The sequence below is a fragment of the Phocoena sinus genome, chromosome X (assembly GCF_008692025.1).
Source record: "Phocoena sinus isolate mPhoSin1 chromosome X, mPhoSin1.pri, whole genome shotgun sequence".
Classification (NCBI taxonomy): Eukaryota; Metazoa; Chordata; class Mammalia; order Artiodactyla; family Phocoenidae; genus Phocoena; species Phocoena sinus.
In genome coordinates, this window is record NC_045784.1 from 69082221 (window position 1) to 69226399 (window position 144179).

Below are 144179 nucleotides of genomic sequence, written 5' to 3' on the forward strand. Positions count from 1 at the left end.
ACAATCACCCTGATACCAAAACAAGACAAACATGTTACAAAGAAAAAAAACTACAGGCTAATATCACTTATAAACATAGATGGAAAAATACTCAACAAAATACTAGCAAACAGAATCCAACAGCACATTAAAAGGATCATACACCATGATCACGCGGGGTTTATCCCAGGAATGCAAAGGTTCTTCAATATATGCAAATCAATCAACGTGATACACCATATTAAAAAATTGAAGGAGAAAAACCATATGATCATCTCAATAAATGCAGAAAAAGCTTTTGACAAAATTCAAAACCCATTTATGATGCAAACCCTCCAGAAAGTAGGCATAGAGAGAACTTACCTCAACATAACAAAGGTCATATATGACAAACCCACAGCCAACATCGTTTGCAATGGTTAAAAATTGAAACCATTGCCGTGAAGATCAGGAACAAGAAAATGTTATCCACTCTCACCACTACTATTCAACATAGTTTTGGAAGTTTTAGCCATAGCAATCAGAAAAGAAAAAGAAATAAAAATTGGACAAGAAGAAATAAAGCTGTCACTGTTTGCAGATAACACGATACTATACATAGAGAATCTTAAAGATGCTACCAGAAATCTACTACAGCTAATCAATGAATGTGGTAAAGTAGCAGGACAGAAAATTAATGCACAGAAGTCTCTTGCATTCCTATACACTAATGATGAAAAATCTGAAAGAGAAATTAAGGAAACTCTCCCATGTACCACTGCAACAAAAGGAATAAAATACCTAGGAACAAGCTTACCTACGGAGAAAAAGACCTGTATTCAGAAAACTATAAGACATTGATGAAAGAAATTAAAGATGATAGAAATACATGGGGAGATATACCATGTTCTTGGGTTGGAAGAATCAACATTGTGAAAATGTCTATACTACCCAAAGCTATCTACAACTTCAGTGCAATCCCTATCAAACTACCACTGACATTTTTCACAGAACTAGAACAAAAACTTTCACAATTGGTATGGAAACACAAAAGACCCTGAATAGCCAAAGCAATCTTGAGAAAGAAAAACAGAAGTGGAGGAATCAGGGTCCCTGACTTCAGACTATACTACAAAGTTACAGTAATCAAAGCAGTATGTTACTGGCACAAAAACAGAAATATAGATCAATGGAACAGGATAGAAAGCCCAGAGATAAACCCATACACCTATGGTTACCTTATCTTTGATAAAGGAGGCAAGAATATACAATGGAGAAAGGACAGCCTCTTCAATAAGTAGTGCTGTAAGAACTCGGCAGTTACGTGTAAAAGAATGAAGTTAGAACACTCCCAAACACCATACACAAAAATAAACAGGAAATGGATTAAGGACCTAAATGTAAGGCTAGACACTCTAAAACTCTTAGAAGAAAACATAGGTAGAACACTCTATGACATAAATCACAGCAAGATCCTTTTTGACCCACCTCCTAGAGAATTGGAAATAAAAACAAAAATAAACAAATGCGACCTAATAAAACTCAAATGCTTTTGCACAGCAAAAGAAACCATAAACAAGATGAGAAGACAACCCTCAGAATGGGAGAAAATATTTGCAAATGAAGCAACTGACAAAGGATTAATCTCCAAAATTTATAAGCGGCTCATGCAGCTTAATATCAAAGAAACAAACAACCCAATCCAAAAATTGGCAGAAGACCTAAATAGACTTTTCTCCAAAGAAGATATACAAATTATCAACAAACCCATGAAAGGATGCTCATCATCACTAATCATTAGAGAAATGCAAATCAAGACTACAATGGGGTATCACCTCACACCAGGCAGAATGACCATCATCAAAAAATCTACAAACAGTAAATGCTGGAGAGGGTGTAGAGAAAAGGGAACCCTCTTGCACTGTTGGTGAGAATGTAAATTGTTACAGCCACTATGGAGAACAGTATGGAGGTTCCTTAAAAAACTAAAAATAGAACTACTCTATGACACAGCAATCCCATTACTGGGCATGTACCCTTAGAGAACCATAATTCAAATAGAGTCATGTATCATCACAATGTTCATTGCAGCTCTATTTACAATAGCCAGGACATGGAAGCAACCTAAGTGTCCATCGACAGATGAATGGATAAAGAAGATGTGGCACATATATACAATGGAATATTACTCAGCCATAAAAGGAAATGAAATTGAGTTATTTGTAATGAGGTAGATAGACCTAGATTCTGTCATACAGAGTGAAGTAAGTCAGAAAGAGAAAATTAAATACTGTATGCTAACACATATATATGGAATCTAAAACAATAAAAGATTCTGAAGAACCTAGGGTCAGGACAGGAATAAAGACAAAGACGTAGAGAATGGACTTTAGGACACTGGGAGTGGGAAGGGTAAGTTGGGACGACGTGAGAGAGTGGCATGGTCATATATACACTACCAAATGTAAAATAGTGAGAAGCAGCTGCATAGCTCAGGGAGATCAGCTCAGTGCTTTGTGACTACTTAGACTTGTGGGATAGGGAGTGTGGGAGGGAGGCTCAAGGTGGAGGGGATATGGGGATATATGTATACATATAGCTGATTCACTTTATTATAAAGCAGAAAGTAACACACCATTGAAAAGCAATTATACTCCAATAAAGATGTTAAAATAATATATAAAAGAGGCACACTCATTTTGGAGACACTACTCCACAGTGTATTAAAATATAAAAATTAAAATGTACCTACATTCTTACCTAGATATAAATATTTTAAAAACTATTATTAAGATTTTATAGTTTGTTTTAAATTTAAAATCATTCAGCACCATGCAATTGATTAAATTATGCTTGACAGTTATTTCTCTGCAGCTATTGTATATACTTGGGAATTCTGCTGATGTAGAAAAAAATCTAAACTCCAAATTATTTTCAACTGAAATGAAATTTTTATGAATACCAAATTTAATATTTAAAGAAGTTGACATGGTAATATTTTGTAGATATTTCATTAAATATTCCCAAATTGTGGTTTTATAGTCTTCATTCTGTGTTATAGGGTAAATAATATATTAACTTTCTCACAGTTTAAAAGTAGGGGAAATTTCTGCTCTAGCAATGGTGGAGTTGGTAATCTGAACAACCCTCTTACAAAAGGCACTTTAGAATTTTAGAACGCACTTAACAAAATCTTAAAAACTTCAAAGACCTTGACAAGAAAGAGAGGAATTACCAGTGTAAGAAAAGGGGATGAGAGAAAAGGGAGTCAGGAAGATGGCAGAAGAGTAAGATGTGGAGATTTCCTTCCTCCCCACAGATATACCAGAAATACATCTACACGTGGAACAACTCCTACAGAATACCTACTGAATGCTGGCAGAAGACCTCAGACCTCCCAAAAGTCAAGAAACTCCCCACATACATGGGTAGGGCAAAAGAAAAAAAAGAATAAACAGAGACAAAAGAATAAGGATGGGACCTGCACAAGTGGGAGGGAGCTGTGAAGGAGGAAAGGTTTCCATACACTAGAAGGCCCTACACAGGAGGAAACTGCAGGTGGCAGGGGGGGAAGCTTTGGAGCCATGGAAGAGAGCACAGAAACAGGGTTGCAGAGGGCAAAGTGGAGAGATTCCCGCACAGAGGATCGGTGCCAACTGGCACTCACCAGCCCGAAAGGCTTGTCTGCTCACCCACCAGGGCAGGAGGGGCTGGGATCTGAGGCCCGGGCTTCAGTCGGAGCTCAGGGAGAAGACTGGTGTTGGCAGCATGAACACAGCCTGCAGGGGGTTCATGCACCACGGCTAGCCGGGAGGTAGTCCAGGGAAAAGTCTGGACCTGTTGAAGAGGCAAGAGACTTTTTCTTCCCTCTTTGATTCCTGGTGCACGAGGAGAGTGGATTAAGAATGCTGCTTAAAGGAGGTCCAGAGATGGGCGTGAGCCGCGGCTAACAGCGTGGACCACAGAGACGGGCATGAGACGCTAAGTCTGCTGCTGCCGCCACCAAGAAGCCTGTGTGCGAGCACAGGTCACTATCACCACCTCCCTTCCGGAGAGCTTATGCAGCCAACCACTGCCAGGGTCCCGGGATTCAGGGACAATTTCCCTGGGAGAACGCACAGCGCACCTCAGGCTGGTGCAACATCACGCCGGCCTCTGCCTCTGCAGGCTCGCCCTGCATCTGCACCCCTCCCTCCCCACGGCCTGAGTGATCCAGAGCCCCCGAAGCAGCTGTTCCTTTAACCCTGTCCTGTCTGAGCAAAGAACAGATGCCCTTCGGTGACCTACACACAGAGTCAGGGCCAAATCTAAAGCTGAGTCCCTGGGAGCTGTGCAAACAAAGAAGAGAAAGGGAAATCCCTCCCAGCAGACGGAGAAGCAGCAGATTAAAGCTCCACAATCAAGTTGATGTACCCTGCATCTGTGGAATACATGAATAGACAACAAATCATCCCAAATTGAGGAGGTGGACTTTGAGAGCAAGGTTTTTTATTTTTTCCCATTTCCTCTTTTTGTGAGTGTGTATGTGTATGCTTGTGTGTGAGATTTTGTCTGTATAGCTTTGCTTTCACCATGTGTCCTAGTGTTCTATCCGTCCATCACTTTTTTTTCTTTAAAATTGTTTTTTCTTAATAATTATTCTTTATTTTGATTATTTTATTTTATTTTATCTTACTTTGTTTTATTTTATTTTATCTCCTTCCTTCCATCCTTCCTTCCTTTCTTTCTCTCTTTTTCTCTCCTCTCTTTCTTCCTTTCTTTCTTTTATTCTTTCTATCTTTCTTTCTTTCTTTTTTCTTTCTTTCTTTCTTTCTATCTTTCTTTCTTCCTTCCTTCCTTCCTTTCTTCCTTCCTTCCTTCCTTCCTTTCTTTCTTTCTTCCTTTCTTTCTTCCTTTCTTTCTTTCTTTCTTTCTTTCTTTCTTTCTTTCTTTCTTTCTTTCTTTCTAATTATTCTCCCTTTTATTCTGAGCTGTGTGGATGAAAGTTCTTGGTACTGCAGCCAGGAGTCAGCGCTCTGCCTCTGAGGTGGGAGAGCCAACTTCAGGACACTGGTCCACAAGAGACCTCCCAGCTCCACATAATATCAAATGGCGAAAATCTCCCTGAGATCTCCATCTCAACACCATCACCCAGCTTCACTCAACAACCAGCAAGCTACAGTGCTGGACACCCTATGCCAAACAACCAGGAAGATAGGAACACAACCCCACCCATTAGCAGAGAGGCTGCCTAAATTCATAATAAACCCACAGACACCCCAAAACAAACCACCAGTACGTGGACCTGCCCACCTGAAAGACAAGATTCAGCCTCATCCACCAGAACACAGGCACTAGTCCCCTCCACCAGGAAGACTACACAACCCATTGAACCAACTTTAGCCACTGGGGACAGACAACAAAAAAAAATGGGAACAATGAACCAGCAGCCTGCAAAAAGCAGACCCCAAACACAGTAAGATAAGCAAAATGAGAAGACAGAAAAACACACATCAGATGAAGGAGCAAGATAAAAACCCACCAGACCTAACAAATGAAGAGGAACTAGGCACTCTACCTGAAAAAGAATTCAGAATAATGATAGTAAAGATTATCCAAAATCTTGGAAATAGAATAGAGAAAATGCAATAAACGTTTAACAAGGACCTAGAAGAAGTAAAGATGAAACAAGCAACGATGCACAATACAGTAAATGAAATTGAAAATACTCTAGATGGGATCAATAGCAGAATAACTGAGGCAGAAGAACGGATAAGTGACCTGGAAGATAAAATAGTGGAAATAACTACTGCAGAGCAGAATAAAGAAAAAAGAATGAAAAGAACTGAAAACCATCTCAGAGACCTCTGAGACATCATTGAAAACTTCCCTAATATGGGAAAGGAAATAGTTAATCAAGTCCAGGAAACACAGAGAGTCCCATATAGGATAAATCCAAGGAGAAATACACCAAGACAAGTATTAATCAAACTGTCAAAAATAAAATACAAAAATAAACATATTAAAAGAAGCAAGGGAAAAACATCAAATAATGCACAAGGGAATCTCCGTAAGGGTAACAGCTGATCTTTCAGCAGAAACTCTGCAGACCAGAAGGGACTGGCAGGACATATTTAAAGTGATGAAGGAGAAAAACCTACAACCAAGATTAGTCTACACAGCAAGGATCTCATTCAGATTTGATGGAGAAATTAAAACCTTTACAGACAAGCAAAAGCTGAGAGAGTTCAGCACCACCAAACCAGCTTTACAACAAATGCTAAAGGAACTTCTCTAGACATGAAACACAAGAGAAGGAAATGACCTATAGTAGCGAACCCAAAACAATATATAAAATGGAAATAGGAACATACATATCAATAATTACCTTAAATGTAAATGGACTAAATGCTCCCACCAAAAGACACAGATTGGCTGAATGGATACAAAAACAAGACCCTTATATATGCTGTCTACAAGAGACCCACTTCAGACCTAGAGACACATACAGACTGAAAGTAAGGAGATGGAAAAAGATATTCCATGCAAATGGAAACCAAAAGAAAGCTGGAGTAGCAATTCTCATATCAGACAAAATAGACTTTAAAATAAGGACTATTAAAAGGGACAAAGAAGGACACTACATAATGATCAAGGGATCGATCCAAGAAGAAGATATAACAATTGTAAATATTTATGCACCCAACATAGGAGCACCTCAATACATAAGGCAAATACTAACAACCATAAAAGGGGAGATCAACAGTAACACATTCATAGTAGGGGACTTTAACACCCCACTTTCACCCATGGACAGATCATCCAAAATGAAAATAAATAAGGAAACACAAGCTTTAAATGATACATTAAACAAGATGGGCTTAATTGATATTTATAGGACACTCCATCCAAAAACAACAGAATACACATTTTTCTCAAGTGCTCATGGAACATTCTCCAGGATAGATCGTATCTTGGGTCACAAATCAAGCCTTGGTAAATTTAAGAAAACTGAAATTGTATCAAGTATCTTTTCCGACCACAACGCCATGAGACTAGATATCAATTACAGGAAAAGATCTTTAAAAAATACAAACACATGGAGGCTAAACAATACACTACTTAATAATGAAGTGATCACTGAAGAAATCAAAGAGGAAATAAAAAAATACCTAGAAACAAATGACAATGGAGACACAACGACCCAAAACCTATGGGATGCAGCAAAAGCAGTTCTAAGGGGGAAGTTTATAGCAATACAAGCCCACCTTAAGAAGCAGGAAACATCTCGAATAAACAACCTAACCTTGCACCTCAAGCAATTAGAGAAAGAAGAACAAAAAAACCCCAAAGCTAGCAGAAGGAAAGAAATCATAAAAATCAGATCAGAAATAAATGAAAAAGAAATGAAGGAAACAATAGCAAAGATCAATAAAACTAAAAGCTGGTTCTTTGAGAAGATAAACAAAATAGATAAACCACTAGCCAGACTCATCAAGAAAAAAAGGGAGAAGACTCAAATCAATAGAATTAGAAATGAAAAAGGAGAAGTAACAACTGACACTGCAGAAATAAAAAAAATCATGAGAGATTACTACAAGCAACTCTATGCCAATAAAATGGACAATCTGGAAGAAATGGACAAATTCTTAGAAATGCACAACCTGCCAAGACTGAATCAGGAAGAAATAGAAAATATGAACAGACCAATCACAAGCACTGAAATTGAAACTGTGATTAAAAACCTTCCAACAAACAAAAGCCCAGGACCAGATGGCTTCACAGGTGAATTCTATCAAACGTTTAGAGAAGAGCTAACACCTATCCTTCTCAAACTCTTCCAAAATATAGCAGAGGGAGGAACACTCCCAAATTCCTTCTACGAAGCCACCATCACCTTGATACCAAAACCAGACAAGGATGTCACAAAGAAAGAAAACTACAGGCCAATATCACTGATGAACATAGATGCAAAAATCCTCAACAAAATACTAGCAAACAGAATCCAACAGCACATTAAAAGGATCATACACCATGATCAAGTGGGGTTTATTCCAGGAATGCAAGGATTCTTCAATATACGCAAATCTATCAATGTGATAAACCATATTAACAAATTGAAGGAGAAAAACCATATGATCATCTCAATAGATGCAGAGAAAGCTTTCGACAAAATTCAACACCCATTTATGATAAAAACCCTCCAGAAAGTAGGCATAGAGGGAACTTTCCTAAACATAATAAAAGCCATATATGACAAGCCCACAGCAAACATCATCCTCAATGGTGAAAAACTGAAAGCATTTCCACTAAGATCAGGAACAAGACAAGGTTGCCCACTCTCACCACTCTTATTCAACATAGTTTTGGAAGTTTTAGCCACAGCAATCAGAGAAGAAAAGGAAATAAAAGGAATCCAAATCGGAAAAGAAGAAGTAAAGCTGTCACTGTTTGCAGATGACATGATACTATACATAGAGAATCCTAAAGATGCTACCAGAAAACTACTAGAGCTAATCAATGAATTTGGTAAAGTAGCAGGATACAAAATTAATGCACAGAAATCTCTGGCATTCCTATATACTAATGATGAAAAATCTGAAAGTGAAATCAAGAAAACACTCCCATTTACCATTGCAACAAAAAGAATAAAATATCTAGGAATAAACCTACCTAAGGATACGAAAGACCTGTATGCAGAAAATTATAAGACACTGATGAAAGAAATTAAAGATGATACAAATAGATGGAGAGATATACCCTGTTCTTGGATGGGAAGAATCAACATTGTGAAAATGACTCTACTACCCAAAGCAATCTACAGATTCAATGCAATCCCTATCAAACTACCACTGGCATTTTTCACAGAACTAGAACAAAAAATTTCGCAATTTGTATGGAAACACAAAAGACCCCGAATAGCCAAAGCAATCTTGAGAACGAAAAAAGGAGCTGGAGGAATAAGGCTCCCTGACTTCAGACTATATTACAAAGCAACAGTAATCAAGACAGTATGGTACTGGCACAAAAACAGAAAGATAGATCAGTGGAACAGGATAGAAAGCCCAGAGATAAACCCACGCACATATGGACACCTTATCTTTGATAAAGGAGGCAGGAATGTACAGTGGAGAAAGGACAGCCTCTTCAATAAATGGTGCTGGGAAAACTGGACAGGTACATGTAAAAGTATGAGATTAGATCACTCCCTAACACCATACACAAAAATAAGCTCAAAATGGATTAAAGACCTAAATGTAAGGCCAGAAACTATCAAACTCTTAGAAGAAAACATAGGAAGAACACTCTATGACATAAATCACAGCAAGATCCTTTCTGACCCACCTCCTAGAGTAATGGAAATAAAAACAAAAATAAACAAATGGGACCTAATGAAACTTCAAAGCTTTTGCACAGCAAAGGAAACCATAACCAAGACCAAAAGACAACCCTCAGAATGGGAGAAAACATTTGCAAATGAAGCAACTGACAAAGGATTAATCTCCAAAATTTACAAGCAGCTCATGCAGCTCAATAACAAAAAAACAAACAACCCCATCCAAAAATGGGCAGAAGACCTAAATAGACATTTCTCCAAAGAAGATATACAGAATGCCAACAAACACATGAAAGAATGCTCAACATCATTAATCATTAGAGAAATGCAAATCAAAACTACAATGAGATATCATCTCACACCAGTCAGAATGGCCATCATCAAAAAATCAAGAAACAATAAATGCTGGAGAGGGTGTGGAGAAAAGGGGACACTCTTGCACTGCTGGTGGGAATGTGAATTGGTTCAGCCACTGTGGAGAACAGTATGGAGGTTCCTTAAAAAACTACAAATAGAATTACCATATGACCCAGCAATCCCACTACTTGGCATATACCCTGAGAAAACCAAAATTCAAAAAGAGTCATGTACCAAAATGTTCATTGCAGCTCTATTTACAATAGCCAGGACATGGAAACAACCTAAGCGCCCATCATCGGATGAATGGATAAAGAAGATGTGGCACATATACACAATGGAATATTACTCAGCCTTAAAAAGAAATGAAATTGAGCTATTTGTAATGAGATGGATAGACCTAGAGTCTGTCATACAGAGTGAAGTAAGTCAGAAAGAAAAAGACAAATACCGTATGCTAACACATATATATGGAATTTAAGGGAAAAAAATGTCATGAAGAACCTAGGGGTAAGATAGGAATAAAGACGCAGACCTACTGGAGAACGGACTTGAGGGTATGGGGAGGGGGAGGGGTGAGTTTTGACAGGGCGAGAGAGAGTCATGGACATATACACACTAACAAACGTAGTAAGGTAGATAGCTGGGGGGAAGCAGCCGCAAGGCACAGGGATATTAGCTCGGTGCTTTGTGACAGCCTGGAAGGGTGGGATGGGGAGAGTGGGAGGGAGGGAGACGCAAGAGGGAAGACATATGGGAACATATGTATATGTATAGCTGATTCACTTTGTTATAAAGCAGAAACTAACACACCATTGTAAAGCAATTATACCCCAATAAAGATGTTTAAAAAAAAAAAAAAAAGAAAGAAGATCAATGAAGAAATCAATATGACTGAAAAAGAAGATAGAAGATCAGTGAAATCCAAATCTGTTTCCCTGAGAAGACCAACAAACTCAATAATCTTCTAGCCAAACAGATCAGAAAAAAAAAATAAAGACGCAAATTTCTAATGTCAGAAATGAGAGAGGCAATACCACTAAAAGTTCTACACATATTAAAAGGAGAATAAGACAATATTATGAACAACTTTATGCCAATAAATTCACAACTTAGGTGAATTTGAAAAAAAAAAAGAAAAGAAAAGGGGATGGATTTTAACTTCAAAGAGCTCAGTGATGAGTTAGCGCTGCTTTTGCCCAGAGTGGGCATTTGCTGAGCAAGATAATGAAGCTTCTAGGCAGACCTTCTCTTTCAGCATGCGGAATGAAAATAACCCACCTGGAGACAGCTAACCCTGAGAGGGGTGTGAGAGCATAAGCAGTCTCCACTTGCAAAAGGTAAAAGCTGTCCTGATGAATTAAGTATCAGTTAAGGCAAGGAGATAGAAGGAAAATTCAGAGAAATGTTGATGTGGGAGAGTCTTCTCATCATAAAACAGAACCTCTAGTGAATACAGCAAAAATGCTTCAGAGGAGTGAAGCATGGAGATTGAAACCTGAGGTAGAATTTCTGGATGTGAGACGTCTTCTAGTTTACATCCTATGTCATATGCACGACCCATATCTACCAGAATTTATTAGACACCTGTGTGAAACCATTCCATATGACAGATATCCTCAATTCTGTAACCTTCATATTCTATCTGTTCACCTGTGCCCATGCCATTCACCCCAATTCTACCACTGTATGTACATCTCACTGAAACTGTCCTATGCCCTCCAGCTCAGCAGGTGGCCCAAAAATTCAGCACAGAGAACCAAAATGTATGTTTCTGTGTAGTGCTGTACTCATTCTAATGCCATTACTAGTATGAGTGCCTGGTGCATCTAAAGAGGTATGGGGCAGGGAAGTATATGTAGGAACTTACCTGCCACCTCAGCAAAGTTCCAAACGTTAGGGACTTATATCAGGAAAATCAGTGAGGGAGAAGAGGAGAGTAAAACCTGCCAAGAACTGTCCTTAGATTCCATTCTCTACAACCATGGCCATAAAGCCTCTACTCAAACCTCCCCAACCGAATTCTTGTGATTGGGAAAACATCAGCTAGTTTTTCAATGAAATCAACATTCTTTTCCTCTCAGATCAGGGCAATACTGGGTCCAAATTATAACATTATAACAATAGGCTGGAGTAACTCTCCAGTTTGCCAGCAATTGCACATCTAAGAATTTACTTTGAAAAAACTTTTAGAGATGTGGGCAAAGATTTATTGATAAATGTATACTGCAGTCCTAACTACATAGAATAATTAAAAACAAGCAATATGTTCAACAATACAGAAATGTTTAAATACATTTTGGTACATCTGTAAAATGGAATCATGTAAAGCCATTAAAATCATGTAGGATAATATTTTCTGTCCTGTGCTAAGTTTTAAAATATATTTTCTAAGTGACAAAGAGCGATTTAAAAAATAGTATGTATCTTGTAATAAATTTGAAAAACACATTCTCTCTCTCTCTTCCTCTTTACCACTTCTCTCAACCCCTCAACCCACCCTCATCTATCTATCTCTGACTAGGTTGGAAAGGCTTATGCCATCATATTAAAAGTAGTTACCTCCAGATACTACTTTTAATATAGTAGTATTACTATATTAAATAGTAATGTGGGTGATTTTTTTCTTGTCAACGTTTGTTAAGTTTTCTGCACACAGTATAAAATCATTTTATAATTTATGAAAAATATTATTTCATTAAAAAATGAATAGATTTCCTGTGGCAATTGGTCACAAATACTGTTTGAAAACCCTTGATCCATCTTCTTTAATCAGACCTTAACCTTTCCAGTTGAATTATATGAACAGATGGTTTTGGAGACTGCTCTATGAACTATTAAAATGAAGCAAAAATGACCATTCTAAAATGTACATTCCAGAGATGGTTAACTATAGTAAGGAACAAGTATAATATAACCTACAATGTTATTTTCTAGGATAAAATCATTGGTAAAGCCCCCCTGCCCCTTGTATCCCAAGTATTGTTAATAAGGACCAATAGATTTTGCTTATATATGAATTTATGGGGAAATTTTTCACTTAGGTTAATACATCTGTATTTAAAAGAAATGAAACACCAGGAATTGTCTTCCCATTTCTCAAAGTTCCTGATAAGATCCACTGGACTCATTGCTAATCCTGTCTGCCACTCAGTTTTCTGGAGATATTAATTTTGTCATATGCGTATGTAGAATACATAGAAGAGTTTTCCTTTCTTTCTCTTTATGTTTTTCATCAATTCAAAATAAACTATAGGTCCAAATAGAATATATATTGACCACTGAGAGGTGGTAGGTTAGATTATGTTATTATATGGCAAATTATGCCCATTATGCCAAATCACAACCTGAAGGAAGATTTTCCTGTTCTGTGGTCTAAGAAGCACAATAACAGTCACCCTGATGTTGACCATGATGAGGGTGGCTAGGTCACCCTGACTTACTTCAGCCTGATCATTTGTATAAAGATTTTTATTTGCATCTAATAAAGGTAAGAGTTGGACAGATGGAGAAGGCAGAAAAGTATGACGATGTGGGGAAAAGGCAAAGAAAGGAACAGGAAGAGCCAAGGCATGGAAATGGTAATAAGTATGGTTATTGCAGTGGAGAGCCACCAATGATTATTCAAGGAAGTTAGTTTGGGGGAGCAATGGGTAAGACTGTATGGATAGTGTAGGGCCAGATTATGGTGGGAGCACTTTAGAAACATAATCTAGCAATGGAAACCTATTTTTTTTTTCTGTGTGTGGGCCTCTCATTGTTGTGGCCTCTCCCGTGGTGGAGCACAGGCTCCGGATGCGCAGGCTCAGCGGCCATGGCTCACGGGCCCAGCCGCTCCACGGCATGTGGGATCTTCCCAGACTGGGACACGAACCCATGTTCCCTGCATCGGCAGGTGGACTCTCAACAACTGCGCCACCAGGGAAGCCCTGGAAACCTATCTTAAGTATTTCAGCCTACATTGTCTTTAGTGACACATGAAACTGATATTTTAGGAAGAAAAATAGCTAACAATTATTGAGTACTTTCCCTGTTACAGGCAGTGTATTAAAATGATATTTAAGAGGGTGGCCTTTGGAGTTGGTTGGACTTGAAGACCAATCTTAACTCTGGAATTTACTAGCTAAATAATTTTAGGAAAATTATTTTCCTGGGTTTGTTTCTTCATCTGAAAAATTGATGTGATAATATCCACCTCTTGAGGTTGTTGTATGGATCACAGAGTTTGGAGAAGGGAGAATCTGTGAACAGGGAACAGTTAGGAAGCTGTTACAATTACTGAACCTAGACAAAGATGATAAATCACTAGAATGGAGAGGGATGACAAACTTCAAAGTAAAAGTAAAGAAGTAGGGCAGGCAACTGACACCCTTTCTCCACTCTCATTCATCTTGCAAGTTCCTTATTTCTGTTCATTTGACATAATTTGGGAAGGTGAAATTACACTTTTGAAGTATATGGTCCCTCTCTGGGCATTACCAATTGTTTGCTCATTTCCCTAGAGCTACAAATAACCATTTGCTCTCTCTGTTCACCATTTCCACGTCTCCTGCAACATATGATACAAACTCCCTTTCCACAGTCAGTTAGAAAGCAAACAAAACGTAACAGAAATCTTTCACGTTCTTACACTGTATTTTCCTTTTTTTTTTTTTTTTTTTGATTTGCAGTTTCTTCCTCCATTCTTGAGTTTGCCAGTCAATCAGGTTTCCTGCAAATTCTCACGGAAACAGGATTCCGTAATTTAACACAAAGCAAAACTCAAAAAGAAAACCAATCCTGCTGTTTCTGGGCTTTGGGAAACTTGATACTTTTCCTAAACCTTCCAAGGCAGCACTCAGTGCTTCAAGGTCCAATTCCTGCCACCAGCTAACATCAGAACAATCACTACGTAATAGGAGTCTTAAAATGCACGAGGCTTTGAGAACTTGGTCTTTATCACTAGTGTCTGGATTCAACGCAGAACTTCCTCTTTTAAAGAAGACATCTTATTTGCATACACTTCTGAGCAGGAAGTTACACGCAGAACTTTGAGTCTACATGGGAAAAGATCCTTCATCGCAATCTAATTTAATTCAACGCTCTCTCTTTCTTTTTCTTTCTCCTTTCCCTCTTCTCAGAGAGGGAATGGTCAAAAATAAATGTTTCAACAGATCTCGCGGTGCTATTCGAGATTCCCAATTAAAAAAAAAAATTTAGAAATGATGTAAACGAGCCTGTGCCTTCCGGGGTTTGGGGCTGGGACTGCCGCCCTCTGAGCCCAGTGAAAGCAGCCAAGAGAGGAGGCGGGGCTCTGGCGAGTTCCCCTTCCACCTTCCCCCACCCTTCTTTCCCAACCTCTGTAAGGCCCCTAGCTTGATTCCAGCCTTTGCTGCAGCTGCTCTCCAGGCGTTTGCAGGACTCAAGCAACTACAGCCGCTGTTCCCAACCAAGATGGTGATCCGTGTGTATATTGCATCTTCCTCTGGCTCCACGGCGGTAAGGAGGGTGGGAAGCCCACCTTTGTTGTTTTTCTACACATCAGTCTCCTGCTGCCCCAGAACCGTTAAATTGCAGAAGTTAGTCTGGCAGTTTCTCCTTCGTTAGACACCCGCATTTCCCACCCCACCCCCTTCTTCCCTTTCTTCTCTTTGTTGCATCGATTTCATTTTTCCATGGAGTTTAGCTTTGTTTGCCTAGTGATGTTAGTCCCACATTTCTTCTCTGAAGAAAAAAGAAAGCTACCGAGTTTTGGTAAATGGGAGATGGTGGTATAGGGTCTTTGGGGTTAGGTGAAGAAGTCAAGAAAGTCTCACACTGGTAAGTTTCAAGAGTGGGACATTTCACATATTTGCTGTAGGTACTGAGGCAGGGGCAGGAGTGCACATCTGTAAAGGATGTAAAACATGCTGTTAATGATGATGACTGAGTGGATGCCTACTGAGGCACTGTGATTATATTTCACAGAGTGAGACCCTTGTAATCAAATAGTTATATTTTGCCACTGTGTAGGAGGGGGTATTTAACTTCAGCCTAAAGAGTCTGTTATAACTAGACAGAATGGGAGCAGAAGTTGGGAACAATGATATAAAGTTGTGGGTTTTCTTTTTAAACAATGTAACAAGGGACCTGTTTTTCCCTTCCATATTGTCCCTTATTTTGACCTTTTCTTTTCTTTCAAAAGATGCTACTTCAAACAGTTTCTAACTGCTTCAAATACATTGAGAACTGGAAGGGAACTAACAAGTGCCTTCTTGTGTATTTGCGGATTCCAATGGTGGCTTCTTCAAATGATAGGGAAACCCTCTCTCATCCCCCATGCTCTTAATTTAGAATAACAATTTTCACCAGTTGTGGGGAGAAATAGGCTAAGCTGGGGTGAAAGCAGAGTGTATATTCATGGTAAATGAAAGTGTCTCTGTGTTTCACAGCTCAGGAGAAAAGCCAACAGTGGCAAGAGCAGATGTGTGGGATCAGAATGTAGAATGTATGAACCCCCTCCCTCTTCTAAGCTTCAGAGCAGCAGCTATCCCATGTTTTCTGTTGTTGTGTTTTTGTTTTTGTTTCGTTTACCCCCTAAGAGGGTTTGGAATAGAACTGAAAGTTGCGTGAAATCACAAGGAGCTTGAACCTTCAACTTGTCTTCTCTGGCTACCACTTGTGGGTGTGTTTAGACAGTTTTGAAATAGAATACTTAAAGTTACACTTTTGGAGCAAGTTTAGGTTGGAAAAAATAAAACTTTTTATATTGTCTTTGAACTTCACTTTATGAGCCTCTTGCCTTATTATTTTCCATATATATTATGATATTTAAAATAATGTTAAAGCTGCCCAGGGTCTCAATTCCAATAAAATAATTGTAAAATTTAAAACATCAGCTTATTACCTTTAGTTAAATCCCTAATTAGGTTGGGCAGATCAGCAAGCTAGTTTTGGTGATTTCACTTTGGGTGACATGCAGTTTCAGTACTGCTATTTATTCTTTGCTTTCTTGCTCTTCTACCCCTCCCTGAAAAGCAGATTCAAGATGAAACACCTTTCAGAATTTCTATTCAAATAAGAACAACTATACCTCTCTCTTTGTTAAGACTTAAGTTTCTTAGGGCCTTAAAAATGACTACTGTCTCCTACTATGTACATTATTAGATTCCATTGTTGAAGACTATGCAAATAAGAAATATTTATGCTTTTTTTGTTTTGTTTCAATTGTTTTTCTTATGGGTAATTATAAATTTGTTTGTTGTTGCAGTAATTATAGTTCCTATGAACCTGATATCAAAATTCTACTGCATATTGCCAAAATAAATTCTTATTGTATTATAATCTTATAGTACTTTTAAATAATATTAAAACAGGATAAAATGAGTATACTTCAGAAGAGCTCCTTTGTAACATAAATGGGGACTCTTCAGCTTGGAATACTAAGGTTTTTTTTCCTTTAAGAAAGCTGTCATGTTGTTTTTAACATACGGTTTAGAAATTTTGGGTCAAACATCCTAACACGAATCCAGCAATTGTACAATGTGAGATGCTTCTATAAGTGACTAAGCGTAGTTTTCTGAAGAGCATTTAAAAGAAAGCTTTTGGTTTTGGATTGTGAATCTTTGACTATTTTCTTACTCCTGCTAGTGATTTTCATAAAAATAACCAATACTAGATGTTGTATCAGGCAAGGGAGGATCTATGATGATTGTAACTTAGTGTGACCTTAAGACTCCCTTTCCTTCATAGACCAATTAAAAAAAAAACAAAACTTTTCAAACTTGTACTCAACTCTGCCCTAATACAGAGGTATAGCACTTGCTTCTCAAAAGTTTATAAATGAGGGCTTCCCTGGTGGCGCAGTGGTTGAGAGTCCGCCTGCTGATGCAGGGGACACGGGTTCGTGCCCCGGTCTGGGAAGATCCCACATGCCGCGGAGCGGCTGGGCCCGTGAGCCATGGCCGCTGAGCCTGCGCCTCCGGAGCCTGTGCTCCGCAACGGGAGAGGCCACAGCAGTGAGAGGCCCACGGACTGCAAAAAAAAAAAAAAAGTTTAGAGATGAAAGCAGGTATATTGGGTTTTTTTGTTTTTTTGTTTTTTTTTTTCTGCCTCTCCCGTTGCGGAAGACAGGCTCTGGATGCGCAGGCTCAGCGGCCATGGCTCACGGGCCCAGCCGCTCCCGGGGCATGTGGGATCTTCCCAGACCGGGGCACAAACCCGTGTCCCCTGCATCGGCAGGCGGACTCTCAACTATTGCGCCACCAGGGAAGCCCAAGGTACATTAGTTTTTGCAATGGATTTCTTGATAGTAGCCATAATAGTGTTAGTAAGTAGGAACACTTAAGTGTGTCGGGTAGAATCTCAGTTTTTCTTGGCAATTTCTAGTCCTATGAGTTAGATACTATGATTATCTCTATTTTCAGGATAAGGAAATACAGGTTTAGAGAGGTTAAACAACTTTCTCAAGGTCACACAAATAGTAAGCCACAGAGCTTGAATTCAACACAAGCTGTTTGAATCCAAATGACATATGTTTAAAGAAATACATCGTCCCAGTGATGCATGACAGCTAGGAGGCATGCAGAGATAAATGTGAACATGAGATGAGAGGTACAGAAGGGAGTAAGTCCTGTAAGTGGAATTGCTTGGGCATATACATACAGGAGAATAGAAAAATGAGGAGCTAGTGTAGAGGAGGGATAGCATGTCTAAAGGTGAATGTCAGTAAGTAGGCTTAATTCACTGAAGGCCAGGAAGATAGAGAAGATGCAGATTTGGAACTGGTCTAGTATAGGTCAAGGTGAAAATTCAGGTCTTAATACTTTTTTTTTTATGAAAACCATTTAGCAAGAATGCACCTCCCAAGTTTGTCAGTAGGAAGTGATTTCTGCCTGTTCAAAACTGTTTGTGCATGTTTTGACCTATTGTAACAAAATAATATATGCCATATTTTTTCCTCAATATTGTAATGTCCTGTAAGTTTGCATTTAATGGAAAAAGACTAGTAAGCACAGAACCTATAATAAACTTAATAAATTTCAATAACTTTTAACAAAAATCAACATTGGCCTTTGATCAGGATTGCTAGAGAGATGATAGCTTGGAGAATTATAACTGGTTTGGAGTTTTCTTCCCATACTTCTTTTCCTCAGATCCATAATAATCTGCATTTCACAGTCTCTATGCATTTTAGATGTGCTTGGTGTAGAAATTTTAAGATTGTGGTAGATAGATAGATTGTAGATTTCTGAGGGTATTGTTTATGGTCTAACTTTTGTAAAATGATCTCTTTTATGACTGCTAAAACATAAACTAGTTGTAGCTTGGATTGTCCATATAGTAAATGAAATATATGTGATTTCCCTCTGTGGTGTTATTCTGTGCACGAGTTATAGAAACAAGCAAATAAAATGAACACTTGCGATTGCCAAATCATTAGTCACTAGGCAGTATTTTCTTCACTGGGATAATATGGATGTAGAACAACAAGCCACAGTTCTTCATCTATATGATCCAAAAGTAATTGCATTTAGGTGAAGAGTATTTTGCTCCTCTGTCTCTTTTTTTTTTCATGGGAAGGCATTTTATTTTAAATATGACAGTGTGTATATGTCAATCCCAAACTCCCAATCTATTCCCCCCCCCACATCCCCCCTGGTAACCATAGTTTATTCTCTAAGTCTGTGAGTCTGTTTCTGTTTTGTAAATAAGCTCATTTGTATCATTTTTTTTGATTCTGCATATAAACAATATCATATGCTATTTGTATTTCTCTGTCTGACTTACTTCACTTAGTATGATAATCTCCAGGTGCATCCATGTTGCTGCAAATGGCATTATTTCATTCTTTTTAATGGCTGGGTATTATTCCATTATATATATATATATATATACCACATCTTATTTATCCATTAATCTGTCGATGGACATTTAGGTTGCTTCCCTGTCTTGGCTATTGTAACAGTGCTGCAGTGAACATTGGGGTGCATGTATCCTTTCCAACCATGTTTTTCTCTGGATATATGCCCAGGAGTGTGATTGCTGAATCATATGGTAGCTCTATTTTTAGTTTTTTAATGAAACGCCATACTGTTCTCCATGCTCGCTGTACTAATTTACATTCCCACCAACAGTGCAGATTTCCCTTTTCTCTACACCCTCTCCAGCATTTATCGTTTGCAGACTTTTTGATGATGGCCATTCTAACTGGTGTGATGTGATATCTCAATGCAGTTTCGATTTGCATTTCTCTAATAATTAGCAATGTTGAGTGTCTTTACATGTGCCTCTTGGCCATCTGTGTGTCTTCTTTGTAGAAATGTCTCTTTAGGTCTTCTGCATATTTTTGATTGGGTTATTTGTTTTATTTTTGATATTGAGCTTCATGAGCTGTTTGTAAATTTTGGAGATTAATCCCTTGTCAGTTGCTTTGTTTTCAAATATTTTCTCCCATTCTGTGGGTTGTCTTTTCATTTTGTTTATGGTTTCCTTTGCTGTGCAAAAGCTTTGGGGTTTATTTAGGTCCCATTTGTTTATTTTTGTTTTCATTTCCATTACTCTGGGAGATAGATCAAAAAAGAGCTTGCTGTGATTTATATCAAAGAGTGTACTGCCTATGTTTTCCTCTAAGAGTTTTATAGTGTCTGGTCTTACATTTAGGTCTTTAATCCATTTTGAGGTTTTTTTTGTGTGTCTGGTGTTAAAGAATATTCTAATTTCATTTTTTTATATGTAGCTGTTCAGTTTTCCCAGCACCATTTACTGAAGAAACTGTCTTTCTTCCATTTTATAGTCTTGTCTCCTTTGTCATAGATTAATTGCCATAGTTATGTGGGTTTATTTCTGGGTTGTCTATCTTGTTCCATTGAGCTATAATTCTGTTTTTGTGCCAGTACCATACTGCTCTGATGACTGTAGCTTTATAGTATAGTCTGAAGTCATGGAGCCTGATTCCTCCAGCTCTGTTTTTCTTTCTCAAGATTGCTTTGGGGCTTCCCTGGTGGTGCAGTTGTTGGGAGTCCACCTGCCGATGCAGGGGACATGGGTTCACGCCCTGGTCCAGGAAGATCCCACATGCCGCAGAGCGGCTGGGCCCATGAGCCATGACCACTGAGCCTGCGTGTCCAGAGCCTGTGCTCCACAATGGGAGAGGCCACAACAGTGAGAGGCCCACATACTGCAAAAAAAAAAAAAACACAAAAAACAAAAAAGATTGCTTTGGTTACTTGGGGTCGTTCGTGTCTCCATACAAATTTTAAGATTTTTTTGTTCTAGTTCTATGAAGAATGCCATTGGTAATTTGATAGAGATTGCACTGAATCTGTAGATTGCCTTGTGTAGTATAGTCATTTTGACAATACTGATTCTTACAATCCAAGGACATGGTATATATTTCCATCTGTCTGTGTTGTCTTTGATTTCTTTCATCAGCATCTTATAGTTTTCGGAGTACAGGTCTTTTGTCTCCTTAGGTAGGTATATTCCTAAGTTTGTTATTTTTTTTTGATGTGATGGTAAATGGTATTGTTTCTTTAATTTCTCTCTCTGATCTTTCATTGTTAGTGTATATAAATGCAACAGATGTCTGTATTAATTTTGTATCCTGCAACTTTACTGAATTCATTGATGAGCTCTAGGAATTTTCTGGTAGCATCTTTAGGATTTTCTGTGTACAGTATCATGTTGTCTGCAAACAACGACAGTTTTTCTTCTTTTCCAACTTGAATTCCTTTTATTTCTTTTTCTTCTGTGATTGCCATAGCTAGGACTTCCAAAACTATGTTGAAAAAAGTGGCTAGAGTGGACATCCTTGTCTTGTTCCTGATCTTAGAGGAAATGCTTTCAGCTTTTCACCATTGAGTATGATGTTAGCTGTAGGTTTGTCACATATGGTAGCTTCTCTGTCTCTGTATTTATAAATTGAACATCAATTTGATGTATGCTATGGTCTTTTTCGTAGCTGCCAAGGTTTGTTTGAATGCTGTGTAAAGGTATTCATAAACTAAGAGAAAAATTAGAAACTCTTCATGAGATGACTGTTTGGATATGCTTTTCGGATGCCCTGAACAATGGAAAATGGGAGCTCTCCGTGGCAAATGCGGGAACTCAAGATCATTGCCTTCAGATTGGTGCCCTATATTTGGTGACTGATTTCCTTAAACACACAGCAACAATGGCAAAGCCTTTGGAATACTTTGGTCCAATTTAAAGAGGCTTGGGAAACAGTTATCAATGATGGTGATTATATGGTACTTGAAAGTAGAATGGTTATAAGAAAGAATATATTGCAGAAGGGTAGTAAAAGTTTCCTAATCTGGTAGGATAAAGGGATAAAATAGGTTCATTTTCGCTCAAAGACTAGTTACTCTATTGAGGAAAGGGTTTTGATCAATAAACCATAAGGTCAACCCTCCCCCTAGGTTGAGCTGGAAAAAAAAGATTGAAGCCCCAGACACAATCAGTTAGAATGTTCTAATTCTCTGTAGTTAATCTCTAAATTCTTTTCTAAAATATATATTGTGCCATAAAACATATATCTTTTACAGGAATATTTTCTGCTTTAATTGAATTTTCAAGGGTGAATGTTGTGTTTCATTTCTTACCGATAAAATTAAACAGGTTGACAATTTGTTGATGACTGTCTGACGATATGTTTGCTTTCAGCTCTAATTTTCAACCCACCAGAAAACCTTTTAAACCCAGTACTTAATTACTTCCTCTGATGCAGACCAAAATTAAACAAACATATGTTTAGAGAGAAGGGGCAGCTCATTTATGATGACTATTTTTATTAATATGAGAGCAAAGCTGACTTTTCACACTTGGTCAATAGAGAAGAATTCTAAGCAAGGGGATTATTTTCTAGCTCAGTCCCTCACATTCTGGCTTTATTAGTTTGTTTGAACTGTTTTAGGTTGCCAGAACATCAGGCAAAAGTTAAATATAAACTGTAAAATATCACGACCAATTAAAAAATTATATATTTAATAGTATTCAGTGTTAGTGATGCTAGATTTTTGTTTCATTACTTTTCATTAATGTGACTAATCAAGATTTGACTTTAGTAATAGTAAAGCCTAACATTTATTTATGCATTGTGTATGTCGGGCACTGTACCCAGTGCTTTACATACTTTATTTCAATTAGTTTAATACTTGTGATAACATTTTGAGGTAAGTACTAGTAATAGATCCATTTCATGTAAGTGGAAGGGATATCTCTAAGACCCAGAAACTAGGTACATTGCTCAAGATAAAACAGTTACAAATGGCAGAACTGGGATTAGAACCCAGGTTGTTCTGACTCCAGAACTGGCTCCTAAACACTGTGCTATTTACACTCCCTTTTAGAGTAGAGATATTGGACAGAAATTGTGTCAATAATACATTAAAATCTTATCATGTGATTGGGAATCTATAACTGCCATTTAATAACTGGATGATGCCTGAAAAGAAAGAGAAAGACTGGATGATGCCTAACTAGGCAAATGTGTCTTCATCCGTAATCTGCATGTGAGAGTTAGGTGAAAGTGAGGGAGATAGGTTAGTAGCAACATTTTCATATACAATTTAGTTCTTTTTAAAATAAAATTGCCTAACCAAGGGCACATTTTTAAATAGCATTTGTGACACATATTGAACTTTTATGACTTTGGTTCTCTTCCCTGAAAACTATCTTTGTGTGGTTATAGACCAGCATAATTAAAATGTGGCTTTTTATGATTCTATAAATCTGAATTGATCAAGAAAGCAGTACATCTATGGCTTGTAAACTCTGGTTCTGGACTCTAGTCTTTGAGTTCTGTTCTTTCTGCTTAGTCCTTTCTGGAAATAAGACCCTATCATAGAGTTAGAGCGGAGCCAGTTTTGCTGAGGGGATTTCCAGCAGTGAGTCAAGACAAAAAGAACTTCACCTTTTAGACACCGGAGAAAGTTCATCCCAGTTAAGAGTTACAACATGGGAAAATTTTGTCTGTTTGTTTCGCCACTACTCAGCCAATTGTTTTACCATTAGTGCAGCATATTTCTCAACACTGAAATTAAAACAGTAAATATATATTTAATAATGGCTGTATTTTATGAGAAACCATTCTATCCAGTGTGATTTGGAAGCAAGATGAGTGTAGACAAGTACTTAATATGTTAAAAATATGATAAAACATTGCACTTTAATTTCTCATGCAAATAATTTGTCAGCTTTAGTTGATAATAATAACAGCTATCATTCTTTGAGCTCTTAAAATGTGCCAGGCATAGTGGTAAGAACTTTAGGTGTGTTATTTAATTCTTGTGACAACCCAATTAAGACAGTATTCCTATTATGTCCATTATTTTCTTCCTTTTTTTCATTCTTTTTTATTGTGATATAGTTGGTTTACAATATTATATGTTTCAGGTGTACAACTAGTGATTCACAGTTTTTAAAGGTTGTGCTCCATTTATAGTTAATATAAAATATTGGCTATATTCCGTGTGCTGTACAATATATCCTTGTAGCTTATACATTTTACACATAGTAGTTTGCACCTCTTAATCGCCTGTTATTTTGCCTATTTTTAGGAAGAGGAAACAGGCTCAGAGAGCTAGCAATGTCAGAGAGCTAGCAAAGCACCCCTCGTGTCTGTCTGATTCCAGAGCCCATAATCTTAACCTTTATGCAGTTCTGCCTACTGAGTGTTATTTATTCATTACCCAGCATGAATGTAGCTATGAAACTACTTTAAAAGTCATTGTAAAATTGCTTTTCTTCTGAACTTGGAAAATCATGAAAAGTACTTCTTAATTGGTCTATAGCAGTACCAAGAATAATTCTAGTGGCCTGTTACATCATGTAAAAAACTTAAAATTCTTTAGAGCAGACAATTAAAGTCATAATAGCTTAGTGTATATGATTAGTTAGATTGCAGAACATGTACTTTTATCCCAATATAAGAAAATTACCTTGTGTAAGGCAGTCTAACTAAAAGTAGATAAGACACATTGGTTGGGGAAGGGAATTTAAGTTTTTAACTAGAGCATGTAGATTTAGGGTGAGGTATGCGTTACGTCCTGTTGTCCGTGTGATTTGAGTACATCACTAAACCTTTCTTTGTTTCTCATTACCCTAACAAGTGAAATATAAATGACATAAAATTAAGAGTATTATGGAAGAAAACTTCTGCAAGTATCGTCATTGGAAATCTATTACTGAAAATTGTAGAACCTGATCTCATACTTTCAGAAATTTAAACATAATTAATTGGTCTTGCACATCAACTAAATATTTTGAACTCAAAAAATGGAAGTGGTTGGGGTGAAGATTTTTCAATGAGTTTCTACTTAAAAAATTTAGAAATAAATGTCTTAACTTAAATCTTCAGAGCAATATTGAGAGGGCACTCAGGCGTGGTGGTGGTGATATAGAGACTGGGCCAGGCAATAAGACAAACACCTGGTGAGTTTTTTAACATCTTAATTGGAGTATAATTGCTTTACAATAGTGTGTTAGATTCCGCTGTATAACAAAGTGAATCAGCTATATATATACATACAACCCCATATCTCCTCCATCATGCATCTCCCTCCCACACTCCCTATCCCACGCCTCTAGGTGGACAAAAAGCACCAAGCTGATCTCCCTGTGCTATGCGGTTGCTTCCCACTAGCTATCTATTTTACATTTGATAGTGTATATATGTCCATGCCACCCCCTCACTTTGTCCCAGCTTACACATCCCCCTCCCCGTGTCCTCAAGTCCATTCTCTATGTCTGCGTATTTATTCCTGTCCTGCCCATAGGCTCTTCAGAACCATTTTTTTTTTTAGATTCCATATATATGTGTTAGCATATGGTATTTGTTTTTCTCTTCCGGACTTACTTCACTCTGTATGACAGACTCTAGGTCCATCCACCTCACTACAAATAACTCAATTTTGTTTCTTTTAATGGCTGAGTAATATTCCATTGTATATATGTGCCACATCTTCTTTATCCATTCATCTGTTGACGAACTCTTAGGTTACTTCCATGTCCTGGCTATTGTAAATAGAGCTGCAATTAACATTGTGGTACATGACTCTTCTTTGTTGTTTAATTAATTAATATATTTTTGGCTGTGTTGGGTCTTTGTTTCTGTGTGAGGGCTTTCTCTAGTTGTGGCAAGCAGGGGCCACTCTTCATCACATTGTGCAGGTCTCTCACTGTCGCGGCCTCTCTTGTTGTGGAGCACAGGCTCCAGATGTGTAGGCTCAGTAGTTGTGGCTCACGGGCCCAGTTGCTCTGCAGCATGTGGGATCTTCCCGGACCAGGGCTCGAACCTGTGTCCCCTGCATTGGCAGGCAGATTCTCAAGCACTGCACTACCAGGGAAGCCCTACATGACTCTTTTTGAATTATGGTTTTCTCAGGGTATGTGCCCAGAAGTGGGATTCCTGGGTCGTATGGTAGTTCTATTTTTAGTTTTCTGAGGAACCTCCATACTGTTCTCCATAGTGGCTTTATCAATTTATATTCCCACTAAAAGTGCAAGAGGGTTCCCTTTTCTCCATACACTCTCCAGCATTTATTCTTTGTAGATTTTTTGATGATGCCCATTCTTACTGGTGTGAGGTGATACCACATAGAGGTTTGATTTGCATTTCTATAATGATTAGTGATGATGAGCATCCTTTCATGGGTTTGCTGATAATCTGTATATCTTCTTTGGATAAATGTCTATTTAGGTCCTCTGCCCACTTTTGGATTGGGTTGTTTGTTTTTTAGATATTGAGCTGCATGAGCTGCTTATAAATTTTGGAGATTATTCCTTTGTCAGTTGCTTCATTTGCAAATATTTTCTCCCATTCTGAGGGTTGTCTTTTTGTCTTGTTTATGGTTTCCTTTGCTATGCAAAAATTTTTAAGTTTGATTAGGTCCCATTTGTTTATTTTTGTTTTTATTTCCATTTCTTTCAGAGGTGGGTCAAAAAGGATCTTGCTGTGATATGTCATGGAATGTTCTGCCTATGTTTTCTTCTAAGTGTTTTATAGTGTCTGGCCTTACATTTAGGGCTTTAACCCATTTGAATTTATTTTTGTGTATGGTATTAGGGAGTGTTCTAATTTCATTCCTTTACATGTAGCTATCCAGTTTTCCAAGCACCACTTATTGAAGAGGCTGTCTTTTCTCCATTGTATATTCTTGCCTCCTTTATCAAAGATAAGGTGACCATTGGTTCGTGGGTTTATCTCTGGGCTTTCTATCCTGTTCCATTGATCTATCTTTCTGTTTTATTGCCAGTACCATACTGTCTGGATTACTGTAACTTTGTAGTATATTCTTAAATCGGGAAGCCTGATTCCTCCAATTCCGTTTCTCTTTCTCAAGATTGCTTTGGCTATTAGGGGTCTTTTGTGTTTCCATACAAATTGTGAAATATTTTGTTCTGGTTCTGTGAAAAATTCCATTGGTGATAGGGATTGCATTGAATCTGTAGACTGCTTTGGGTAGTAGAGTCATTTTCACAATGTTGATTCTTCCAATCCAAGAACATGGTATATCTCCCCATCTGTTTGTATCATCTTTAATTTCTTTCATCCGTGTCTTATAGTTTTCTGCATACAGGTCATTTGTCTCCTTAGGTAAGTTTATTTCTAGGTATTATATTCTTTTTGTTGCAGTGGTACATGGGAGTGTTTCCTTAATTTCTTTTTCGGATTTTTCATCATTAGTGTGTAGAGATGCAAGAGCTTTCTGTGCATTAATTTTGTATCCTGCTACTTTACCCAATTCATTGATTAGCCCTAGTAGTTTTCCGGTAGCATCTTTAGGATTCTCTATATATAGTATCATGTCATCTGCAAACAGTGACAGCTTTACTTCTTCTTTTCCAGTTTGGATTTCTTTATTTCTTTTTCTTCTCTGATTGCTGTGGCTAAAACTTCCAAAACTATGTTGACTAACAGTAGTGAGAGTGGACAACATTTTCTTGCTCCTGATCTTAGAGGAAATGGTTTCAGTTTTTCACCATTGAGGATGATGTTGGCTGCGGGTTTGTCATATTTGCCCTTTATTATGTTGAGGTAAGTTCCCTCTATGCCTACTTTCTGGAGGGTTTTTATCATAAATGGTGTTGAATTTTGTCAAAAGCTTTTTCTGCATCTATTGAGATGATCATATGGTTTTTCTCCTTCAATTTTTAATATGGCTTATCACATTGATTTATTTGCATATACTGAAGAATCCTTGCGTTCCTGGGGTAAACCCCACTTGATCTTGGTGTATGATCCTTTCAATGTGCTGTTGGTTTCTGTTTGCTGGTATTTAGTGGAGGATTTTTGCATCCATGTTCTTTATTGATATGGGCCTGTAATTTTCTTGTTTTGTGGCATCTGTCTGGTTTTGGTGTCAGGGTGATAGTGGCCTCATAGAATGTGTTTGGGAGTGTTCCTCCCTCTGCTATATTTTGGAAGAGTTTGAGAAGGATAGGGGTTAGTTGTTCTCTAAATGTTGATAGAATTCACCTGTGAAGCCATCTTGTCCTCGGCTTTTTTTGTTGGAAGATTTTAAATCACTGTTTCAATTTCAGTGCTTGTGATTGGTCTGTTTATATTTTCTATTATTTCTTCCTTGTTCAGTCTGAGAAGGTTGTGCTTGTCTAAGATTTTTTCCATTTCTTCCAGGTTGTCCATTTTATTGGCATATAGTTGCTTGTAGTAATTTCTCATGATCCTTTGTATTTCTGCAGTGTCAGTTGTTACTTCTCCTTTTCATTTCTAATTCTATTGATTTGAATCTCCTCCCTTTTTTAATCAATGAGTCTGGCTAATGGTTTATCAATTTTGTTTATCTTCTCAAAGAACCAGCATTTAGTTTTATTGATTTTTGCTATTGTTTCCTTCATTTCTTTTTCATTTATTTCTGATCTGATCTTTATGATTTCTTTCCTTCTGCTAACTTTGGGGTTTTTTGTTCTTTTTTCTCTTATTGCTTTACGTGTAAAGTTAGGTGGTTTATTTGAGATGTTTCTTTTTTCTTGAGGTAGGATTGTACTGCTATAAACATCCCTTTTAGAACTACTTTTGCTGCATCCCTTAAGTTTTGGTTCATAACGTCTTCATTGTCATATGTTTCTTGGAATTTTTTGATTTCCTCTTTGAGTTCTTCAGTGATCTCTTGGTTATTTAGTAGTGTAATGTTTAGCCTCCTTGTGTTTGTATTTTTACACACTTTTCCCTCTAATTGATACATAGTCTCAGAGCATTGTGGTTGAAAAAGATACTTGATACAGTTTCAATGTTCTTACATTTACCAAGGGTTGATTTGTGACCCAAGGTATGATCTGTCCTGGAAAATGTTCCATGAGCACTTGAGAAGAAAGTGTAATCTGCTGTTTCTGGTTGAAATGTCATATAAATATCAATTAAGTTCATCTTGTTCAATGTATCATTTAAAGCTTGTGTTTCCTTACTTAATTTCATTTTGGATGATCTGTCCATTGGTGAAAATGGGGTGTTAAAGTCCCCTACTATGATTGTGTTCCTGTTGATTTCCCCTTTTATGGCTGTTAGCATTTGCCTTATATATTGATGTGCTCCCATGTTGGGTGTGTAATATTTAAAATTATTATATCTTCTTCTTGTATTGATCCCTTGACCATTATGTAGTGTCCTATTTTGTCTCTTGTAATAGTCTTTATTTTAAAGTCTATTTTGTCTGATATGTGAACTGCTACGCTATCTTTCTTTTGATTTCCATTTGCATGGAATATCTTTTTTCCATCCCCTCACTTTCAATCTGTATGTGTCCCTAGGTCTGAAGTGTGTTTCTTGTTTTTGTATCCATTCATCCAGTCTATGTCTTTTGTTGGGAGCATTTAATCCACTTACATTTAAGGTTATTATCAATATGTATGTTTCTATTACTATTTTCTTAATTGTTTTGTATTTGTTATTTTAGATATTTTCCTTCTCTTTTGTTTTCTGCCTAGAGAAGTTCCCTTAGCATTTGTTGTAAAGCTTGTTTGGTGGTGCTGAATTCTTTTAGCTTTTGCTTGTCTGTAAAGTTTTTAATTTCTCTGTCAAATCTGAATGAGATCCTTCCAGGGTAGAGTAGTTTTGGTTGTAGATTTTTCCCTTTCATCACTTTAAATATGTCCTGCCACTCCCACTCACTTCTGGCTGGCAGAGTTTCTGCTGAAGAATCAGCTGTTAACCTTATGGGGATTCCCTTGTATGTTATTTGTTGCTTTTCCCTTGCTGCTTTTAATATTTATGCTTTGTATTTAATTTTTGATACTTTGAATAATATGCGTCTTGGTGTGTTTCTCCTTGGATTTATCCTGTATGGCACTCTCTGTGCTTCCTGGACTTGAATGACCATTTCCTTTCCCATATAGTTTCCTATTTTCAACTATAATATCTTCAAATATTTTTTCAGTCCCTTTATTTTTCTCTTCTTCTTCTGGAACCCCTATAATTCGCATGTTGGTGTGTTTAATATTGTCCTAGAGGTCTTTGAGATTGTCCTTAATTCTTTTCATTCTTTTTTCTTTTTTCTGCTCTGCAGTAGTTATTTCCATTATTTTATCCTTCAGGTCACTTATCCATTCTTCTGTCTCAGTTATTCAGCTATTGATTCCTTCTAGATAATTTTTAATTTCATTTAGTATGTTGTTCATCATTGTTTGTTTACTCTTTAGTTATTTTAGGTCCTTGTTAAATGTTTCTTGTATTTTCTCCATTCTATTTTGGATCATCTTTACTATCATTACTCTGAATTCTTTTTCAAGTAGACTACCTAGTTCTTTTACATTTGGTTGGTCTGGTGAGTTTTTACCTTGCTCCTTCATCTGCTATGTATTTTTCTGTCTTCTCAGTTTGCTTAAGTTACTGTTCTTGGGTTCTCCGTGTCGCAGGCTGCAGGTTCTTAGTTCCCGTTGTTTTTTGTGTGTGCTCCCAGTGGGTAAGGTTGGTTCCGTGGGTTCCATAGGCTTTCTGGTGGAGGGGACTGGTGCCTGTATTCTGGTGGATGAGGCTGGATCTTGTCTTTCTCGTGGGCAGGACCACGTCCAGTGGTTTGTTTTGGGGTGTCTATGACCCTATTATGATTTTAGGCAGCCTCTCTGCTAATGGTTGGGGTTGTGTTCCTGTCTTGTGAGTTGTTTGGCATAGGGTGTCCAGCACTTTAGCTTGCTGGTCATTGAGTGGAACTGGGTCTTAGTGTTGAGGTGGAAATTTCTGGGAAAGCATTTGCCCTTTGATATTACATGAGACCAGGAGGTCTCTGGTGGACCAATGTTCTGAACTCGGCTCTCCCACCTCAGAGGGTCAGACCTGACACCTGGCCAGAACACCAAGACTGTTTCAGCCACATGGCTCAGAAGTAAAGTGAGAAAAAGAAAGAAGAAAGAAAGAAAGAAAAGAAAGAAAGAAAGGAAGGAAGGAAGGAAGGAAGGAAGGAAGAGAAAGAAAGAAAGAAAGAGATAAATTAATAAAATAAAATAATATTATTAAAATAAAAAATATTTAAAATTAAAAATGAAAAAAACTAATAAAAAAAGAGAGAAAGAAAAAAGAAAGCAACCAAAGCAAAAAACAAATTCACCAGTGATAACAAGTGCTAAAAAACATACTACAAAAAAACAAAATGAACAAAAAAAAAGGACAGTCAGAACCCTAGGACAAATGGCAAAAGCAAAGCTATACAGACAAAATCACACAAAGAAACATACACATACACACTCACAAAAAGAGAAAAAAGGGAAAAATAGATAGATATATAGATAGATAAAAAAGAAAGAGATCAACCATATCTATTAAAGAAATCTACCAATGATAATAAGCTCTATATGCTAAACTAAGATAAACATAAAACCAGAAACAAATTAGAAGCAGAATGCTAACCCCAAATCTACAGTTGCTCCCAGAGTCCACCACTTCAACTTTGGGATGATTCGTTGTCTATTCAGGTATTCCACAGATGCAGGGTACATCAAGTTAATTGTGGAGATTTAATCTGCTGCTCCTGAGGCTGCTGCGAGAAATTTCCCTTTCTCTTCTTTGTTCACATTGCTCCTGGGTTTCAGCTTTGGGTTTGGCCCCCCTCTGCATGTAGGTCGCCTGAGGGCATCTTTTGGGAAGTTTGAGGTCTTCTGCCAGAATTCAGTTGGTGTTCTGTAGGAATTGTTCCACATGTAGATGTAGTTTTGATGTATTTGTGGGGAGGAAGGTGATCTCCATCACTTACTCCTCCACTGTCTTGAAGGTGCCCCCACACCTGGTGAGTTTTAAAGGGTATAAGTAGGAAGTGTGACAAGATCCAGAATAAGGCCAATTCTATACCAGACTTGGAGTTTATGTGATTTTTTAAAAAAGAAGTTGTTGAAAGGCAAATATAAAAATATTGTAGGATAATGTGACTAAACATTTACTTTTGTCCAGTTGCATTAGGACTTATCATTATACTTTGAAGTTCAAATTGAAGAATGATTTTTGTTTGGTATGTATTTGTATCCCTTTTATTGTATGGTTGTGATCAGGGTCTGCATGGGGGCTTAAGAGAGGTGTATGCATATATCTGTCTTGGCATTTAGTCTGACTCTACCAAAAAGTTGACCTTGAACTAAAGCTACACATCCCAGTGGATCCTTACACTGCCCAAATGTCAGGGACTGTGTGGGGGAGGTCCCACCAACCACAGAGCATGTATGTTCTTTCAGAAATTTGGTGACTCTAGATTTCATGAAAAGTGATGTACCATGTGATGTTTTGAAACACAAAGCATCTAACACAATATTATCTAAATAATTCATGTCTGGTTACCTAAGTAGATTTACTATAAATCAATATCTAATTACTTTTTGAAAATCATTCATTTACAGAGATGGATTTTAGTTTTTCACTGCATAACGTGGTTGAATAGAGAAGTATTAGAACTGTACTTTCAGGTTAATGTATAAAACTAGGGTCACAGTGCGTAAACGTCTTATTGCTTGGAATATATAGAGAACATCTAAAAGGGGGCTATCATTATAATAATTAAATTCCATATTGTGCAACAGCTTATGTTAAGAGATTCTGTGGGAAGAAAATTGCATAACCTGAACTTTTGGGTTGTCAAAACATGTATCTCTCCAGTAAGCAATTAAAAGGAAAGGGAGTTAGACAATTTCCTAATGAGTGAGATAATTATGACATAATTCTATACCCATGTTTGCAAAAGGACCACCATTTGATGTCCTTATAAGGCTTCGTGAAAATATTTGAAGTTGCAATGGTGGACATTAATTTATGTGTCTATTTTGTTTTAATAAAAATGTATAGCAATTTTCATTTCATATGATTAGTTGTAAACCTTTATTATATGTAAAAGAATATGATAAAGAAAGACAGATGCATGTTGTTGTATATAATAGCATTAATTTTTTTTCTAAATATTTTCTCAAGCTATAGAGATTGTTTCTACTATAGTAATTGTTTTCAAGTTACGTAACGCAGGTTTCTGTACATAAAAGAACAGATATTAAAGCCAAGTCAAAACATTGAACAAACTTAATAGTATATGTATACATACATACCATATAAACACTTGGCGGAGATGCTCAAGTGCAGAGCCTTACATAGGGTAGACAGTTTGAATAAATTATATGGCAGGTCCTGCTAATGCTGGACCTATAGGCTGTGTTGGGAATTTTCTTCCTTTCACCCCCAAATTTATTAAGTCATTGAGAAAACATTTATTGCCATCCACTGGGCTAGACTCTGGACCCAGGTCCTCAAGGGAAAAAAGCCAGGAATAAAGATTCCTCAGCCTCTTCCCTGAGCCAGAGGACGTGAGGTAGTATGGAGATATCAATTTTAGGGACTATGTTATACAGTCTACAAATAAGGAGTTGTATGTGAGGGACTCAAAGGCAGAAGTACCTCAGGAACTACTTGCCTGAAAGTTGGTATGCTGTCTCACAGGAATCAATATTCTACCTCCCAACGAATGTCTCAAAGTACTTTGTCTACCCCTTCTAGTCACCCTGATGATGATCTCCTCCTTGAATAACTATTCTGAAAACAACAATAGTTTATTAGTTCAATTCAAGTTTTACTTAGTTTTCCTGCCATTTGACTAGAGAAGGGTGTGGGAAGTAGATCCTAGGCACAATTTGTACTTTCTTCTTATATGTGAACATTTTTCACAGGCATGATTATTATACAGTTACGATTAAAGCCAAATGTAGCAGTGATGACAAATTAAAGATTTGTGGTATCATTGCCTAACTATTTCTATCAGTTACCTTGGGATTCTGGAACAAAGCATGCTATGCCCCTTTTTCATTATCTGAAAAATGCCTTTTAGATTTCTCTATAATCCCTTCACTTTGGGACCACCCTGACCTTGAGCTTTTGTGTAAACAATTATGCCCTACAAAAATCTGAGATGTATTCATTAACTCTTTTATTTATAACACCCCAACCATTTTATGTTCGTTCTCCCTTCCTGTTTTCCTTGGCTGTTTCTTTTTTTTCCCCAAGAATTATAAGATTAAACCAACAGTATGGTTTAATGTTTGGTTCAGGGTTCTACATATCAATGCCTTTTATTTACTTTGGGTTTAACTCATGCCACTGCTATGCTAAATTTGATAAGGATCATCTCTTAAGCCAGACTTTCTAGTGTGGAAGCTATTCAGTGTTTGCCTTTGGTCAAGCATATAGCAAAGAGGCTAAGTGCTGAAATAATCAATATTTCTCCTTACGTTTCCACCAAATCATTAGATAAATAAAGAAAATTTTAGCTCCTCCTTCCCCCCCCCAACATATTTCTAACTCTCCCCACCACAAGCATTTGAACCTGATCAAAAATGGTCCATCCATTACCAAGATTAATAGCATCGAAATCCAGTTGGGCCTTATTTTTCTTGTGGATAAATTTTCTCCTAGTACCAGACTGTTCTTAAAATAGCATTATGGGGAATTCCCTGGCGGTCCTGTGGTTAGGACTCCACTCTTTCACTGCAGGGGACACGGATTCTGTCCCTCATTAGAAAACTAGTATCCCGCAGGCTGCGTGTGGTGGCCAAAAAAAATAGCATTATGGCTTTCAAATGTTTATAACAGTGCTTTAGTGGGCTAAAGCAACTATATCTAGATAGAAAGGGCATGGTAAAAATTAATCTATTTTTTGATTAATGTCACTTGTTATTAAGAAACCTAGAGTATAACACTGGAAGTCCCTTCTTCATTGTGAAAACAAAAATGGCTTTCACTCTTTTCCATTTTTCTCAGCATCAAACATGCTAAAAATAAAATATTAAAAGCATCTGGGTAGAAGGAATCATAGGAGGTCATCCAGTCTATACACATAATGACTGTCTGTGAACTGTCCCAGAAAGATCGTAATCAATTTTCTCTTAGAAAACTCTCCAAAGAAGGAAATATACAACCTCCCTTGATAATATGCTACAGTACTACTTTCTATTCCTTGTTGTTCTAGACTCTGGGACTAAGATTGTGGAAATCTGGGTGACCAGTGAAGGTTATTTTTTACCTCTTTTTGTATAGTGAAGAGAAAGATTAGATTCTTGAAGCCGTGGAAGCAAAGGAAGTAAAGCACTGTACAGTACATAGAGATCCACCAGTAATCAATTCAACACATATTTCCTGAATACCTGCTGATAAAAATATTCAGCTCTGTGGGGGACAAGGTATTCATCCTGAAAGAGTTTACAACCTACCTTGTTTTGGAAAGCTTAAAATAGGTCTGATTTTTTTTTTTCCTCTTCTCTTCTGCCCCTCTCTTTTTAAGGAAGCATTCTGGGCCTTGTTCATGCCTGTAGATTAGTACACTCTAAGATCATGCCATAAGAGAATATTCCCATATATTGGTTATTTTGTGAGATGTGATTTATTGAATTTATACTAATCTCAAAATCAGCATCAGAGTAAAAAAAAATCATGAAAAAACATTTTAAAATCAATAATCCCCTAAGTCCAAGTATTGGGCATTGTTCATTCATAATAGTTGAATGTGTTATTAATGAAAAAAATCATATGGCATGGCTAATGTAAGACCTAATGTGATGCCTTTAAAAGGTTCAATTTTGAGAAAAATATTTTGTTATAAAATTATGGATTATACTACTTACTGTTGTAGAGAAAACACAGCTGTTTTAGAACTCTGAACTGAAGGCTGTGACTTTTTAATGTTGTTTAATAGTAATTTGTTTGGAATCCTTCTGATCATTAGTGTACTAATCAACAAGGGAGCCTTGGATCAGGGAGTAAAGGCGTTAGGATAATGATTAATCTCTATGCTTTTTTTCCCCATGTAAAATAGAAGAAATGACCTTATCTCCACTTCCCACGAATGTTAGATTTTTAAAAATGTGATGAATAGCAAGTACTTTGAATTTCTTTGAAAGGAAATAATTTTTATTTAGCAGCCTGAAACATTTTGGTAAAACTCTTAAGGCAGAATGGTCTTTTCTATTTTTCTTTTATAAGTTGGCATTTTGCATTTTGTTTTTAGTAGTCCAAGATTAGGCTTCAAGAGAACCTCAACTCCTTGTTTTCTTTTGAAATCCTAATATTGCACATGAGAGAGTTTTACCTATCATTCTTTTCCATTGAAAATTAACTAACCTGTCTCTCGCTTTGTCACAAGCAAGAGAGAGGCATGGATATATATACACTACCAAACATAAGGTAGATAGCTAGTGGGAAGCAGCCGCATAGCACAGGGAGATCAGCTCAGTGCTTTGTGACCGCCTGGAGGAGTGGGATAGGGAGGGTGGGAGGGAGGGAGACGCAAGAGGGAAGAGATATGGGAACATGTATATATATAACTGATTCATTTTGTTGTAAAGCAGAAACTAACACACCATTGTAAAGCAATTATACTCCAATAAAGATGTTAAAAAAAAAAGAAAATTAACTAAACTGTTAAGGAGAAATACTATAGACTTTTATGTTGTCTCTCTCCTTCTCTCTCTCTCTCTTTTCTTTCCTCTACTTCCTCCCTTCCTCTCTCCCTCTCTCTCTGATTCTTTTCTATGCTCTTGTAAGAATTCACAGTGATATGCAGTTAGTTGAATGTGACGTTTAATAACAAAGTTGAGACCTGAAGAAGTTATATTTTAAGCTAGGAAAAGGGTACTAAGAAAAGATTATACAGGACCTTCAACTCAACTCTAGAAAATAGGCTAATAATGCTGTTTGTGAGATTCACATTTCCGAATTGGAGTTGACACATATAAAAACTTATAAATGTATAATATTATTGTGTTCTAGAAAAAGAATTTTATGCTATTGAAAATGATCACATTCTTTTCATTGATAATCACTCTTTTCGGATGATTTCCTCCTTACCCTTCATTTCTTCTGAATCTATGTCAGTAGCTCTTATGCTTATTTGTAAAATATTAAAAATCTACTCTCTTTGGGTATTTTTCAGCTATTTCAGGCAAATTTACAATAGGTTCCGGTCTCGAGACCTTACTAAAATTTAAACAAATTTTGTGAAACCGTATTATATATACCCCAAATATGGCTTCTTTAAAGTAAAATTTATGAACCAGGAAGACAAGCTGCAGCACAGGTTATGTGCTTAACCCCAAACTACATAGTTCGAAGCAAAACTGTGAGTGAATCAAGAATAGACACTAAAAGGCCTTTTCTGGGGGTCACAATCTGTGAGATTAAGATGGTTTGTATATACTAACTTAATTTTATACAAAAGCTTATTTTGAGTCTCCTTTATGATTCCACTGCATTTGTCTTAAACTCCATTTTTTGACATAGTATAATAAAAGGACCACTAATCATCCTTTGTTCAGCCTTTTTTTTTTTTTTTTTTTTTTTGTCAACAGTCTTTTTCCCCAACTCTGGGACTGGGAACACAGTTTTGTTTTGCTTTTTGTGTTTTTTGAAATTTTTTTTGGCTGTACCTCATGGCATGTGGGATCTTAGTTTCCTGACCAGGGATCGAACCTTTACCCCCTGCATTGGAAGCATGGATTCTTAACCACTGGACTGCCAGGGAAGTCCCCAGTTTTGTTTTTTTTTAAACAAAGTCATTACAGAAACCATGAGGGGGTGGTGGTGTTAGTTTCTTCTTGGAGATTGCTGCTTAAAGCTGACTCAATTTCTGTCTTTTCTAAAGAAGATAATAGATCAGATAATGACCTGATGAGTGAAATGTAGAGCTAAGTAAACCTGGCATCCTCCTAAAGGCCCTGCACAAATGGAGACTATATTTCTCTCAACACCAATACCTTTCTTCAAGGCTTTCAAGCCTGAAGAAAGTTCTGCCACCCCTAATACCAGTTCTATTAATTTTATATAATTAAGAGTAAGGAAACATAATGATCCTAGTTGGACTGTTAATCAAAATTTGGGCCACTACCAATTATATTGTAAATAAAGTCAAGGCCTCAGAAAGAAGATTGCTGTACCTTAACCTAAGTATGGGCAGTAATTTAATTTTTCTTTGGAAAAAAAATGAAGTTTCTTTTTAAAATTAGGCCTTTGTCACATTTTTAGGCATCTGCATTGAGCCCAATGTTCTTTTGAATATTCTTTGGTGAAACCTATGTATTTATAAATATTAGCTGACCTTTTGCTCCTATAAAGTTTTTTTTCCCCATAATGAGTGAGGTTATGTTGATAATATTATCTTGAGAAATAGGAGGACATAAATTAGGAATCTTAGCATCCATTTGATAATGTATATATTTCTGAGAACTACAGGGTAAAATGCCAGCTGACTTAAATTGATACTTTATCTTTTATTGGGAGAAAAATCGTTCTCTCAATTGTCTCTCCCTCTGCAATCCATTCCACACAGGATCCTCATATTAACCTTCCTAAATATACTTTAATCTTTTCCAGAAGACACCCTCAACTTAGGTTATGTGTCTTTTTATAATCTAGTAGCACCTTGTGCATATTTTTATATCATAGCATATTGGATTGGCCAAAAAGTTCGTTCGGGTTTTCATATGAAAACCCGAACGAACTTTTCAGCCAACCCAGTATTATAATTTTCTGTTTATATCTGTCTTTCCCACTAGACTGTGAACTCCTTGGGCTCAGGGTCTTTGTTTTGTGCACCTCTGTTGTATTCTCAGTCTGTAGCACAGTGCCCAGTCCCCAGAACTATGTAATCAATACATGGTTATGGACTTAGTGGGTGTATAAATGAAGGCATGTGTGAATAAAGCACTTGATTTATCCCAAACAATGATTTCAGTAAAATCATGGATTTAATGTGCTAATTACCTATTTTTTCTATTACACATTAGCATAAACACATACAATTAAAGAAACATCTTTAATCAGGTACTAAAAATCACCTTGTATGCCATCAATGGAAAGCGCTGCACTAGAGGCACTGTTTGGTCCAGACATCTGAGTTTACTACTTCCTGCATGTGTCAGGTATATCATCACCTCTGTGCCTTTGCTTCCAGTGTTTCCTCCACCTGAGTTATCATTCTTTTCCCATTCCACAGGCCTTGGTCTTACCCATCTTTACCACTCCTCCCTAATGAAGTCTTTTCTGGCTACTTAAAGTAAGGCAGTTCTCTCTACCTCTAAACTCCTTTAGCACTCATTTTCTATGTTTCATAAGGGGTACTCATCACACTGTTAGCTATGTTCTGATTACTCCATTAAAGTCTCTGAGGATGGAGACTATATCATATATGTCTTCAGTCCCTAGCCCAGAGAGACGTTCAGTAAATGCTTGTTGCTCAATTACTTTTCTCAGTGATGTTATTGCCTTAATAAAATAAGCAACATTAGTGTAAGATTTTATGTGGAAGGAATTGTATCTATCAGTGAAGTCTAATTCAAGACCCATATAATTTTTTAGGTGAACTGGACCTATAGCCCAATCTGTCTAACATTTTACCCAATGCAAACATGTTTTTTAACAGCCTTTTAAATATTGACCTTCTCCATGGATACTTCTAGTAATTCTTCAAATAGATTGCTCCATTGTCAGAAAACTCTGGTTAATGTATACTAATAACTACTACTATTAACTCCTAAGTTAGTAAATAGAACTTCTAGAAGATATCCAAGTCCTAATTTCTGGAACCTGTGAAGATTACCTTAAAAAGGGTAAACTTCACAGGTTCCAGAAAAAGGGACTTTGCTGCTATGGTTCAGTTAAGGATCTTGAGATGGGGAGATTATTCTGGATTATCTAGGTGGGCACTAAATGTAATTATAAGGGTCCTTATAAGAGGGTAGCAGAGGAAGATTTGATGACAGAAGGGAAAATAGGAGATATGATGATGGAAATAGGTTGAGAGTGATGCAAGGAAGGGGTCATAAGCCAAGAAATGCAGGTGGCCTCTAGAAACTAAAAGAGGCAAGGAAAACAGAATCCCTCCTAGAGCCCTCAGAAGGAACCAGCGCTGCCACCATCTTGATTTTAGTTCCATGAAACTAATTTCAAACTCTGACCTCTAGAACTGTAAGTGAATAAATCTGCATTGTTTTAACCTACTAAACTGATGGTAATTTCTTTTTGTGACCATAAGGAACTAATAGAACTCCCAGCTCTGCCATTGATAAGTCATATATTCTTGGCCAAGTCACTTAACTCTGTCAATGTTTTTGTTTCTCTTAGGTAAAGAGAATGGATTTAACATTGCCTATATTACAGATCATTCAAGCCTGTTGTGAGGAAATTCGTAAAGTTGTACCTGAAATAAATGCTTTGGGCTTTTACAACAGAGATATCATCATGAAAAATGGAGGGCCAAAGACCAAATGAGAAATTGGTTGTTAGACCCCCAACACCAGTTAAAAACGTGGTGCAAATTTTTAGATACTTCATGGATTTTAGACTGCCACATTTTATTTTGATCTGAAGGAAATTCCAGAGCTATTACTAAGGCAATCAGTTAGTCTCTCATTTAAGAGTTCTATTTTATTTTTCTGTTTAAAAGCAACCAAAATGTTCTCTTCTGTACATTTCCCACCACCATATGCCCTTACTCTGCTGATCTATTTCAGAACAGAAATAGATCATTGCTTACAAAACCCTTGTCTCATTGCTTACAAAACCCTTGGGGCTCGAATCTATGTGGAGAATGCACAATAATTCCTGAACAAACTATCAGATGGGACTGTTGACAGCTTCCTAGTTTGAAGGAAACCAGTTGTCTTATGTTTTCACTTTTGCTTTAGAAATGAGTTATTTTTTACTTGCTGTCTTGATAAGTCTCTAAAAGGCACAAGGATTTCATTTGCTTTTTAAGCTTTTAGTAATAATAATATTTTACTTGCAAATATTCTTTAAATCATAGGATTTTTGAAAATCAGTTGTTGTTTTTTAGTTATTGTAAGCTGGATGTGCTATTAAATTGCCTAAGCCAAGAGTGGGTTGAGTACAATGAATGGTGAAATAATGCTTGGAGTATTAACCCACATGATAACATATTTCACTCATTTCATGGATTTGCACTCTCTTGTAATTCACAGAAGTTATTACAAAATAAACTGTGACCATGTTCACATGTTCATGTTCTCTCATATATTTCACTAAGCAGGCAATTTTAGATACTAGGGCTCTAGGAAATACGATTACAGTGATTGCACATAAATATGTATAGACCTTTCTTTGTGATAGTTAATGTGTTTACAAGAACAGTCCATTTTAACAGTCCAGAGTATATAGCTAATCCACTTTGTTTATATGTTTTGTGTATATAACTCTAAATTCTTTTTTTCAACAAAATGACATGAAGTGTGACACATGACGTATAGCTTGTGAGTTACATCTAGAACTTAGAGGTTTTAAGGTTAGCCCCACTGAAGTTTGGGAATCCTGAGTGGCCTGGATGGAATGGTGGTCCTCTTTTGAAAAGAACATAGATAATTGATTAACTCTTTTTTAGGGAAGTCTGTGATGCATATTCATCTCGGCTGCCTAGAATTCATTTTCTAGGAGGCTACGGAGGAGGTATCAATGATTAAATTACATGGGGTTACTAGTAATTAGAGAGTTTCCGGCCATGTGGTATAGTGGAAAATATACTGGATTTGGAGTAGAAAGTTCAGAGGTTGAGTTTTAGTTCCACCATTCATAGCTATCTTATAGTTTCCCTAGTTTCTGTGAACCTCGGTGACCTCAACTAAAAAATGAGTATACTAATACTTGTTCTACCTATTCCATTAGGTTATCGTAATGAATGAGTGAATATATATTAATTTATCAAGTATATTTTGAACATCTTCTATGTGCTTGGTTCTGTATTAGGCCCCAGGGATTCTGCAGTGAACACGATTGACAATAACTCCTACTTTCATTAATCTTACATTCTGATGGAAAAATTAGTAAACACATAAATAAATATGTAATTACAACTTGTGATAAGTGCCATGAAGGAAGAAGACAGGGTTTAGCATGAGAGAGTAACAAGAGACTTACTTTAGGTAGTGTGGTCAGGGAAGGTCCCACTGTGAAGGTGATAATTAAGCTTAGTTCTGAAGGAAAAAAGGAAGAACCTGGTAGATGACATGCAAGAAAAAGAACATTTCAGGCAGAGGAATAGCAACTGCAAAGACCGAGAGGAGGAAATGAGCTTGGCATACTTGAGGAATACAGACAATCCCTGGTATAGCTGGAACAAATTGAAAAATTTGAAATAAAAATGGAGTAGAAGTCAGAAGATAGAACAAATAGAGCCTTGATAGTACAATGGCAAACTTTATGAACTCTAAAATCTTCTGTAAGTTTAAAGTGGTGATAGCATTGGTGGCACCACTATTATCAACATAATATCCCTAAGTTCTTTCATCCCTTTAATATGTGGTCTTAAGTGACTCGACATGTGAAGATAAGCCTGTGGATTCCTGTATTTGTACTTAGAGCTAAATGGGATGAAAACCAGATTTCTCTCACTTGCCTTAAGATCAAAAGTATGCTAGGTGTCTTCCATGATTACTTTCCCCCAAATGAGATTATTGGTTCCTTGGAGTTCCTAATTAGTTCATACTAGGTTGAAGAGTTTTAGCTGTTTGTAACATCAACAGTTTCATTCATGTAAAATGAGTAGAGAATTCTTCTATCGAGAGTGGCCACTAGAAGGTATACGTCTTTACATAACACTTTTCAGGTAAAACAAGGGCTTACTTTTCCAACTAGTTTCTGGAGGAGATAGAGATTCAGGGAGAACTGCACATCCCTTACCCTACCTGGATTATCTGGTTGTTAAAATGGAAGACTTCTTGGGACAACAACATAGCAGAGTAGGAAGTGTCCTTAGAAATTAGCTATTTCATATTCCTTGTTATATATATAAAGAACTGTAGCTCAGGGACTAGACTCCAGGTCACTTGACTCCCAGGTCAGTGCTTTTTAGAACAATGTGTTCATATGTTGAAGTAAGGCAAATATGTTCACTAGTTGGTGGTCTGTGGCTCTTCAGGGAGAGAAGCCAGAAAAAGCATGTTGAATTGCCCTTGGAAAATTTTCAAGTAGAAATGGGTTTAAATATTGTTTTAGTAGAAGCCTGTGAACACAAGCATTGTTCACTCTTAATCTTTTATGAAAATAGTTTTCTGCCAACAAGAATAATACATTTCACCAGACATATCTAAAAAGATGGACTTGCAGATGAAGTTTTATTTGTAAATTTGGAGTCAAGCAAATACTTATCACTCCTAACTCCTTTTGTCATTTAAAACAGCTGTGAAGAACAGTGTCTTTTTTTTTAAGTGAGGAGGGTTGAATTTCATTTTGTGTATATTATTAGCCTTTGAAGGTATCAGTATCTATCGTTTGTCATTTTTAGAACAGAAAAATTAGGTTATATTTTTGGACACTTCCTTTTAATAATCTTTTCTATCTGAACCTAAGGATCTAAACAAAGTAGTAAACTGTATTATGGGATTTTTCCTCTGTTAGAAAGCAGTCAACTTGTTGCTATAGCTGATTAGAAGGGGGATTCCTAACTCTTAACAACTGCTAGTAGTTATCAATTTAACCGAATTGCTATCTGTTAAATGATGATTGTGTTGTCAATTTTTGTGAAGAACTAGTCAAATTTTTGCTGAAAAGTTTAGTTAAGTTCAAAAGAGATTATCCAATATGTGTAAGATTAAGGTGTGCTAGCAGTTTTCAAAATGACTCATAATTTAAGTATTTGAATAACATTGTGATATTATATATATATATATATATATGTATATATATATTTTGTCTGTCTCTGGTTCCTGGCACAGAACTCCTAAAACCTTTGGAGTATCCTTAGAGATAGGAGTGCCTTTTGTTATTCATAATGGCACCTTTCAACCACACCTGAGTTTATGCTAATGAGGTGGCTCTTGTCAGAGTGGGGCCTCTAGATAGCTTCCAGGATTGGGGGACTGGTCTCCAGAGACACCAACCAATAGATTAGAGGGTTAGAACATTTACCCCCCACAACCCCGGGGAGGGGAGAAGGTCTGGAGATTGAATTCAGTCACCAATGGTCAATGATTTAATCAATCATGCCTACATGAAACCTCCATTTAAAACTCCTAAATGACAGGGTCTGGGGAGCTTCCAAGTTTGTGAATACTATATTCACATTCCAGGGGGTGGTTCACCTTGACTCCACAGGGACAGAGGCTCCTGTGCTTGGGGCCCTTCCAACCCTCACCCTATTTACCTATTCAACTGGTTGCTTATTTGTATCCTTTATAATAAACTATAATAGGAAGTAGAGCACATTCCTGAGTTCTATGGGTTGTTCTAGTGAATTATCGATGCTGAAGGGGGCTTGTGGGAGCTTGAATTTGTAGTTGGCCAGGCAGAAGTGTGAGTCACCTGGGAACTCTACTTGTGGTTGGCATATGAATTGAGGGCAGTCTTGTGAGACTGAGCCCTCTAATTTGTGGGATCTCATCTAACTACAGGTAGTGTCAGAACTGTATTGATGGATACCCAGTTGGTGTTGGAGAATTGGTTGTTGGTATAGAAAAATGACATGTAGTTGTCAGAAAAACCACACAGTCATGTTGGTCAGTTTGTTTTGAGATTAGAATGTGAATATTTGCCATTTAAATTCCAAGAGTCTTTTTTGATTCTGGTTTCATAACCTTATTAGCTTCTGTAGGTTACAGCAGTAATATCTCTATGAGAACATTTTGAAGCCTTATACTATATGGAACTCAGTCAGATAAAGACTAATGCCAAGTTGATAGAAGGACTCCAGTTGTAAAAATGGCTGCTTTGGGTACAAGACTGCAGTAGCAATATTCTCTGGGCATGAGCAAATGAAATTAAATGAGACAATGTATGTGGTACTTAGCATAATAATCTGCCACAAAGTAGATGCTAAATATATTACATATATGTTCATATATATGTGTATATATATATGTATCTATCTATCTATCTATCTATATATATGGTTAAAAATGATTAGATAAAACAATTTAGGAGATACAAACTTTAACGCTTCATGAAGCAGGCCGTCTCTATTCAGAGAATTGCAAAATGGGACAGAGGGCAGGAAACTTTTATAAGATGAAGAATAATGAACAAGGAAGAGAAAAATAGAAAATACTTAATTGGTTGGGGTAAGAAGGGGTAACAAAAAACTTTGTTTGGGGTAAGAAGGCCCAGGGTTGGCTTGGCGTTTGGGGATTGGCTGACTGGATATACTGCATTTCGGTCAAATGGAATATTTACAGGGACATGAAAATGGTCTATGTTTGGGTTTGCTGACACAGCACCCTAGGCAGGAGCAGCTCCATCTTGTGTCTAGAAATTTATTTCAACTATACAGTTGACCCTTGAACAGCAAGTTTTGGAACTGCACAGACCCATTTATAGGTGGATTTTTTCAATAAATATAGTATCTGTTTTTTTTCATTTTACAGATCTTTAAGTTAACTAAGTTTGGGAAAAGTTAGTGTTTAATTAGAGATCACAATATGTGGAATCACAAGAACTAGGGTTTGAATCCTGATTCTATCCAAACTGTTTCAGCTTCCTGCCGGTGGGTGAGTCATTTATCAATCAATTTTTTTTGAGGCAATTTTTTTTGAGATTTCCCCTGCTGTATGGGGATTTTTGACTGTGTCGGGGGGCAACACCCCTAACTCCCACCTTCTGCAAGGGTCAACTGTGTGTGTGTGTGCACACGTGCACACACACACACACACACAGACACACAGAGAGTAAAAACAGTGATAGTTAAACCTAACTTCCTTGGCTGCTATAAAGTTTAAGTGAGATAAAATGTTTAGCACAGTGCTTAAAACAGTAACTGTTCAGTGTTATTTGATATTATTGGTTTTATTATTTTTAAATTATTATTATTATTTTACTAGTTATTATTTATTTTTATTATTGTTATTATTATTGTTATTATTTTAGGTATACCTGGATATATTCATATTGTCCCTAAACTTCTTTACTAGGTTCAACACTGTATACAAGTCATTTAATTCCTTCTGAAACCCAGTTAATAAAATGGGGGTAATAGTACATGTACATCACAGAATCATTGTGATGACTAAACAGGATGAAGCTCTTAATGTAGTGTTTTACATACCGTTAAGTATTCATCAAATAGTAGTGATGATGATGATGATGATAAAGAAGATGATGTCTCCTGCCCTCTGGAAAATAAGTGTAGGCTAGCTGTCGCCTTTCCAAACAGTAAGACTTTTACTGCTTCACTGATACCTTCCCAGAACTCTTTTTCCTATTACTAAATTAAGACTTTCAACATGCATACCCATCTCTCTCTCTGTTCTCATGCCTTCCCCAGAGCTCTCATATTTGCAGTGTTTTTTGTGTGCCAACGACAACTTTTTATTTGTGAAAGCACTCTCGGCATGGATTAGCTTACTCTTTTGGAGATCCAGCTAAAAACTGTAATGAACACTGCATATTGTAAAATAATGGCCCAGTATTTGATTCTTCTTTAGACATTCAGGGTCAAATCCTCAAAATGCCTATGAACCAGAATCTGACCCTGCACTTGTCTGACTCATCTCATTTACCTCCCCACAATCCTGGCCCTGTCAGATCATGTCTTATTTAAAATTTTGATATTTTGTTCATTATCTATACTTGCATTAATTTTTAATTAAAAATTTCTTTAACATGTTATCTATCTTGATTACTGAGCTTTTCTGTGACTCTCAAATTTTCAGTTGAAGTGAGTACCTCACTTCCTTCACCCTAGTCCAGGCTTGCTCGAAACAACTGGAGAATGTCATACAACAATAGAAACACGTGATAGTGGGAGTCAGCTTTTTCAGAGTATAAACATGGAACTCTACCATAATATTAGTTAAATTTTTACTATCCTTTGGCTAAGAAAATAAATAATAACAAAAACTACTATACCACTTTCTATGGGGATATATGTATAGCTGATTCACTTTGTTATAAAGCAGAAACTAACACACCATTGTAAAGCAATTATACTCCGATAAAGATGTTAAGATTTCAAAAAAAAAAAAACTACCATAAATTTGCTAACACTTTGAAATGAATTTGTATTTTAATTTACACAACAGTATCTATACATATTAGAAAAGAGTTGTATGTTTTAGTGCAAAACTTATTCTTTTAGTCTCTAGAAAATGCTTTGTGTACTTAGAGATTTGTCGGCTTTTTGCAATAACTGTTCTTCCCTCTCCCTCCCCCTCCCCACAGTGATCTCTGGACCACAGATCAAAAACTACTGCTATAAGGATTCAGATCTAAGAAAAATCAGTGCGCCTAAAATATATTCTAGGGAAGATAAGGCTTGAGTTTGAAGAATGAGTAGGACAAAAGGAGGAGATGGGTGTGGAAAGACTTTCTATTTATTGAGTGCCTTTGGGGATCCAGGCTCAAAGCCAGGCACTTTATATTCCTCTTCTCATTTAGCCCTTACATCTCTAGGATGTAGGTGTATTATGCCCATTTTACATATAGGAAAACTGAGTCTCAAAGTGCTTGAATAACTTAGCCTAGGACTTACAGCCAGTAAATTTGCAGAGCCAGTATCCATACCCAGCATTTTACATTATCATTAATCTAATAAGAAGGGCAGAAGTCAGCTACTGTTAATGCTGGTAAAGAAAGTGTGAATTTGAACTGGTAAGCCTGGAGGCCATAGAAATTATAGCAGTTGTACTTTCTCACTTGGCAGACCCACCTTAATTACCTCAATGTTTTTGAATATCCTGTTGAGAAAACTTATGTTGTTTCTAGACTATCATTCAACAGATTATTTCATCTTTGACTTTACTATTAATGTTTAACTCTACTGCCTGGACTCATTCTGTGGTCCAGAATAATCTATTTTCAACAGGCCATCTGAAGCAGGGCATAAAAACATCAGTGGTCCTGTGATTGACTCTCTAAATTCCTCAAATTGCACATGAAGAAGTAGCTTCCCATTACAAATAGGTTGCACCAAAGTAGAAATACCTTAACTTGCTCACTTGCTGAAAATAATAAAGCAAGAAGTATAAAATCAATTATGCATTATTCATAAGGAAATGGTTTTCCTTACTTTCTCTTTAGTTGTCTTTGATTAATTTTGCAAAGTGCATTTGTGAATAGTTCACTGAAACTTTTATTTTTAAGATTTCAATGATTCTTTTCTTCCAATGTTGTTCTGATTATTTTACATCCAAAGATAGCCAGTAGATGTGATTGTTGATTACATTATTTTAAGATTTCTGTTACAGCAAAGTGTTCTTCATTGAGTTTTTTTCCCGTATAACATGGAAGAACTTTCTTCTATTGTCAGAGGATTCAGGACATTTAACATAGTAATAGACTTTATGAAAATTTCAAAATTTTTAGATGAGATGTAATTGGAATTACTCATCATTTTATCTCCCCCATCCTGTCTCCCTCTAAAATTATTAAACCTTTCTGGATCTTGAGGCACACAAATACTTGATCATGATTGTAAAACTTGGTGGTAGAGGTTTACCAGGTATGTTTTAATATCATGAAGGATTTTAATTCTGGGCTTTAGACTGTGTCCTTTTTCCCTACCTTTAAAATTTGTGCATCAGTGTCTTTGCCTCATGCCAGTAGTTACTGAAGGTATTTATGAGCTGGCAAGTAGTCATGAAACACCTGTGTTTCCACAGGCTGCATAAGTTCAAATCCCATGTAGTAGTTTAAACCACCATTTACTGGCAGTTGTCTTGAGTAGGTTACTCAACTTTTCCCGCTCAGAGACTCTGTTCCTTTATCTGTCAAATAAATATAATAATATCAACCTTACAGATTTCTTTTGAAGATTAAGAGAAAATGTGATATGCTTCACACTGTGCCTAGTGCATAGTGGATACGATAAAATGTAAGGGATGATGATGATGCTTAACTTTAGCAAAGTAAACGTGTTTATGAGCTTAAGGATTTGGGATCTAGTATGCCTGTCAGAGACCACCTACCAAGCTGTCTCAGAAACGTAGCTGTCCTTATCCTTTGGGAAGTTTAAAGGAGTTTCTTCCCATTTAGGTCAACACAGAGCATTGAGTAGAGTTCCCTGTGCTGTACAGTCAGCTCTCACTAGTTATATATTTTATTCATGGTATCAATAGTGTATATATGTCAATCCCAATCTCCCAATCCATTCCAACCCCCTCCTTCCCCCCTTGGTATCCATACATCTGTTCTTTACGTCTGTGTCTCTATTTCTGCAAAGAAAGAGGAGTTTCTAATTTAAAAAACCCAGATCTTGGAAGAATGGGGCAAAGAGGACAGAGGGGAAGAGGTCAGAAAATTTATCTTTTTAATGCTTGGGGTTCCTAGGTAGTTGGGTATCTCTGAAAGGCTGAAGTGGAAATAGGGAGAAGGAGAGAAATAGTGCCTCAAGCAAACTGAGAAGCAGTAGTTCAGTTTCTTATACATGATTTACACACTGCTCACTTGCACCTAGAGGGGTGTTTTTTAATGCAGATCCCTGGGCCATGTCTAGAACTCCTGAATTATATTCCAAGTCACATTAAGGTTTGAAAATCCATTAGTACAGAGAAATCAGATTGATCTGGGTTCAGATCTCTATTTTGCCACTTATTAACTATACTCATGGCTTCCATCCTTCTCAAGTGTCCCTGCCATCTCTGCTCTTAGCTCCCTCTTTCCCTTCTTTTCCTCTTGTTATTTTATAACCTAAACCAACCACACAAACTCACTTAGGCAGTTGTGCACTAGCCATCCTTTTCCCTGAGACCATTGAGATGTTATCACTTGACTAATCCTTACTGAACTTGTACAATTTTCTAGCTGACAACTATTTTTATTTGTTTATTTCTCATTCTCAATCGTTGGTCCTGACATGGCTGACAGCCCTCCTTTCTAGTTTCTATGTGGTTTGAGTTACTACCCTGACCAATCAGATGCTGAGTATTTTTTACTTTTCTATTAGTCTACCCAATTTACAGGCTTTATAGCAAACTTAACTCAAGGGCACAGACTCAGATGTAAAACTTCAGCTTATAAAAGCTAAAGACCCTATCATCACTTCCTTGTACCCCAGTGCTGATAATGTCCCATAGCTTGTTCAATAGAAAAGAGCACATCTGCTGGGTATGGGGGAAATGGACCAGGAGGCTGCATTTGAGCTGGATCTCAAAAACTAAGCAATATTTTCATTATTAGAGAAAGGGAAAGATCATTCCTGAGAGAGGCAACAGTCAGAGCAAAGATATGACTAGGGGACTCAATGTTAGGTGTTCAATAAACATTTCATTGTTTCTCACAGTGTATATGGGGATCACCTGCTTCAGAAATCTCACAGGATGCTTGTTCAAAATTTCATTCATGGATGCTGTAAACCTATTGAATTAGAATCTATGGGAATATGACTCAAGAAGCTGCATTTTGAGCAACAGGGACAGCGTCAAAAAGCAACAAGTAGCTATGTATAACTAAGACTATGGAGCTGAGGACCTGGGAAGACAAAGCCAGGTGTTTTTTAAAGGGCTAAAAACTACATAATTTGGAGACTGAATACTGACTTTCTGAAAGAAGTGGCAGTGTTTGAAATTAGTCTCAGTCCATGGAACCAACCGAGATATAATACATAGGATTTTAGGAGAAAAGGAAGGAAACTGATCTGAAGTCCAGTAAGTTTTGTGATTGTATGTGTGTATGTGTGTGTGTGTGTGTGTGTGTGTGTGAGAGAGAGAGAGAGAGAGAGAGACAGAGAGAGAGAGAGAGAGAGAGAGAGAATAGGATAACAGTGCAAAGAATTACTGATATGGCTTTGAAGTACCAGGGAACCTATAGTAAGAAAGCAGACACAGCCTGGAGACTTTGAGACCATGGGGATTAGATAGACTTAAGTGAGGAGTATGATAGTGAAAGAAAAGTTGGATGATTATATTGAATTACATATTTATTTGATTATATTTTCAAAGTTCTTTCACATACATTTGCAGTAATACTCACAATAACTTATAAGTGTAAGCACCCATGTTACTCTATTGGACATTAGGAAGCAGAGGCCCAGAAATTTAAGTGACTTGCTTATGATTACATATCTAGTAGGTAGAATAGACAAATTTTTAAACAAGCTTTCTGACTCAAAGTCCAGTATTATTGCCAATACACCAATACTGCCTCTCTCACCTCTGGATATAATAATAACTTCAGTAATAACAACAACTTAACATTAATTGAATCATATGTGTCAGACATTGTTTAAAGCACTTTATATATATTAATTCATTTTGATCCTCTTTCTTATTGAGTGATTTTTGTCTGTCAAAGATTGGTTTCCCATCCTGACTTCTAAAATCTTTATATTTAATATATGTGCCTTTCCTATATAGACCCGCATAACTCTATGAAACAGACCAAAAGAAAAAAAAAAGTGTGAGAAAAGCCAAGAAAAAGGAGTGGTGGAAGGGCACATAAATTACAGAACTGGACAGGTCATGTTTACTTGAGCTATGTTCATGAAGCCATCTCTGCCAATCAGTTGTGATACCGTAGATAAGTAGTAAGGCACCACCTAATTTTAAAGTGTTGATCAACATGAAAATTTTAACTGAGCCTCATCTTTTATGAACCTTGAGGAATTATGACTATATGCAGCACATAATTTCATGCCTGTAGCTCAAAGGTATATTTTTCATCTTTGAATTGTTTCCCTTCTCAAAATAGACAGGCAGAGAGCAAAAAACAGTTGTGTATATATAGTAATCTTTGAACTTTAACCAATTCTAGATAGCTCTTCTAGTGGCTCATACATCAAGTATTTGGTTAACAGCTTTAAGAAAGAGTCTTTACTGTCCACAAACAGAGGACATTTTAGGAGTTGGGGAGAGGAAAATAAAATTCTAGGAGTAGTCAGAGATGTTAGCAAAGCATTTTTACTTACTTCACTCCTTTGCCTGACTCTTTTCTGGCTTAGTTCTTGGGCCTGAAAGTTCGTATATTCAGCTTTTTCTGAGTTCCTTTACTTCTTATTTAGAATTAGACCAAAACAGGCTTTGATTAAAAAATGAAAATACTGCTTACAGTGGTAACAGTGCCAATAGAATAAATCCAGTTAGTATTCTCAGGACGGGAGAACCATCAAAGTGATGCATTATGTTTTAAATAAGATCTTGAAGGGGTCTTTACTTAAAAGTATTTATTGAGTACTAGCAATGTATAAGGCATTCTGTTTGGTATTCTGAGGGACACAAACATAAATTAGGTATGTAACCTGCCCTTGAGGAGATTGTAATCTAGTAAGGATAACAAGACTTATATGTTAATATGTGTATATATTTTTTTCAGAATTTTTTTTCCACACAAGGACTAGTAGGATGAGCAAGTGTGCTTTTTCTCAACAGTTAACTGTGAGAGTAGAAAGCAAAAGAGAAGCAGAATGAATTGATTTACCAATTCTTCATTCTCTACTGTGAATAGCCATTATATGTTTATAATAAACTGAAACCTCTTCACTTGTAAAGATAGCATTTACTGAATATATCATCTTGTTTTGCTGTACCAAGGTAGTTTTTAAAAAATTCTGATAGTACATTTGTTATCATACTCATGGGTTATTTCCTCCTGAAAATAGAAGTCTTCTAGCTCGATTTATTTAAAACTTAACTCATCGTCTTTACTCTCTGCCATTCCCCTCACCATTCTTCCCTTCTTAGATATACTGCCCCCCAACATATACAATACACATACATATCGAAGGTCTGCCTTCACAATGTCCTGTGTTTGCCAATGGTTCCATGTTATTGTAAGTATCATCTTTTAATTAAATGAGATAATTTGTCTTAAAAAGCCTAGTCCATTAATTAGTACATATTTAGTTCCCTTGCACTTGTCCCTTTGTATCCTGGAAGTCATCTTTCATACTGATACTTTGATAACTTATGGAATTTATCAGTTAATCACTGTCTGAAATTATTTTGTCTATTAATTTGTTTTCCTATTATTAGATTATAAACTGTTTCCTCTCATTAGATTATAAACTCTGTGGGGGCAGAAACCTTCCTTGTCTGTCTTGTTTATTGCTCTTTCTCTGATGCCTAGAACCAGTGCCAGGAACCTAATAGACTCGGCTCAATAAATACATGTTAAATGAGTGATTGATTAAATAACTCTTATTCCTTAAACTTTCCCAACGTATCCATCAGTGAAGCCTATCAATTTTTCTTTTAATAATGTCTCTTAGATTCTCCTCTGCACTTTTACAGCTCACACCTTCCAATTGACCCTGTACCCTTTAAACCTAAACAATAACTTCTTACCCATAGTCTGTTTTCAACTCATCCATATCAACTCATCCATCCTGCATACTACTGCTATTCTAATTTTCCTCAAACACTGTTTCCCTCATCTCATTTCATGGCTTAAGAACCTTCTCCAAATGCTTCTTGGTTCAAATGAAAGTAATGGGTGTAAAAGCTTAAAGTGCTATGTGAAGGTTGTCTTTCTGTTGCTTACTGGATTGTAAGATTTACCAGCAATCATTTCCATCCTGCCTCTTCCGTTGTTATTTCCTTTCTAAAACACCTATGGATCTTTCACTGTAGTCACCCTGATAACCTGATGGAAGCTCTGGAGCTTCCTCCCAAAGACATACACATATACATTTTAGGGGAGTCACAGACCCTAAGTTCTAAGTTAAGAATCCCTTTCATAATCTCACAACTAAGCATTCCATCAAATAACGTCTTGTACTGCTGTAAAGTTTCACATGCCTATGAGCTCCCTTCTTATGTAGTATTTTTATCTTCTCTTGTGGTCCCCAGAGAATGTAGTGCAATGCTGGGCCCAGAACAAACGTTTCATAAATACTTGGTGACCTGACATACAGACACTTATCCATTTGTTTCTGTGAAAAAGCTAATAATAAGAATTCAGCAAAAGGGTTGAGAGAAACCGAGAAACCAGTAAGTAACTAGTAGTTAAGAAGAATATCTGTGAACTGAAATGACTAATGCTGCAAGGGGGTAGCACAAGGGAATTTGGGGGGGGAGTCAGAGAATTTTCTGATTGTGGTGGTGGTTACATGATTCTATGCATTTGTGAAAATCCATAGAAATGCATACCAAGTGAGTGAATTTCACAGTGTATAAGTAAAAATAAATTTAAAATATTTTTAATATAGTAGAGGTTTTTGTTTTTTTGCCATACCACGTAGCTTGTGGGATCTTAGTTCCCCAACCAGGGATTGAACCTGGGCCCTCAGCAGTGAGAGCATGGAGTCCTAACCACTGGACCACCAGGGAATTCCCTATAGTAGAGGTTTTAACTTTTAAAATTCAGTCTACTAAGCAGCATTCTGGTCTCCATGTTTTAGAATTATGGACTTGTGATTATTCTAATCTAAGTCATAATACTTTCTATAATGCAAATTTGGTGTTGTACTTCCTCTTCCTCGTCTCTTTTTTCCTCCTCCTCCCTTAAAATTAATTTTTTGGTATGGTTGGTGAAAGTTTGCATTCATTGGTATACAGTAGCCTAATTTATATAAAGTTTACAAACTTCAGCTAAATTTTTTTCCTTTAAAGAACAAATTTTCAGGGCCAAATTGTGGTTCTTCATAAGGGGAGCCATATGTACATTAAAAATACAGAATTTAGACCTTAATTTAAGCTTTTTTTCCCCTCACTAAATGGTGTTCACAAACAAGCATGTCTTTTTTTCAATTGTACTAGATTTATTAGAATCATGTATTGAATGTATGCAAATGTGTTCCTTCCCTCTGCTGGATGGAAGAGCTAGAGACCTTCATTCTGTGTCCTGCTGCCCCACTGAATAAACAGAAATTATGGGTATCTCCTTTCTAGACCAGGCCATGCCATATAAATCAGTTCTCTTGCCGTGAGGGAGGGTTTGGTGAGGGCCCTACTCTGTGCTAGGCTAGAGGGAAAATTACTCCGATATACCAGATCTTGATAGAAAAGGGTGAAATAATTGCAGCTGTCCTTTCAATGGAAAATTTTAACATTGCAAATAAATTCCATCTGTGTCTGCACATGTAGTAGTTACAAAAAAATATGCCACCCTTAACTTTTGGTCAAACGACTTCACGGTGGTTCGATAAGAAAGACCAGAATTTCCAGACCTTCACTAAACACACCTTCATCTAGATGAATGCCACAGATCATACTGATCAGAAGTTGTAATGAGAATTGTTCTCCGAACTTGTCAGCAGCTGTGTTGATTTAGAAATGAATGTATTCAGTACAGCCTCAAGGGAAATATATTCGATAATATACCATCTGGTGGAGAGTAGAAACGAAATACAGTTTTAACTTATACCATAGATCTTACTCTAAATTTCTGATATTTCAAAAAAAAAAAGCCTGCTGGTTTTAAATGAATACTACATAATTAAAGAAATTTCCCAGGACTTTCCCAAAGCAGGGAACACCTAGCTCTCTCCTTTTTACCAGAAACTAAGTTGGGCAATCTAATAAATTGTATGGTTATTGCTTGCTTTTTATACATTTTAAATCCGTTTTTAATTTTAGTTCTAGTTTTGAAAAGAAAGTAATGCTGGGAAAATGTATTAGACAAAAATATGTACTAAAATGGATAAAACTGCTTAAAGTATGTTTCTGTAAGTCTTAAAAGAAAGTAATTTTATATTTTAATCTTATACTTTTCTAAAGCCATTGGTTTTTTTCATTGACTACTGGTTACCTTACTCCTTTTCAATCCTTAGAATGAAAACTTCCCTAATTATTTAAAATATACTAGCATTATTTTCTTATTTATACCTCAATTACTTAACTTCCATTTGTATAATGTGGTGGATTCAAGCAGCTGGAGTCAAGCTGCTTACTTTGAATCTCCATTCCACCATTATCTCACTGTGTCTTCTTGGGAAAGGTTAACTGCTCTAAGAGCTGTATTCTCATCTATTAAAATGAGATAATGCATGTAAAGTGCTTAGTGTAATATTTAGCACATGACATAAATATTTTAAAATATTTACCTATCAAAAATATTTTACTGAAGTGTAGCAAATTGAATTTAGTGTCCTACTAAATTTTAAACTTTTCTAAAACAGGAATGGTGTTTTCTCCTTTTATGTTCCCTGAAGAGCTAGGCTGTGGAACAAGAACTTATCTACAAGATTTCGGGGTGGGCGGGGGGAGATTTCATGGACTGAAGAAAATAGAAAAAATATTTAAAATTATTTTTAAATTAAGTACAGTATAGCAGCAAATCTCTTTAAACTATGTTCAACACTCTTACTTGTTTTTACACTAAGAAAAGTAGATTTAGTGATTTTTCCCTGTTACCCTACAGGACTAGTCACCGAAGTGTTTATGTGTCTAAAACCTAATGTTAAAAATTTGCAGGATACTATGATGAAGAATCATTAATAAATACTTCTCATGTAGATCTTTTAAAAGTTCCATTAATGCTTAAGGAAACTGCATATCTGCCAATCAACAAACAGGTATTATGAGATTTTATTGCTTTGGTAGATTGCACAGAGTTAATAAGTAACATTCAAATTTTAGAAAGGCCATGATAGGCATGGATTCAATACTTGTTTTCTGTTAATTATACCTGTGATTCTTTTCTATAGAATGAGTGAGTCAGATGCTTAGGGAAATTAGATATATGTCAGTAAATTATCTACTATCAGATCATGAGGTGATTCCTTGGAATAATTCATTCCCCTGTGCATATAAATTTTAATGAAGAGAATATATCTTATTGGCTTCCCATGGAAAATGTCCTATAATCTGTTGTAAGCAGTGAAACACTTTAAAAATCATAAGGTAAAATGAGTATTTTAATTTCAGCAATTTATATTCCTTACAATTTATGCTTCCTTTTAATATTGATTAAAATCAAAACAGAACAAAATAGAAAGCAATTATCCTACATAGCATTTTAGTAGTAACACCAGACATTAAAATCCTTCTTTCATATACTTTACTTTCAATAAGAATTCTGTAAATATAACTGCCGGTTTTTTTTCTTTTTTAAACTTGACTAGTATTAGATTTATTTCAACAAATCTTTTCCTGAATCAGGAACAAAATCCTTAGGGTAAAAGCATATTTACAGAGAGAATAAATGCTTTGCAGCTTGTCTAGACTTTAAAATGAGATCATGATTTAGTTTCTGTCTTTTGGCACACATATGGATATTTGGGTTTAGAGTGAGAGAAGTTAAAGATGTAACATTGGTCACAAGAATTGATTTTACAAATAAACAACCCATATTATGAGGGACTGCTGAATGAATGTGTTATCCCTGGATGTAGAAGAGTTCAGTCTTATAGAATCCATGATTTCTATTTTTAATTGAATTGCTATACAACTTCACTCCTACAATTTTCTATTCAGCCAGGTGGTGAAATTATAGGATTTCATCACCCAAAACTGCATTTGATGTTGATATTAGCTTCACCTTCAGAAATGTATAGGACAAGAGCTGAGAACTCTATAATAGCCAAATAGGTTGTACATGGTAGATGCTGGCAGACAGTTTTCCATTCATCTCTTGTATTTGTGTACATCTTGTAAGCAGAGGCAGTGACTTTTTGTTCTTTATTATCTTTTCAAGGATGCAAACAGCCTTAAAAAATGAGATAGTGTCTGTCTCTGAAGCAAAGGGAAGATTTGCTTACTGCTCATTATGAAAGATCCAGGTTCCCTAACTTGGCACCCTGTGTCACCCTATAAGAATTGAGGATCAGGGAATAGGTACAAGAAAATGCTAATACTCTGGCTACTGCTGTTGCTATGACCCAGAAATCTCATGTTTTCTGCCACCATCCTTAAAACTGTGGCAGGTTTACTTATTAGTTTGCAAGTGGAGTAAAAATAGCAGACATTTCACCATCCTCGACAGCAGTTCCTATTGCTGGACATGCTGTTGTTCTCGATGGTCATAGTCCAAATAACAATGGTAGCAATTAAATTGCACCAAAAAGTCACTGATGAGCCCACAGAACTACCTGACTTAGGCCTCTTTTGTTTTAGCAGGCTTAGCTTGCTAGTTGGTTAATTTCTTGGACCATTTGATCCTAGTCTTATTTAACTAATTAGGTAATACATGGCAATTGTTCTCAGCTGGACAGTTTGGAATATGCTTTATGGCTTGAGTATGGGAGTATATTCATATTGTTCTCTGGAATGTTCATGTGGGGCACACTCTTCAGGCTTCAGACTAATTTTTTCTCCTATGGCAAATGCATTTGTTTGGGCAAGGATACAGAATGCTCTGAGTTACCATGCTCCCTTGAAAGGAAAGTGTTTAATTTCCTTTGTTATGAAATATTAATCACCTCACCAATTATAGAAGAAAAAAATCAGTACTACAGCGAAGTTAGTGTGAAATGGTAGTATTTGTTTTTTTTGTTTGTTTGTTTATGTGTTTTCTGAAATCACAGGCAGCCCTTTAGGTGTAAGGATTATGCTATGGACCCACCATTAGCTGGATGTGGTTAGCAGTTATTTTCCCAGAAGGGTCTAGAGAGAGTGACCAGGGACATGCAGTTTTTTGTGTATGTGAAGGTAACCAGACCAAGAATTATCTACCAACTGAGCCTACAACCCTGAAGAAACATTCATATAAAAAAACTTTTAGATTGTTAAACATTTAGTAATATACATTTCTTTGTGGATATTCTCACAAATTCCATAAAAAAAGCAAAAAACATGTAATCATCATATGTTTGTGTAAGGCTGCTTAAAGTCCTTTACCTTAAATAGACTGTAACTGAGGGTTAGCTTTAAATTGGGTGGCTATATTTGTTTTCAGTATGAAAAAAAGTGAACTCATGCCTATTTGTCTCACTATATGACAGTAATAAAGCATGCTATTTAGTTAGATAAGGTTTTAATTATTTGGAAAGCTGACCCTGTGATCTAAAATCTGACAATTATTTGTGAAAATTGCCCCATTAGATAACGTATACAAAGATTCACTATCTCCTGTTATTACAGATTTGATAAAATAGTAATTTTAAGGGTAAATAAATTGAATTTAAGAAAGATGAACTGGAGCATTTTGTGCCATTTCCATGAATTTGATCAATGTGAAAAGATTATGGTTCTTTTCTGCATTTGATGCTTTGCTTCACGGTGGGTGTTAGACTGAGATTCTCTGCCTACTTTGAGTGATGCCATTAGCAATAGGTCAGACCTCCCTGAAACATTCTTTATGTTTTGTTCCCCTTCTGTCTATTGCTACAATAATATGACTCTTGAATTTGAAAAAGTAATTGCCTTAAAATATTTTTATTGTACTGAGGGAGAATTTGGTCATAGCAAAGAGATGTCTTTGGGTTGAAAATTCAGTAAGTCATATGTAAATACAGCTTCCTTTCCCTCTGATAAAGTAAAAGGAAGTGGAGAAATCATTTTCTTTCAACCTAGAGTGATTAGAAATTGCATTTCTGAGAATGTGCATGTGTCTTTGTCTGTGTGAGTATTATTGTTTTTCTTCACAAAATGATTTGGGGGACTTTCAGAGATTGAGTCAATGACTTCCTTACTCATTGTTCACCAATATTTTTGGTCTTCCCTTTTTCACAGAAACAAATATTGGTGGATTTTTACAGTGAACACTAGCTGAGTGTTGTGAGTATGTTTTGTGATTCAAGTTGACTTAACTTTGGAATTTTTTCTACTGCTTCAGATTTATTTATCAATTGGGAGCCTTTTAATAGATGCCAGGAAAAGAAGCCAATCTATGAAAAAGAACAATTTTACAATATGGCAGGATGTTTTTAATGGAAATTGACTAGGTCTCAAGGAATGTATTGCTAGACAATATTTAACTGCCAGTCAATTTTCTATTAGATTCTCTTATATTAGAAGTACTTTTTAATGGATTGTTACTAGAGTAATTTTTTTTACTTTGGTAGACACTTTTTCTGAGCACAATGCTGGGATTTTGATGTAATGCAATAAATAGTTGCATCTTTCTGAGGTTTCTCATGGAGAATTTTACAGTCTTTGAGTGGTCCCTCAAACATTTCCTGGATTTGCTAAATAGCCCACCTTACTTCTCAAGAGCCCCATGAAGTGACTGAGGAAAGTCATTAGACTTTACAAATGTTCAGGCATCAGTCCAGCATTTTACAAACCACTCATCATGACTATCTAGTGACTACACTGCTTGATTTAAATACCTCTTTTATCATCTTCATATAAGTATATTTTCTATTGATATTGATAGCAGTTTATCAAAAGATTACATTGAATTGTGCAGATACAATTTTCTCATATTTGATTCCAGAGTCTGGCTCCTTATCTGCATATCCTCACTATCATACTGCTCCAGAAAGGCTGTCCTATATTGTGATTGATGCACTATGGGGTAATTCATTGTTTTTAATACCTTGAAGGCAGGGGTTCTCTTTCAATTATGTATAACTACAGTTCCTTATGTATATTTAAAGTAGCTACATTTCCTTGAGAGCTTATCTCATTTATTTATTCATTCGGTGCATATTTATAGAACACCTGCTATGGGTCAGATATGATTATAGACACTGTATAGAATGATAAGCAAGATAGATGAGGTTTCAGCCTTCAGAGACCTTATAATTTACAATCTAGCATATTTTGTGGCAGTCAGTGTTAAAGGCACATTGCTTCTGTTGTCTGTAATTTTCTGTACAACAGTTCTGGGAGGCGAGTATTATTACTCTCGATTAATAAATGAGGAATTTGAGAGTCAGAGAGGTTAATCAACTTGCTCTGTCACACAGATAATAAGTGAAGGATCTGAGATTCAAACCCAAGTCATTTGGGTTCTGTATTAGTTTTCTATGCTGTTTAACAAATTACTATAAATTTAGTGGCTTAAAATAATACACATCTATTATATCACAGTGCCTGTAGGTCAGGAGTCCTGGTATAGCTTAGCTGGGTCCTACAATGCTGTAATCAAGGTGTCAACCAGGACAGGTTTCTCATCTGGAGACTCTACTATAAAAGAATCCATCTCAAACTCATGTGGTCATTGGCAGAATTCATTTCCTTGAAGCTGTTATATTCTTGGCAGTTGCTTCTTTGTATCCAACAAAGGAGAGAGAGACTCTAGTGTGAGTCAGCTAGAAAGATAAAGCCTTGTGTAATAACATCATCACTAGAGTGACATCCCAACACTTTTGCCATATTCTACTGATTGGAAGCAAGTAACAGCTCCTGCCCACACTCCAGGGGAAGGGATTCTATAAAGAAGTAAATGCCAGGAGGTGAGGATCATGGGGGCCATAGTCAGTGGTCTTTCCATTATATTGTATTGCCTCTACTATGAGTTCAATATACATGAATTGATTTTTTGAAATATTTTTTAAAAATTATGTAAAGCTATATAAAACCACTGGAAAAGTTTGGCAGGGGGAATTCCCATAATCTCATAATCCCAGCACAGCTTAATTAGTCATCTGAGCAAGGTGCTAAGCCCTCACTCCTGTTCTAAGAGGTTGTAATAATTGTGTTTGAATTCCTGTCTAATCTTTTAAAAACATACATAGTTCTCCTTTTCACAGTTGGAATCACAGCTAAAACATGATTCTGGAGACTTCTTTTTTCACTCTTTATATCATAACTATTTTTCCTTGTTGCTACATAATTGTACAGTGGTCAGTTTTAATGTGTTCATAGCAATCTTTTGAATGATCACATCACTGTTTATTTAACAAAGTACAAATGGTTGGACATGCAGGCAACTTTCAATTCTCCACCACTAAAAAACAAACAAATTAATGAAAACAAGAAAAACACACCAAAACATTGCATAACCTCTTCAGGCACACAATTTCTACCCTCTTTTGGATTATTTACTTAGACTAGGAATCTAGAAGTGAAATTACTGGATCAAGGAACATGAAGGTTTCCATGGCTCTTGATGTACCCTCTCAGAATGCTTTTGGTTTTATTTGACTTTGACTGAATTAGCAGCTTTCAAAATTACCAAGGCATATTGATAATGCTAATTAGAATTCTATGATCATTGGAAAAAAGGACAGTATCTTACCTGCTGTTAATCATGGGGTTTTGGTAGTGAGAAGTAGGGGAAATTATCTTTTCTTTATGTTGTTCTATTCTTGAGTTTAAATGAGGACAAGGATCCCTGCAGGCCTTATCTTTAGTATCAAATGATGTCACTTATATGGATATTTTTCTTAGTCATAGTGTAGGACAGTGCCTTCCTTACAATGGGGCAGACACTATTCTCATGGAGCTCTTGGGAAATCTGTATTTCTTTCTGTAGGCAGATTGGACTAGTTTATTTAGATGTAATACCCTGTTGCCCACTTCGGCTGCACATTTCACAGTAGCCTTTCCTGCCGCAGAAAAGGAAAGGATGAAAAAGGCAAAGCTGGTGTAATATATGGTAGACTGGATCATATTTGTCATCCAGTCAGCACTAATAAAAATAGATTAATCGCTTATTACTTTTCTTGTGATTCAAGAACTTGGAGTTCATGGTTGCAGGTTTTTTTTTTTTTTTTAAGTATCTGTTGTGAGCTGGAGAATTTAACTACCATATTTGGTTCTCATGTGCCTGCCCTGTGACCTTACAGCAGCCTGTGGGAGGATTTGTGTGTTTTTGCTTACCCTTATATGGCTGCCTGGCGAATCTGTCTGACTGGAATTTGAAGCCCTGTAGCATTTGCAGGAAGTGTGGCTTTAGGAGAAAGCTGTGGTTTTAGTAATTAGGTTTCCTCACTGCCAGAATTTGTTTCATAGAGAGGTGGTGAGTTGGAGAACATCTTTGCTGACTATAAAATCACCAGCGTTTTATACCTCTTCATTTTATATCTCTTCATATACCAAATTCCCTTCCTTCTATTATGACAAAATTCTCCTAAAGAGGAATGAAATCTGTATAGTAACTCACTGTACTGAGTTGATAATGATAGTGATTAAGGCAGGGAGGTGGAAGCTGAAATGAATTGGTCCGTTTATTTTTAAATTCTTAGTGCAAGCAATCTGAAATTTTATGGAACATAAAATCCACCTATGTTAGACTAGTAATTGTCACAAATATTTAGCTTTGATGTTTGATTGTATTGTAACAGTGTGATTTGTTTCAAGGAAGGCTTTTGCTTTAAGGACACTCCAAAAGCTGCCAGAACAGCCTCAAGCACCTGTTACCCTATTTCCCCCTCAGCACTCATTTCCCATAGGCACCTTTGGTCACAAGTCACTGATACTTTCGTGGAAACACTTTGGACTATCCTCAACTTCATATTTTATTTGTCCAAACAATTGGACTGTTCTCAACTTCATATTTGTTCAAACATATGACAGTTTTAAATGAAGATAACTTTTTCTTCTTTTGGTATAAGCAATGGAATTAATATGAATCATTGATTCTTCATGGTAACTTCTTCTTACCAAGTATTAAAGTTCCAGGAGGCTTTTATTGCTTTTGGCATGTTTCTTTGTTTCATTATCACAGTACTTCAGAGTGGGAAATGACTGAAGGGGTCATCTAGGAAAATCTATCCTGTGTATTAAACTTTTAAAAAAATCAACAGGTTTTCTTGCCCTTACTTTAGACCAAGCTTTGGAATTAAGAAGGATACAAAAGAATTATGAGCCATTTCTGCACTCATGGAGATGTCATTAAGTTGACAGACAGTCTAATTAGCATGAGATAACAAGTATGGTAATATTTTGTTATTCATTATGCTTAGTGTTTAAGTGGTGCCTTTTACTTTGACAGATCTTGGGCAAGTGTGTGCTTAGGAGAAAGTTTCTAATCCATTTGAATATTAGTTTTTCATCTGTGAATCTGGAATGAAAATAATAGCAGCTCATAAGATTTTTGTGATAATTAAATAATGTAAGCAAGTATAGTGCCTGGCCCATAAAAAACACTTAGTCAATAATATTATACTATAATTTAGAGTAAGAGTAAATTTGGTGCAAAGCAGAGAGGGACATGCTACATATAAAATTCTGCGGTCCATTGTTAGCACACCCTAAATCGGGGTCTGTGTCCCTTTGTTTCCCTTTATCAGCCCATTCCTAATCCACACATTTCCCTTCAGCAGAAAGAGACCAGTCTTTGATTAAGGGATGGCTATATTCAATTGCTTAAATCACCTGCTAGTATGGAATTTATAATCTTATAGTTTATAAATTCCTTGAACCCATAAATAACATCTCTATCTTATTTTATTTTTACTGATATTAAGGTAAGAACAATGGCCTTCAGGCCCAGTGTGTACTTAGGAACTTCATTCTTTCTTTTACTCTTTTTTCACAGAAAGATGCAACTTTATTTTTTATCCAGTATTACTGAGATATAATTGACATACAACACTGTATAAGTTTAAGGTGTACAACATAATGTTTGATTTACATAATCATGAAATTATTACTACAATAAATGTAGTGAATATCCATCAAGCCATACGGATACAAAATTAATTAAATAGGAAAAAAACATTTTCCTTGTGAAGAGAACTCTTGGGATTCACTGCCTTTTTTAATATATATCTTTATTGGAGTATAATTGCTTTACAATGGTGTGTTAGTTTCTGCTTTATAACAAAGTGAATCAGTTATACATATACATATGTTTCCATATCCCACCCCTCCAGGTGGTCACAAAGCACCAAGCTGATCTCCCTGTGCTATGCAGCTGCTTCCCACTAGCTATATATTTTACCTTTGGTAGTGTATATATGTCCATGCCACTGTCTCTCTTTGTCACAGCTCACGCTTCCCCCTCCCCATATCCTCAAGTCCATTCTCTAGTAGGTCTGTGTCTTTATTCCTGTCTTACCCCTAGGTTCTTCATGACATTTTTTAATCTTCAATTCCATATATATGTGTTAGCATACGGTATTTGTCTTTCTCTTCCTGACTTACTTCACTCTGTATGACAGAATCTAGGTCCATCCACCTCATTACAAATAGCTCAATTTAGTTTCTTTTTATGGCTAAGTAATATTCCATTGTATATATGTGCCACATCTTCTTTATCCATTCATCTGATGATGGACACTTAGGTTGTTTCCATCTCTGGGCTATTGTAAATAGAGCTGCAATGAACATTTTGGTAATTGACTCTTTTTGAATTATGGTTTTCTCAGGGTATATGCCCAGTAGTGGGATTGCTGGGTCATATGGTAGTTCTATCTGTAGTTTTTTAAGGAACCTCCATACTGTTCTCCATAGTGGCTGTACCAATTCACATTCCCACCAGCAGTGCAAGAGTGTCCCATTTTCTCCACACCCTCTTCAGTATTTATTGTTCCTAGATTTTTTTATGATGACCATTCTGACTGGTGAGAAATGATATCTCATTGTAGTTTTGATTTGCATTTCTCTAATGATTAATGATATTGAGCATGCTTTCATGTGTTTGTTGGCAGTCTGTATATCTTCTTTGGAGAAATGTCTATTTAGGTCTTCTGCCCATTTTTGGATTCAGTTGTTTGTTTATTTGTTATTGAGCTGCATGAGCTGCTTGTAAATTTTGGAGATTAATCCTTTGTCAGTTGCTTCACTTGCAAATATTTTCTCCCATTCTGAGGGTTGTCTTTTGTTCTTCTTTATGGTTCCCTTTGCTGTGAAAAAGCTTTGAAGTTTCATTAGGTCCCATTTGTTTATTTTTATTTTTGTTTCCATTTCTCTAGGAGGTGGGTCAAAAAGGATCTTGCTGTGATTTATGTCATAGAGTGTTTTGCCTATGTTTTCCTCTAAGAGTTTGATAGTTTCTGGCCTTACATTTAGGTCTTTAATCCATTTTGAGCTTATTTTTGTGTATGGTGTTAGGGAGTGATCTAATCTCATATTTTTACATGTAGCTGTCCAGTTTTCCCAGAACAACTTTTTGAAGAGGCTGTCCTTCCTCCACTGTACATTCCTACCTCCTTTATCAAAGATAAGTTGACCATATGTGTGTGGGTTTATCTCTGGGCTTTCTATCCTGTTCCCTTTATCTATCTTTCTGTTTTTGTAGAAGTGTCATACTGTCTTGATTACTGTAGCTTTGTAGTATAGTCTGAAGTCAGGGAACCTGATTCCTCCAGCTCCGTTTTCTTTCTCAAGATTGCTTCGGCTATTCAGGGTCTATTGTGTTCCCATAAAAATTGTGAAATTTTTTGTTCTAGTTCGGTGAAAAATGTCAGTGGTAGTTTGATAGGGATTGCATTGAATCTGTAGATTGCTTTGGGTAGTAGAGTCATTTTCACAATGTTGATTCTTCCAACCCAAGAACATGGTATATATTTCCATCTATTTGTATCATCATTAATTTATTTTATCAGTTTCTTATAATTTTCTGCATACAGGTCTTTTGTCTCCTTAGGTAGGTTTATTCCTAGATTTTTTATTCTTTTTGTTGCAATGGTAAATGGGAGTGTTTTCTTGATTTCATTTTCAGATTTTTCATCATTAGTGTATAGGAATGCCAGAGATTTCTGTGCATTAATTTTGTATCCTGCTACTTTACCAAATTCATTGATTAGCCCTAGTAGTTTTCTGGTAGCATCTTTAGGATTCTCTACGTATAGTATCATGTCATCTGCAAACAGTAACAGCTTTACTTCTTCTTTTCCGATTTGGATTCCTTTTATTTCCTTTTCTTCTCTGATTGCTGTGGCTAAAAATTCTGAAACTATGTTGAATAAGAGTGGTGAGAGTGGGCAACCTTGTGTTGATCCTGATCTTAGTGAAAATGCTTTTAGTTTTTCACCATTGAGGATGAAGTTGGCTGTGGGCTTGTCATATATGGCCTTTATTATGTTGAGGAAAGTTCCCTCTATGCCTACTTTCTGCAGGGTTTTTATCATAAATGGGTGTTGAATTTTGTCAAAAGCTTTCTCTGCATCTACTGAGATGATCATATGGTTTTTATCCTTCAATTTGTTAATATGGTTTATCACGTTGATTGATTTGCATATATTGAAGAATCCTTGCATTCCTGGAATAAACCCCACGTGATCATGGTGTATGATCCTTTTAATGTGCTGTTGGATTTGGTTTGCTAGTATTTTATTGAGGATATTTGCATCTATGTTCATCAGTGATATTGCCCTGTAGTTTTGTTTCCTGGTGACATCCTTGTCTGGTTTTGGTATCAAGGTGATTGTGGCCTCCTAGAATGACTTTGCAGTGTTCTTCCCTCTGCTATATATTTTTAAGAGTTTGAGAAGGGGGGGGACCTTGAAGATGGCGGAAGAGTAAGACGCGGAGATCGCCTTCCTCCCCACGGATACACCAGAAATACATCCACACGTGGAACAACTCCTACAGAACTCCTACTGAAGGCTGGCAGAAGACCTCAGACCTCCCAAAAGGCAAGAAACTCCCCACGTAACTGGGTAGGGCAAAAGAAAAAACAGAGACAAAAGAATAAGGACGGCACCTGCACCAGTGGGAGGGAGCTGTGAAGGAGGAAAAGTTTCCACACACTAGGAAGCCCCTCCGCGGGCGGAGACTGCGGGAGGCAGAGGGGGGAGTTTCGGGACCGCGGAGTAGTGCACAGCGACGGGTGCGGAGGGCAAAGCGGGGAGATTCCTGCACAGACGATCGGTGCCGACCGGCACTCACCAACCCGAGAGGCTTGCTGCTCACCCACCGGGGCGGGCGGGGCTGCGAGCTGAGGCTCGGGTTTTGGTTTTGGATGGAGCTCAGGGAGAGGACTGGGGTTGGCGGCTTGAACATAGCCTGAAGGGGTTAGTGCACCACAACTAGCCGGGAGGGAGTTCGGGGAAAAGCCTGCACCGGCCGAAGAGGCAAGAGACTTTTTCTTCCCTCTTTGTCTCCTGGTGCGCGAGGAGAGGGGTTTAAGAGCGCTGCTTAAAGGAACTCCAGAGACGGGCGCGAGCCGCGGCTAAAAGCGCGAACCCCAGAGACGGGCGCGAGCCGCGGCTGAGGGCGCGAGCCCCCGAGACGGGCACGAGCCGCGGCTGAAAGCGCAAACCCCAGAGACGGGCGCGAGCCGCGGCTAAAACCACGGACCCCAGAGACGGGCGGGAGACGCTAAGGCTGCTGCTGCCGCCACCAAGGGGCCTGTGTGCGAGCACAGGTCACTCTCCACACCCCTCTTCCGCGGAGCCTGTGCAGCCCGCCACTGCCAGGTTCCCGGGATCCAGGGACAACTTCCCCGGGACAGCGCACGGCGGGCCTCAGGCTGGTGCAACGTCACGCTGCCTCTGCCGCCGCAGGCCGGCCCCGCACGCAGTGCCCCTCCTTCCCCCATCCCCCAACCCCCGGCCTGAGTGAGCCGGAGGCCCCGAATCAGCGGCTCCTTTAACCCCGTCCTGTCTGAGCGAAAAAACAGACGCCCTCCAGCGACCTACACACAGAGGCAGGGCCAAATCCAAAGCTGAGCTCCTGTGAGCTGTGAAAACAAAGAAGAGAAAGGGAAATCTCTCCCAGCAGCCACAGAAGCAGCGGATTAAAGCTCCACAATCAACTTGATATACCCTGCATCTGTGGAATACCTGAATAGACAAGGAATGATCCCAAATTGAAGAGGTGGAATTTAGGAGCGAAATCTATGATTTTTTCCCCTTTTCCTCTTTTTGTGAAGGTGTACGTGTATGCTCCTGTGTGACATCTAGTCTGTATACTCTAGCTTCCACCATTTGTCCTAGGGCTCTATCCGTCCATGACTTTTTTTTAAAAAATTCTTTTTCTTAATAATTAAGTTTAATTGTAATAACTTTATTATACTTTACCTTCGTTCTTTCTTTCTTTCCTTCCTTCCCTCCCTCCTTTAGACAACGAATCACCCCAAATTGAGGAGGTGGTCTCAGGGAGCAGGATTTATGATTTTTCCCCCTTTACCTCTTTTTGTGAAGGTGTATGTGTATGCTTCTGTGTAAGATTTTCTCTGTATAGCTTTGCTTCCAACATTTGTCCTAAGGTTCTATCCGTCCCTTTTTTTTCTTTCTAAATATTTTTTTTAATTCAATAACTATATTATACTTTATTTTATTTTTACTGTATCATCTTTCTTTCTGTCTTTTTTTCCTTCTTTCCCTCCTTCCTTCCTTCCTCCCTCCCTCCCTCCCTCCTTTCTTTCCTTCTTTGCTTCTTTCTTCCTTCCTTCCTTTCCTCCTTTCCTTCTTTCTTTCCTCAAACTTCTACTAATTCTCTCTACTTTTTCTCCCTTTTATTCTGAGCCGTGTGGATGAAAGGCTCTTGGTGCTCCAGCCAGGAGTCAGGGCTCTGCCTCTGAGGTAGGAGAGCCAACTTCAGGTCACTGGTCAACAAGAGACCTCCCAGCTCCACATAATATTAAACAGCGGAAATCTCCCAGAGACCTCCATCTTAACACCAGCACCCAGCTTCACTCAACGGCCAGCAAGCCACAGTGCTGGACAACCTATGCCAAACAACTAGCAAAACAGGAACACAACCCCACCCATTAGCAGAGAGGCTGCCTAAAATCAGAATAAGGCCACAGACACCCCAAAACACACCACCAGACGTGAACCTGCCCACTAGAGAGACAAGATCCCGCCTCATCCACCACAACACAGGCACTAGTCCCCTCCACCAGGAAGCCTACACAACCCACTGAAACAACCTTAGCCACTGGAGACAGACATCAAAAACAACGGGAACTACGAAAGTGCAGCCTGCAAAAAGGAGACCCCAAACACAGTAAGATAAGCAAAATGAGAAGACAGAAAAACACACAGCAGATGAAGGAGCAAGATAAAAACCCACCAGACCTAACAAATGAAGAGGAAATAGGCAATCTACCTGAAAAAGAATTCAGAATAATGATAGTAAGGATGATCCGAAATCTTGGAAGTAGAATGGACAAAATGCAAGAAACAGTTAACAAGGACCTACAAGAACTAAAGATGAAACAAGCAACGATGAACAATGCAATAAATGAAATTAAAACCACTCTAGATAGGATCAATAGCAGAATAACTGAGGCAGAAGAACGGATAAGTGACCTGGAAGATAAAGTAGTGGAAATAACTACTGCAGAGCAGAATAAAGAAAAAAGAATGAAAAGAACTGAGGACAGTCTCAGAGACCTCTGGGACAACATGAAACGCACCAACATTCGAATTATAGGGGTTCCAGAAGAAGAAGAAAGAAAGAAAGGGACTGAGAAAATATTTGAAGAGATTATAGTTGAAAACTTCCCTAATATGGGAAAGGAAATAGTTAATCAAGTCCAGGAAGCACAGAGGGTCCCATACAGGATAAATACAAGGAGAAACACGCCAAGACACATATTAATCAAACTGTCAAAAATTAAATACAAAGAAAGCATATTAAAAGCAGCAAGGGAAAAACAACAAATAACACACAAGGGAATCCCCATAAGGTTAACAGCTGATCTCTCAGCAGAAACCCTACAAGCCAGAAGGGAGTGGCAGGACATACTGAAAGTGATGAAGGAGAATAGCCTGAAACCAAGACTACTCTACCCAGCAAGGATCTCATTCACATTTGATGGAGAAATTAAAACCTTTACAGACAAGCAAAAGCTGAGAGAGTTCAGCACCACCAAACCAGCTTTACAACAAATGCTAAAGGAACTTCTCTAGACATGAAACACAAGAGAAGGAAATGACCTATAGTAGCGAACCCAAAACAATATATAAAATGGAAATAGGAACATACATATCAATAATTACCTTAAATGTAAATGGACTAAATGCTCTCACCAAAAGACACAGATTGGCTGAATGGATACAAAAACAAGACCCTTATATATGCTGTCTACAAGAGACCCACTTCAGAACTAGAGACACATACAGACTGAAAGTAAGGGGATGGAAAAAGATATTCCATGCAAATGGAAACCAAAAGAAAGCTGGAGTAGCAATTCTCATATCAGGCAAAATAGACTTTAAAATAAGGACTATTAAAAGGGACAAAGAAGGACACTACATAATGATCAAGGGATCGATCCAAGAAGAAGATATAACAATTGTAAATATTTATGCACCCAACATAGGAGCACCTCAATACATAAGGCAAATACTAACAACCATAAAAGGGGAGATCAACAGTAACACATTCATAGTAGGGGACTTTAACACCCCACTTTCACCCATGGACAGATCATCCAAAATGAAAATAAATAAGGAAACACAAGCTTTAAATGATACATTAAACAAGATGGACTTAATTGATATTTATAGGACACTCCATCCAAAAACAACAGAATACACATTTTTCTCAAGTGCTCATGGAACATTCTCCAGGATAGATCATATCTTGGGTCACAAATCAAGCCTTGGTAAATTTAAGAAAACTGAAATTGTATCAAGTATCTTTTCCGACCACAACGCCATGAGACTAGATATCAATTACAGGAAAAGATCTTTAAAAAATACAAACACATGGAGGCTAAACAATACACTACTTAATAATGAAGTGATCACTGAAGAAATCAAAGAGGAAATAAAAAGATACCTAGAAACAAATGACAATGGAGACACAACGACCCAAAACCTATGGGATGCAGCAAAAGCAGTTCTAAGGGGGAAGTTTATAGCAATACAAGCCCACCTTAAGAAGCAGGAAACATCTCGAATAAACAACCTAACCTTGCACCTCAAGCAATTAGAGAAAGAAGAACAAAAAAACCCCAAAGCTAGCAGAAGGAAAGAAATCATAAAAATCAGATCAGAAATAAATGAAAAAGAAATGAAGGAAACAATAGCAAAGATCAATAAAACTAAAAGCTGGTTCTTTGAGAAGATAAACAAAATAGATAAACCACTAGCCAGACTCATCAAGAAAAAAAGGGAGAAGACTCAAATCAATAGAATTAGAAATGAAAAAGGAGAAGTAACAACTGACACTGCAGAAATAAAAAAAATCATGAGAGATTACTACAAGCAACTCTATGCCAATAAAATGGACAATCTGGAAGAAATGGACAAATTCTTAGAAATGCACAACCTGCCAAGACTGAATCAGGAAGAAATAGAAAATATGAACAGACCAATCACAAGCACTGAAATTGAAACTGTGATTAAAAACCTTCCAACAAACAAAAGCCCAGGACCAGATGGCTTCACAGGTGAATTCTATCAAACGTTTAGAGAAGAGCTAACACCTATCCTTCTCAAACTCTTCCAAAATATAGCAGAGGGAGGAACACTCCCAAATTCCTTCTACGAAGCCACCATCACCTTGATACCAAAACCAGACAAGGATGTCACAAAGAAAGAAAACTACAGGCCAATATCACTGATGAACATAGATGCAAAAATCCTCAACAAAATACTAGCAAACAGAATCCAACAGCACATTAAAAGGATCATACACCATGATCAAGTGGGGTTTATTCCAGGAATGCAAGGATTCTTCAATATACGCAAATCTATCAATGTGATAAACTATATTAACAAATTGAAGGAGAAAAACCATATGATCATCTCAATAGATGCAGAGAAAGCTTTCGACAAAATTCAACACCCATTTATGATAAAAACCCTCCAGAAAGTAGGCATAGAGGGAACTTTCCTAAACATAATAAAAGCCATATATGACAAGCCCACAGCAAACATCATCCTCAATGGTGAAAAACTGAAAGCATTTCCACTAAGATCAGGAACAAGACAAGGTTGCCCACTCTCACCACTCTTATTCAACATAGTTTTGGAAGTTTTAGCCACAGCAATCAGAGAAGAAAAGGAAATAAAAGGAATCCAAATCGGAAAAGAAGTAAAGCTGTCACTGTTTGCAGATGACATGATACTATACATAGAGAATCCTAAAGATGCTACCAGAAAACTACTAGAGCTAATCAATGAATTTGGTAAAGTAGCAGGATACAAAATTAATGCACAGAAATCTCTGGCATTCCTATATACTAATGATGAAAAATCTGAAAGTGAAATCAAGAAAACACTCCCATTTACCATTGCAACAAAAGGAATAAAATATCTAGGAATAAACCTACCTAAGGATACGAAAGACCTGTATGCAGAAAATTATAAGACACTGATGAAAGAAATTAAAGATGATACAAATAGATGGAGAGATATACCATGTTCTTGGATGGGAAGAATCAACATTGTGAAAATGACTCTACTACCCAAAGCAATCTACAGATTCAATGCAATCCCTATCAAACTACCACTGGCATTTTTCACAGAACTAGAACAAAAAATTTCGCAATTTGTATGGAAACACAAAAGACCCCGAATAGCCAAAGCAATCTTGAGAACGAAAAAAGGAGCTGGAGGAATAAGGCTCCCTGACTTCAGACTATATTACAAAGCAACAGTAATCAAGACAGTATGGTACTGGCACAAAAACAGAAAGATAGATCAGTGGAACAGGATAGAAAGCCCAGAGATAAACCCACGCACATATGGACACCTTATCTTTGATAAAGGAGGCAGGAATGTACAGTGGAGAAAGGACAGCCTCTTCAATAAATGGTGCTGGGAAAACTGGACAGGTACATGTAAAAGTATGAGATTAGATCACTCCCTAACACCATACACAAAAATAAGCTCAAAATGGATTAAAGACCTAAATGTAAGGCCAGAAACTATCAAACTCTTAGAAGACAACATAGGAAGAACACTCTATGACATAAATCACAGCAAGATCCTTTCTGACCCACCTCCTAGAGTAATGGAAATAAAAACAAAAATAAACAAATGGGACCTAATGAAACTTCAAAGCTTTTGCACAGCAAAGGAAACCATAACCAAGACCAAAAGACAACCCTCAGAATGGGAGAAAACATTTGCAAATGAAGCAACTGACAAAGGATTAATCTCCAAAATTTACAAGCAGCTCATGCAGCTCAATAACAAAAAAACAAACAACCCCATCCAAAAATGGGCAGAAGACCTAAATAGACATTTCTCCAAAGAAGATATACAGAATGCCAACAAACACATGAAAGAATGCTCAACATCATTAATCATTAGAGAAATGCAAATCAAAACTACAATGAGATATCATCTCACACCAGTCAGAATGGCCATCATCAAAAAATCAAGAAACAATAAATGCTGGAGAGGGTGTGGAGAAAAGGGGACACTCTTGCACTGCTGGAGGGAATGTGAATTGGTTCAGCCACTGTGGAGAACAGTATGGAGGTTCCTTAAAAAACTACAAATAGAATTACCATATGACCCAGCAATCCCACTACTTGGCATATACCCTGAGAAAACCAAAATTCAAAGAGAGTCATGTACCAAAATGTTCATTGCAGCTCTATTTACAATAGCCAGGACATGGAAACAACCTAAGCGCCCATCATCGGATGAATGGATAAAGAAGATGTGGCACATATACACAATGGAATATTACTCAGCCTTAAAAAGAAATGAAATTGAGCTATTTGTAATGAGATGGATAGACCTAGAATCTGTCATACAGAGTGAAGTAAGTCAGAAAGAAAAAGACAAATGCCGTATGCTAACACATATATATGGAATTTAAGGGAAAAAAATGTCATGAAGAACCTAGGGGTAAGATAGGAATAAAGACGCAGACCTACTGGAGAACGGACTTAAGGATATGGGGAGGGGGAAGGGTGTGTTTTGACAGGGCGAGAGAGAGTCATGGACATATACACACTAACAAACGTAGTAAGGTAGATAGCTGGGGGGAAGCAGCCGCAAGGCACAGAGATATAAGCTCGGGGCTTTGGGACAGCCTGGAGGGGTGGGATGGGGAGAGTGGGAGGGAGGGAGACGCAAGAGGGAAGACATATGGGAACATATGTATATGTATAGCTGATTCACTTTGTTGTAAATCAGAAACTAACACACCATTGTAAAGCAATTATACCCCAATAAAGATGTTTAAAAAAAAAAAAAAAAAAAAAAAAGAGTTTGAGAAGGGTAGGTGTTAGCTCTTCTCTAAATATTTGATAGAATTCGCCTGTGAAGCCATCTGGTCCTGGGCTTTTGTTTGTTGGAAGATTTTTAATCACAGTTTCAATTTAAGTGCTTGTGATTGGTCTGTTCATATTTTCTATTTCTTCCTGGTTCAGTCTTGGCAGATTGTCATTTCTAAGAATTTGTCCATTTCTTCCAATTTGTCCATTTTCTTGGCACAGAGTTTCGGGTAGTAATCTCTCATGATCTTTTGTATTTCTGCAGTGACAGTTGTTACTTCCCCTTTATCATTTCTAATTCTATTGATTTGATTCTTCTCCCTTTTTTTCTTGATCAGTCTGGCTAATGATTTATCAATTTTTTTTATCTTCTCAAAGAACCAGCTTTTAGTTTTATTGGTCTTTGCTGTCATTTCCTTCATTTCTTTTTCATTACTTCCTGATCTGATTTTTATGATTTCTTTCCTTCTGCTAACTTTGGGGTTGTTTTGTTCTTCTGTCTCTAATTGCTTTAGGTGCAAGGTTAGGTTGTTTATTCGAGATGTTTCCTGCTTCTTAAGTACGATTTTATTGCTATAAACTTACCTCTTAGAACTGCTTTTGCTACATTCCATAGGTTTTGGGTCATCGTGTCTCCATTGTCATTTGTTTCTAGGGACTTTTAGATTTCCTCTTTGATTTCTTCAGTGAAAACTTTGTTATTAAGTGGTGTATTGTTTAGCCTCCATGTGTTTGAATTTTTTACGTATCTTTTCCTGTGATTGATACCTAGTCTCATAGTGTTGTGGTCGGAAAAGATACTTGACACAATTTCAATTTTCTTAAATTTACCAAGGCTTGATTTGTGACCCAAGATATGATCTATCCTGGAGAATGTTCCATGAGCACTTGAGAAGAAAGTATGTTCTGTTGCTTTTGGATGGAATGTCCTATAAATATCAATTAAGTCCATCTTGTTTAACGTACCATTTAAAGCTTGTGTTTCCTTATTTATTTTCATTTTGGATGATCAGTCCATTGGTGAAATTGGGGTGATAAAGTCCTCTACTATGAATGTGTTACTGTTGATTTCTCCTTTTATGGCTGTTTGTATTTGCCTTATGTATTGAGGGGCTCCTATATTGGGTGCATAAAAATTTACAATTGTTATATCTTCTTCTTGGATCCATCTCTTTATCATATATAGTGTCTTTCTTTGTCTCTTCTAATAGTATTTATTTTAAAGTCTATTTTGTCTGATATGAGAATTGCTACTCCAGCTTTCCTTTGGTTTCCATTTGCATGGAATAACTTTTTCCATCCCCTTACTTTCAGTCTGTATGTTACTCTAGGTCTGAAGTGGGTCTCTTGTAGAAAGCATATATGTGGGTCTTGTTTCTGTATTGATTCAGCCAATCTGTGTCTTTTGGTGGGAGCATTTAGTCCATTTACATTTAAGGTAATTATCAAAATGTTTGTTCCTATTCCCATTTTCTTAATTGTTTTGCATTCGTTATTGTAGGTGTTTTCCTTCTCTTGTGTTTTTTGCCTAGAGAAGTTCCTTTAGCATTTGTTGTAAAGCTGGTTTGGTGGTGCTGAACTCTCTCAGCTTTTGCTTGTCTGTAACAGTTTTAATTTCGACATCAAGTCTGAATGAGATCCTTGCTGGGTAGAGTAATCTTGGTTGCAGGCTTTTCTCCTTCATCACTTTAAATATGTCCTGCCACTCCCTTCTGGCTTGCAGAGTTTCTGCTGAAAGATCAGCTGTTAACCCTATGGGGATTCCCTTGTTTGTTATTTGTTGTTTTTCCCTTGCTGCTTTTAATGTGTTTTATTTGTATTTAATTTTTGGCAGTTTGATTAATAGGTGTCGTGGCATATTTCTCCTTGAATTTATCATGTATGGGACTCTGTTCTTCCTGGACTTGATTAATTATTTCCTTTCCCATCTTAGGGAAGTTTTCAACTATAATCTCTTCAAATATTTTCTCAGTCCCTTTCTTCTTCTCTTCTTCTCTGGGACCCCTAAACATTGAATGTTGGTGCGTTTAATGTTGTCCCAGAGTCTCTGAGACTGTTCTCAGTTCTTTTAATTCTTTTTTCTTTATTCTGCTCTGCAGTAGTTATTTCCACTATTTTATCTTCCAGGTTACTTATCCATTCTTCTGCCTCAGTTATTCTACTATTGATCCCATCTAGAGTATTTTTAATTTCAGTTGTTTGGCTGTTCATCGTTGCTTGTTTCATCTTTATTTCTTCTAGGTCCTTATTAAATGTTTCTTGCATTTTGTCTATTCTATTTCCAAGATTTTGGATCAGCTTTACTATCATTATTCTGAATTCTTTTTCAGGTAGACTGCCAATTTCCTCTTCATTTTCTAGGTCTCGTGGGTTTTTTTCTTGCTCCCTCATCTGCTGTGTGCTTTTCTGTCTTCTCATTTTGCTTATATTACTGTGTTTGGGGTCTCCTTTTTTCCGGCTGCAGGTTCGTAGTTCCTGTTGTTCTTGGTGTCTGTTCCCAGTGGCTATAGTTGGTTCAGTGGGTTGTGTAGGCTTCCTGGTGGAGGGGACTAGTGCCTGTGTTCTGGTTCATGAGGCTGGATCTTGTCTCTCTGCCGGGCAGGCCCATGTCTGGTGGTGTGTTTTGGGGTGTCTGTGGACTTATTATGCTTTTAGGCAGCCTCTCTGCCAATGGGTGGGGTTGTGTTCCTGTTTTGCTAGTTGCTTGGCATAGGTTGCCCAGCACTGTAGCTTGCTCGTCATTGAGTGAAACTGGGTGCTTTTGTTGAGATGGAGATCTCTGGGATATTTTCGCCATTTGATATTATGTGGAGCTGGGAGGTCACTTGTGGACCAGTGTCCTGAAGTTGGCTCTCCCACCTCAGAGGCACAGCACAGACTCCTGGCTGCAACACCAAGAGCCTTTCATCCACACAGCTCAGAATAAAAGGGAGAAAAAGTAGAAAGAAAGAAAGGGAGGGAGGGAGGAAGGAAGGAGGGAAGGAAGGAAAGAAAGAAATAAAGAAGATAAAATAAAGTAAGATAAAATAAAATAAAGTTATTAAAATAAAAAATAATTATTAAGAAAAAAAATTTTTTAAAGAAGAGAAAAAAACAGGATGGATAAAACCCTTGGACAAATGGTGGAAGCAAAGCTATACAGATAAAATTTCACACAGAAGCATACACGTACACACTCCCAATAAGAGGAAAAGGGGAAAAAATAATAAATCTTGCTCTCAAAGTCCACCTCCTCAATTTGGGATGATTCGTTGTCTATTCATGTATTCCACAGATACAGGGTACATCAAGTTGATTGTGGAACTTTCATCTGCTGTTTCTGAGGCTGCTGGGAGGGATTTCCCTTTCTCTTCTTTGTTCTCAAAGCTCCCAGGGCTCAGCTTTGGATTTGGCCCCGCCTCTGCGTGTAGGTCACTGGAGGGCGTCTGTTCTTCGCTCAGGACGGGGTTAAAGGAGCAGCTGCTTCGGGGACTCTGGCTCACTCAGGCCTGGGAGAGGGAAGGGTACGGAGTGCAGGGAGAACTTGCGGCGGCAGAGGCTGGCGTGACGTTGCACCAGCCTGAGGCGTGCCGTGCGTTCTCCCAGGCAAGTTGTCCCTGGACCCCAGCACCCTGGCAGTGGCAGGCTGCACAGGCTCTCATGAATGGGGGTGTGGATAGTGACCTGTGCTTGCACACAGGCTTCTTGGTGGCGGCAGCAACACACTTAACATCTCATGCCTGTCTCTGGGGTCTGCACTTTTAGCCGCAGCTCATGCCCATCTCTGGATCTCCCTTAAGCAGCGCTCTTAATCCCCTCTCCTCGCGCACCAGGAAACAAAGAGGGAAGAAAATGTCTCTTGCCTCTTTGGCAGGTCCAGACTTTTCCCTGGACTCCCTCCCGGCTAGCCGTGGTGCACTAACCCCCTTCAGGCTGTGTTCACGCCGCCAACCCCAGTCCTCTCCCTGCGCTCCCACCGAAGCCCAAGCCTCAGATTCCAGCCCCACCCACCCCGGCGGGTGAGCAGACAAGCCTCTCGGGCTGTTGAATGCAGGTCAGCAGGGATCCTCTGTGTGGGAATCTCTCCTCTTTGCCCTCCGCACCCCTGTTGCTGTGCTCTCCTCCTTGGCTCCAAAACTTTCCCCCTCCGCCACTCGCAGTCTCCGCCCATGAAGGGGCTTCCTAGTATGTGGAAACCTTTCCTCCTTCACAGTTCCCTCCCACTGGTGCAGGTCTCGTCCCTATCCTTTTGTCTCTGTTTATTCTTTTTTCTTTTGCCCTACCCAGGTACGTGGGGAGTTTCTTGCGTTTTTGGAGGTGTGAGGTCTTTTGCCAGCATTCAGTAGGTGTTCTGTAGGAGTTGTTCCACGTGTAGATGTATTTCTGGTGTATCTAAATTAGTAAGCAGGAATCCGGATTTCAGGACTCTCAGTTCGAGTCCCGTTTCCACCATTCCAATTCAGGCTGATGATGTTTCTTCCCAAACATGGTGAGGAAAAACAAAACAAAACAAAATCAAACAAAACATCGCTTTTTGTTGGTTTCTTGGAGCCAAGGAGCCTATTTATGGTCTCTTTGAACAACAATCCAGCCAAAGTGGGATGCTGGGCCCTGCAGTGTTGTGAGGTGCGGGCAGGATGGAACCAACAGCCTCTGGGCCGCGCAGCGGAGTTACTGTCTTTAACAACTTTCATATATAGTATATAGCTGTTTTAATTATATTTCTTAGCTGTACATTACATCCCTAGCACTCATTTATCTTTTTTTTTTTTTTACTCATTTATCTTATAACTGGAAATTTGTACTTTTTGACTACCTTCATCGAATTTCCCCTCCCTCCAACCTGTGCCTCTGGTAACCACAAATGTAATCTCTTTTTCTATGAGTTTGTTTTACTGTTTAGTTTTGAAGTATAATTGACCTATGACACTATGTTAGTTCCTAGTACACAGCACAGTAATTCAATATTGCTATACGTTTCAATATGATCACCATAATAAGTCTAGATACCCTCTGTCACCTTGCAAAGATATTACATAATAATTGTCTATATTCCCCACACTGTACATTTTATACCCTTAACTCATTCATTTTGTAACTGGAACTTTCTGCCTCTTAATCTCCCTCACCTATGTCTCTCCTCCCCAGCTTTCCCTTCCCTCTGCCAACTACCTGTTTGTTCTCCTTATCTATGACTCTATTTCTCTTTTGTTATGATTGTTCATTTGTTTTGTTTTTAGATTTGACATATAAGTGATATCATATAGTATTTGACTTTTTCTGTCTGACTTATTTCATTTGTATAACACCCTCTAGGGCCATCCATGTTGTCACATGTGGCAAGATTTCATTCTTTTTAATGGCTGAGTAATATTTCAGAGTGTAGGGACATCCCTGGTGGTGCAGTAGTTATGAATCCGCTTGCCAATGCAGGGCACATGGGTTCAGTCCCTGGTCCTGGAAGATCCTACATGCTACAGAGTAACTAAGCCTGTGTGCCACAACTACTGAGCCTGCACACTAGAGCCCATGAGCCACAACTACTAAGTCCCTGTGCTGCAACTACTGAAGCCCAAGTGCGTAGAGCCCGTGCTCTGCAACAAGAGAAGCCACAACAGTGAGAAGCCCTCTCACCACAACAAAGAGTAGCCCCATCTCGCCACAACTGGAGAAAGCCTGTGTGCAGCAATGAAGACCCAATGCACCCCCCAAAATTAAAAATAAATAAATAAAATACACAACATAAAAAAAATTAAATATTCCAGTGTGTATATATACCACATTTTCTTTATCCATTCATGTATTTTTTTAATTTTAATTTTTATTTTTTGCTGTATGTGGGCCTTTCACTGCTGCAGCCTCTCCTGTCGCAGAGCACAGGCTCCAGACGTGCAGGCTCAGTGACCATGGCTCATGGGCCCAGCCACTCTGTGGCATGTGGGATCTTCCTGGAATGGGGCACAAACCCGTGTCCCCTGCATCAGCAGGTGGACTCTCAACCACTGCCCCACCAGGGAAGCCCCTCCATTCATGTATTGATGGGCATTTAGGTTGCGTCCATATCTTGGCTATTGTAAATAATGCTGCAATGAATATAGGTGTCCATGTATCTTTTCAAATTAGTGTTTTCATTTTTTTTGGCTAAACACACAAGAATGGAATTGCTGGATTGTATGGTAGTTCTATTTTTAATATTTTTGGAAAACTCAGTATTGTTTTTAAATAGTGGCTGCACCAGTTTATATTTGCAGTGTTACTGCATGAGGTTTTCCTTTTCTCCATATCCTTGCCAACACTGGTTATTTGTTGTCTTTTGGATAATAGCCATTATGACAGGTATGAGGTGATATTTTGGTATTGATTTCCCTGATGATTAGTGATGTTGAGCATCTTTTCATGTGCCTGTCCATCTGTATGTCTTCTTTAGAAAAATTGTCTATTCAGGTCCTCTGCCCACTTTTTAATCAGCTTGTTTTTCTTGATGTTAGTTGTTTGAGTTTGTTGTATATTTTAGATATTAACACCTCATTAGATATATTGTTTTTAATCTCCCATTAAATAGACAGCCTTTTCATTTTGTTTAGTTTCCTTCACTGTGCAAGAAGCTTTTTAGTTTAATGTAGTCTCATTTGTTTATTTTTCTTTTGTTTCCATTGCCTGAAGAGATATATCTAAAAAGTATTGCTGAGACTGATGTCAAAGAGCATACTGCACATGCTTTCTCCTAGAAGTTTTATGGTTTCAGGTCTTACATTTAAATCTTTAATCCATTTTGAGTTTATTTTTGTATATGGTGTGAAAAAGTAGTTTGGTTTGCTTCTTTTACATTTAGCTGTACAGTTATACCAGCACCATTTATTGAAGAGGCTTTCTTTTCCCCACTGTATATTCTTGCCTCCTTTGTCATAGATTAATAGGCCATATAATGGGTGCACCTCTGGGCTCTCAATTCGGTCCCAGTAATCTGTGTCTGTTTTTGTGTTGGTACCATACTGTTTTGATTACTGTAGCTTTTTAGTAGAGTTTGAAATCAGGGACTTTGATACCTTCAGCTTTGTTCCTCTTTCTCAAGATTGTTTTGGCTATTTGGGGTCTTCTGTGTTTCCATAGAAATTATAGAATTATTTGTTTTGGTTCTGTGAAAAATGCCATTGGTGTTTTGGTAGGGATTGCGTTGAATTTGTAGATCACCTTGGATAGTATGTTAATTTTAACAATATTAATTCTTCCACTCTATGAACACAGTATATCTTTCCATCTGTTTGTGTCATCTTCAATTTCTTTTATCAGTCTCTTATAGTTTTTCAAGTACAGGTCTTTTATCTCCTTAGATTTATTCCTAGGTATTTTATTCTTTTTGATGTGACAGTAAATAGGGTTGTTTTCTTAAGTTTTCTTTCTGATAGTTTGTTTTTAATGTATAGAAATATAATGGATTCCTGTATATTAATTTTGTATCCTGCAACTTTACCAACTTCATTGACGAGTTCTAATAGTTTTATTGTGGCATCTGTAGGATTTTCTATATGTAGTATCATGTGATCTGCAAATAGTGACAGTTTTACTTCTTCCTTTCTAATGTGGATTCCTTTTATTTCTTTTTTTTCTGTCTGATTGCTGTGGCTAGGATTGCTAATACTGTGTTGAATAATAGTGGTGAAAGTGGGCATCCCTGTCTTGTTCCTGATCTAGGAGGAGGTGATTTCAACTTTTCACCATTGAGTATAATGTTAGCTGTGGGCTTGTCATATATGGTCTTTATTATGTTGAGGTGTGTTCCCTCTATGTCCACTTTCTGGAGAGTTTTTATCATAATTGGATGTTGAATTTTATCAAAAGCTTTTTCTGCATCTATTTAGATGATCATATGGGTTTTTTCCTTCCATTTGTTAATGTGGTGGATCACATCGATTGATTTGCTGATATTGAAAAATCCTTGCATCCCTGGGATAAATCCCACTTGATCATGGTGTATGATCCTTTTAATATATTGTTGGAGTTGCTGTGCTAATATCTTGTTGAAGATTTTTGCATATATGTTCATCAGTGATATTGACCTGTAATTTTCTTCTTTTGTGTGAGATCTTTGTCTGGTTTTGGTATCAGGGTGATGCTGGCCTCATAGAATGAGTTTGGAAGTTCCTTCCTCTGCAGTTTTTTGGAATAATTTGAGAAGGATAGGTTTTAACTCTTCTATATGTTTGTTAGAATTCACCTGTGAAGCCATATGGTCCTGGACTTTTGTTTGTTGAGAGTATTTTAAATTATTAATTCAATTTCATTACTGGTAATCTTTCTGTTCATATTTTTTATTTCTTCCTGATTCAGTCTTGGGAGATTGTACATTTCTATGACATTGTCCATTTCTTCTAGGTTGCCCATTTTATTAATGTATAATAGTTCATAGCAATCTCTTATGATCCTTTGCATTTCTGTTGTGTTGGTTGTAACTTTTACCCTTTTATTTCTGATTTATTGATTTGGACCCTCTCTATTTTTTTTCTTGATGAGTCTGGCTAAAGGTTTATCATTTTGTTTATGTTTTCAAAGAACCAGCTCTTAGTTTCATTGTTTCTTTTTCTATTTTTTTTTTTCAGTATTTCATTTATTTCTGCTCTGCTCTTTATTATTTATTTTCTTCTACTAACTTTGTTCTTCTTTTTCTAGTTCCTATAGATGTAAGGTTAGACTTTTATTTGAAATGTTTCTTGTTTTCTGAGATAAGCTTGTATTGCTATAAACTTCTCTGTTAAAACAACTTTCACTGCATCCCATAGTTTTAGGACCATTGTGTTTTCATTTTTATTTGTCTCCAGGTATTTTTTTATTTCCTCTTTGATTTCCTCAGTGATTCATTGTTTAGTAACATAATGTGTAGCCTCCATGTGTTTGGTTTTTATTTTTTGTAGCTTTCTTTTTTAAATTGGGGTATAGTCTCTTGACCATATTGTGTTAGTTTCTGCGGTACAATGAAGTGAGTCAGCTATATGTATGCATATATCCCCTCCCTCTTGGACCTCCCTCCCCAACATCCCATCTATCTAGGTCACCACAGAGCAGTGAGCTGAGCTCTCTGTGATATACAACAGGTTCCTATAGCTATCTGTTTTACACGGGGTAGTGTATATATGTCAATCCCAATCTCCCAATTGGGGAAAGAGGGGCAGGAGGAATTGGGAAATTGGGATTGACATATATACACTATTGATACCATGTAAAAAATAGGTAACTGATGAGGGAATACTGTGTAGCACAGGGAACTCTACTTATGCACTGTGGTGACCTAAATGGCAAGGAAATAAAAAAAAAGAGGGGATATATGTATATGTATAGCTGATTCATTTTGCTGTACAGTAGAAACTAACACAACTTTGTAAAGCAACTCTACTACAATAAAAATTAATCAAAAAAAAAAGGAAAATAGGGGGCTTCCCTGGTGGCACAGTGGTTGAGAGTCCACCTGCTGATGTAGGGGACACGGGTTCGTGCCCTGGTCCAGGAAGATCCCACATGCCGTGGAGCAGCTGGGCCCATGAGCCATGGCCGCTGAGCCTGCGAATCCGGAGCCTGTGCTCTGCAACAGGAGAGGCCACAACAGTGAGAGGCCCACGTACCACAAAAAAAAAAAAAAGAAAGAAAGAAAATGCAGCTGTTTATCTTATATTTTATTTCTTGTCTCATAGCACTATGGTCAGAGAAATGCTTGATATGATTTCAGTCTTCTTAAATTTACTGAATTGTTCTGTGGCCTAGCATGTGATCTATCCTGGGGAATGTTCCATGTGCACTTTAAAAGAATGTGTATTCTGTTGCTTTTGGATGGAATGTTCTATATATGTCTGTTAAGCCCATTTGGTCTATTGTGTCCTTTAAGGCCTGTGTTTCCTTATTGATTTTCAGTCTGAATGATCTGTCCATTGATGTAAGTTGGCTGTTGAAGTCTCCTACTATTATTGTGTTACTGTCAGTTTCTCCCTTTATGTCTGTTAATATTTGCTTTATGTATTTAGGTGTTCCTATATTGGGTGCATATATATTTACAATTGTTATATCTTCCAATTCTGTGTTTTAAACTCTATTTTTTCTGTGTACAAAGGAACTCATGTACACTGTTGGTGAAAATGTAAATTGGTGCAGCCACTATGGAAAACAGTTTGGATGTTTCTCAAAAAACTAAAAATAGAACTACTATATGACCCAGCATTTCCACTCCTGGGTATATATCCAGAAAAACCCAAAACACTAATTCAAAATGATACCACACCCTGATGTTCATAACAGCATTATTTACAATAGCCAAGATATGGAAGCAACCTAAGTATTCATCAACAGATGAATAGATAAAGAAGATGTGGTATATATATACATATATACAATAGAATCCTATTCAGCCATAAAAAAGAATGAAATTTTACCGTTTGCAGCATCATGGATGGACTTGGAGGGTGTTATGCTAAGTGAAATGAGTCAGAAAGAGAAAAACATATACTGTATGATATCACTTATATGTGGAATCTAAAAAATACAAGTGAATATAACAACAACAAAAAAGAAGCAGACTCACGGATATAGAGAACAAACTAGTGGTTACCAGTGGGGTGGGGGGAAGGGCAATACAGGGGTGGGTGAATGGGAAGTACAATATGGGTGAATATAGCCAATATTTTGTAGTAACTGTAAATAGAAAATAATCTTTAAAATTTGTATACAAAATTTTAAAAAAAAATTTAAGAGATGGAAACAAAAAATAAGAATTTACTGGCACCATTGTCCTTGAAGTAGAATGAGCTCACAGAAATGGCTACTGCCAGAGTCTGTGTCCTAGTGTGATTCCTAGCTGCCTCCTGCCTCTCTGGGAGGCTCTCCAAGATCAGAAAGTTGGTCTGACCCAGGCTTCTTTCGAATAACTGCTTCTGCCCTGTGTCTCAGAGTGTGTGAGCTTCTGTGTACCCCTTTAAAGAGTGGAGTGTCTGCTTCCTACAGCATCTGGTTCTTCCAAAAGTAAGCCCCACTGGCCTTCAAAGCCAAATGTTCTGAAGGGTCATCTTCCTGGTGCAGGACCCTGGGCCTAGGGAGCCTGCTGTGCATCTTGGATCCCTCACTCTTTGGGAGGAACCTTTGCAATTGTATTTATCCTCCCATTTGTGGGTCACCTACCCGGGGGTATAGGTCTTTTGACTATACCTCATCTCTATCCCTCCTACCTGTCTCTGTGGTTTCTGCTTTATATCTTTAGTTGTTGAAGACCTTTTCTGCTAGTCTTCAGGTTGTTCTCATTGACAGTTGCTCTGTAAATAGTTGTAATTTTGGTGTGCCTGAGGGAGGAGGTGGACTCAGAGTCTTCCTACTCTGTCATCTTGGTCAGTCCATGAACTGCATTCCTGACTGAATGGTAGTGTCTAACATCACCTAGGCAGGAGTCTGACACTAATCCTTTCCTAGCAGCAGAGGATCCTAGAGTTGGAATTGGGTATTCCAGTCACTTTTTGCTCATAATAATTTGAAGATTGATTAGATTGTGTGCATACTCATTTGGATGATAATGGGAACAAAATCACGGTCTGGTAAGTAGAATTTAGAATTAAATTATGTAGTAAGAACACATCAAAAAGTGGTATTACTCTTTGTAAGAGCTTGTTGACCTTATATAAAAATCTCTTAAGAAAAAATATCCATGCAAAATATCTTGAAGCTAGACAGGGCAATGTATTGGAACAAACTTAATCATTGGAGTTAGAGACATTTAGGTTTGAATACCAGCTCTGCCACTGACTAACTTTGTGACTTCGGGTAAATTTACTTAACCTTTTTGAGCCTCAATATTCTAATCTATAAAATGAGGGTAATAATATTTACCTTACAGAGTTATTATGAATATTAAGTTAAATAATGTATCAAAACACCTGCTTTAGCAGCTGTCACTTAATTGGCCTTCTATAACTGATATGAATAATAAGACAATATCTGTCTCCCAGTCTTGTCTATACTCAAAATTCCTGTGAATTTGGGAATAACTCCTGAATACCTTCTGATACCCCAACGTATGCTGGATGAACCCATAGCTTCTTTGAGTCCAAAAAGCTCTAAATCTTGTGAAATTTTTGAGCTTTAATTCTTCTAAGCTTTGCTTAGAACAGCTGCTATCTCCCTACCATGGAATGTGCTAGCAATGAGGTGCTCTGTTTGGGTCTGGAGATTTCTGAAGGCTGTATTTTATAATCAGCTTTGTTCTTGGATTGCCAAGTGGTAATTTGGAGAATAAAGACTTACTTTGCTAGTTAGGGATGAATGAGAGTCTATGTGCGAACAGTAATAACCAACAATATTTCCCTGCACTCAAATTCTAGGTAATTGGAATTTATATTGTCATATTGTACATTCCAGTCATTAGTACTTCAAGGGTTCAGGAAATATCTGATATTGAAAACAGTGGCTAAAACATAACTAAAACCCACCATTAAATGGCATTTTCTCCAATCCCTTTTGGAGAACCCATCAATCTAATATGATGCACGAAATGTTTAATCCTGGGAATTCTTTTGAAGACATATTTCCAGATAACACTTAATCTTTGAGAAATCCAGCCCAGTCAGCCACAAAGACTAATGTATATTACTTTAGAATAGGCTTTTATAGGTTTCAGATTATAGCTACCTACTTTTCTCAAACTTCCCTGACTCTTTTGAAACTTTCTTAGAAAGTATTGTCAGATTCACAGTATGCTGTAAGAGTTTTAAAAAGAGACACTTTTCTTGCTTTATGTAGCTGGAGTTATTTTTTCCAGATTTATTGATGTATAATTGATTTATTGAATTGCTTCCAAAACATAGAGTGTGGAAATATAATCATCCAAAAAACACCAGACAAACCTGAATTGAGGGGCATTTTACAAAATACCTGACCAATACTCCTCTGAACTGTCAAGATCATGGGAAACAAGAAAAGTCTGAGAAACTGTCACAGGCCAGAGGAGACTAAAGAGACATGACTAAATGTAATGTGGTATCCTGGAAGGGATCTTGAAACAAAGAAACAGACATTAGTGGAAAAACTGGTGAAATCCAAATAGTCTGGAGTTTAGCTAATAGTACTATACCAATGTATCAGTGTTGGTTTCTTAGCTGTGACAAATGTGCCACTGTGAGGTAAGGTGTTACAATAGGGGAAACAGAGTGACAGTTATATGGGAACTCTCTATATTATATCTGCAAATTTTCTGTAAATCTAAAATTATTCCAAAATTGAAGTTTATTAAAATAAAAAACTAAAAACAAGCATTTTGGAGGTCCTGGATTTAAAATGAAGTTGTTAGATCAATCAGTATTAACTACTTTGTGTCCAGCCTATGAGGTGAGCACTATGTAGGAAAGCTTAAACAAAAGGCGTGGCCCCTACCTTCAGGTGGTTTAGCAACTACTTGAAGAGATGAGACTTTGACATGTGAAAAGATTAGCAATCATTGGTACTATTTGATTAAGCTCCAAACTGGGTGATACTGACTGTAGGAAGTCAGAGGGAGAAGACTGGAGTGGCCACCAAGGGTTTCACAGAGGGAGTGCACCTGGATGAATAAGTTAGAATTGTATCAGTGGAAAGAGGGGAGACTTGCAGTAGAAGGTAACAAAGAGAAAAGCACTAAGGTCTTGGGCATAGCAAACTCAGGGAAAAATAAAGGCAGCTTGATATGTTGTGGGGCGCCCAGGGAATGCATATTTTTAGAGAAGATAGAACATTATGCAGAACCTTGAAAGTTAAGCAGTAGGGGGTGAGGTTGAAACTGGCCACAGGGAACCAGTGTAGCAGCAGTAGGATTACAGTATATGTTTTGATTCTGTGGCTTTCAGCCTTTTGTCAAATTGTCTATTATTTATTAATCTGCTAACACTTCACTCAGCATGTACATTTGATAAGACTATGTGGGGATGAAATTCACCTGCAAGAGATGAAAGTACAGTCATGCTCATTTTCTGAATTAAAAGGGCTTTTCTTGACTAAATGAAATTTCAGTTCTGAATAATCTCATCTTTATAAGATAATGAGAATTTGGGAATGATTCCTGAATACCTTTCTTGCCTGGCACTTTTCTCTGTCCATACTGTTTCCCAGCGTCAGAAAGAACTTTAATCCTGCTGTTACTGACTCAGTAAAAGCTTGTTTTTACTTTCCTTTTTTTAAAAAAAATTATTTATTTATTTACTTATTTATTTTGGCTGCATTGGGTCTTCACTGCTGTGCACGGGCTTTTTCTAGTTGTGGCAAGCGGAGGCTACTCTTCATTGTGGTGCACGGGCTTCTCATTGTGGTGGCTTCTCTTGTTGTGGAGCATGGGCTCTAGGTGCACAGGCTTCAGTAGTGGTGGCTCGCAGGCTCTAGAGCGCAGGCTCAGTAGTTGTGGTGCACGGCCTTAGTAGCTCCGCAGCATGTGGGATCTTCCCGGACCAGGGCTCAAACCCATGACCCCTGCATTGGCAAGCAGATTCTTAACCACTGCTCCACCAGGGAAGTCCCTGTTTTTACTTTCAAGTGAGTAGTGCATTGTGTTCAGATAATTTTGCTCTTTGAAAAGGTTGTTGGACTTTCTTTTTTTAAAGTGATGGGTACATTGCTTATTTTAAAAAAGTAAAGAATGGGAGGGGTCTGATGCCCTTGCACTTTCTCATCTGTTTCTCTGTAAATTTAAAGTACAGAAATACGCCTCTATACCAGCTTTGCCCACTCAGAACTATTAAGTGACCGAGCTCTTGACAAAGGGGAGACATGGGCTACACTGTTTTCAGTGTAGTCAACAACAAACCAGAGGCCTCATGACATTCCATTCAGTTCTTCTGTGTGCATGCTGCCCATGTGCAAGCAAGTCCACAAGTTGGTGGGCTTAGGAACTCAATGGGGTCAGTTTAGACTGGTCAAGGGGAAAGAGACCATAATAACTAGGAAATCAAATTCAGTAAATGAGGCTATTTGGAAGAGAACATAAGATATCTCAGCTTTTGTTGTCTTTCTATTTTGTATCACATAGTTTAGAAGAACTCTTTCATATATTTCCGTCTTATTTCCCCAGCAAGATTGGGAATTCTAATATGTACTGCATGTATTGAAAAAGAACAGGGTTTTGCAGTCAGATAGCTTTATATTTTTAATTTAGTACAGGCAATTAAGAGATCATTCTTCTTGCGCAGGTATCTTAACCTATCTAAGCCTCAATTTCCTTTGTTGTAAAATGGGGATAATCGTACTAACCTTTCAGAATTGTTATGAGGATTTCAGGGGATATATGTACATAGCCTCACAAAGAGTTTGGTACTCAGCAAGCACTTAACAAGTCTTAGTTCCCTTTCTCCTTAAAGGTCTTTATCTGGTACAAATCTTAACCCAGTACTAACATATAATAAGGCTTGGAAATTTCCTCTTGGGATTATCTTGGGAGGCCATTCCTGGAGCTTTTTTGTGTACCCCTCTATTAGAATTATATAGGGACAACTCTGGCAAAATTCTAAGGCAGACAAAGAAACTTCACTGTTTCCTTGCCTTTCTTCTCTCCAGGCAATCCCTCCCTCCACTCCAAATATGCACACTGTCTGCCCTTTCTATGAGGACCAAACTGGTAAACCGGTCATGGTAGAGTTTCAAGAATCAGAAGAATTGAATTTTAGGGTAGATGGTACTCCCAGTGCTCCTTGTTTCACAGCCTCCTGGGTCTACACATACAGCCATGTCTGAAGGAAATGGAGAGAGACTGCAGTTCCTTCTGACTCTGGAAAAAGCTCCAGATTAGAAAGGGCTGGATCCTCTTTAATAAGTGGTGCTGTGAAAACTGGACAGCTACATGTAAAAGAATGAAATTAGATCGCTCTCTAATACCATACACAAAAATAAACTCAAAATGGATTAAAGACCTAAATGAAAGGCCAGACACTATAAAACTCTTAGCAGAAAATATAGGCAGAACACTCTATGACATAAATCACAGCAAGATCCTTTTTGACCCACCTCCTAGAGAAATGGAAATAAAAACAAAAATAAACAAATGGGACCTAATGAAACTTAAAAGCTTTTTGCACAGCAAAGGAAACCATAAATGAGGAAAAGACAACGCTAAGAATGGGAGAAAATATTTGTAAACGAAGCAACTGACAAAGGATTAATCTCCAAAATATACAAGCAGCTCATGCACCTCAATATCAGAAAAAACAACCCAATCCAAAAATGGGCAGGAGACCTAAATAGACATTTCTCCATAAAAAGAGAAACAGATGGCCAACAAACACATGAAAAGATACTCAACATCACTAATTATTAGAGAAATGCAAATCAAAACCACAGTGAGGTATCACCTCACACCAGTCAGAATGGCCATCATCAGAAAATCTACAAACAATAAATGCTGGAGAGGGTGTGGAGAAAAGAGAACCCTCTTGCACTGTTGGTGGGAATGTAAATTGATACAGCCGCTATGGAGAACAGTATGGAGGTTCCTCAAAAAACTAAAAATAGAACTACCATATGACCCAGCAATCCCACTCCTATGCACGTATCCAGAGGAAACCATACTTCAAAAGGATACATGCACTCTGATGTTCATTGCACTATTTATAATAGACAGGACATGGAAGCAATGTAAATGTCCATTGATAGATGAATGGATAAAGAAGATGTGGCACATATATACAATGGAATATTACTCAGCCATAGAAAGGAACAAAATTGAGTTATTTGTAATGAGGTGGATGGACCTAGAGTCTGTCATACAGAGTGAAGTAAGTCAGAAAGAGAGAAACAAATACCGTACACTAACGCGTATATATGGAATCTAAAAAAAAGGTACTGATGAACCTAGTGACAGGGCAGGAATAAAGACACAGATGTAGAGAATGGACTTGAGGACACAGAGGGCAAGGGGAAGCTAGTATGAAGTGAGAGAGTAGCATTGACATATATACACTACCAAATGTAAAATGGATGGCTAGTGGGAAGCTGCTGCACAGCACAGGGAGATCAGCTTCATGCTCTGTGACGACCTAGAGGGGTGGGATAGAGAGGGTGAGAGGGAGGCTCAAGAGAGAGGGGATATGGGGATATATGTATACATATAGCTGATTCACTGTGTTGTACAGCAGAAACTAACACAACATCGTAAAGCAATTATACTCCAATAAAGATAAAATTTAAAAAGAATGGGCTGGATAGATGAGATTTTTCAGAACTGATAAAGAAAAGCCTTTTTAACCCAGAAAATTAGGCATGACTGTACTTTCTTTACTGTGACCACCTTAAGACATAGCTGTTTTTGAGAAACTGCCTTTAAATATCTACATTCTCCTCTTTTCACACAAGGCTCTACTGAAATTATTGAGCCTTAACATCTCTCTAGACATAATGTGGTAGAATTGCAACTGAAAAAGAAAGTAATAACAGTATTTGGGGAGGCAGACAGCGGTAAAATAGCAAACCTTACATTGTGCTCTTATGCTGCCACATCTTGGAACATCTGTCAGGAGAACTCCAGGGAGCTAGGGGTAGAGATAGGAGATCAACAAGAAAATTCTTAAGAGTCTTACCCTAGATTTGTTGTAGACTTGTTGGTAAAGAGATGTGAATTACAAGTTTTACATGGCTGATTGTGACCAAAGCATTTTTTAAAATATTTCAAAACAGGCAAGCTGAAAACAAGTGTTTCTTGTTGTGGTTATACCATTAGATTAAGCAGTAGGAAGCCAGTGGCTTAAGGACTCATGACAGTATTCATTTAAAATGTATACAGATCTCTTTTTGTTTACCAAATGACTACACAGTGGCAACACTGCAGTAGTCTAGTGCCAAACAGACTAACTGGGGATTCAGACTTGATTTTCCTTTTGGGTGTATTTTGTAAGTAGATTAGTAAAAGACTGAAAAGGCAGCTTTAAATTCTATTTGTTCATGCTTCCTTCACCCCACTCTTAAATCGATAGGCACTGGCTAGGAAAAGACAGTCTTATTATTTAACTACAAATTAGTGTAGCCCTTCTTGTGGCAGCATTTGAAACAAACAGAACCAATTGGAAGGAATTTATATATCTGAATTTCTCTTTGCAGAAGTTGACTGGGTCACAAATTATAACCTATTTAAAAAGACAAAATACACACCCACACAAGTGTTTATTCATTTAGAGACTTCAATTATGTGTAAGAATTTAGTCATAGAAATTATGAGCATCCATTTAGAAAGTTTCCAGGTTTATTTTGTAATACTGTACCTTTATTGTTCTAGTTCAATATGCTGTAATATTTGTGAGCTGGACAATATTGTGTAATATTTCACAGCTGGGCAATTATATTAAACTTTACTAAGTATATCATGCTTTCACTAAAACCATAGACTGCATGCAATATAGATGGATGTAGTATGCAGCATGTGTGCTGTCAGTATTAAGCTTAGTCTAAGTGGCATCACTCATAGCAATAAGCACTTGCTCTCTCTTAAATTCCTTGCACTCTTGGCTTTGTCATTCACTTGACTCCTCTCACCTGACCACCTTAGCTTCATATTTAAATACCATGTTATAATTGAAAATTTTAATATATCTATGTCTAATACCTCCCTCTAGATTGTAATTTTAGGAGGGAATCTGCTATTTTTCTTTAGACATTTTAAAGAACCTGATAAATTTCTTACATACTTGAGAGGCACCAAAGAAATATTGTTGAATAGCTATTAAATACAGTTTCGGACAATCATTTTAGATTTTAGTGCATCACAGTTGGAACCTCTGTTGATCTTCAATAAAGTGTTAGCTGAGAAAATGTGACAGGTTGATTATAAAACAAGACAAAACCCCATCTTGATTAAATGTGTTGTTGTAGCTCAGCACTTTCATGAAAAAGACTCTTGTTTACTTGTTCAGTTTCTGTTCCAAATGATGAAAATTGACACATAGAGTTTTGTAACATTCTCAAGGAAATATTCATTTCTGTTAACTGTATGATGCTTATTAAGACAGGAAGTAGACTCAGGTCGTTTGGAATGACTTTCAACAAAGGCTAAAATTAAGAGAGGCTTGTAGATAATCGGGAAACACACCTTGCCACTACTCAAACTTTTGAGTTAATTGCACTTGAGGTTATTGATATGTATCAGCTGTCTTTTCTTCTTCATGATTAGATGTGAGCATTTAAGTGAAAAAAAGAAAAAGTTGGGTTGATAAAAGGATCTGCGAACTGAAAGCTCTTCAATCCACTTGTGAGACATTAACAACAAAATAATAGAGGGAAAACTATATATCTTCTGTTAAACCACAAATCTTGATCCATGTCTGAATTCATTTCTGCTAGTTCATTAACACATTTTTGTTGAATATGATAAAAATAATAAAAGCTGTTTGTTCAACAATATAACTTCTTGTCCTTTGGGCCCTAGATTAAGAAGAAACAGCAAGATGTGCTTGGTTTCTTAGAAGCTAACAAAATAGGATTTGAAGAAAAGGATATTGCAGCCAATGAAGAGAATCGGAAGTGGATGAGAGAAAATGTACCTGAAAACAGTCGACCAGCCACAGGGTACCCCTTGCCACCTCAAATTTTCAATGAAAGCCAGTACCGTGGGGTAAGGAAACAATTAAAATTCTTGTTTTTTTTTAAAAATGGATTGCCTCAAACCCATCCACTTTCTTTTACTCCCACCCCATATCTACACACAGTCATTTCTCCTGTTCATCCTCTACATCCATCCTAGGCAGCTAGGGTATTTTGCCTTCTACTAGAAGGCAAATGGATGAGTCATTCACCAAAAAATTATCTGTGAATGTATAAGTACAGACCAGAGCATTTATATTATTTCCAGTATGTCCATGAAGAAGCCACTGAAAGCAGGTGAGCTGTTTTACTTATTTAGATTAAAATTAGTTTAAAAAGAGGAATATCTCAGTTTCTGCTTCAAGGTAGTAAAACTTTTATTTGAGTATTATTAATGAATTTTCTTAAAATTTTGAGTTAGCTAATTGAACTAATGTATGGATGAGGGAAACAGGAGTAGAGTTTTTACTTTTTGACTGGGGCTTTCAAGTTTGTCATCTTGGTTAGCCTTCATTTAAACCATGAAGTAGTTCCCTTCAATGTTCATTCACTGTGTATTTAAGTAACATTTGTAGCCTGTGGCCATTCTAGGTACCATGGCAAGTACAAGTATGTATAAAACAAAGCCTCTTTTCTTAAAGAGCTGATTGGGAGTGTTGTGTGGGTAGAATCAAACACACCTGAAACAGAGAGAGTGGTTATGAGGCCACATCCATGTGATGACATGGTACAGAAAGCATATGTAAGGGCTATAGGAATTTCCAGTAAAGAACTGTTTGCTTTGCTGTGTCCTCAGAATTAGCATAATTGAGGAACAAATGTTTTTAGAGCCAGCAATCCAAATCTTCTAACTCATGTGTTTAAATGGGAGTGAGAAGGAGAACACCTAGGGGAGGGTATGGCAAAATTGAGAAGTTCATTAGCATAAAATATTGTCTCTGTGAATTGAATTTGTCACTTCTGAGGAGGGGCCAGAAGATTTCTTCTGCTGCTGCAAACAGGGCCAATGTGTAAAGACATATTATGTAGATAAGGAAAAGACAATTAGGCTATTCATTTAGATGGTGAAACCTCAGTGCTTCTATATTTGAAATTTCTGCAAATTGTCAACTCTCAGGGGCTGAAACAGGCCTCAGAGGTCATCCAGTCCAATCTAAGCCCGCATATGTTGTCTTAATCTCTCCTTTTTGAAGCAGGAATTTCAATTTGTTTGACTTTTAAAAAGAAACACATTTTGGGTTATAAGGGTGATGTTTGAGAAGCCAAATTTACCTGGTTTATTTCTCCCTCGGAAGCCATACTATAAGGGAATGGAGTATGTTATGGAAAAAAAGGCAAGTATCACTGAGAAATGGGAAGATGAAAAGGAAGATGCAGGAGGTGAGACGCAAATCAAACAAATATTTGTTAATGGAAAAGGAATCCATTTTCTATTGAGTGCCTGCTGTGTGCCAGGCACTGAGTTAGGAGTTTCATAACAATAATTAAGATTTGTCCCTATACAGACGTTAGGGAGAAAAGTGTATAGCAACCATTCATAGAAAGCATATTATATGTCAGCTATTGTGCTACATACTTTATGTGTACTATATTAATCAGTTCTCATACTAATCTCATGAGGTGTAGATATTGTTATTCCTGTTTCATAGATGAAGATATTGAGGCCTAGAAGAGGTTAACTAACTTCTTAAATCATACAATTATTAAGTGATGCAACTAGAATTTAAACCTAGATCTGTCTTATTCTGAAGTTCTTACTCATTCTATTAAACCACTGTGCTGTTAATTTTTCTGTTTACTCAAAGATCCCATCTTCGTTCTTTTCTTGTTTCATTCTGTATTGTGGGAGGCTGACCTCAGCAAATTATATTTCCCAGTGTCCATTGCCAACTGGCTGCCTATTAGGTTTGGCCGGTAATAGGATGCACTGGTTGGATGAGTGGAGGGCAGGAGGAGAGGAAAAGCCAAGGTATCCCCCCTTTTTCTGGAGGTGTCCATGACAGTGGCTACATCTCCTTTGTGGTACCAGCTCTGAAATACTACCTTCTTCACTTTTCCCTTCAGCAGTAGCTGTGGTAGCAGCTTCCTGCTATTTCTAGTCTCTGGGCTGCCTCACTGTCTCCTGTCAGCCTTTCAGCTCTTTAATCTTTTGTAAGTGGTTCTTCATATTAAATTCCCTTGTTTAAACTGTCCCAAGGTTTCTCAACCTTGGCAATACTGATATGTTTGGTTTATGGGGGCTCCCTTGTGCATTGTAGAATGTTTAGCAGCATCCCTGGCTTCTATCCATGAGTGCTAGTAGCACCCTCCCAGTTGTGAAAAAACAAAAATGTTTCCAGATTTTGCGAGACATCCCTGGGGGAAAATTACCTCCTTTTTTAGAATCATTGAGCTATAGCTTAGGTTCTATTTCCAGATTAGGATGTGACTGAAACAATTACCCTGCCAACATAAATGAAGCTCTGCTATAAACGATACAAAATTTTTAAGGGTAATCTATGTTCTGAAAGAGCTTATGCTGTGTATATGAAGAACTAAAGTACATTTTCATGAAATAATTAATATGATACAACTATATGGTAGAATACATTCTGGATTAATGTTACTGGAATCCCAAATATGTAAATAAAGTATATTTTCCTCAAGAGAATTCCTATAGAAGAAGCAGACAATGTTTTGTTTACTCTTGTATTCTTAGCACCAGGAACAGTGATTGGCATGTAGTAGGTGCTCAATACATATTTGTACAATAAATTAATTAATCCTGATTAATTGAGAAGATGATATTCTTTTCTCTCAGAGCTACAAATCTGTTTCTGTGTGTTAAGTTCAGGGCCAACAAATAATGTACTGTGATCCCCAAACACCTGAAACAGAGATAACTAGATTACCCTACATAGTATTTTATGATCAGATTTCAATGTATTTGAAGACCTGCTTTCTTTTCACATGAGTTTAAAGGTTGACACAGACTGTTTTTATTGATTTGATTATAGTAAGAAATGTCTCTTGTATAACTGTTAGGTTCTTTTAACTAGCATTTTGAGGTTACTTCCAAGTGGTTGAGTATAGATATGATGTATATTGCTTGTTTACCTTGAGTAACTTATAGGTCATGTGTCTCAGTATGGATTTTGTATCAAGATCCAATTAGTTTCACTTTGAATAGTGAGTTCAAAGAATATAGGAGGCTGGTCATAAATGCCTGTTGTTTATGACTTAATCCTTTGTCGACATCGAGGGTACACAAAAAGATGCTTTGAGACAATCCTTGAGGAGATCTCTGTGGCTCTAAACAATACTGACTGTGTCAAAAGAGTTCCTAAATGAGAGAAATTCTGATGTTTCTTGAGTTAGGGGTCAGATTTAGGGTCATCAATGGCTTGAGAGGCCGTAAACTTTATACCTCCAGATCCTCCAAGTACCAGGAACTATATATGCTAGAAAAGAACCTTTTAATTGGTGATCTGTTGGTGAGGCAACCTCTAGAGAAGCCAGCAAATTATAAGTTCATTTTACCTCTAATAACTCAGCCAAAATGCCAAGCTTATCTCTGTGTTTATGCGTTTTTTTAGAGAAATTTTGAAACACTTTATTTTTTTTTAATTTTTAATTTTTTTAATTTTTTGGCCATGCCATGAGGCATTTGGGATCCCCAACCAGGGATAGAAACTCTGCCCCCTGCATTGGAAGGGCAGAGTCTTAATCACTGGACCACCAGGGAAGTCCCTCTCTGTGTGTTTTAAGTCAAACAAACTAAGGCCAGGTATAGACAATGGCTGTGTTTTCTAAGTATATTTGCTATTTATTATATGTCATAGTCAAATGTAGGCAGTTCGGTTGTTACTTTTGGAGCATGCATGGTGGTTTAGAGGATGACAATGGGAAGCCCAACTGAATTTAGTCACGTGAAGCTTTTATTGGATCCCCGGATTGTTTGCTCCTCCAGTCATATTTCATGAAAATCTCATAACCTTCCTCTGAACACAGCACAGATTTACTATTCTTATGGCCATGAGATAGCTAAAATCTGGTCTGCTGTAGGTTCTGAGGGCATCTCTACCTTAATGAATAATGCAAGAGAAATAATGGCAAACTGGAACAATAGCCTCCTCCCAAAAGTAAGCAACATCTTACTGGCAAATAGTTGGCTGCTTTGGGCTATGGAGAAAGCTGCTTGCCCTGAGGCAGATTTAAGTTCTATGCAGTATGAAATAAGTCCTTTTGCTATTTCTGTCTCACAGATCAGCATATCTTCTAACCCACATTAATTGGGATCCAATAAGCCTTGACTCTTTACTACTCCTTCCAGAATTCTAGCATTATTGAAGTTAGCTAGCCTGTTTGCCTTCAAAGATATTGACCAGTCAGATAATTTTGAATTAATTTCCCCTTTTCTTTCCTTTGTTGGTTGTATGTTGCTAATTCTTGTTGCCTTCTTTTATCAAGGACTATGATGCCTTCTTTGAAGCCAGAGAAAATAATGCAGTGTATGCCTTTTTAGGCTTGACAGCCCCACCTGGTTCAAAGGTATGATTCATTTTTTCCCCTTCTTTATAGGCCATTTTATTGCTGCTGGGGTTTTTTAATCAGTAAGATTTGCACGTTATTAAGTACTCAGATTAAGCCAGAGGCAGTGCAACATAGCTAAAAGGAAATGTCCCTGCTCCGCATACACTTAATCCCTAGTAGGGAAGACAGATGTGCATAATTAAATACATAAAGTATGTGGATAGAAGGTAGGCTGAGTGACTTCCCTATCAAGCTGCCCAAGGCAGCAAATTTCTCATTGACCCATTCACAAATAAGTGGTTAACAATTTTAAAGACACCATTATTCCAGTTGCCATGTATGGTATTACGTGGACAGAAAGCATCTTAGTTCAAAGTAATCTTCTTGTCAGTATCTATTGTCCTTGTGTGACATCAAATGCTATAGTCACCTATTCAAATTAACTAAGAGCATTTGAGTATCAAAACTCATCACTAAATTGCTGGCGGAATTTGGAGCTTTTCCCCTGCCAACAGCAAATTAATTTTTCAAGTGGTGGTGTTCCCAGGGAAGATCATACAAAGAAAAATATAAAAAATTAAGTCACCTGTTTAAAAAAATGTCTCAGAGCTATGGACTTTAAATATACGTTTGCCTTTTACCATATTTCTTCTCCACAAAGGCTGGTTTAATCAAAGTGTATGTCCCCTGCTCTATCATTTTACATTTTGTTCTCAGAAGCTAATTTTTGTTAAACAGATTCTTCAAACTCCAGCTCCTTCTCCAGTTTTGAGAGTCTGTGTTATTGTCTGTATTTTCACTAGAGACTGTTTAGAGGCATTGTTGTCTGAGTCACTATGAAATTCTGTTTTCTTGCCAAACTTTCTTTTCCCATGGATAAAATGTCTTATTTTAGGCTTTGTATAATTTAAGTTGTAGGAAATCTTAGGTAAGGCATTTTTATTTAAACAAGTTAGTAAAACCCAAGTTAAGTCATTGATTTCAGTGCATATTGGAGGAAGTATAAAGGAAGGATAGTCTGTTTTCTGTGACTGATGACTCTCTTTCCTTCAGTGAAAAGTATGAGCCATTCATTCATTTATTCATTCAATAAATATTTACTGAGTGTCAAACATTGACTTGATACTGATGGTAGGGCAAATACGGAGAATACAACATAATCTCTACCTTCAAAGTGTTTATAACCTAGTGAGGAACATGTATACGAATAATTATACAACAAATATGTCTACAAATAATTATGATATAGTATGGTAAATTTTGTATGGTTGGTATGAATAAAGTACAGTAAGCATCCAAAGGAAATAATCATAAATTACTACTAAGGAGTTTGGGGAAGGTTCCACAGAGGAATTGGCATTTGAGCTGTTAGGGATTCTAAAACACTGAAGTAACACTAGGCGTCTTTCACAGTGGCTGCAATAGGAACCACTGCATTGGGATGTACCTGCACCCAATGGTATGTTCAGGGAGCAGAGTATAATACAACATGAATCTACTATAGAACATATTAAATAAGGGAGATGCATTAGGAGGTAATATTGGCTAGGTAGGATGGGGCCAGATTATGAATACTGTGCTAGATACTTTCGGCTTTATTCTCTAAGCATCTAAAAGCCATGGTAGGGAATGAGAGAAGACAATTATGTGATTATCTTTGTATTTTAAGATGTGATTTGATCTATGTCTCAAAAAAATAAATTTGGCAGATGTGTGGATTGTGAAACATTGGAGAAATTAGATATTAGAGATGGGCTGACCCATTAGAGTATTCCTTAAGAGTCCAGAAAAGCAATGGAGAAGGCCTAAAGTGGGACTGCAGTTACAGAAAGGAAAAGATGGATTTAGGAGACACAGAAAAATCACTTGTGATAGGATTTGGCAATTTATGAGATGTTTATGTATGGAAAGAACTGGGAAGGATTGAAGCTATCTCTGAGGCTTCTAACCTGGGTGATAGGGAAATGAAGCAAAAGTCATGGAGGAAACAGAAAAGTGAGTGATCCAAGGGAGGAGTTAGTCTTGGAAAAGAGAAGGCACGCAGTTTTCTTCTGAGACTGGATAGAATGAAGAGAGAAGGATAAAACGAAATTTTAATGTGTGGGGAGGTTAGGGAAGTTCACATTTGAAAATGTCTTATCTTTAGTATGAGGTAAGAAGAATGATCATCTGCTAGGAGTGATGGGAAATTTGAGAATTGAAAAGATGCATTTGCTGAAAATAAGCTAAAGAGTAGGCAAAGATCATGAATGGAAGGATGGCTGAGCAAGATGAAATTCCCTGTTGAAGTTAGAGTTGATGAGCCCACAGTGGAGCCAGTCAGTTTGTTTACTGTGGTTTTTTTTTTTTTTTCATCCTTGTTTAACCCTAGAAGTAGGAATAGAGTAAAAGGACAGCAGATGTTATCAAGGATTGAACTAGAAGGAGCTGATAGATCGGGATAAAGAAAAGAGGTCTGGAATTGACAGTGGAGTTGAAGGGTGGATTGGTAATAGGGAGATTTTGAATGTTAGTATTTAATAGGTTTTTCCCAAGATTAAAAGTGATAAATTTGATATCAGAAGGATGATTTTTCTATCCTTCAGCTCAGCTTTCAGAGTTTTCCCCTTTAATTTAACAGGACAATAAGTCTTCCAGAAAGAACTGGCTGAAAAGAAAGTATACGCAATAAGAAATACAACTAATTAACCCGCATTGGAAAAGTGCATTCATAATAAAAAGAAATGTGATAAAATGAGATACAATATTCATCTGTGAAGTTAACAAAGATAAAACAAAGTGATAATGCTCAGTGCTGAGAAGTGTGCATTAAAACGTATTCTCTCATATATTACTGGTGATGATATAAATTGGTACTACTGTTTGAAAACCGAAATAGCAAATATATATCAAGGACCTCAAAAATGTTTATACTTCTTCATCCAGTAATTGTACTGGGTAGTAAGGCCTAATGAAATAATTCATACATCGAAAAGTCTTTATGGATAAAAAAATAAATCAAAATGTTATTTTTAATCTTAAAAAATTTGTAAACAAGTTAAATGTCTAAAAATAGGGTCAACAGAAATGATTTATCCACTGAGTGAACTCATGCTCTTATTAAAAAATGAGAGTTTGTGAAAAGATACATTATAATGAGCTACAGAACTGTTTTTACTGTGTAATTAGCATTCTATTGATAATTACATTTAAAATCTATGTACAGGACAAAAAGAGACTGAAAGGAACCATAGCTAATAATATGAATGTTTTTCTTTTTTCTCCATTTATTTATTTTCCAAATAATTAGAATACATTCTCTTTACATTTAAAAATTATTGAAAGCCAGTGCACTGGAAAGCTTGATTTAAAAGTACCCAATGGCAAATATTTCTATAAGGCAAGGAATCCTCTGTAAGACAAATAATTTTTTTTTATTCTCTTGTATATTAGATGCAGTTAAACATGGTATATAAATATTTGCTCTTTACTCTTCTATTAATACAGAAGATAATTTCATAGCACTAGCATTTCTTACATTGCAGTATAGTTGATAGTTTTGATATGGAATAAAATAACTGATATATTTTTACTAAAAAATAAAAATCCAGTGATATTCATGTTGAGAGGAATACCACTCCTCTGGAAAAGCCGTGTTCACTAGTAGGTTGAGGGTATAGAACATGCTGGTTAAAGAAGTGTTCTCATTGGCTTTGGTTAAACCACCTAGCTCTAGGGAGGGCCATGAAAATCTGCTTCTGCTGTGAGATTTGAAGCATTCCTATTTCCAGTAAGCCCATCCCATTTTATTGCATCTCCAAGAGAAACTGTATGTTAATAACACTTAGCTGTGGTGTTGGTCTTAGTGACTAGGCAGAAAGTGGAAAGGAAAACATTAGGAAAGAAGTCTGGATACCTGCAATGGACTAAGCATTGAGCTACACAGTTCACATTCATCTCATTTTATCTTTACTTCGTCCTTATGAGCTAGGTGTCCTCAATACCATTTTACAGAGGAGGAAACTAATGATTAGATAATTTAAGTAATTTGTCCAATTTACAGAGGAGGAAACTAATGATTAGATAATTTAAGTAATTTGTCCTCAATACCATTTTACAGAGGAGGAAACTAATGATTAGATAATTTAAGTAATTTGTCCAAGGTTACATAATAATTGAGTAGCAGATATGGAATTTGAACCCGGGATTATCTAACTCAAAACCAATGCATTTATAGAATGATGTATATAGTGGGAGTAGAGGGTGAGAACACATCATATGCCTGTTTCTAGAGCTCTCTGGTTGATTAAATAACTCATGATACTATAAATACTGGCTACTTACTTTTAGATAATAATAAAGCTTGTAGCACAATTTACATATTTGATGAATAAAACATAATTAGAAAAGTAAATAATTTAAATATGATGTATTCTTAAAGACAAATTACAAAGAAATTTGAATTGCCTTTTGTTTTGGATTTTTGTGCTAGTAATTTCTTCCTTGAAAAAGGATAAGTGAAAGCTAAGGAATTTATGACAAATTACAACAAAGATTGATAAATGTAACTTTAGGGAACTAGGCTGTCTCCAAATTACTAGTTACTCAGAGGCATTACGTGCTCATAAGAAGAAGGACTTCACATTATCATGTGTTCACATTTTTATACCACTGCTTCCCCACCTATATATGCTATGCTATTGAGGGGTTTTATTTATTTTTATTTTTTTATATTAATTAATTTATTAATTTATTTATTTTTAGCTGTGTGAGGTCTTCGTTTTGGAGCACAGGATTCTCACTGTGGTGGCTTCTCTGATAGCGGAGCATGGACTCTAGGCGTGCGGGCTTCAGTAGTTGTGGCACGTGGGCTCAGTAGTTGTGACTTGTGGGCTCTAGAGCACAGGCTCGGTAGTTGTTGCGCACGGGCTTAGTTGCTCCGCGGCATGTGGGGTCTTCCTGGACCAGGACTCGGACCCGTGTCCCCTGCATTAGCAGGCGGATTCTTAACCACTGCACCACCAGGAAAGCCCCACTGAGGGGTTTTAGTATAAAATTCACTGTGTTGTGTGAGGAAGTTTTTGGAAGCTTGTTCTATAAAATGAAACAAAATACATAATGTGGGTCTAAGATGTATTCATTTAGACAGCCGAACACCATGTTAGAAATTTCAAAAGAGCTTAGGGAAGTTTGTTTTTGGTTTTTGACTAAGAGTTTTGGAAGGTGAGTCAGTAGTGTATTACATATGTTTTGTTAATGATGTATTAAGAATGAATTACACTGTCCTCTGGTTTCCTTCTTTCTATCATTTCTACCTCTCTCTTTTTTTTTTGGTAAAAATATAGCATCTTTTTGTTTGTTTGTTTTTTCCCCTTCTTCTGGGGTTAGCATCAGAGGCTTATTTTGGAATATGCAGCTGCTGTCACTCCTCCTGAGACTGTCAAGTACTCAATTAGTGACAGATGTTTAGAGTGACATTGTCTAGCATACATGATTTCTACAGCTCAAGTCTGAGGTTTCTTTCACCAGAGTCACTCTTGCCACCCATCCTTATTTGCAGAAACTTTCCTTGAAGTGTATTTTGTGTCAAGTACTATGTTAAGTGCCAGAGCACACCTATAGGTCAGAGTTCCTATGCTAGAAGTACTCACCATCCACAGGAATAGAAAGACAACCTTACCTCTTCGAGCCTACTGCCATGAAATTTAAAAGCAACAATACTTTAGCAAATAACACATTTTCTAAGTAGCTTAATCCTTAAACAAAACTCACGTGACTGTAACTATAGGTGACAATGTTTTAGAACACTCAATTTTTGTGAAAAATCATTCAAAATGGAACTTAGCTACTTTTAAATAAAATGTCAACTATAATTGTAAATCACTTGCTTTTATGGAATTATAGACAGTCCTCTATGACATCTGTTTCTAGGCAGAAGTTTCTATTTTTTAATTTTTCTATTAAGAATTTTTAAGCAGTCTTTTCTGGGGGCTATTTTTCTGATTTTGAATATTCTTAGCAATTTGAGATAATATAGTCTAACCAAAATACACACGGATGCCTGCTTTGTGATATTTAAATCTGTGTTGTTTGTTTTTCATTTCAGGAAGCAGAAGCTCAGGCAAAGCAGCAAGCATGAACCTTAAACATTCTGCCTTAAGCATCCTGACAAAGGAGTCTCCACTGCTTTTTATAAAATAGCAAAATTATCTTGGCTTCAAAAGAAATAGGCTTAATGTTGAAATAATAGATAGTTGTTGTTTTCACATGCAAACAATCAAAATGAATACATAATTAAAATGTGAACATTATGATGAGGAGAATGGGAGATGAACTTAAAATTTTAAGAGGTGTCATGGAATAGTATTGTTGTCTGCTAAGGCATTTTATGTACTTCAGTGATTTTAAAAAGCAAACACCTGTTCCCTTTTTTGATATTATGATTGCAGCTTAAGTATATCTGTAGCTCTACATTGAGTAACTTTAAAAGATGAGTGAGAAAGGAAGAATCTGTCTCTCGTTCCCAAATTGCCTCAATTTTAGTGAACAAAAATATGTACCTTTTTGATGTGAAATTATTGTGATTAAAAAGTAGTTGCAGATAATGTTTATGATATGTCAGACATTGTAATTTCTGATGGTAAGTATAACATTTACATTCTTTTGTAGTTAAAACTTCTATGTACTGAACCACAGGTTTTCTAGGCTTCTAAATGAAGCCTTTCATTGCATGCTTCAGTGATCGGAACAGATGACCTCCCACCAAAAATAAAGATGTATTCAGTTGACAAATTTCTTGCTTAAACTACACAGCTATGATGCAATCATGTTACTAAGTTGCTTGCCCCAGTGAAATATGCATATGTATGCTATGGAAGTAGGATGGCAAATAAGTTAAAAACGGCATCCTTTTGCAAAGAGTTCAGACTTTTTTTTTTTTTTTTTTTGTGGTACGCGGGCCTCTCACTGTTGTGGCCTCTCCCGTTGCGGAGCACAGGCTCCAGACGTGCAGGCTCAGTGGCCATGGCTCACGGGCCTAGCCGCTCCGCGGCATGTGGGATCTTCCCAGACCGGGGCACGAACCCGTGTTCCCTGCATCGGCAGGCGGACTCTCAATCACTGCGCCACCAGGGAAGCCCCAGAGCTCAGACTTTTAATTAAATATTTTAAAATAGGTTGGAACTCATTTTTCCCCTTTTAAAACCACTTGTGATCACGAATGCCACTATCTCTCAGATATTTGATCTTTCAGTTTCAGCTTAGGCATATATTGTATGAGTACATTAATCTAAGCAGAGAAAATCTTTTCTATGCCTCTATTCCAGTGAATAGCATAAGTATCAGATAAAAGGATCAATTTAAAAAATGTTAATTTTGAAAACTTCTAAGAAGATAAGAAACATTATGGCCTAAATCACCCAGAAGACACATATATTGTACTTTAGTTCCACATTAATATTGTACTTTAGTTTCACATTACTAAAAGCAAACACCTTTTACTTTAAATTACTTTATCATATCATTTGATGTATGCAAGTCTGTGCTCTTTGCCAAAATCAATATACAATGAAGACATGGCTTTGTTTACTGAGATTCAAACATGATGCAATGCTTTAAAATAAACTCAGTACTGTCAGAAACATAATTTTTGTGTTCGTGTTCGTGGAGTTTCTAAATAGTGTAATAATAATTTTAGAAGGGTAATATATTTTTTTAGATGGTGGGGAAGGAGAAAAGAGAAAATAATAGAAAGAAAACAATTTGAATAAACTTTCTAAATTTCCTATTTAGGACTCTGAATTTTGCAATACACACTAGATTCAAACAACTACTCCATTTTTTTGTGTACAAAAATATGCTATGGAGAACTCTAAAGTAAACAAGGTATCTTGTAATAAATTCTGGAAAATGCTAAAACATTTTTCAATATTTTCTCCTGAGCTATATCAAATGCAGATGATGATACTTGCAATATTATGTGGGCATTTTTACTTTAATATCAAATAAGTTAACACTGTCAAAAATAGACATTCTTTAAAAATAGATGACATTTTTGAGATGTGTATATCTACTAGACTATACCTTACAATTAGCATATATGTATATTTAAAGTAAAATGTTTTATTGAGTCTTGCCAAATTGAAATCTTTCTTTTTGTCAGCTGAATACTATATATCCTGTAGATACAAGAAAAGCAAGTGAAATTCTGAATATTAGACAGCTGCCTTCAAGGCTATGCTGAGGCCCCCCACCACTTTTTAAAATTTTTATTTTATTTATTCATTTTTTGTCTGTGTTGGGTCTTCATTGCTGCACATGGGCTTTCTCTAGTTGTGGTGAGTGGGGGCTACTCTTTGTTGTGGTGCACGGGCTTCTCGTTGCAGTGGCTTCTCTTGTTGCAGAGCACAGGCTCTAGGTGTGTGGGCTTCAGTAGTTGTGGCTCACGGGCTCTAGAGCGCAGGCTCGGTAGTTGTGGCACGTGGGCTTAGTTGCTCTGCAGCATGTGGGATCTTCCCGGACCAGGGATCAAACCTGTGTCCCCTGCATTGGCAGGTAGATTCTTATCCACTGCGCCACCAGGGAAGCCCCTGAGGCCTCTTTTAAGAAGGACTAAAGATGTTGCACTGTCCTAAAGACACACTAAACTCCAAGAGATAGTAGGAAGCTGCAATAACTAAGCCAGTGAAACCAGTACACAAGCCTGAAAGCAAAGCAGCGGGAAGGTGGGGTTTGGGTCTCTGGTATTGCATGAGCAACAGAGCCCCTGCTTTCCTAGATTGCTTTTGATTCAACTTTCTGAGGTTGGGAGTGTATACTCATTTTCTGAGATACCTACTCCCCAAAGTCTCCACCTCCATCCGTGTGCTGGTCTGCTCTGTTCCCTCCCATTACCAAGCAGCACACTAAGCAGGGTAGTAGCATGGTTCCCCACTGTTAAAGCTCTCTTGGTTTCCAGAACCAAGAAACAAGAAGCTTTAGAAACAGCTTCATTGGTAGTAGTAGTAGTAGTATTTAGGGAACAATATATAACCATCTACTTGTATGTATGAAATTAAACCAATAAAGATACAGATGTGTGTGTGTGTATGTATATGTGTGTATATATATATATATATATGTATATATATATATATATTCACACAGCACCATCTACTATGACTCTTGGGGTATGTTAGGGAGTTAAGCAGGATTGCAAAATTCTTTTTGCTCTACTAAGGTTTTCCAGAAATGCCTATAAGGGAAGAGGTTTTTGGAAGCAGAGAGAAGAATTCCTAACTTCCTCCTGACAGGCAGGAACCCTAGGATTGAATGGAATTCCTTGTATCACGTGACTATTCTAGCTGGTGTGGGAAATGCCTTCATTTCCTAATGGCTCATTCAAGCTTCCAGATTATGGAACCTGATGGTGATCATGCAAGAAGTATCTGGAGAGCGGGAGCAGGCATCTTACTCTGCTAGGCAGCCTTTTAAATTAAGATTATTTTCAGCATAAGATGACAGACCACTAAGCGTTTCTCCCATCCCACCTCTGTCACTTGTACTAGAAGAAGTGCTCTTCAGTCCCCTTGTTATGACACCCCATAACCTTTATGCTTCATTTTTTAAAACCACTATATGAAATATAAAGGGGATTCCTCTGGACAAAAAAAAAAAGGATCTAAAAACCCTGCAATTGAGGGGCCTTATATGCAAAGGGATAAATGTTATTACCCCAAGGGAGAGGACTGTATAAATACAGAGGGGTTTTATATGCATATTAACCTTATTTATCATTTTGGGTCTCTTTATTTCTTCCTGTGGAATTAAGTTAACATCTGGTGTCATTTCTTATTCCAGTATAGCTATATGCCCTTAGGACAACTTCCAGAACTTTCAGTTACTTTTGAATTTTCTTCAGTCAAATTGCTGTTTTGATGGGGGAATTTCTGCCATACTCCTTACTACACCATTACAAAAGCACAGCATGATTGTTTTTCATGATAAAATATATCTCATTTTCTCATTTCCTCCACAAGTTAAAACATTTTAACATTAGTTTTCTTTGGCTCTAACATGCTTGGAATGTACATGGAAATATAATATGCCTTCAGTCCCTCCAACCTATCATGCCATGGGATTTATGAGAAAAATAAGTTTCCTCAAAGTTTTATCAAAATGACACAGCCTTAAAAGTAGGTGATCTTCCTAGGTTTCTTATTAAAATATAATGTGGGAAGGTTAACCTCATGACCAAAGTTAAAAATGAAAGGACAAAGAAAAGGTCTCAATTTCAGAAATTGTTCAAGTCATTGAGATTCTTGAAGACCTTGAGTTATTAATTCATATTACTACTGGAGTAATTAATTTGCATTACTGCTGAATTAATATAGGAGAAGAGACAGACAGAAGTGGATACTTGTTTTAGCAACTTAATTTCTACTCTCCCACTTTTAAGTAAAGAAAAAAGAGCTACAGAGCATATAGAGCACCTTTTCCTTCTTCACTTTTTTCTTCACTCGAATCCTAATTATTTAGATTGTGACTGGGCATAGTGAAGGCTGTGAATCAACTCTGGGCATTCTGCTAGGTCATATGCCTACATAATTTTACTTAATCTTCACAACAGTCATGAGAAGTAGGTGTAATTGTTAAATTTATGTGTTAATTTGGCTAGGCTAAAATTCCCAGATATTTGGTCAAACACCAGTCTAGATGTTGCTGTGAAAGTATTTTTTTAGATGTGGTCAACATTTAAATCAACAGACTGAGTAAAACAGGTCACACTCCATACTGTGGGCAGACCTTTTCCAATTAGTTGAAGGCTTTAAGAGAAAAAGATCTAGACCTCCTGAGGAAGAAGGAATTATGCCTCCTGACTGCCTTTGGACTCAAGATTGCAACGTCAACTGTTGCTGGAATTTCCAGCTTGCTGTCCTGCTTTGCAAATTTCAAACTTTCAGACTTGCCACCCACTACAATCACATGAACGAATTATTTTAAATGGATGTATGTGTTTTTTCTATTGGTTCTGTTTCTCTGGAGAACCCTAACTAATACAGTAGATATTATTATCTCCATATTTTTTATGGAAAAACTGAAGTTCTATAATTTGCTTGGGTCACACAGCTGGAAAAGGGTAGTTACCTAAGTCTTAGTAACTCTAACATCAGTAGTTTTTCGTCACCCTAAAAATTATCATGAAAGGAATCTTCATTTTCTGCCCATCTCTACTCTTAGGGCCCATATATGAAATAAATACATTTTTGAAAAATTGACTATAAAGTCAAATTCTGGGGCTTGAATACTTTTGTAAAATTTACTTACAGTTAAAAATTAAATCCTGGTCCTACTGAATATTGCTGTTGCTATGACAGCATAAAGTCTGAGCTGTGAAATGGAATTCTGAGGCAAATACATGCAAGCAATTTAGAAAAACAAAGAGGAAGTACAGATTTTACTTCAACGATTTTGCTTGTCCAATTTAAATCTCTCTCTTCACTCACAAAACATTTTGATTCTTATGCTGACTTTATCAGCTCACTCAGGTGAAAAAGTCAAATAAGGTATTGGATTGACAGCTTCTGGCCTGACTTCAATTAAGTCAGTCAAAACAAGCAGGTTTGTTCATATAGATGGAGCTTGGGATAAATTATGGATAATTCCATTTCTTTTCACTTTTACTCTCAATAGAGGAAACATATGCAAATCACATGTGGTTTTAACTATTTCTAAGTATTAGTAAAATATTAAGTGAAAGCATTGGAGAAGACCGTGCATTAAATTTATAATAACTAGCTTGAAGTGGAGGTGGGAAAAACCACAAAGTAAGCACCTGGTATAGTGACTGACACCTCAGCAAGTGGTACATCGGTCTACATAGCTGATGGCAAATAGCCTTTCCAACTCCATTCTACATTTTTTGTTTGCTGCAATGGATTTGATATGCTCTGAGGAAATAAAAAATGCATTCCTGGTCATCAAAGAACTTTGTTTTAAAAATCTTTTTCTCTACATTTTATAATGTCTAAATTTTAAGGTGCTACTATGAGGGGTAATTATAATTAATCATTCAACCCATATTTTTAGTCACATACTGTATATTAATAGCAGGCACATTTTTAGGGGTAAGAATACTGCCATGAACAAGACATTATCTCTACTTTTAAGAAACTAATAGTGTAGTGTGGGATGATGTACAAATTGCTAGGCATTTCTAATACAGAAAGGTAAGTGGTGCTAAGAGAAGATTTAGGAGCGATACCTCATTATGTGTTGTATGTAGGAGGTGATCAGGCATACTTTCCTATAGGAAGTGATATATAAACTAAGACATAGAGGCAAAAAGGAGTTAAGTATAAAAGTAAGGGGAGTGCAGCAGTGTGTTCCCCGGCTTGGATGCAAGAGACATCATGGAGCATTAAAGAAACTATAAGTACATCAGCATGGCTAAGGTAGAGACTATCCGTGGTCAGCGCACATATTACAAATGTGGGGGTGCTTGTGATAAGAAGCTAGGGAGGTAGGCAAGTCTTATATATATATATATATATATATATATATATATATATATATATGTTTGTTTGTTTGTTTTGGCTGCGTTGGGTCTTAGTTGCAGCACGTGGGATCTTTCGTTGCAGTGTGCGGGCTCCAGACCACATGGGCTGTGTAGTTTGCTGCACGCAGGCACTCTAGTTGAGGAATGTGGGCTCAGTAGTTGTGGTGCGCGGGCTTAGTTGCTCTGCGGCGGCATGTGGGATATTAGTTCTGGGACCAGGGATCAAACCCATGTCCCCTGAATTGGTAGGCGGATTCTTTACCACTGGACCACCAAGGAAGTCCCTTTAATATATTTTTATTCTTCTTTGAAACTTCCTACTGCCATTATTTGGCAGTCTGCTTTTGTAATGAGTGGTCCATGTAATTTTTTTCAGTTTAAAAATTAATTAATAGATTACTTTTTAGAGCAGTTTTAGGTTTAAAGAAAAATTGAGCAGAAAGCACAGAGCGTTCTCACATATTCCTCTCCATCTCCCAGTTTCCAGTATTATTAACATCTTGCATTATTGGAGTATATTTTGTTATGATTGATGAACCAATATTGATAAATTATTATTTACTTAAGTTCATAGCTTACATTAGGCTTTACTCTGTGTTTTACAATTCTATGCGTTTTGACAACTGTGTAATGTCATATCCATTAGAGTGTTATAATGTTACATTACATTACAGTAACATAATAATTTCATTGCCCTAAAAGTCCCTTCTCTTCCACCTATTCATCCCTCCCTCCCTGCCCCATTCAAGTCATTTGATTTTCTATCTGCTCAGAAATTTATTGCATTTTGTCATTTACTCATATGCTTTACATTTTACTTGATGTACTTTTTTACTTTTTTAAAAAAATGTTACATTCCTTAAGATTGGAAAGGATTTTAAGAGATCGTGTAGCCCAGGGATGTTAAATAAATTGCCCAAAAGCTTTTCTTACCCATTCCATTGTCCATGGAAGATATTGTTAAAGGATCATGGTGCTCTTTCCTACTGTGTGCCAGAATCTTTCTAAACACATTACTTTAGAAAGGCAATAACAATCACCAGATTTGGCACAAGAGTTAAAACCTATTTGCTACTTTAATCTTTTCTAAACCAACCTCATTTTACCAAAAAGGAAATTGAAATCCAGAAAACTCAATTGATTTACCCTAGGACACAAAGTTGGTAACTTGCAAAATAAGAATATTTTACAAGTTACTTATTCAAGAGTCTAGGGTTTCTTACTCAATCCAGTGATGTTTCTACTATGCCTCTCTTAGGGTCATCTTGAAAGAGAAGTTGGTGAAGTGACAAAAAAATCATTATAAAGTGCATACTTCAAGATTTTTTTCAAAAACATGCATTTCTATTTCCAATACTGATCACTTCTGGTTACAAAGCAATCACCAGTTAGTGCTTTTTAAACCTGATCGGTACAACTTTTTCTTCAAGGTAAATATGAAGTAGTTGCCCGGTATGGAAGACATGCACGTGGAGTTTTTCTGATTAAAATAGGTGTGTGTTTATATGTGTATTTGGGGGAGTATGAGTCATGCTGGCTCTACTTTCTCCCCCGTACTCTGCCAAACATCAAATAATTCTAGGGAACTCCTAAGACTCTAACAAGAATAGTTTGAAAGCCTTTGCACTAGAGGAACAAGTATTTATGCCTAAGGAATTATTAACTGTATATATTCATACTTTACAATATATTTCCACATCTCAGATACCATATATCTTTTCTTAACACAAAGGCTTATAGACTGATGTATCGATTATCTCCCCAAATTATGCCAACAAATTATTAATGACTCATCTTTATAATGTACTTGATTTAATAAACAGACTTCATATTAGATAATTAAATCAGGTCAAAGCTGCTACAGGAGACTATCTCTGTATAAGTAAGGTAAGATTATTGAAATATACCTTGCTTACTTATGCTATGTTATACACAATACTTCTGTTTTTTAAAAACTAACTTGAAATATATTCTAATCTCATTATTACACCCCTGTCATAGAAGGAAGGGACTCAGAACAATCCAAATGTTCTTTAGCCAGCCTCTCTCTCTCTCTTTCTCTCTCTCTCTCTCTCTCTCTCTCTCTCTCTCTCTCACACACACACACACACACACACACACACACACACACACACACACACATACACACACAGTCTGAAAAATGTATATTTTTTTTAAAAAAGACTGTAAAAAAGCCTTAATTTTAGGTTTGGGTCATCTGTTTCAATCCATTACAATAATGGCTTTCCAACTTTGTTGGTTATGATCTCCAGTGACACACACATCCTAAATCATGATAATAAATAAATGAATACACATCTATATGTGTATGCACCTCTGTCTACACCTATCTCTCTATATACACATTTATATACATGTAATCAATTTCTCCATATATGTTTATAACTGGAAAATAAATTTTACAAAAGAGTATTTTTTTTCCTTTTCCCACTTTCTCTAATGCAATTAGGAAGAGTCTACCAATCTCATTATATTTGTGAGTTTGACACAAATGTTCTAAGGCATCAAATACGTAGTCACCCAGAACCTTGCCTTTTATAAGTATTTTATTAGGAGTTCCAATGGCAATATTTTGCATTTCTCTATTAACACATAATTCCTGGACTATTGATTCCCATTTTACCATTGAAAATAGAGTCATTAATGCATTTAAAGCTGATAAGTTTAGAGAGACAATTGCAGAAACCTCAGAACCAAAAGAGAAAAAACTCAATCTTTAAGATTCTGTTCCTGTAAAACCGCTCTAGGTACCAAAATCTCTATCAGTGAGGGTTCTTCAGAGGAACAGAACAGAAGAACAAATAGGATATATATGCATATCTAGGATATATATATATATATATATATATATGTCCTATATATATGTAGGAATTATTTTATATCTGAATTATAAATATATATTAATTATTTTAAGGAATTGACTCACACAATAATGGTGACTGGAAAGTCTGGAATTTGTAGAGCAGATTGGCAATCTAGAAACTCAGATAGGAGGTAATGCTGCAGCTTTTTGTTTGTTTCCTTATTTGTTTATTTTACGAAATTAAACCTCCTTGTTCATTAAGCAGTTTATTCCCATTCCAACTCCCCCAAGCACCAGGCAACCAACAATCTGCATTCTGTCTTTATAGATTTATCTATTCTTGACATTTCATATAAATGGAATCGTACAATATGTGACGTTTTGTGTCTGGCTTCTTTCACTTAGCATAATGTTTTGGAGATTTATTCATGATATAGCACGTGTATCAGTACTTTAATCTTTTATGACTGAATAACATTCTATTGTTTGTATATACCAATTTAACTACTCATCTGTTAATGGACATTTGGGCTGTGTTCACCTTAGGCTATTATGATTAGGGCTACAATGAACGTGTGAGTACATGTATATATATCTAGGAGTATATGTTTGGGGTCATATGATAACTCTATGTTATTTTTGAGGGACTGATCAACTGTTTTCCAACACGGCTACACAATTTTGCATTTCTAACAGCAGTGCACAGAGTCCCAATTTTTCCGCATCCTCTCCAACACTTGTTAATATCTGTTTGTTTGATTTTTTTTGTTTTAATAATAGCCATCCTAATGGGTGTGGGGTGGTATCTTATTGTGTTTTTCAATTGCATTTCCCAAATGACTAATGATGTTGAACATCTTTACCTGTGTGTTGGCCATTTGTTTTTCTTCTCTGGAAACATATCTATTCAAGTCCTTGCCCATTTATTAATTGGATTGTTTGACTCTTTGTTTTTGAGTTATGAGTTCCTTATATATTCTAGATACTCCACTCTTACCAGACACAAGATTTACAAATATTCTATCCCATTCTGTATGCTGTTTCTTCACTTTCTTGATAGTCTTCTTTAAGGCGCAAATATTTTTAATTTTAATGAAATCCAATTATTTTTTATGTTTGGTTGCTTGTGTTTTGGTGCAAGAAACTACTACCTAATCAAAAGACACAAAGATCTAACTCTATGCTTATTTCTGAGAGGTTTATAGTTTCTGCTCTTACACTTATGTCTTTAGTCCATTTTCAGTTAACTTCTGTACCTGTATATGGTTTGAGATAGAGGTCCATATTAATTATTTTCCATGTAGATAGACAGGTGTACCTGCATAATTTCTTTAAAAGACAATTATTTGCATTAATTTTGTATCCTGCTACTTTACCAAATTCATTCATTAGCCCTAGTAGTTTTCTGGTAGCATCTTTAGGATTCTCTATGTATAGTATCATGTCATCTGCAAAGAGTGACAGATTTACTTCTTCTTTTTTGACTTGGATTCCTTTTATTTCCTTTATTTCTCTGATTGCTGTGGCTAAAACTTCCAAAACTATGTTGAATAAGAGTGGTGAGAGTGGGCAACCTTGTCTTGTTCCTGATCTTAGTGGAAATGCTTTCACTTTTTCACCATTGAGGAAGATGTTGGCTGTGGGCTTGTCATATATGACCTTTATTATGTTGAGGAAAGTTCCCTCTATGCCTACTTTCTGCAGGGCTTTTATCATAAACGGGTGTTGAACGTTGTCGAAAGCTTTCTCTGCATCTATTGAGATGATCATATGGTTTATCTCCTACAATTTGTTAATATGGTGTATCACGTTGATTGATTTGCGTATATTGAAGAATCCTTGCATTCCTGGAATAAACCCCACTTGATCATGGTGTATGATCCTTTTAATGTGTTGTTGGATTCTGTTTCATAGTATTCTGTTGAAGATTTTTGCATCTATGTTCATCAGTGATATTGGCCTGCACAGAAATCTCTGGCACTCCTATACACTAATGATGAAAAATCTGAAAGTGAAATCAAGAAAACACTCCCATTTACCATTGCAACAAAAGGAATAAAATGTCTAGGAATAAACCTACCTAAGGAGACAAAAGACCTGTTTGCAGAAATTTATAAGACACTGATGAAAGAAATTAAAGATGATACAAATAGACGGAGAGATATACCATGTTTTTGGATTGGAAGAATCAACATTGTAAAAATGACTCTACTACCCAAAGCAATCTATACATACAATGTAATCTCTATCAAACTACCACTGGCATTTTTCACGGAACTAGAACAAAAAATTTCACAATTTGTATGGAAACACAAACGACCCCAAATAGCCAAAGCAATCTTGAGAACGAAAAACAGAGCTGGGGAATCAGGCTCCTTGACTTCAGACTATACATCAAAGCTACAGTAATCAAGACAGTATGGTACTGGCACAAAAACAGAAAGATAGATCAATGGAACAGGATAGAAAGCCCAGAGGTAAACCCACACACATATGGTCACCTTATCTTTGATAAAGGAGGCAGGAATGTACAGTGGAGAAAGGACAGCCTCTTCAATAAGTGGTGCTGGGAAAACAGGACAGGTACATGTAAAAGTATGAGATTAGATCACACCCTAACACCATACACAAAAATAAGCTCAAAATGGATTAAAGACCTAAAGGTAAGGCCAGAAGCTATCAAACTCTTAGAGGAAAACATAGGCAGAACACTCTATAACATAAATCACAGCAAGATCCTTTTTGACCCACATCCTAGAGAAATGGAAATAAAAACATAAATAAACAAAGGGGATCTAATGAAACTTCAAACCTTTTGCACAGCAAAAGAAACCATAAATAAGACCAAAAGACAACCCTCAGAATGGGAGAAAATATTTGCAAATGAAGCAACTGTCAAAGGATTAATCTCTAAAATTTATAAGCAGCTCATGCTGCTCAATAACAATAAAACAAATAACCCAATCCAAAAATGGGCAGAAGACCTAAATAGACATTTCTCCAAAGAAGATATACAGACTGCCAACAAACACCTGAAAGAATGCTCAACATCATTAATCATTAGAGAAATGCAAATCAAAACTACAATGAGATATCACCTCACACCAGTCAGAATGGTCATCATCAAAAAATCTAGAAACATTAAATGCTGGAGAGGGTGTGGAGAAAAGGGAACAGTCTTGCACTGCTGGTGGGTATGTGAATTGGTACAGCCACTATGGAGAACAATATGGAGGTTCCTTAAAAAAACTACAAATAGGGCTTCTCTAGTGGTGCAGTTGTTGAGAGTCTGCCTGCTGATGCAGGGGACATGGGTTCGTGTCCCAGTCTGGGAAGATCCCACATGCCGTGAAGTGGCTGGGCCCGTGAGCCATGGCTGCTGGGCCTGCGCATCCGGAGCCTGTGCTCTGCAGCAGGAGAGACCACAACAGTGAGAGGCCCACGTACCGCAAAAAAAAAAAAAAAAAAAAAACAACTACAAATAGAACTACCATATGACCCAGCAATCCCACTACTGGGTATATACCCTGAGAAAACCATAATTCAAGATGAGTCATGTACCAAAATGTTCTTTGCAGCTCTATTTACAATAGCCCAGGGATGGAAACAGCCAAAGTGTCCATCATCAGATGAATGGGTAAAGAACATGTGGCACATATATACAACAGAATATTACTCAGCCATAAAAAGAAACGAAATTGAGCTATTTGTAATGAGGTGGACGGACCTAGAGTCTGTCATACAGAGTGAAGTATGTCAGAAAGAGAAAGACAAATATCGTATCCTAACACATATATATGGAATTTTAGAAAAGAAATGTCATGAAGAACCTAGGAGTAAGACAGGAATAAAGACACAGACCTACTAGAGAATGGACTTGAGGAAATGGGGAGGGGGACGTGTAAGCTGTGACAAAGTGAGAGAGTGGCATGGACATATATACACTACCAAACCTAAAATAGATAGCTAGTGGGAAACAGCTGCATAGCACAGGGACATCAGCTTGGTGCTTTGTGACCACCTAGAGGGGTGGGATAGGTAGGGTGGGAGGGAGGGAGACACAAGAGGGAAGAGATATGGGAACATATTTATATGTATAACTGATTCACTCTGTTATAAAGCAGAAACTAACACACCATTGTAAAACAATTATACTCCAGTTAAGATGTAAAAAGAAAAAGACTGTTCTTTCCCCAGTGAATAGTCATGGTACCATCATCAAAAATTAATTGATCATAGATATATAGGTTTTATTTCTGGGCCCTCAATTCAATTACATTGGTCTATATGTCTACCCTTATGCCATTGCCACACTGTTTTGATTACTGTAACTTTGTAGTAAGTTTTGAAGTTGAGAATTGTGAGTTTCCAACTTTGTTCTTCTTTTTCAAGATTGTTTTGGCTATTTGGGGCTCCTTGCAGTTCCATATGAATTTGAGGATCTATTTGCCCATTTCTGCAAGAAAAGGCTGTTGGAATTGTGATATGGTTGAATTGAATCTGTAGATTGACTTGGGTACAGTACTGCCATTTTAACATTAAGTCTTCCATTCCATGAATGCAGGATGTTTTTCCATTTATTCAGGTCTTTAATTTCCTTCATGAGTAATTGGCAGCTTTAAGTGTATAAGTCTTTCATCTCCTTGATTACATTTATGCTTAGTTATTTTATTCTTTTGGATGCTATTGTAAATGGAATTGTTGTCTTAAACTTTTTTCATATTTTTCATTGCTCTTTTATAGAGCCACAACTGCCTTTTTGTCTGTTAATCTTTTACCCTGCAACTTTGCTGAATTAATATAAGCTCTAGCTGCTTCTTTGTGGATTCCTTGAGATTTTCTATATATAAGATCATGTTATCTGTGAATAGTAATAGTTTTGCTTCCTCTTTTCCAAATTGGATGTCTTTTATTTCTTTTTCTTATCTAATTTCTATGGATGGAACTTCCAGTAAATTGTTGAATAGCAGTGGAGAAAGCAGACATCTTAATATGCTGTTGCATTCAGTTTACAAGTAATTTTGTGAATATCTTTACATCTATATTCATAAAAGATATTGGGCTGTTATTGTCCTTTCTTGTGATGTCTTTATCTAGCTTTGGTTTGAGGGTATGCTGGCTTCATAGAATGAGTTAGAAAGCATTCCATTGTTTTCTATTTTTCAGAGTAGTTTGAGAAAGATTGGTTTTAATTCTTTTTCAAAAGTTTGGCAGAAATTACCATTAAAATTTTCTGGTCTAGGACTTTTCTTTGTTTGGAAAATTTTGATGAGAGATTTAATCTCTTTACTTTATATAGTTCTCTCCAGATTTTCAATTTCTTCTTGAGTCAGTTTTGGTAGTTTGCATGTTTCTCAGATTTTTGCCCATTTCATTTGGGTTATCTAATTTGTTGTTCTACAATCATTAATAGTATTCTCTTATAATTCTTTCAATTTCTCTAAAATTAATAGTAATGTTTCCATCTTCTTTCCTTATTTTAATATTTTGAGGCTTTTCTCTTTTTTCTTTGTCAGTCTATCTACAGGTTTATAAATTTTGTTGATCTTTTCAAAGAACCGAACTTTGGTTCCATTGATGCGCTCTTGTTTTTCTATTCTTCCTATCTGGTCTATCCTAGAGAATAGTCCATATACTCTCGAGAAGAAGGTGTACTCTGCTCCTGTTGGGTGGAGTCCTTTATATGCTTAGGTTATATTGTTATTCAAGTCCCCTTTTTCCTTATTGACCGTCTATATTTCTAATTGATACCACCTTATCTGAAATAGCATATAAAAAATTTGCTCTTATACAGCTTTTTCCAAACACCCCCATATGTTGTTTTTTTATCACAAATTGCATCTTTATTATGTAACCAATGACACAGATTTTTATGCATTATCTTTTAATTCACATAGGAAATAAACAGAGGAGTTACAAACAAAAATAAAATAATACTGGCTTTTATATTTATCTGTGTAGTTATCAATGCTGTGATTCTTTACTTCTTTGTATGGCTTTGAATTACTGTCTAGTGTCCTTTCATTTTATCATGAATGAACCCCTTTAGCATTACTTGTATGGTAGGTCTACTGGTAACAAAATTCCTCAGCATTTGTTTATCTGGTGAAGGTGGTTTTTCTCTTGTATTATTTTCTGGCTTCTTTTTAGATTGAGTTGTAGTTGATGTACAATACTATATAAGTTACAGGAGTACAATATATTGATTCACTATTTTAAAGGTTATACTCCATTTATAGTTATTATAAAATATTGGCTATATTTCCTGTTTTGTACAATATATCCTTGTATAGTATTTATTTTATACATAATTGTTTTACCACTTAATCCCCTACTCCAAAATTTCCCCTCCCTCCTCCCCCTCCCCCCGGTAACAACTAATTTGTTCTCTATCTCTAAGTCTGTTTCTGTTTTTTTATATTCACTAGTTTGTTTCTTTTCTAATATTTCACATATAAGTAATATACACTACTTGTATTTCTCTGACTTATTTCACTTAGCACAATACCCTCCAAGTCCATCCATGTTGCTGCAAATGGAAAAATTTCATTCCTTTTATGGCTGAGTAATATTCCACTGTATCTATATCTATATCTCTATATCTCTATCTCTATCTCTATATCTATATCTATATCTATATATATAGAGAGAGAGATATGCCACATCTTCTTTAACCATTCCTCTGTTGATGAACACTTAGGTTGTTTCCATATCTTGACAATCGTAAATAATTCTGCTATGAACATTGGGGTGCGTGTGTCTTTTTTTTTTTTTTCAGATGTATACCTAGAAGTGGAATTGCTGGGTCATATGTTAGTTCTATTTTTAGTTTTTGGAGGAACCTCCATACTGTTTTCCATAGTGGTAGCACCAATTAACAATTAACAGTGTATGAGAGTTCCCTTTTCTCCACATCCTCACCAACATTTGTTATTTGTGGTCTTTTTGATGACAGCCATTTTGACAGGTGTTAGGTGATATCTCACTGTGGTTTTAATTTGCATTTCCCTGATGATTCACAATGATGAACATCTTTTCATGTGCTTGTTGTCAATCTGTATGGTTTCTTTGGAAAAATGACTATTCAGGTCTTCTGCCCAATTTTTTTTTTTTGGTGGTATGCAGGCCTCTCACTGTTGTGGCCTCTCCCATTGTGGAGCACAGGCTCCAGACGCGCAGGCTCAGTGGCCATGGCTCATGGGTCCAGTCGCTCTGCAGCATGTGGGATCTTCCCGGACCGGGGCACGAACCCGTGTCCCCTGCATCGGCAGGTGGGCTCTCAACCACTGCACCACGAGGGAAGTCCTTCTGCCCATTTTTTGATTGGGTGTTTTTTTTGTTTTGTTTTGTTTTGTTTTGATGTTGAGTCGTATGAGCTGTTTATATATTTTGGATATTAACCCATTATTGGTCATATCATTAACAAATATTTTCTACCATTTGATAGGTTTTCTTTTCATTTTGTCTATGGCTTCCTTAGCTGTGCAAAAGATTTTAAATTTAGTTAGGCCCCATTTGTTTATTTTTATTTTCATTTCTTTTGCTTTAGGAAACAGATCCAAAAAAATATTGCTACAATTTATGTCAAAGTGTGTTCTGCATACGTTTTCTTCTAGGAGTTTTATGGTTTCTGGTCTAACATTTATATCTTTAATCCACTTGACTTTAGTTTTGTATATGGTATGAGAAAATGTTCTAATCTCATTCTTTTACATGTAGCTGTCCAGTTTTCCCAGCACCACTTATTGAAGAGTCTGTCTTTTCTCCATTGTATAACCTGCCTCTTCTGTCATAGATCAATTGAGTATAAGTGTATGGGTTTATTTTGGGCTCTCTATTCTGTTCCATTTATCCATGTGTCTGTTTTTGTGCCAGTACCATATTGTTTTGATTACTGGAGCTTTGCATTTTTAGTCTGAAGTGAGGGAGTATGATTCCTCCAGCTCTGTTCTTCTTTCTCAAAATTGTTTTGGCTATTTGGGGTCTTTGTGTTTCCATACAAATTTTAGAGTTATTTGTTCTAGTTTTGTGAAAATTGTTCTTCTTATTTTGATAGGGGTTGCATTGAATCTGTAGATTGCTTTGGTTAGTATGGGAGAATTAACAATATTAATTCTTCCAGTCCATGAACACAGTATAACTTTCCATCTGTTTGTCCTTGGCATTGTTTGCCTTTCTAAATTACCTAGTATACATGTGTACTTTTGAATGCTGTAATTCCCCAAAGAAACTCATTCCTCAGGTATTCCTCCGAAGCTTTAAGCAATGTATCCTATGTCTTAATTATAATTTTTGCCCCAGGTGTCTGTGGGTTTTTAAATTCACCTTGCAATGTTTTCAAGCAATACCCACTGCTTTTCTATCCTGAGTGAGTCCTGAGTTAAAAACTTTTTAAAAAAAGATGTGTCATGTACTATAGTATTTTCTAGTGTTTTATTTCATTTTTAAGAAATGCTGGTGGCATACATCTATGTTAATTTAATTGTGTAGCCACTTGCCTTTTCAAAATATCTGCATTGCAGAATTTATAAAAGTTACTTGGGACTTTGCAGTGACTCTTGCTTTATTCCACTAGCTTTCTCATTTGTATTGTGAACTTGGCGGCATCTGTGTGTTCATCCTCTAATGGCGTAAGGGGAAACCTCTTCCTCTTTTGACTTCACCCATGACCCTAGATGGTTTTATTCCCTTTTATATTAATTTTGGGAAATTGCACATGGGGCATAATATTAGTTTCCTGTGACTTACATCACAAATTACCACAAAATGGGTAAATTAAAAAAACAGATGTTTAATTTCTCACTACCCTGGAGGCCAGAAGTTTGAAATCAATGTGTTAACAGGTCTGCATTCTCTCTGGAGGCTCTAGGGGAGAATCCATTCTTTGTCTCTTTCAACTTCTGTTGTTTCCAGAAATTCCTTGGCAAGAGGTCATATCACTCCAATCTCTCCCTCAGTGGTCATGGTGCCTTCTCTTCTTTCTATAATATCGCTCTAATAAGGATTATTGTCATTACATTTAGGACTCACCTGGATAATTCAGGATGATTTCCTCATCTCAAGATCCTTACATTTACAAAGACCCTTTTTCCAAATAAGCTAATATTCATAGGTTGCAAGGAATAAGATGTGGACATATCTTTTCAGGGGCCATCATTCAATCCATTACAGGGGATTTAGAAGGGGACATGAGAAAAATGCCTTCTCAGGGGATGGATATTAACGTGTTGTATCTGCAAAATCAGTGCACTTTTTATGCTACCCAGATTAATAGTCCTTTGGGCAGCTCCAGTTAATGTTGTTATGCTGAATGACAATCCTCCTCAGTTTTCTTAGTCTCTACCTGAAAGCTGGAGGAATAAGGTGTTAAAGGAGAGAACATTTTGCACATAATAGGCATTTTCTCTGTTTTAAAGAATAAACTGATTTTAAACTGCAGATGTTATGCCTATATCCCTCTATTTTCTGGTCACCAGGTTCATAACATCTCTCATCATCCATTTCCTGAATTTGAAGGTTTCTATATCTGCTAGCTCACACTCAGCCACCTTTGATCCTATCTTAGAGTGGAATGTGAAACTGAATACACAAACAGACAAAGGCCAGCCCTCGTATAAAAATAGAACTGAAACACATAACCTGCAACAGCTAACTCAGGAAGCCCAACCCCAACCTCTGCAGTAAACTGTGCAGGAAGTCAAACAACTTCCTGTAAGAATCAGTCCAAAAAGACCAGAACATGATAAACTGCCACCTTCCCTAATTTTGGTCCTGCTTACAAATTGGAAGTAAGTGGAGGAAACCAAATATGTCCCCCTAACAGATTTAATCTAGGATGCCCTGCTTCTAGTTAGCCTGTTTTCAGCTTCCCCAAGGCGAACAGCTTCCAATCAGGACATATCTGAAGCCTTCCTATTTTTCCATTATAAAGCTTTCCCACTCCTTTGCCTGCCTTTGAGCTTCTGAAAAATGTAAGTGATGGTGGCTGACTACTAGTTATAGCAATCTCTGAATAACTTTTAATTGTTCTCATTTGGTTGGTCTTTGTTTATTCCCATAAGAGGCATGGGGAAGCTTGGGGTGCCCTTTCACTCTCTGTAATGGAGATGTAAGGCTTTACAAGGCTGCCCTCAATCCTATTACCATAGACCCTTACTTAAGAATTGCAACTTCCCAGTTGCGGTGCAGTGAGAGGCTGTGAGAATTCTCTGGCTCAACTTTAGAAATAAGAGTTACCACTCTTTTCTGTTTTCTGGTTCCCCTAAAACTAGCTGGGAGTTTTAAGGACTATATCTCCCATCTCTCTGGGGGTTTTGACCATAAGAAGGGCCAATCTGTGGGACTTCTTTTATAGGGACCCACACCACTGATTCACTTTTTTGCTGCCTTCTCTTCTTTCAGATCCTCTTCTTATTAAGAGCCTTTTACTTCGTCTATGCGATGGCTCCAAAATCTAGGTTTATCACGTATTAGCTGTGTAGCTTTTTGAAAATTACTACTTGGAAACTCATTTTCCTCATCCATAGAATGAGGATGATTATAGAACCTATCTCATAGAGTTGTAAGGATTAAATAAGGTAAGTTCATATAAAGCACTTTAGAACAGTGTCTGGAACACTGTGAGCACTGAAGAAGTATTGACCATTATGACTTTCAAGCGAGGTGAAAGTTCTAAACTGTTACTAGTGCTGCAATAAAATAGGTAATAGGTCATCTAGGTCATAAAGAAAAATGGTGTTTCATTCTCTAAGGGAGGAAGAGGTCACAAAAGGCACCTTAGAGGAGTTTTACTTGAAATATCTGTAATTATTTGTCAAGCAGATGGTGGGATGATGTAAGCCTGCAAGTGTGTACAAAAAAAGGCAAGATAATGCAAAGCTGATACATCCAGGAAACTACAAACAGGTAAGTAGGGTTAATGGTGGAGAGAGTTGGATGTAACTAAAAAGTGTGAAAAGAATGATCTACAGAAGTTTGTTTCAGAGAATGAATATGGAATTTATATTTTAACCTATAGATAAGCACTTCTCAAAAATTAGTGTGGTATCTGAAGCTACTCATATAAAATCCAAATATCTTTGCCCAGCTTTAGAGGTCTGGGGAAAAGTCCAGGAATCTACATACTTATTAAGTTATCCAGATGATTCTGAGGAATGTGGTTTTCTTATACCAAACTATGAGAAACATTTTGCTGCAGGCTACATAGACTTGACTAAACTTATGTTTTGAAAGATCTCTCTAATTCTATTGTTCACAAGTTTAGGTTCACATTGAAATCATTAAAGGTGGGATCCAGACATGGTTTTTCAAGTTCTTCAGGTGATTCCAAAGTTCAGTCAAGGTTGAAAAGTCCTGACTTAGCAGCAATGCAAAGGGCAGATATTAGAATATTAAAACTGGAAGTAGGGAGTTAAGATATTACTGCAATGGCATGACAAGAGTGATGAGGACAGGAACAAGGGCAATAGCTGGAGAGCTGGAGAAGTAACTGAGGTATTAAGACTAGCTCATCTAGAGTCTGGTGATTGATTGCATACAGGTGTGAGGGAGTGAGCGCTATTAAGAATGACTCAGGGCTTCCCTGGTGGCGCAGTGGTTGAGAGTCCGCCTGTCGATGCAGGGGACACGGGTTCATGCCCCAGTCCAGGAAGATCCCACATGCTGCGGAGCGGCTAGGCCTGTGAGCCATGGCCGCTGAGCCTGCGTGTCCAGAGCCTGTGCTCCGCAACGGGAGAGGCCACAACAATGAGAGGCCCGTGTACCAAAAAAAAAGAATGACTCAGGATTCGGAGTTGGGGTTTGAGTGAATGGAGGTGCCATTCAGCAAGATAGAAACCACAGGAGGAGAAACAGATTTTGGAGGAAGACTACCTTATAGCACAGGTGGAAGTCAAGGGAGGGGTGACCTAAAATTTTTGTTATTCTTTGGTACTGGTTCCCAGAGTTTAGTGTACCAAAACAAAACAAAAAAAGTCACCTGGGGAGTTTGTTAACAATACAAATTCTTATTCCCTCCTTATTTCCATTTGAGAGGATTTGGAATGGAGTCCAGTGATCTTTTTTATTTCTTTTCTTTTTTTAAACAGCCCCAGTACAGTATGTAAGCCTTTGTTAAATATACAGAGAAACATTTAAAAAATAATACTGAAAGTAAATTGAAAATTACATTAAAAGTCTATTTCATGACTATAAATTGACAGCTATTAGTGACTTAAAAGAAAAGTTTGATGTTGATAGATATTTAACAGTTTTTCTTTTTACACAGGTTTATAAAATGTTCACAGTGTAATAGAGTGATTTTAATGCATGATGGAAATAGAAAGACTCACATGTTAGTGATTACAAATTAGTCTAGGTAGCAATTAACTTTAATGAAACAGTTCTATTGTCATAATTAGAAGTAACTGATGTATGTGGAAGTATATGTAGATCCACCTTGATAAACATCTTTTGTGTCATTGCTGCCCGTTCATTCCATCTTCAGGAATTTCAGAATCTTTTTGTTCTCCTTTGCCTTGTGAAACATTTCAAAATCCTAAAAAGACTTAAAATTAACTTATAATATCAATGTTGATAATTCCCAATTATGTTAATTATCTTGCCTGGGCCTTCACAAACTGCTGCCAGCTAAGTTTGATAAAAAATTCTCCTCAGAGTAGCAGTCATTTCATACTATAATGTATGATGAAAAATACCACATAAGTATCCCAAAACAAGCAGCATGACAAAATTTCCTTTTATGATGTTTTCGTAATAAAGTACAAAGTGCCTTGTCTCCAGGAACATAATTAAGTTATTCCACAAAGGGATAAACCTCCTCTTCATACCCCATAAATGTATTATTTCCCCATGTACATGACCTTAAAATATGAAGTCACAATAAAATAAATATGGATATTTATTCTTACTCCACAATATTCTTGGACATTGAATATCTGAGGTGTAGAGTCTTAGGGGTGGAAACCTTCATCCTCATTTCTTGAAGCACTTTCAAACTGACAGAAATGTCTATTAATTCATACTTTATTTTGTAAGTATTTAAAATTCTGGTAACTTCTTCCTGTCTATACTTCACTTAGATAGACAAAGATATAGAAAGATATTAATCAACTGATCTCAGTGTTTTATGTTTATTTTCCCTGTCCATTATTCTATGGATGAGGAACAGCTTTTAATGGTATAATATTTTTTGAGGAGCAAAAGTTAGGTAATTTTCTTGTTTTATATATATATATATATATATATATATATATATATATATATGTATAGAGAGAGAGAGAGAGAGAGAGATACACACAGTATGTATGTAATATATAAATATGTTTAATATGTATATGAAGAATTACAGTAAGGTGTCAGTGGGGGCTGAAAATCTCTAATGGGTTGTAAATATTTACCAGATTGTTTTCAGACTGTGCATGAAGTGGTATGAACATTCTGCTAACAGTTGAAGCAGGCTTTTGAATTCATCACTGCATTCATTCATGTTAATATCAGTGGTAACTCTGTGTAGAAAATGGACACGATACCAGGTTTTTAAAGTTGAGGGAAAGTTAATACATTTTCTAAAACCATAATCAGGCTGGTGGAGATCAAAATGATGGAGTAAGAGGATGTGGCACTCACCTCCCCTTGACAAACACATCCAAAATACATCTATTTACATGTGGAACAATCCTCACTGAAAACTAACTGGAAACTGGCAGGAATCCTGTACAACCAAGGTTATAAGAAAGATACATGCCTAATTGGGTAGGAAGAGAAGAAAAGTGATCAGGTTAAGACCTGTGCCCCTGTGACGGGACTCAGTGTAAAAGGAAGATTGCACAAGCAGAAACACACCCTGGGGAGTGAGCAGGTCGAGCTATAGACTGGACTTCTTGGTCCTGGGGTCCTATGTGGAAGAGACAAGCACCCTTGTCTGGTTAAAGGACCACTGGGACAGATAGAAAGGCAGGAGAAGCCAGGAATCCATTGTAAGGAGTGCTCAGGTGTGCTGGCTTGCCCTTGAGGCAAGGTGGAGAAAGGTCTACTTTAGTGGCTGCCAGGTTTCCCACAATTGTCTCATCACACACCCCACCCTGAGCACAGCAAATGTTCTAGTCCCACTCTCTCCATGCTACAGTGTGGTTAGATCTGGGGAGGTCAGGACCAGGGAAAAGACTCAAACTTGGGACTCAGAGTTGACCCAGTCCCAGGACAGAGCCCAGGTAGGGCCGTGGTGGTCATTACTGCTTACTAAAGTGGTGCCCCAGAAGCAGCCAAAATTTTTGATGGTAACCACTTGGTCACAGCTCACCCCCACCCCATGCGTACATAGAAACCACATAATGTCTGACTCCCCTGTGGAGCAGTGCCACATCACATAGAGAGTGGTGGAGGCTGGTGACAGTGATCATCTGTGAGAGACAAAGGGGTCTTGCCCCTGAGGCAGGGCAGTGAGAGGTCTGCTCTAGTGGCTGCTGGGTTTCCAGCAACCACCTCACCATATACCCCAGCCCAGTGAGCCCCAGCCTGAGCTAAGCAAACACTCTGGCCCTGCTCAGACTGCATCAATGTGGCACTGGAACTGGGACAATCACAATCAGGGAAAAGACATGACCATGGGCTGCATCTGAGTTGAGCCATAGACACTTACACAGGGAAGACTTACACAAGGAAGTACACAGACTATAAAGTATGCTACTAGAAAACCAATGGGTCAGTGATGAAATCAAAGAGGAAATCAGAAGATACCTCAAGACAAGTGAAAATGGAAACACAACACTCCAAAATCTATGGGTTGCAGCAAAAGCAGTTCTAAGAGGGAAGTTTACAGCTATACAGGCCTTCCACAAAACAAGAAAAATCTCAAATGAACAACCTGAAGTATCACCTAAAAAGTTAAAATAATAAGAAGAAATAAAGCTCAAATTCAGCAGAAGAAAGAAAGTAATAAAGATCAGAGAGGAAATAAATAAAATTGAAACAAAAAAGGCAATAGAAAACATCAATGACACCAAGTGCTGCTTTTTTTTTTTTTTAACGATAAACGAAATTGATATACCTTTAGGCTGGCTCAACAAGAAGAAAAGAGGGAGGGTTAAATTAACAAAATAAGTGACAGAGGACAAATAACAACTGATACCACAAAGATACAAAAAATTAATAAAAGGATACTATGAACAACTATATGCCAACAAATGGACAACTTCAAAGAAATGGACAAATTTCTGGAAACATACAACCCGACAAGAGTGAATCAAGAAGAAAGAAACAATTTGAAAAGACTGATCACTAGTAGTGAAATTGAATTTGTAATAAAAAAAAAAAACTCCCATCAACAAAAGTCCAAGGCTGGATGGCTTCACTGTGGAATTCTATCAAACATATAAAGAAGAACTAATACCTATCCTTCTCAAACTGTACCAAAAAATTAAAGAAGACTGAACACTCCCAAATTCATTCTATGAGGCCGCCATCATTCTGATACCAAAACAAGACAAAGACACTACGAAAAAAGAAAATTACAGGCCAAAATCTTTGATGAATATAGATGTCAAAATCCCCAACAAAATATTAGTAAACTGACTCCAACAATATATAAAAAGATCATACAACATGGTCAAGTTGGATTCTTTCCATCATGACAAGGATGGCTCAACATTTGCAAATCAATCAATGTGATACACTACATTAACAAAAGGAAGGATAAAAATCACATGATCATCTCAACAGATGCAGAAAAAACATTTGAAAAAATGTAACATCCATTCATGATCAAAAAAACACTCATCAAAGTGGATATAGAAGGACATATCTCAACATATTAAAGACCTTTTATGGCAAGCCCACTGCCAACATCATACTCAAGGGTTAAAAGTTGAAAGCCTTTCCTCTAAATTCATGAATAAGACAGGAGGGGAAAAAATGGAGCTAGAGGAATCAAACTCCCTGACTTCAGACTATACTACAAAGCTACAGTAATAAAGACAATATGGTTCTGGCACAAAAACAGAAATATAGATCAATGGAACAGGATAGGAAGTCGAGAGATAAACCCATGCACCTACAGTCAACTAATCTGTGACAAAGGAAGCAAGGATACACAATGGAAAAAAGACAGTCTCTTCAATAAGTGGTGCTGGGGAAACTGGACAGCTACATGTAAAAGAATGAAATTAGAACACTCCCTAGCACCATAAACAAAAATAAACTCAAAATGGATTAAAGACCTAAATGTAAGGCCAGACACTATAAAACTCTTAGAGAAAAATATAGGCAGAACACTCTATGACATAAATCACAGCAAGATCCTTTTTGACCCACCTCCTATAGAAATGGAAATTAAAAACAAAAATTAAAAAATGGGACTTAATGAAACTTGAAAGCTTTTGCACAGCAAAGGAAACCATAACCAAGATGAAAAGATAACCCTCAGAATGGGAGAAAATATTTTCAAATGAATCAACGGACAAAGGATTAATCTGCAAAATATATAAGCAGGTCTTGTAGCTCAATATAAAAAAAAAAACACAACCTAATACAAAAATGGGCAGAAGACCTAAATAGACATTTCTCCAAAGAAGATATACAGACTTCCAACAAACACATGAAAGAATGCTCAACATCATTAATCATTAGAGAAATGCAAATCAAAACTACAATGTGGTACCACCTCACACCAGTTAGAATGGGCATCATCAGAAAATCTACAAACAACAAATAGTGGAGAGGGTGTGGAGGAAAGGGAACCCTCTTGCACTGTTGGTGGGAATGTAAATTGATACAGCCACTATGGAGAACAGTATGGAGGGTCCTTAAAAAACTAAAAATAGAATTACCATATGACCCAGCAATCCCACTACTGGGCATATATCCAGAGCAAACCATAATTCAAAAAGACACATGCACCCCAATATTCATTGCAGCACTATTTACAATAGCTAGGTCATGGAAGCAACCTAAATGCCCATCAACAGATGGATGGATAAAGATGTGGTAGATATATACAATGGAATATTACTCGCCATAAAAAGAACAAAATTGGGTCATTTGTAGAGATGTGGATGGACCTAGAAACTGTCATACAGAGTGAAGTAAGTCAGAAAGAGGAAGAGAAAAACAAATATCATATATTAATGCATATATGTGGAATCTAGAAAAATGATACAGATAAACCAGTTTGCAAGGCAGAAACAGAGACACAGATGTAGAGAACAAGTGTATGGACACCAAGGGAAGAAAGTAGGGTGGGGGCTGGAGTTGGTGGTGGTGGGATGAATTGGGAGATTGGGATTCACATATATACACTAATATTTATAAAGTAGATAACTAATAAGAACCAGCTGTATAAAAATATAAATAAAATAAAATTCAAATAATTGCATCAAAAAGAATAAAATATGTAGGAATAAGCTTAATCAAGGAGGTGAAAGACCTATACACTGAAAACTAGAAAAATTGATGAGGGAAGTTGAAGGTGATACAAGGAAATGGAAAGATATCCTGTGCTCTTGGATTGGAAGAATTAATATTGTTTAAACTGACATACTACCCCAAATATCTAAAGATTTAAGGAAATCACTATCAAAATACCCATGACATTTTTTCAGAGAATTACAGTAATCCTAAAATCCATATGGAAACACAAAAGACCCAGAATTGCAAAAGCAATCCTGAGAAAGAACAAAGCTGGAGGTATCACCCTCCCAGACTTCAGACTATACTACAAAGTTACAGTGATCAAAACAGTATTGTACATGAACAAAAACAGATACCTAGAACAATGGAACAGAACAGAGAGCCCAGAAATAAAGTTACACACCTATGGTCAATTAATCTATGACAAAGGAGGCAAGAACATACAATGGAGAAAAGACAGTCTCTTTAAAAGGTAGTGCCAGGAAAACTGGACAGCCACATGTAAAACAACGAGATTAAAACATTCTCTAACACCAAATACAAAAATAAACTCAAAATACATTAAAGACCTAAACACAAGACCTGAAACCATATAACTCCTAGAAGAGAACATAGGTGGAACACTATTTGACACAAATCATAGCAATAATTTTTGGATCTGTCTCCTAAGGCAAAAGAAATAAAAGCAAAAATAAACAAATTGGACTTAATGAAACTGAAATCTTTTCTACAGAAAATGAAGTCATCAACAAAATTAGAAGGCAACCTACAGAATGTGAGAAAATATTTGCAAATGGTATGACAAACAAGAGGTTAACATTCAATATAAACAGCTCATACAACTCAATACCAAAAAAAAATGAAAAGAAAATACCAAACAATCCTATCAAAAAGTGGGCAGAAGACCTGAATAAACATTTTTCCTAAGAAGAAATATAGATGGCTAACAGGCACATGAAATTATACTCAACATAACTAATTATTAGAGAAATGCAAATCAAAATAATGAGATATTACCTCACACCTGTCAGAATGGCCATTCAAAAAGTCTACAAATAACCATTGTTGGATAGGATATGGAGAAAAAGGAACCCTCATACATTGTTGGTGGGAATATAAATTGTTGCAGCCACTATGGAAAACAGTATGGAGTTTCCTCAAACAACTAAAAATATAACTACCACATGATCCAGTAATTCCACTCTTAGGTATATATCCCGAAAAAAAAGAGTAACACTAATATGAAAAGATACATGCACCCCAATATTCATAATAGCACTATTTACAATAGACAGGATATGGAAGCAACCCATGTCCATCATCAGATGAATGTAAAAAATGTGGCATATATATATATATATATATATATGTAGATATATAAATATATAGATATAAACACAGTGGAATATTACTCAGCCATAAAAAGAAGGAAATTCTGCCATTTTCAGCAACATGGATGGACCTAGAGAATATTATGGTTTGTGAAATAACTCAGACAGAAAAGCCAAATACTATATGATATCAATCATATGTGTAATCTAAAAAATAATACAGATAAAATAAATACGCAAAACAGAAACAGACTCACAGATATAGAAAACAAACTAGTGGTTACCACCTGGGAGAGGGAAGGGGGAGGGGCAAATTAGGGGTATGGGATTAAGAAATACATACCACTCTATAAAATAGATAAGTAACAAGAAATTATAACACAGGGAATTATAGCAATTAACTTGCAATAACATTTAATGGAGTACAATGTATAAAAATACTGAATCATGGGGCTTCCCCGGTGGCGCAGTGGTTGAGAGTCTGCCTGCCACTGCAGGGGACACTGGTTTGTGCCCTGGTCCGGGAAGATCCCACATGCCACGGAGTGGCTAGGCCTGTGAGCCATGGCCGATGAGCCTGCGCATCCGGAGCCTGTGCTCCGCAACAGGAGAGGCCACAACCGTGAGAGGCCCGCCTACCACAAAAAAAAAAAAAAAAAATACTGAATCACTATGCTGTACACCTGAAACTAATATATTATTGTAAATCAACTATACTTAAATAAACAATAAAATAAAACTATAATCACAGACTATGCCTAAATTTAGAGATAATCCATGAGACAAAATTAATAAATACACCAGGGGATTAAGATTACAAATATGTGAGTGGATAAAAGTGGCCAGTTCTTGCTATGTCCTCTCATATGAACAGTTAGATTTATGTCATCTGTTACTGTACTGTATTTCCCCACATCGTCTTTTCCCCCGAAACACAGATTACCGCTAAAGTAAAATTGTAATAGTTGGTTATCTTTTAAGCATATTTTATAACTACAACTTTTTGTTAATGGCTATAACATAAGTATTAAACTTTGAGGTTTCTACATTTTCATATGACAGTCTTGGGCATTTTTGTCACATAAAACCTGTGATGTTAGACTTAGAAAACTTACGTGAAAGCATTTTGACAAGTACAAACCCCAGTTTATTCAAATGGAATTTCTGTGAAAGTGCATGTGAGTAGGCTTTTTGTTTGATGACTTGAAAATATAATCTGGTCATGCTTGGAAAACCCTGCTTATTTCCAACTGCTGAGAAATTTCTGAAATTCCCAAATGCAACATTTTCACTTTCTGAGGCTCATTCGTTTTTAAGATTGCAAAAGCATGGTGCATGTGACTTTCACATTTTTATAGTGGTTTTTCAAAACCTTTTCAGAGGAACCCATTAAGAAAAGAACCAGTGCCAATCTGAGTGTGGTTCATAACACTAGCAGCATCAGGCTTACCCCACCCCAAAACTACAGAGTCAGAATCTCTGGGAGTGGGTCTCAGGAATGTTTTAATACACCCTTTAGATTATTTTTATGTTATCGTTTGAGTGACACAGATCAACACTTGGGTGAGTCCTTTACTCCATCCACTGTAGTCCTTACAGATTTCACTCCCTCTTACAGACTCAGTAACATATTCAATAACATAATTCACATTGTTTAAAATAAAACTAGTCAAATGGCCCATAATTTTCTTTTTTAAACTACTTCTTGCTATTGTTTCTTAGTACCCAGTTGAAATCCCTAATCTACCTGATGAGGCTTTATGAAAAACAAAGCACTCTTTCTAGGCTGAGATCAAATCTCATTCCTCACACCTATCATGGTATCTGACACACAGCAGGAGTGTGATGAATGTTTGTCAACCATATATAATCAATTACAAATCAGTTTTCATGCTTCTCCAAAAACTTTGCTGAATGAAAGTTTTAGCCATTTTTAGCCAGCTCTATAACTGAGCTGTCTAATGTGATAACCACTAGCCACATGTGACTACTGGGCAATTGAAGCGTGGCCAGTCCAAAATGAAACGTGTAATAAATGCAAAACACATGCTGAATTTTGAGGACTTAATATGAAAAAATAATATATAATATTTCTATTTCTATATTGATTATATGTTGAATTGATAACATTTAGTCTATTTTGTGTTAAATAAAATCTATTAAAATTAATCTCGGGGGGACCTTGAAGATGGCGGAAGAGTAAGACGCGGAGATCGCCTTCCTCCCCACGGATACACCAGAAATACATCCACACGTGGAACAACTCCTACAGAACTCCTACTGAAGGCTGGCAGAAGACCTCAGACCTCCCAAAAGGCAAGAAACTCCCCACGTAACTGGGTAGGGCAAAAGAAAAAACAGAGACAAAAGAATAAGGACGGCACCTGCACCAGTGGGAGGGAGCTGTGAAGGAGGAAAAGTTTCCACACACTAGGAAGCCCCTCCGCGGGCGGAGACTGCGGGAGGCGGAGGGGGGAGTTTCGGGACCGCGGAGTAGTGCACAGCGACGGGTGCGGAGGGCAAAGCGGGGAGATTCCTGCACAGACGATCGGTGCCGACCGGCACTCACCAACCCGAGAGGCTTGCTGCTCACCCACCGGGGCGGGCGGGGCTGCGAGCTGAGGCTCGGGTTTTGGTTTTGGACGGAGCTCAGGGAGAGGACTGGGGTTGGCGGCTTGAACATAGCCTGAAGGGGTTAGTGCACCACGACTAGCCGGGAGGGAGTTCGGGGAAAAGCCTGCACCGGCCGAAGAGGCAAGAGACTTTTTCTTCCCTCTTTGTCTCCTGGTGCGCGAGGAGAGGGGTTTAAGAGCGCTGCTTAAAGGAACTCCAGAGACGGGCGCGAGCCGCGGCTAAAAGCGCGAACCCCAGAGACGGGCGCGAGCCGCGGCTGAGGGCGCGAGCCCCCGAGACGGGCGCGAGCCACGGCTGAAAGCACAAACCCCAGAGACGGGCGCGAGCCGCGGCTAAAACCACGGACCCCAGAGACGGGCGGGAGACGCTAAGGCTGCTGCTGCCGCCACCAAGGGGCCTGTGTGCGAGCACAGGTCACTCTCCACACCCCGCTTCCGCGGAGCCTGTGCAGCCCGCCACTGCCAGGTTCCCGGGATCCAGGGACAACTTCCCCGGGACAGCGCACGGCGGGCCTCAGGCTGGTGCAACGTCACGCCGGCCTCTGCCGCAACGTCACGCTGCCTCTGCCGCCCGCAGGCCGGCCCCGCACGCAGTGCCCCTCCTTCCCCCATCCCCCAACCCCCGGCCTGAGTGAGCCGGAGGCCCCGAATCAGCGGCTCCTTTAATCCCGTCCTGTCTGAGCGAAAAAACAGACGCCCTCCAGCGACCTACACGCAGAGGCAGGCCCAAATCCAAAGCTGAGCTCCTGTGAGCTGTGAAAACAAAGAGAAAGGGAAATCTCTCCCAGCAGCCACAGAAGCAGCGGATTAAAGCTCCACAATCAACTTGATATACCCTGCATCTGTGGAATACCTGAATAGACAAGGAATGATCCCAAATTGAAGAGGGGGAATTTAGGAGCGAAATCTATGATTTTTTTCCCTTTTCCTCTTTTTGTGAAGGTGTACGTGTATGCTCCTGTGTGACATCTAGTCTGTATACTCTAGCTTCCACCATTTGTCCTAGGGCTCTATCCGTCCATGACCTTTTTTTAAAAAATTCTTTTTCTTAATAATTAAGTTTAATTGTAATAACTTTATTATACTTTACCTTCGTTCTTTCTTTCTTTCCTTCCTTCCCTCCCTCCTTTAGACAACGAATCACCCCAAATTGAGGAGGTGGTATCAGGGAGCAGGATTTATGATTTTTCCCCCTTTACCTCTTTTTGTGAAGGTGTATGTGTATGCTTCTGTGTAAGATTTTCTCTGTATAGCTTTGCTTCCAACATTTGTCCTAAGGTTCTATCCGTCCCTTTTTTTTTCTAAATATTTTTTAATTCAATAACTATATTATACTTTATTTTATTTTTACTGTATCATCTTTCTTTCTGTCTTTTTTTCCTTCTTTCCCTCCTTCCTTCCTTCCTCCCTCCCTCCCTCCCTCCCTCCTTTCTTTCCTTCTTTGCTTCTTTCTTCCTTCCTTCCTTTCCTCCTTTCCTTCTTTCTTTACTCATACTTCTACTAATTCTCTCTACTTTTTCTCCCTTTTATTCTGAGCCGTGTGGATGAAAGGCTCTTGGTGCTCCAGCCAGGAGTCAGGGCTCTGCCTCTGAGGTAGGAGAGCCAACTTCAGGTCACTGGTCAACAAGAGACCTCCCAGCTCCACATAATATTAAACAGCGGAAATCTCCCAGAGACCTCCATCTTAACACCAGCACCCAGCTTCACTCAACGACCAGCAAGCCACAGTGCTGGACAACCTATGCCAAACAACTAGCAAAACAGGAACACAACCCCACCCATTAGCAGAGAGGCTGCCTAAAATCATAATAAGGCCACAGACACCCCAAAACACACCACCAGACGTGAACCTGCCCACTAGAGAGACAAGATCCAGCCTCATCCAGCACAACACAGGCACTAGTCCCCTCCACCAGGAAGCCTACACAACCCACTGAAACAACCTTAGCCACTGGAGACAGACATCAAAAACAACGGGAACTACGAACCTGCAGCCTGCAAAAAGGAGACCCCAAACACAGTAAGATAAGCAAAATGAGAAGACAGAAAAACACACAGCAGATGAAGGAGCAAGATAAAAACCCACTAGACCTAACAAATGAAGAGGAAATAGGCAATCTACCTGAAAAAGAATTCAGAATAATGATAGTAAGGATGATCCGAAATCTTGGAAGTAGAATGGACAAAATGCAAGAAACAGTTAACAAGGACCTACAAGAACTAAAGATGAAACAAGCAACGATGAACAATGCAATAAATGAAATTAAAATCACTCTAGATAGGATCAATAGCAGAATAACTGAGGCAGAAGAACGGATAAGTGACCTGGAAGATAAAGTAGTGGAAATAACTACTGCAGAGCAGAATAAAGAAAAAAGAATGAAAAGAACTGAGGACAGTCTCAGAGACCTCTGGGACAACATGAAACGCACCAACATTCGAATTATAGGGGTTCCAGAAGAAGAAGAAAGAAAGAAAGGGACTGAGAAAATATTTGAAGAGATTATAGTTGAAAACTTCCCTAATATGGGAAAGGAAATAGTTAATCAAGTCCAGGAAGCACAGAGGGTCCCATACAGGATAAATACAAGGAGAAACACGCCAAGACACATATTAATCAAACTGTCAAAAATTAAATACAAAGAAAGCATATTAAAAGCAGCAAGGGAAAAACAACAAATAACACACAAGGGAATCCCCATAAGGTTAACAGCTGATCTCTCAGCAGAAACCCTACAAGCCAGAAGGGAGTGGCAGGACATACTGAAAGTGATGAAGGAGAATAGCCTGAAACCAAGACTACTCTACCCAGCAAGGATCTCATTCACATTTGATGGAGAAATTAATACCTTTACAGACAAGCAAAAGCTGAGAGAGTTCAGCACCACCAAACCAGCTTTACAACAAATGCTAAAGGAACTTCTCTAGACACGAAACACAAGAGAAGGAAATGACCTATAGTAGCGAACCCAAAACAATATATAAAATGGAAATAGGAACATACATATCAATAATTACCTTAAATGTAAATGGACTAAATGCCCCCACCAAAAGACACAGATTGGCTGAATGGATACAAAAACAAGACCCTTATATATGCTGTCTACAAGAGACCCACTTCAGAACTAGAGACACATACAGACTGAAAGTAAGGGGATGGAAAAAGATATTCCATGCAAATGGAAACCAAAAGAAAGCTGGAGTAGCAATTCTCATATCAGACAAAATAAACTTTAAAATAAGGACTATTAAAAGGGACAAAGAAGGACACTACATAATGATCAAGGGATCGATCCAAGAAGAAGATATAACAATTGTAAATATTTATGCACCCAACATAGGAGCACCTCAATACATAAGGCAAATACTAACAACCATAAAAGGGGAGATCAACAGTAACACATTCATAGTAGGGGACTTTAACACCCCACTTTCACCCATGGACAGATCATCCAAAATGAAAATAAATAAGGAAACACAAGCTTTAAATGATACATTAAACAAGATGGACTTAATTGATATTTATAGGACACTCCATCCAAAAACAACAGAATACACATTTTTCTCAAGTGCTCATGGAACATTCTCCAGGATAGATCATATCTTGGGTCACAAATCAAGCCTTGGTAAATTTAAGAAAACTGAAATTGTATCAAGTATCTTTTCCGACCACAACGCCATGAGACTAGATACCAATTACAGGAAAAGATCTGTAAAAAATACAAACACATGGAGGCTAAACAATACACTACTTAATAATGAAGTGATCACTGAAGAAATCAAAGAGGAAATAAAAAAATACCTAGAAACAAATGACAATGGAGACACAACGACCCAAAACCTATGGGATGCAGCAAAAGCAGTTCTAAGGGGGAAGTTTATAGCAATACAAGCCCACCTTAAGAAGCAGGAAACATCTCGAATAAACAACCTAACCTTGCACCTCAAGCAATTAGAGAAAGAAGAACAAAAAAACCCCAAAGCTAGCAGAAGGAAAGAAATCATAAAAATCAGATCAGAAATAAATGAAAAAGAAATGAAGGAAACAATAGCAAAGATCAATAAAACTAAAAGCTGGTTCTTTGAGAAGATAAACAAAATAGATAAACCACTAGCCAGACTCATCAAGAAAAAAAGGGAGAAGACTCAAATCAATAGAATTAGAAATGAAAAAGAAGAAGTAACAACTGACACTGCAGAAATAAAAAAAATCATGAGAGATTACTACAAGCAACTCTATGCCAATAAAATGGACAATCTGGAAGAAATGGACAAATTCTTAGAAATGCACAACCTGCCAAGACTGAATCAGGAAGAAATAGAAAATATGAACAGACCAATCACAAGCACTGAAATTGAAACTGTGATTAAAAACCTTCCAACAAACAAAAGCCCAGGACCAGATGGCTTCACAGGTGAATTCTATCAAACGTTTAGAGAAGAGCTAACACCTATCCTTCTCAAACTCTTCCAAAATATAGCAGAGGGAGGAACACTCCCAAATTCCTTCTACGAAGCCACCATCACCTTGATACCAAAACCAGACAAGGATGTCACAAAGAAAGAAAACTACAGGCCAATATCACTGATGAACATAGATGCAAAAATCCTCAACAAAATACTAGCAAACAGAATCCAACAGCACATTAAAAGGATCATACACCATGATCAAGTGGGGTTTATTCCAGGAATGCAAGGATTCTTCAATATACGCAAATCTATCAATGTGATAAACTATATTAACAAATTGAAGGAGAAAAACCATATGATCATCTCAATAGATGCAGAGAAAGCTTTCGACAAAATTCAACACCCATTTATGATAAAAACCCTCCAGAAAGTAGGCATAGAGGGAACTTTCCTAAACATAATAAAAGCCATATATGACAAGCCCACAGCAAACATCATCCTCAATGGTGAAAAACTGAAAGCATTTCCACTAAGATCAGGAACAAGACAAGGTTGCCCACTCTCACCACTCTTATTCAACATAGTTTTGGAAGTTTTAGCCACAGCAATCAGAGAAGAAAAGGAAATAAAAGGAATCCAAATCGGAAAAGAAGAAGTAAAGCTGTCACTGTTTGCAGATGACATGATACTATACATAGAGAATCCTAAAGATGCTACCAGAAAACTACTAGAGCTAATCAATGAATTTGGTAAAGTAGCAGGATACAAAATTAATGCACAGAAATCTATGGCATTCCTATATACTAATGATGAAAAATCTGAAAGTGAAATCAAGAAAACACTCCCATTTACCATTGCAACAAAAAGAATAAAATATCTAGGAATAAACCTACCTAAGGATACGAAAGACCTGTATGCAGAAAATTATAAGACACTGATGAAAGAAATTAAAGATGATACAAATAGATGGAGAGATATACCATGTTCTTGGATGGGAAGAATCAACATTGTGAAAATGACTCCACTACCCAAAGCAATCTACAGATTCAATGCAATCCCTATCAAACTACCACTGGCATTTTTCACAGAACTAGAACAAAAAATTTCGCAATTTGTATGGAAACACAAAAGACCCCGAATAGCCAAAGCAATCTTTAGAACGAAAAAAGGAGCTGGAGGAATAAGGCTCCCTGACTTCAGACTATATTACAAAGCAACAGTAATCAAGACAGTATGGTACTGGCACAAAAACAGAAAGATAGATCAGTGGAACAGGATAGAAAGCCCAGAGATAAACCCACGCACATATGGACACCTTATCTTTGATAAAGGAGGCAGGAATGTACAGTGGAGAAAGGACAGCCTCTTCAATAAATGGTGCTGGGAAAACTGGACAGGTACATGTAAAAGTATGAGATTAGATCACTCCCTAACACCATACACAAAAATAAGCTCAAAATGGATTAAAGACCTAAATGTAAGGCCAGAAACTATCAAACTCTTAGAAGAAAACATAGGAAGAACACTCTATGACATAAATCACAGCAAGATCCTTTCTGACCCACCTCCTAGAGTAATGGAAATAAAAACAAAAATAAACAAATGGGACCTAATGAAACTTCAAAGCTTTTGCACAGCAAAGGAAACCATAACCAAGACCAAAAGACAACCCTCAGAATGGGAGAAAACATTTGCAAATGAAGCAACTGACAAAGGATTAATCTCCAAAATTTACAAGCAGCTCATGCAGCTCAATAACAAAAAAACAAACAACCCCATCCAAAAATGGGCAGAAGACCTAAATAGACATTTCTCCAAAGAAGATATACAGAATGCTAACAAACACATGAAAGAATGCTCAACATCATTAATCATTAGAGAAATGCAAATCAAAACTACAATGAGATATCATCTCACACCAGTCAGAATGGCCATCATCAAAAAATCAAGAAACAATAAATGCTGGAGAGGGTGTGGAGAAAAGGGGACACTCTTGCACTGCTGGTGGGAATGTGAATTGGTTCAGCCACTGTGGAGAACAGTATGGAGGTTCCTTAAAAAACTACAAATAGAATTACCATATGACCCAGCAATCCCACTACTTGGCATATACCCTGAGAAAACCAAAATTCAAAGAGAGTCATGTACCAAAATGTTCATTGCAGCTCTATTTACAATAGCCAGGACATGGAAACAACCTAAGCGCCCATCATCGGATGAATGGATAAAGAAGATGTGGCACATATACACAATGGAATATTACTCAGCCTTAAAAAGAAATGAAATTGAGCTATTTGTAATGAGATGGATAGACCTAGAATCTGTCATACAGAGTGAAGTAAGTCAGAAAGAAAAAGACAAATACTGTATGCTAACACATATATATGGAATTTAAGGGAAAAAAATGTCATGAAGAACCTAGGGGTAAGATAGGAATAAAGACGCAGACCTACTGGAGAACGGACTTAAGGATATGGGGAGGGGGAAGGGTGAGTTTTGACAGGGCGAGAGAGAGTCATGGACATATACACACTAACAAACGTAGTAAGGTAGATAGCTGGGGGGAAGCAGCCGCAAGGCACAGGGATATTAGCTCGGTGCTTTGTGACAGCCTGGAAGGGTGGGATGGGGAGAGTGGGAGGGAGGGAGACGCAAGAGGGAAGACATATGGGAACATATGTATATGTATAGCTGATTCACTTTGTTGTAAAGCAGAAACTAACACACCATTGTAAAGCAATTATACCCCAATAAAGATGTTTAAAAAAAAAAAAAAAATTAATCTCATCTTTTTTAAAAGTGGCTACTTAAAATTACATATGTGGCTCACAATATATTGCTGTTGGAAAACATTGTTCTATAATATTTCCTACATCTTGGTCAAAATAATTCATCTAAGCTCTAATTAAGCTAAGAAATGTCTGATCTATGCAAATACACCTTCTTCTTTGAAATTAATCAGTTTTTCTTTTTGGGGTTGCCCAAACTTCTCTGAAGATTTTGGCCATTCACTCACTGGCATTTCCCCCCTCTCATCCTAAACAAGGTTCTTTACCTCTTCCATTTGAAACATCCATAGAATTATTGGAAGCCCTGAAGTTGAGCTCAAGACACAGAAGCCTCCAAGTTCAATCAGTTCTTAGAGCACAATATGAGTGAGGGTGTTAACCACATTCTCTATTCTCCCCTGCACCTTCCACCCCGAAAACCTAGAGGAGGGAGCTGAACAATGAAAGGCATGAAGGGGATGGTAATGTCTTAGAACAATCCTGAAGTCCCCAACTGGAATGTCTTCACTTTAGTCCTTTTTGCCTGCTGAGGCCCTTTCTCTTTCCACTCACCTCCCTACACCCTAACACGCTGGTGTAATAGATTTTAACGGAGCTCATTGTTTTCACTCCGAGGTTACTTTGCAGAAGTAACCCGGAGTCAGCCACTTCACCGTTGCGTCCTGCTCACCAATGCTAGAAGCTGTGTCCCAACGCCCGGCCCTTCTCCAGGGCTGTTGCTAAGCGCCAGGGGCCCTGCGCTCAGGATTGGCTGGTAAACAAGTGCCCTTGTGGCGCAAGCGATCGCCCATTCTGGGAACTCTGGGCGCCTAGTGACTAGGAGGCTGTAGCACCCCCCACCCAGCCCGGCCTGTGGGGAGGGGCTGAACTCTCAAGGAGGATAAACTCTAGTTAAGGCCTCTTTTCTCCCTTCATCTGCATGGCTCACGGGAGGAGTGGCAGGAAGAGCCAAAGGACTCTGCATTCCTGCTGCCCATTCTCCCACCTCCTTGCTTGGGAATGGTGGTGAGTGCTTGGCAAAGGCGGCCACGAATGAAGGGCCAAGACACCTGAGGGAGAAAATGACCAAAACATAAAATTAAGTGTGAAGAAAACAAATAAATTAAAACTCATGTTGCTTGGGTTTGTAGGAACAGAGCAAAAGGTGCCAATGCTTACCTGGACGGGACTGGACCACCATAGCAATCTTTTTTACCTTTTCCTTTCCTCCTTCTCGAGGATGTGCTTTGCAGGGCACCCCTTCCTTCTGGGAATTAACCTTTTGGTTTGTGTGCTAGTGGGTGCAATAGTCCCTGACTGTCCTAGCACTTCCTCTCCCCCTGTGTAAAAAGATGACCTCGCATTTTAATGCCCGTTTTCCCTTCAATACCTTTGTAGCTCAGTATTCCAACCTTTATTCTCATTTTAATATTTTCCAGTAGTTGAAGATCAGGATAATATTTACAGGATTTTTTGG

General features: G+C 37.3%; 1 protein-coding gene across 1 annotated transcript; it reads left to right on the plus strand.

Moving 5' to 3' along the window:
• The first annotated feature begins 14641 nt into the window (after window positions 1-14641).
• SH3BGRL (SH3 domain binding glutamate rich protein like) lies at window positions 14642-106443 on the plus strand. Its single transcript, XM_032620653.1, has 4 exons — window positions 14642-15109; window positions 94153-94338; window positions 98757-98837; window positions 104905-106443. The coding sequence occupies exons 1-4, from the start codon at window positions 15065-15067 to the stop codon at window positions 104935-104937; spliced, it is 345 nt and encodes a 114-aa protein (XP_032476544.1). The 5' UTR covers window positions 14642-15064; the 3' UTR covers window positions 104938-106443.
• Window positions 106444-144179: the final 37736 nt, after the last annotated feature.

Excerpts from the sequence above, each read along its gene's own strand:
- SH3BGRL (XM_032620653.1), top strand. The coding sequence starts at position 15,065 with ATGGTGATCCGTGTGTATATTGCATCTTCCTCTGGCTCCACGGCG. Across the intron at positions 94,339-98,756 it reads ATGAAAGCCAGTACCGTGGG|GACTATGATGCCTTCTTTGA; the intron begins GTAAGGAAACAA and ends TCTTTTATCAAG. Across the intron at positions 98,838-104,904 it reads CAGCCCCACCTGGTTCAAAG|GAAGCAGAAGCTCAGGCAAA; the intron begins GTATGATTCATT and ends TTTTCATTTCAG.